Source organism: Accipiter gentilis, chromosome 4, assembly GCF_929443795.1.
Source record: "Accipiter gentilis chromosome 4, bAccGen1.1, whole genome shotgun sequence".
NCBI classification, from domain to species: domain Eukaryota; kingdom Metazoa; phylum Chordata; class Aves; order Accipitriformes; family Accipitridae; genus Astur; species Astur gentilis.
Window position 1 is genome coordinate 36,745,865 of NC_064883.1, and position 144,179 is coordinate 36,890,043.

At 39.6% G+C, this 144,179-nt stretch overlaps 1 protein-coding gene across 1 annotated transcript; it reads left to right on the plus strand.

Moving 5' to 3' along the window:
* The first annotated feature begins 38,802 nt into the window (after window positions 1-38,802).
* VIPR2 (vasoactive intestinal peptide receptor 2) lies at window positions 38,803-100,078 on the plus strand. Its single transcript, XM_049798264.1, has 13 exons — window positions 38,803-38,992; window positions 42,182-42,284; window positions 55,730-55,837; window positions 59,541-59,638; window positions 77,895-77,992; window positions 82,406-82,547; window positions 85,484-85,634; window positions 86,563-86,623; window positions 87,994-88,063; window positions 93,364-93,455; window positions 96,713-96,842; window positions 96,929-96,970; window positions 98,653-100,078. Exons 1-13 carry the CDS (start codon window positions 38,942-38,944, stop codon window positions 98,824-98,826), a joined length of 1,320 nt encoding a protein of 439 aa, XP_049654221.1. The 5' UTR covers window positions 38,803-38,941; the 3' UTR covers window positions 98,827-100,078.
* Window positions 100,079-144,179: the final 44,101 nt, after the last annotated feature.

Sequence of the window (144,179 nt, forward strand, 5' to 3'; positions counted from 1 at the left end):
AGTAGTTTTTGCTGGACTGTGCAGAGGCACTGCTATGTACTCAAGTTCTACAGTCTGTAACCATTCTTTGAAGAGGTATGTATAGTTCTCTCTTCCTTTTTTTTGGCCTGAGTAAAGCATTTTTCCTCTCAAAACATAGGTACTTTCCCTACTTACACACCTTTGTACTATAGAGCACACAGTCCTAAGTGAGAGAAGGAAATTCAAGTATGTCTTCAGCTTAACAGATCCACTCTGCATCAATCTTTGAGGAAAATGCCCTCACCACAAAGCTACGAGCTGCTCAGGAGGAGTGCTGCAAACTGCTCCAGCTGAATCTGTTCCAATGTGCAGAAAGAGGGTGATTAGGAAATATTATATACTTTTATTTGCTCAAATTATAAACCTGGAAAAAAATTGAGAAACTTTGGGGCTCAAGATGGTTTCATGAAGGCTACCAAGACAGAAAAAAAAATGGGTAATTGCAGTAAGATTAAATTAAGCACACTTACATTTCACTTCTTGTGATACAGTTTAATCATCTTGGAACATCTTGCCTATTTTGCTCCCCAAACATGTCTGTTTTCCCACCTATATTAACTTGTCTCATGGAAGACACCTACTTCTGCTTACAAACCTTGTCTTTGATATCTTCAATACACTCAGGGAAAAAGGAAGGCAAAGTTATTTGAGCTATAAATTGCACAGAAGCAGCTCTGTAACCACAGGGGTGATGTGTGTGATCTGGCCCGGCCTGCCAACATTGTGTATGTGTTAAAAGATATAGGTTGATAAGATACAGCTATATAAGATATTTTACATCAAAAGATACAGGTAAAAGATATTTATATCAACACCTAAACTTATATGTTATGTTACTATTCTGGAGGCCTGGTGAACTTTGCATCCCATCAAATCAATCTTTAGTCAATACTGTAGTACTAGAAGACTGAGAAAATATCATCAGATGATAAGGAATTTCCTCAACAATTACTTGTTGATATTGCTATCACTGTCCTAACTTTGTCTAGTGTGACTCAGAAGTCCTCATGCCAAGTGATCTTATCTCTTTCCTTACCAGAAAACTTCTATGTTTTTACAGAGAAAAGCAAAGATAAATAGCATTCTCACTCCCTTTCCTTTGTGAGCATGAATCTTATTAAGGTATCAGAGGAAATATTAAAAGAAGACTATTGTCCTACTGTTTGCTGTGTGTTATTGGCAGCTAAATGAGAGGAAAAGGAATAACCTATAAACTCAGGAAAACCCCACTGCTTTGACACTCCACTCTCAAGGCATATATTCAAGAGGATTGCTTCTCTCCAAAAAGGATTACAATTTTTGCATTCATATTTCCTGATTCCTAAGAGTTGCTCATGCTGGGGCTATAGCGAGATATCTTAGCTCCTGAGGGCAAGATCTATGTTCAGTGAGATGATTTCATTTTCCCTCACGCTGATCTGCAACATGAGAGTGCAATACCACGTATATGGCTCTAAATTTTCAGTTACACAAAATCAATCTGCATACCTGCAGCCAAGAATCATCGTATCAACAGCATGAATGCACCAGTGATTTCTGATATCCAATATTTAACAGTTTTGCAGAGTAAGAGTGTAGTCTTCAATGACAGTTTAATAAAAGAAAAAAATTTATACCAAATGTAAAACTCAAGTTGTTTTGGAGTAAAGTATCATTTTTTTACAGAGTGAACTGCCACATCAGATTCATAAGTCTACCAAAGTAAATCCTCTTCAGGAATGCTGCTCAGCAACACCAAAAACTGAAAACCTTCCCCTAAAAAGCCTGGGAAAACAAAAGCCCCCGATGTTACCTTAAATATAATGAATACTATAGGTACCTGCTAAAATAAGCTTCCAATACAATCTTGTCAATCACACCAATGATTTGTGCAAATGGCAAATTGCATTTGATTAATGGACATTTTAAGCTCCATTTTCTTGAGTGAATCCAGCAGGAGCTGATCCTCAGTTGACATTCACTTGATTTTTGCCACTCTCTTACTAACACATTATTCCACAGAATCATGAATGTCGGTGTGCTAATGACTATAAAGACTTTAAAGAAGACTAGTAATATTTCTAGTTAGTTGGTGTCTATGCTTTGAACAGGTGTTACTAGTGATCTTTTTTTTAGCTTACAGATTGGGGCTTTGGAGAGGTCTACTTTCAGATGCCTGCACAAATTAATTTGTGTACTAGCATTGGAGTCTGCCACAAACACTGCTATTTTGTGGATTATGAGATTACGAGATCAGATATATGAAGGGAGAAATTTTGTTTCACTCTTGCCCCCTTTAAGTAATTCCTTATCCTAGAAATAAGTCCACTGTTTTCTCCATGGTCTTCTGTGCCAGATTGCTCCTGAGCCTGCCATTCCTGTCTGCAGGAACTCCCCTAACGCACAGCTGGGCCCTGTTCATGTAGTGTCACAAAAAAAGAATATCCATTACATCCAGAAAGGAGTGGGATAAATGCAGCCGAAGACCAAAACCCAGGGTGTTCTTTTTTTGATCACAAATTATTAAAATGAGCTCTTGTGCACAACAAGTAGGAGGATGTCGGACTTCACCTGTTTTTCAAAATCCTGGAGTGGGTGATGAGTTTCCTTCCCAGCCTTTTGCTAGTTGTACATTCATAGTGACTGTAGGTGTAACTACTATCCTGAGCTCTTCAGACTCTGCCTATGTCAGGCTTCCTTGCAGTTTAAGCCAATTTCTAATCAGACTACAACTGATGTATTTAAATATGAATCACTACATTTGGGCAGAACGAGCATGGAAATCAGTTCATTTACATTTTCCAGGCTACGCACAAGTCAGTAGACAAGAACACTATTTGTGTAGATATTCTTGAATTAAATGACTGTGTTAGTCAGCGTGTTCCTTAACACGGCATTCAAAAAGTTATTTCTTAGACTGTTTTCCAGCTGTTGTATAATATTCTGATTTCATTTATAATATGTGCAGTCACACAAATTCTGTTGACGTCAGTTGTAGTTCACTCCTTATAATCAGTGCATAATAGTCTTCTCGCATTTAACACAGGGAAGTGGAGGAACTATTAATTTTTCTAAAATAATTAAGTTATCATCAAAATATAATGAAGATAAGAAAATTAAACAAACTGTCTTATGAGTCTGAATGAAATTTAAGCTGAAAAAAATAGATGACTATTTACATCTGGGTTTTTTCCCCAAAGTAAATAACCTTATTTAAAAAAAAAGAAAGACAGTTCAGCTGGTGCCTTGTCAAGTATGTACATCTGTCACATTAAGAGCAATCCCCAAACACTTAAATAAATAAATAATTAAGGACATAATAAATCTTATGCCACCCACACAATTATGTCTCTTTAGTAATGTATCATTGCATAAAACAATAGACTTGGAACAGATTCCTCTGGTGCGGAAGTAACAGAGTGCTGACATCCAGCTTAAAGCTACCTTTGTCCCCCATCAGCCCTTCTCCTGAGCCTAAATCAATGAAATTCACACTGAAATCAATGGAAATCTCTCACTGATGCTAAAAAGCCTCAAAATAATGCAGATCTCTTCATAGATGAAAGACAGGATCTAGCCTATTATTCTTATTCATGCCTATTCTAAGCTTTAAGTAGTAATTTTAATGTGTCCATTCAAAACAAACAAAAAAAAATCTAGTCTGCTAGATTGCTATTACAGAAAAAAATGAAATTAAGCCTGGAAAAAAGAAGGTATGAAGGTAGTTAATTAATTAACTTTCAAGAAGGGGATCAGAAACAGCATGGTCAATGTAATCTTCATCATGCAAAAACTTCCACTGGTGATTCATTTAAACCTTTTGCAAAACTGCTTTGATAAGACTGCTTTAGGAAGAAATTTCAGTGCTAGCGCCAAGACTAAACCACAGACCCTTCTTTTTATTCAAGTCTATTAGAAGATTGAAGAATTTCTGTTTTGCAGAAGAGAATCTGAAAAGTTTTTTTCAAAATATATTTCTTCTTTCTCCAATTTCAAAAAAAGACTACTTTTCATTGTTGGAGAAGACCAAATTTGTATCTTTTGGCATGACCACAGGGATGGTTACATCTTGCAGATAGCATCTGTGAGAGCTGCCAAACCTTGTCAGAAGAGAAAATCCAATGACTAGAAGCATTATTTGTTTGACTGACTTTGAAGAACTCAATGATCCATGAGAAAACAGAAACAAAAGACTCATTTGCAAGGTACAGCCTTGGGTATGTGGGCTTTTCTGTGCACTTAGTTTCAGGCCCAGTTAGCCCAGCATATACAGCTGAGAAATTGCAGCCTATTTTCCAACTTCTAAATAGGGAAAGACCTGGGACCTGATCCAAATCTCAGTAAAGTCAATGGGCATCTTTCCACAGACTCCAATGGACTTCGAACCAGGCTCTTTGTTCTGAACACTGTTAGTAAGCAAAGCTGTGAGTATGAGTGGCTGCTCTACTAAGCCTCTTTAGGAAATAAACTTGTCTGTGAGATGTGGCTATGCACATGTGAGTGTGTGGGTGTGTATACCAATTACATACAAATTGGAAAAAAAACATTTTCATGAGCAAGCTGCTTTCCTTACATGACTCCCTCCTGTCCCAGCTATTTTTGACTGAAAGTACTATAAACAGAGCAGGACAGATATTTGTATCATTCAGACAACGATTTCTCCTGGGTCGGCATAAGAACAAACAGAATTAAGTCTCCTCTTGAGTGAGGCATGGGATATGACTTGATCTCCTCATATGCACATGCAACCTAAGCTTTCCTTGACCCCCTTGTTTTTGTTGCCATCTTTTCACGACTAATTGGCATCACCTATACTGGCCTTACATTCTCTCCCCACCTCCAAATGGCCAGTGGCTCCTTGCAACTCCTCCATTCTCTACCACTGTACCCAAATCCCACCCACCCTTTGGAAACTCCTGCCTGTATACCTGTGTCCTGAATAAACTGTCTGTTTCTCCAGGGCAATTCTAATGACTCAGAAGGGGGTGGGTAAAGTCAATGGGAATTTGCCATTAATTCTCAATGGATTTCCACTGAATCTGTCCTTCTCTCCCTTCCAGGCTCCAACTCACTCTCTTTTAGCTGTATCTGCAATGGAAGATCTTTGCAAATGCAGACTTAACATTGTCCAGCCTATTTATTCCTTCTTTCACTGCCAGGCTCCCTTGATCATCATAAAGTCTAATTAATTTTTGCTCAACTTATTCACACTATGCAAAGGGACAGTTTGAAGACTTTGCATTAACTTAGCTCAGAAAATCATTTTACTATACCATAAACAAAAAAGAAACATTATCCACACAAGCTATGTGTGAAGAGAGCAGGTCCCTAAATCTGAAAAAAATAGTGATAACCTCCTTGTGTTTGTCTTGCTGAGCTAGTTGGTAGGTACAGTGTTAGCTGCAAATACATAAGTTTTGAGTTGTAACCTAAAAGGAGATTTTGTTTCAGCCTGAGTTTTGGCTGTAGGAAATAATGCACTGCACTCCACCAAGTATCTTGTAATTCATCCTGAAATCCCCCAGATTCATCAGTTTCACTGCTGTTTCCCATTCTATCCTTTTGTTGTAGAGCTACAGACTTCTCCCATACTGTTCATAGTCCATTCAGTTCTTCTTCCTAATCACTTGTAGATATGTGGTTGAAGGTGATGGGTACGACTACGATGCAGGCCACTTCTCAACACAATAAGTCAGCCTTTGTCAAGGTCTTTCATACCAGAGTTAATTCAGTCAAAGGTACCACAAGACCATTGAGTAGGCAGCAATGCCTCTGCTCAAAATTTAGGAGAAAAAGCTCATTTTTGTATAGGATTCAGGGATTTGGGGTTAATTGTCTGGTCAGTGGTGGGGTTTGGACTTCCCTTAGAATCATGTTATGCTCCAAATTTCTGTAATATAAGTTTTGTTTGTTCTTTAAAGACACCTCAGGGAAAAAGGTCATTCTTGACAAAATTATCTGAGAGAAACCTGGATCTAGTTAAAGTCAATGGGAGTACTGCCACTGAATTTACTGAGATCAACGTTGCCCCTCAAGGACTGTAGATATCTTACAACCCTGTTGGATCTGTTCTTGTTACATCTGATCAGAAATTTCTTGTTAGGGAGAACATAGGAGCTAAAGCACTTATCTGTATTGGATCCTCTCCAGTAGCAATTCCCTTTCAGCTTCCAAGCAAGGCATGAAATATAAAAATGAGCACTCTTCTCACCTTCTGGACAGCCTCTCAGCCATCTGTCTGAAAAGCCACTATGTAGAGGCTTGAAAACTGCCTCTTTTTTTCTTTCTTTCTTTTTTTTTCTTTTTTTTTTTTTTTTCACAAGTAGCTTTGTTTATGGCCTGAAAAGCAAGTTTCACTTGTTGAGTGGAACCACAGGATAGAGACTTTCCACAGTGACCTCTGTTTTGGGGCAAGACTTTTGTTACATTGAGGCTGAAGGGAGTATTCAAAGCTCTAAACATTAGGCATGTAGCAGATGCCTAAATCAGGAGCCCAAGTCCAATGTGTCACCTCTGATGGCTCTAGAAGAGAGTGCAATGTGCATAAGTTAGGCACCTACCTCTCTTCATTGTAAAATTCACTGTATTCAAGAGGAAGGGTAAAATTTACGTCCAGGTAGGCAACCCAACTAAGAAACAAATCTTGATCTCCTAACAGTGATATTAAATACAGAATGTGGTCAGGAAACCATAAACTGTTGAAAAAGGTCAGGACTAAGAACCACCCAAAAGTCTGAATAGTTCTCAAAACTATTCAAATCCCTTTTATCTGCTAATTTGGGTTGGACAGTCTTGTGAGAACTGTTTTTTTATGAGTTTTTTTAGTTCTTTCTGCTTCTGGATAAGCTGTAAATAGCCTGAGAAAAGGCTGTCTCATAGTATTTCGGCTATTCCCATTCTAGCCCCAAGAGACTTGGGGCAGTGTGAAAACAAACATGGAAAATAATTTTCGAGATTGCCTAAAAGCTTGAAGTTGAAAGAGAGGTGCATGATAAGAGACTTGAGGAGAGAGGAGTAAGGTAGATGATGAGGCCATTTTTTTGATCTGAGATGACTCCCCGATTACAAGAAGTTAGGAAGACAGTTGACAAGACCATAAAAATGCAAGAACAGCTCTACTCAGACCAAAGATTTGTCTAGCCTGGTATCTGACCAGCAGCAGATGCCAAGTTAAAAGTACAAGAACAGGACAGCACATATTCATACCTCCCTGGGGCTGCTCCCAGTGCCTCGTGTTTTACGCCTTTCTTGAGCCGGTGACAGCATCCCAGTGCAGGAGATGGGCCCCGCAGCCCCTTCCCACGGTGGGCAGGGAGATTGCAGTTCCTGCACATTTTTCTACCGGCGAATTCAATGCCCATCTACCAGCATCTTTCCTCATAAGCCAGAAACAACTGCCATTGCCCTGAGCTGATCTTTCCCTGTGCAGCAGACAGTTCACTGGGTGTGAGCATCTTACCAGCAAAGAATACTGGGAGGAGATTTGTCTTATTTACACCAGCCTAGAAAACAATTCAAAACCACTGTGGGAAATGAGGGAAGGGTAGAAGGAAAGATGGGAGACGCACCTCCCTCCCATTGACTGCTACTGTCAACAACAGTTAATTTCTCCCTGTACTCAGGTCCTGGCTTGTGCGAACAAAACCAGGAGAGCTCTGTCTCCCAGGAGACGGGCATCAACACAGAGAGAGGAAGCTATGGCAATCAGGAGGCTGAATTACCTGTCAAGAAAGTATGCAGTCAGGCACGTGTGTGCGTGTGTTTCCTGCAAACTTTCCTGACACACTGGCCCTATAACATCCATCAGCACAGCCCACCCCAGCCCTACAGCCACCGCTTGATGGTCCCTGGGAGGGGAAACACAAGCCTGAGGACAGCGGAGCATCCGTGCCTAGGGCTGACGGCCACACGGAAAGTGGAAAGTTGCATGGAGCATTGTGTTAACAGCAAATCCTGATGCCACAAGAAGCAATTACAGTCTTTTAAATCAGGATTAAGCTTCATGAGGCAGAGAAGAAGGGAAGAGACTGGCTGATGTTAATCCAAAGTTTTTATTACTCTAACATGTTTATTACCGTATAACATATCTGTGTATTATAACAGATTATATTGCTACTAAAACAGAAATTTTAAAAAGTCCTGCCAATAAAAAGGAGGCAACATTTAACCTACTTGTGTTATAAGTGTACTTTTTATCCTGATATGTCAAGTGGTCCCCTTGTAGAGAATGGGGTGGGAAAGGACTCCCTTAGTTCCTGTAATTGTTAAAGTAGATGAGACAGAATATGCAGCAGTAAGAGGTATGCCTTCTATCCTTGCATAGCTGACTCAAGAAGGGAAGGCCAGCAGAATTAAGAAACTGAATAAACGCCATGGCATTTATAAAATCCCACTCAGCAACACAGTGGGGTGCAGGAATATTCTCCTTACAGACAAATTGTCCTTCCTTTAATGGCTACGCAGCTGGCCAGCAGGGATTACTAACCTCATTAATATCTCATGTTTAGTTCTAGCTTATAAATAGAGCCACATTTATGCATGTACATGGTCTATGTAACTAAGTGTTCTTATCACTGTTTCCCTCCTGTCCTCTTCTCCAGTGTCTCCATTTATATTATTTGTTTATTGTGTCTGAATTTAGACAGTTAGCTTTACAGATCAGAAACATTTGTTTGTACAGTTAGCATGATAAGATGATCTTGTTCTGATGGGAGCTGTTGTAATACCAATATAATACAAATGCTGCTAATTTGTTAATGTTATTAATCTGTTTGACAAAATCCTTTCACAGTTGTTTTACTAACAAGGGAATAAGCACTATGGTGAGCAGTATCTGGATTAGAGCCCTGGAGACTCAGGCCAGAAGCTACAGTATACTCTCACCTTTTCCTCCCACCTTCCTTAGATGATTTATGCTGCAATTTCAGCTGTCCTTGTAACTGTCTCTCAGTTCCTTGTGAACTTGGACTAAAGGCAATTGCTCGTTCCTGGAACGAGCTCTCTTTATGATCGCTTCTCCTGCTCTCGTACGTTGGGGAAGACACCAATGAAATAAATGCTTACTGCGAACATAATTCTTTTTTGGTAGATCTGCTAAAATTGAACAATCAGTAGGAAAAAAGACAAAAAGTGGGTGTTTTTTTTTCTTTCTTTAATATGAAAAATTTAAACAAAATGTTTTCATCTGTCCATCAAGAAAGTGTTTCATCTGAAAATCAGGTATCGCCCTCAACCGTGATGTAATGAAAAGAGGAGTGTGACGTTAGCCTCTATAAAACTGGAGGTAGGTAATCGCACTTGGTTAGACCCCTAAGGTTGACTTCTCTGCAGTTTTTAAAAGGTTCCCACATTCTCTACCATGTTCCTGCCCTGCTCTGTATGAAGTGTAAAATACCAATATTGTCACTGAGACAAAGAGTTGCTTTAGAGGACGGCTGTTCCCCCTTCCTGTGCACAACTGTGCTTCAGTGACTTCATTTCTGTGATTAGTATTTTATAGTTAGTGGTAGACTATCAACAAGGGAGTGAGATGCTTGGAAAGTAGGAGCAGTGGATGCGGAGCTCTTAACGAGAAAGGGGAATTTGATGTATGATGTTCTCCATTCCTTGGGTAAAAACCTAACTGCTGTATCAAAGGCTACAACCTCTTCCAGTACTTTGTGAATCTAACTGATGATTTCTCTATCACTCTTTTGATCAGATTAGCTTTAAAATAAATAGAAAATAAACCATTAATAACTTTTTGCAGTATGCAATAAGTGTACAATGAGAAATAATTTTCATTAACAACTTTTCTCTGAATTCAATCTGCAATTACAAGTGGTTTGGGGTTATTCAAAAGCATAGTTTCTAGTTAATAAATGGCTCACATGGAAAAAATCATCCAATGTTAACATTAGCTACAGACGAACATAATTCTCCCTTAGCTAAGATGTTTTCAGACTGTTGTTGGACTCTTCAAGATTTCATGTTACAAATGAAACATGATGATGACTGTGCTGCAGAAAAGTAGTTAAACAAACATCTTGTAGCTGTGAATTTACACAAGACAGTAAAGCTCAGCTGCATCAACTTCTGTTATAGTATCAGAGTGTAACCCTGAGATTTTGAAGAAGTTTCTTGATATATTCCACATTAACATTTATTTCAGAGCATCTGAAAATGTTTTTTAATTTATACAAAATGGTAGTCAAGACATAATGAAATAGCAACAAATAACCTCTAGCAGTCAGCAATCCAGCAAATCAGTTCTTTTTGCTTCTTTTTTTTTTTTTTTTTTTTTTTTTTTTTTTGAGAAAGGATTACTATAGCCTGAAGTTGTGAAAATGCACAAAACCTTCTCATATTACTTCAGGATATCTATTTAATTCCCCTTTTGCCAGCTTGCCTTCTTCCTACACCCCTTCTTTTGATTTCAGACAGGTTGTGTGAGCAAAATTTTAGGACCAGCTAACAGATGTCTTCATATAAACCTTCACTTAGGGAAAAAAACAAAACACGTTGGCTGTGTCTGTACAAATAGTTTGGCCCATTCTGGAACTCCGGAAAGTGCTTTAAATTGATTTGTAGTTTTTCATAAAAGTCATCAGTTCACTCAAATCTTGAGTCTACCCCTTGAGCTCTTCTTTTTGATATTACTGGGCCAATGATGAAGACTGAAGTCTTGGCTTGCCACGTGGACATAAAAAGCAGCCAGGATGCTGGCTTTCATGGGAAGAATCCGCTTCTCACTGACACTGTGTACATGTAGTCCTGCTGCTCTGCATCCTCCACTTCCATCCCTGATTGCACTCTCCTTCCGGGGCTCAGGACTGGGACAGGTAGTGAGAGAAAGTGCTTGATGTCCTGCTGGTTGGCACCTGGAGCTGGAGAAAGTGCTGCTCCACTGTGCTTACAAATACAGCACCATTTCCTATCTGTTGCATCTGTGTTCCGCCATGACACTGCAGACACCTTTTTTTCTTCTCTATATATTTACAAATATTCCATTAGTTTAAAACAAATAATCAAAGCCATCCATCAGGCAAACATATGTATTCAGGGTTGATGTAGAGGTGGAAAGGATAAAGGAAATGGATTACTAGAGTAGCACTGGCCAAACTGACAGTGGTAAGTTAGAAATGTATGACTTCTCCATAAGAATGTGCCTGAAGTCAGCCATTTAAGGTCATGCTTTTGTAGACTTAACTATAGGTTAAAAAGCATTTTTACTTCCTCAAAGTAAAATGAATAAGGAATTTTCAGGAATTAGCATACCAACCTTTATGGAAAAGTTCCATGGAATTTAATTACAACTAAAAAAATGGGAGGGGAGAGTATGTGAACTAATCAGGTTTATAAAACAAATTTTAATATACAGAATTTTAAATGAATTAAATAATTATGCATAATTTCAAGCTTTTACAAAATTAATTAGATAATCATATCTCAACAGTACTGTTCTCTGGGAAGTTTCAAATAAATTTAGAAAGGTTATTATTCTCTGTTCATAAAGGATAGAAATACTCAGTATGGATTTTTTTACTGACTAAAAATGTGTGCTTGGCAACTTCATTGAGTACACTGGCACTTCACAGATTTGATGACAACGGTTTGAAACCCAGAAATATCAGCTAGAGATCAAACCAGAACAGAGTGAAAACAAAGGAGAGTGGTCTGTGCCATATCCTTGAAACAAGAAGATGCCTGCTTTCTTGAAGGCTTTAGGGATGTTGTTTTTCCAGATTCAATAAAAAAATAACTTATTTTGCTCCTATTTAGAGCTGCCATCTAATCTGGGTTCACCACTGCAGTCTTCAAAAGGCACTGAGCATGTTCAATCATTTATGGAATAAATTTATGCATAACTGTAAAGCTCTTAACATCTAGACTGCAATTTTTTTGTTTCATTTCATTCTTCCTCAAAAAGGTACTTACTGTTTCCAGTTCTCTGTAACTCACCAATTTCAAATGAAACAGGAGTACATAGAAAGTAGATAAAACTCACTTGATATTGTTTTGTAACACTCTAAGAAACAGTTCCAGCACTTTCTGTGTCATACACGCCCGCAGTTATTAACTGTTTAATAAAAAGTGCAAATATACCGCAAATGAACTGGTTTGCTTGCTAAAAGCCCATCAATGTCATGATGATAAGACTAAAGCAGCATTACTAAACATTTTTTCTATATAGCTATTCTGGCAGAAATTAATGTAGTTGGAGTTGATTAATGTGGACCAGCTTTTCCCATTTAAGACTCTGAGGCTGCCTACAATGTTTAATAGAATAAAACAGAATAGAATAGAATAGAATAGAATAGAATAGAATAGGATAGAATAGAATAGTTCAGTTGGAAGGGACCTATAATGATGATGTAGTCCAACTGCCTGACCAATTCAGGGCTAACCACAAGTTAAAGCAGGTTATTAAGGGCATTGCCCAAATGCCTCTTAAACACTGACAGGCATGGCGGGATTAGGGGGTGGGGGTGGTGGGGGGTGCATATAACAATTGCATATTAAAACAATCATTCCACTGAGAAATTAGGGGACCTCTGTGGTTTGGAGGATTGTCCTGGCTTCGTTCCCAGGTAAATCTTCCAACATCTGGATATGTTGTAAAGTTCTGAAAAACCAGTCAGCAATAGAAACTTGCTAGTATTTCATAGCTAGGTAACTCTCCTGAGATTTTATTTGTACTCAGTATGCTGCAACCCACGCCTGCACACTTTGAGCTGGTCTTTCCTTGCAATTGCTCTTTTCTCTTGATGGTGCTGAAAACATTAAGAAGATTTCACTCTTGTCTCAATATACCTGTTGTATGGAAGGAAAAGTAATGGCATGGGAGAGCAGGGGAAAGAGAGTCTGCATGAAGCACAGAAGAAGGAAACAGAAGTAACAGAGAAAAAAATATTCAGGACATAATATAAAAATAATGCATAGGTAGCAAAACCTGGAATCCTGAACACATGCCAGGAGAGCATGCTGGAATTCATGACAAACACTTCAATGATATTAAGAGGATATCTACCTATAGGATATCTACGGATGTTATTTTACCATTTTCACAAATTGAAATGACATCCAGAAGTAAGTTATGAAATGGTTGAAAAATTAAGCTTTCAAAAGGTAAGAAATACAACAAGATGTGCACAGGTGTTATGGCGAGGTCCAGGAGACCTAAATCTCAGTCAAGAGCCTAGTACTGAACTCTGATTATTGCTGGACTAATGAATGGCCCCAACAGAGCTCACTCATCCCACAGAGAGTGGCAGCTCATGGCAGGAAAATGTACGCCTGTGCTCCCCCGTGGTTTTCACAAGTCCTTTTTAGCACTAGTGGCAGGGTGCTGAGGCTGGACCCTCCAAGCAGGTGGAACCCACCCTGTAGTCAAGCACCTCCATGCTCAGGATGCAACTGTGGGATGACCGTGATAGCTACTCCCTCACTATTTCATTCCTTACACTTAACACCTTTCACCCCATTTATTGTTTGCTTGAATTTCCTTCCTCCCTCTCTCCACACCCCCTTCCTCTTCCCTCTCTCCTTTGTCTCCTCCTGTCCTTGCTCCCTGCCTCCCATCTCCTGTTTCCATGAGCGCCTCTCCAGGTAACTGTGCCACGCTTTACCAGAAAGCAGCAGGAAAAACGTAATAGCAGTGATCTTTGCTTGGATACAAAATACCCACATGCTTCTGTCATTCCTGATCTGTTTTCTTAAGCTCCCATTTTCCTTTACGTTTTAGACACAGACAAGAGGGCGAGGATCTCTGCCTTTGCTTTGGGTCCAGTCCCCTACCTTTTTTAACTCTCCACCCATAAACTTGTCTTCCCTTGCTCTTCTTAAGATGGTTATTATCACAGGTAGCTCTGTCTCGAGACTTCTCAAGCTTACCATGCTAGAGAGGGAAAGACCCTCTCTTTATATGAAGTTTATGCTGGTTTCTTCTCCTTTTCACTGCTTACATTCTGATGAGATGACAAGGACTACAAATCACTTAGGGACCCTTTGTTATACTGATCACGAGAAAAGACCTTCCCAGACCTTTCCTTATGCCACCTCTGAAACCAGAGCCGTGTAAGCTGAATGATGAGGACAATCAAGAGTTTGTGTGTTTGCAACCTGGTGGGCAAGAGTGAAAAAGCTGCTGCACGCTTGAGGTGTGGGTGTGCTGTAGTTCATTTGGTATTTTCCTATTTGAGAGTGGGTTGCCTTGTCTTTTTCTACCCAGTTCAGTTTTATGGGAGGAAACAAGCCATTGTTTTGAGCTAAAGGCTGAACTACAAGGAAAGGGAGGCTTGAGCTAGGACTTGGTCGTTGTCTGTTTTCTTGCCTTAGGTAACAGAGGGAAGTGGCTTCCTGGTAGCAGGAAAGCATCAAATGATATTTAAGGATGGTTATGAAGGCTTCTTTTTCTACAGTCACCTGTGACTGAGGAGATCATAAGTGTTCAGACCTGGCTAGTGTAATGCCGGTTTATCTCCCAGGTATAGCCCCCACGTACATAAAAACCCATGGAAGGTTGCCTGACTGCTGTCATCAAGGCACCGTGGGAGGTGCTGATGTGTTTTGTTGGCTTTAGCCAGGCATGGAGACTTCCTGCAGGAGGTGTCATCCAGTCCCTAGAGGATAACGTGCATGAGTCATGTTGGTAGGCCTGGCCTGAAAGCCTAGGATGTCAGACAAGTTCTCCCCATGATATCCTTCAAAAAAGCAGTCTCCCTCTTGCTAGTAGTCTGTGGGGACAGAGAGGCCCTTGGCTGTACAGTGGAAATAAAGGGCATCACGGATGCTGAAGTTCAGTCTGGCTTCCCTCTCTCTCTGCTACAAAAGTCTGGTTGATCATGTCAAAGGCAGGAGGCTGCACCTGCTATGCCAGGCTGCACGGCAGGTCACAGGGCGTGCAACGTGGAGATGAGGGGGTAAGTGCTGGAAAGCCCTTGCAGGATGGTAGAAAGGTAGTGGGATAGACGCCTTTCTGGGAGCATCTGTCTGGCATTCAATGTTGATTTCATTGACACTGTCGGAAGCATTCTCAATGAAGTGTCTTAAAATTGCAGTTTATAGGTTGCTAGAAAGTACTGTAGGAAGTCCTAAGCAATTAGGCTCCAGGCGTTTCAGCTTGGAACACAAAATTAGATAGTTAGCTTTTGACCTTCATCTCTAGGTTCCTACAAAGGGCTGATAATAACGTAGCACCTCAGCTGGGTGCTGTGAAAATTAATCCATTACATTTGTGAAGTACCCAAACACTCTGAAACTGAGCACATCAGAACAGCCGTTGAGAAAATTGACAAATCTCTGTTCTGAGGAGGGTTTGGATAGCATGAATTAAGTAAGATCTCTAAGGTCACATACTGAATTGCAATGCACATGCCAGAAGGCCAACAGAAAGTTACAGACAACCTTAAGTCTTCCATTCTGAAACTTTTGAATGCTTCTCCTCTCCTCTCCTCTCCTCTCCTCTCCTCTCCTCTTGTCCTTTCTTTCTACTGTGTGTTAACCCTGGCAAGCAGCTCAGCCCCACACAGACGCTTGTTCACTCCCCCGCAGTGGGATGGGGGAGAGAATTGGAACGGTAAAAGTGAGAAAACTCCTGGGTTCAGATAAAGACAGTTTAATAGGTAAAGCAAAAGCTACGCACGCAAGCAAAGCAAAACAAGGAATTCAGTCACTGTTTCCCATGGGCAGGCAGGTGTTCAGCCATCTCCAGGACAGCAGGGCTCCATCACGCCTGACGGGGACTTGGGAAGACAAACACCATCACTCCCAACGTCCCCCCTTCCTTCTTCTTCCCCCAGCTTTATATACTGAGCATGATGCCATATGGTCTGGGGTATCCCTTGGGTCAGGGGGGGTCAGCTGTCCCAGCTGTGTCCCCTCCCAACTCCTTGTGCCCCCCCAGCCTCCTCACTGGAGAGGCAGCTGTGTAAGCACTGCTCAGCAATAGCTAAAAGGTCGATACGTTATCAACACTGTTTTGGTCAGAAATCTAAAGCACAGCACCATATGAGCTGCTATGAAGAAAATTAACTCTATACCAGCCCAAACCAGTACACTTTCTTTCTTTCTTTTCCTTTCTTTTTCTTTTTGATTTCGATCCTTCCTTTCTCCCCTCTGTTTTTCCATCTTTCTCTTTCTAGAATAGCATTTTTGAATGTAGTACCTTTTCTGCCACCATGAAAGTGACTTCTACACAGACAACTAAGAACTTTTTAGAACACAAATACTTCCAAGCATCTCAAATTGACTGGATTTTTCCCAGCTTTTTAGAGCTTGATAAGATAACATCTAGAAAAAATCAGAATACTCAGATGTTTTTGTCTTTACTGTTGTCATGGTTTAACCCCAGCCAGCAACTAGCACCATGCAGCCGCTCACTCACTCCTGGTGGGATGGTGAGGAGAATCAAAAACAAGTAAAACTTGTGGGTTGAGAGAAGAACAGTTTAACAATTAAAATATAATAATAATTAATAATAATAATACTAATAATGAAAAGGAAGATAACAAAAAGAGAGTGAAATATAACCCAAGACTATACTACACTCCCAAAACCCCAAGACCTTGACAAAGCACACTTTGTGCACAGCCACTTCAGGGACTACTACTTCATAGCAGCAAAACCACAGCCCCAAGCCCTGTCCAGTATTAACAGATATATGTAGAGAATGTCTACTTGTTGTGTCATCTTGGAGAAGTCATTTCATTTCTTTTTGCCCACAGTTCTTGAAAGTACATGTCTGAACAGTGCCCAACAGCATGGAGCCCAGGGCTAGGGCTATCACAGGAGGTCTCCAGGCGATACTTGCTATTACCTTTAGAGCTCTGCTGAATCTTTCTGCAAATGTTTGGGGCATTGGCAAACCACCAGTAATGCTTCCTAAATATTTAAGGCTTCCATGTCACAGCAAATGAAGGACCTTACACTGAAAGAGCTGGTGAGAGCATGGACTGTTGTTAATATAGATAGTCTGACTTCCTATACAGGTGATTAAAATTCTCTGTGCAATTCCTTCACCAAGTCTCAGTTCACCTAGAGCATGTATTTTTAAGAAAATCTGATCAGATCAACATCTGTTTTTATTTAAAGATATCTATCCCCTTCTTAAATAAATTACTTAGTGGATGGTTACTAGTACTGGTCAGAAAATACGTTTTCCACTGACAAAGCAATTTGAGGGTGGGGGGTAGGACTCCACTTGGAAAAGCCAACATAGAGTTGCTGGGGAAATGGATTTCAAGTACATTTTGCTTTCATTCTTTTCCATAAGCGAGGTTACATGGGTGAATTACAACTTCCAAGATGCACTGTGGTCTTTATTCTTCTCAAAAGAAGCATGGTATATTATTGAAGAAAAAAAAGGAAATATCAGTTGCAGTGGAATTCCAGTTTCTGGGTGGCAATATGATGATTGTACCAAAGCCAAAATATTGTCCATGTAAATATTTATATTCAAAATTATGTGAAAAACAGATGTGAAAAATATAAAAACTAGAGATAAGAGATAATAGATTATCTTTTATTAATACTATTTTTTCTTAGTTAAAAACCCTAAACATACTCTGTTCAAGGCTACATGTCCTGGTTTCAGTTGGGATGGAGTTAATTTTCTTTCTGGTAGCTGGTACAGTGTAATGTTTTGGATTTAGTATGAGAAGAACATTGATAACACACTGTTGTTTTCAGTTGCTGCTAAGCAGTGTTTATACTAAGTCAAGGATTTTTCAGCTTCTCATGCCCAGCCAGCAAGAAGGCTGGAGGGGCACAAGAAGTTGGGAGGGGACACTGCCAGGGCAGCTGACCCAAACTGGCCAAAGGGGTATTCCATAACATGTGACGTCATGCCCAGTATATAAACTGGGTGCAGTTGGCCTGGGCTGGGGGCAGGGGGGGGATCGCTGCTCAGGAACTAACTGGGCATCTGTTGGCAAGTGATGAGCAATGGCATTGTGCATCACTTGTTTTGTATATTCCAATTATTGTATTATTATCATTGTCATTTAATTATTGTTATTATTATCCTTGTCATTTTATTATTGTTATTATTATCATTATTTTCTTCCTTTCTGTCCTATTAAACCATCTTTATCTCAACCCACAAGTTCTACTTTTTTTCCCCCGATTTTTCTCCCCCATTCCACTGGGAGGGGCAGGGATTAAGTGAGCAGCTGTGTGGTGCTGAGGTGCTGGCTGGGGTTAAACCACGACACCACAGAAGACAGTGCTATGACTGACAGCCAGAAGGTTTCCAGTTCTGCTTGAATATTGGAAAAATGTGTGATGTTCCAGGGAGTTCTTCTGCCTCTGAACAAGATATCAAAAAAAGGAGAAAAGCTTGATGTTGATGCAGAATCTGGGAGACAGATGTTCCATTCCCTCCTTCAGCACAGACTTTCTGCATAACTCTGAACATGTTGTTTGGGTCTCGGTTGCAGGGAAGGCTCTGATAGCCTGATGCAGAGACTTGCAATGCCCAACTCCTAAGATGCTGGTCTCCAAAGTAGGAGTCAATAACACAAAGATAGGTTCTAGATCTCTCCAATGCACAAAGAAAGCACAAACAGGATCGTAACTGGCAAGTAGCATGAAGCAGGGGGCTGCCTGGAATAATCAACAGGCTACAGTGAGCCTATTTTGAATTCTACTTCATGCTAGGTCCTGGCTCACAGCTGTAGAGAGGTGCCTCTTAAGACAGAAATAGTCTGGCTAGCTCTATCACCTGGTGTGCCAAATCTCTTTAAAAATGGTTTGGGCGATACGAATTACTTTTACAGCCATTATCGTGCTCACTGCTTTTGTTACCTCTGAGATCCAGATTTAGTTCCTTCTTCTGCTGTATCTCTCGCATCTTTGGAAGTGCCCTAATTAGCAACTATCAGCTATTGTATGACTGGGGAATTCTTTGTCCCCCTAGTGAGGCTCTACTGCTTTGCATAAAGCAGGGGTTCAGGGGGGGAAGAGATAAAGTCCCTAATTTTTGAATCTGGAATGGCATTTGGAACAACCTCTCCACCAAGGTGCTTTACTCTGTTAAGACCTGAGATGCTACAGGACATTTGCAGAAGCAAAACAGGGTGCAGCAAGGAAGCTCATAATCAAGAATTCAGAATCTGTGAGGTTTTGACACCTACAACAGGAAGCAATGGCTGAATTGGAGTTTTGGGGATCACAGTTTTGTATTTGCCCTTTATATGTCACACAATGGCTTTTTTCTTTTATTGCTATTTTAATAGTTTATTCTTTTGTTGTTTAATCTGTTTGAGTCTCAATCTCTCATCTATGAAACCAGGGGGATAGGCCTACCTCAGCTATCAGCTGAGCTCAGAAAGCAAAGGCTGTACAGATTTTGAGTCATTCTTGTAATTGGGATCATACAGCTAAGGTAGATGCTTAAAGTAAAGCTAACGCTGAAGATGCGCATTCTTAGAGCAGTATAAAACAATTCTCTCTCTTAAAAAAGGTGATATCCAGGAATATTTTTTTTTGTTAATTCCATTTTTTCTTTGTTTACAGTGGACTTTTATATACAGTATAGTATACGGAGGAGACAGTTTTTTTGCATTCAAGTACAAACCCCCCAAAGCCATATCAGCTTAGTTACTATGGAAAAATAGATACCAAGTTGCCAGAAAATTTATGAGAATAGCTGAATCAAAAAGGGAAGAATTCCATCAGTCTATCAACCCCCACGTAGGAGAAGAATGGAGTAATAGTTCAGGCCTTGCTACAAAGAAGAGAATTCATGGAAGACAGAAATGTTAGAAACGTTCTAACCATAGGAAAAAATGTTAGTGGGAACTTTACCTTATTAGGCATTGATAAATGTACTCCTCCCTCAAGATTTTTCTTCCATGCAAGTTCCTTGCACTAATGTTCTCACGTAAAGCTAAACACAAATCTTTAAAAAACCTGTTCTCTTCCACTGGTCCTACAATTACTCTTTTTGTGGTTGATCCTATTTAGATTTTAAAATTCAATCAGCCTATACTTTTCTGTAGAATAAAAGGTTTGTACTTCGGAAAATTTTGTTGGGGGTTTCAGTAGCAAGATTTTAAGCAATTGATTCAATTACATCAGATGCTTATGGAAAATTCAGCTCTTCCTGTAGGATTTGATTTACTAGATAACGCAAGCTAAAACACAATTTCCTCGCTCTATAGTATATGGGGCTTAATGAGGTTGCAACTAAAAAGAAAGCTATACCACTTTTATTCTAATATGAGCAGACTGTAAAGTTTGTCTAGAAAGAATAGTAGAATAGTGATATATCCTAGATCAGAAGTGACATCTTGAGACCAAAGGCAGTGAAACTAGAGCTATTCAGAATAGAAAGGATTTTCTCTCATGCTAACAAAAATGTTCTGGGTTTTCATGGCTCTTTATCATTCATTACTTAACTTCAGGAACTGAACTAACCCTTTAAAAAAATATTTGGCATTCATCACATTTGCAAAGAGGTATTAAAAGTTTACAACAAACATCTTTATTTTCTCAAAATAATGATTCAACAAAACAAGGTAAGAGTTGATATTTCTGGGATTTCTTAATTTACAGAGAAAAAAAAAAAGACAAACAAAACACACAAAGAATCTTCTACCCAAATCCCCATTTTTTTACGAATGGTATATAGCAGATATTTATCAGCAGAGTGATCACAAAGGGCTCACAGCCTTAAGAAACCCCATATAAACGTTTGCAGACTACCTTTAAGACAGGCCTTCAAATTTGCAGCCAAGTATCTCCAATAAACCCCTTCATCTTAAATCTTAGTATGGAAGTCCATGAGAGATGAGACATTTATTTAAAAGGCTGAGATCTCAGCTGACATATGCTTTACAGGCTATAACTGATGTTTCTTTCCATGTTCATCAAATGAAAAACATTATAAAGAAATGTGTATACAAATATGAGCCTAACACGAAAATTTCAGGGTAGTGCTCTAGAAATTGGAGCTATGAAAACAATTTTTATTACTATTTTGAAGTCAGGTGATGTCAAAGAGAAATAACCTTAATCAAAATTATGTTGACACAGTATTTCAACAAGTTTACACCACCTTTTTCATCTAGTTATTTTAATACAGCTTGTTTTCATATCTTTGTGCATTTTGGGGCAGGAAGTGGTGGAGAATACTTCACTAGCTGGGGTGGGAAGTGGAGGGTATCTTACATACCAAGTTCATTCACAGGTGTGCCTATGCATATACAATGAAGTAATGAAATAAGAGTTAGTACATGAGAGATACTACAATCTTATTTTAGAAAGTGTTAAAAGAAAGGTTGTTTTTTTTTGTTTGTTTAATTAGCAACTGGCATATACACAAAAGAGAAGAATTGCCTGTTTCCTGCCCTACTGGTTTGTTTGAAGATGCAGTAACTGTATTGATTCAGGCTTCCCTCAGTATCTTGAGCAGATGCCACAATGTAATCTCAAGGAAATTTTAAGAAGAGTACCTCTTCATTTTCTGCAGCCTGGGAGACCAAACGCTGCCTTCAGACTCAGGAGAGTGGAATTCAGCCCCTGGCCCACGGACCGACCTCAGGAAGGCCATGTCATCTCTCCGAGACACTTCAGCTTTGCTGCTTGTTTGGGCTTGCTGGTGTCTTGCAAATGCCATGCACAGAGGTACAACTTCAACATGAGAAATGACAAGTGCTCCCTCGCAGAACAAAGTTTTTCAGAGAGATGAGTTTAAGCCCCATTAGGTGAAGAAGAACGCTGCTCCCCTGCACAGTGATTGGATACTCTTAATTGCAAGGCTCTGGAGCAAAATGGTAATTTTTCCTCTCAGTGGACTCTACCCAAGGGAGGTCCAAGTGATGAAGTGCCTGCCTGAGACCCTGAGCTCCCATGCACGTGCCGCAGCGACCGAGAAGCCTTAGGTCACAGATCTCTCTTCAGTGTTTTCTAGAGGTTCGTTTCAGCTGTTCCCACTCATACTGTTGGCTGTTGCAGTTCTTCTGAGATGGGACAATTCCCCACATTCACTTCATAGTTAGTTCATAGCACTTCACTGGGGAGAGACTGTTATTACTTCATAATACTACCAGTTAATGGATAGGGACAGGAAAAAGCAATGCACAAGTGTCTGAGAAATGACCAGAAAGATGTTTGTAACTGGGGACAAAGAACTGATGCGGCATGGTTTGACCCAGGATGAGTAGGAACAACTAGAAATCAGAGCTCTGTAAGTGGTATGAAAGCTTGTATTTAATGTAATAGAAGAAGTTGCATTGGAGGTATTGAGAAATAAAAATGACTTGATCAAAACATTTGGCATGGCAGAAGTCTATGCATAGGTATACAGTCTGGAGAGAGGTCAAGAAGAAAACCAAACAGCTAAAGAGAAGGATCAGTGATCAAAGTAAAAAATGAATTCTCCCAGGACTGCTATCTTCTACTCTGACAGGCACTCCCTACAGAGCACTGAGTGTATTCAGTACCAATTTGGAGGCACTTCTTAAACTTTCTTATGAGACATACTGCACATAGAAGCACAACAGAGAACCTGAACTCTGTCACTTTATAGTCAGGCTTATTTTTAGGCAAACAAAATGTTTTAAAGGGGTGCCTTTTTTACATGAATTAAATAGTTGAAGCAGTATAGAGCAAGTTGCTAAAATAAAAATTTTGCAATACTCATTCTGTCATAACTTTGTTTGAAATAGGTGAGAGCAGATCAGATAGAAAGGCATGAAAGCCATCCAGTGGCTAATATTTTGTCCCATGATCAAGCACCAGTACCAAAGCCTTCAAACAGAGTATCTGGGCTATTTCACTTCATCTGGAATGAGGAATTGAAAACAAAGACCTGTGCTAGCATTCAGGAATGTATTTAGTTTTCTTTGACCTGATACCCAATTACATGTTTTAAAATCTGGGGGATAAATTCTACATCTTCTGTTTGTGGATGGAACTGGTTTATAGCTGTTTATCTGATTTGTTTATAATTCAGTAGGAAGGATTTGGAAATTAGATTTATCTTTCAGAGAAAGTTATTATAGAGGAATGAAGAAGTTTGGAACAGAAATAATAAACAAGTATATGTATTCATCTTAGCAATACTGACCTTGCAAGAAATTAATTTGTATTTCTGTTTCTGGGTAATTCCAGAGAAAACTTTACTAAATAATGCACAGCTTGTTACTGAAATACATTTTATAAGTATAAATATTTGGAGTTAACTAAACAGTTTGAGCATTTGTATTGGGACCCAATCCAGCCTTGTGGTGTTAAGGCTGCTTAGTCTTCACCTAGCAGCACGTTTTTAGGATGGGATCCTAAAATCATAGCCAAAGTCTAGAAACACATTGACACATGCTTTTGGAAATCACAGTCTTCCAGGAAATTGAACAGGAGCTGGCAACAATTCTCATCAGGGCAGTCTGCAAGCACCAGGATAGAGCCCAGAATTTTCTGAAATACATTTTTCTTTTGTTCACTAGCAACTGGTGTTGGGGCTTACAGGACTGTTTCCTTTTAAACCTTTCCTTTTAGCCATTCTTTGGCTAATATTTTTTAAACTCAGCCTCTGCCAGATTTTTCTTGATTTAAAAAAAGAAAATTAACCGTGAGAGAGATCCGGATAGCCTTTAGAAATAATACAATCAAAGCCAGCCATACTGTTGCCGTATCCATACATGCCTAATGAGATTCAAGGAAGCAAATAGTCCTTTCTGTATACACTTTTTTTTCCAAGACACCCTGTATCTACTTTGCTGCAGTAGCCATACCAGCTCAAACTTGTGAGCAATGTTAAAGGCTGTGAAGAAGTATCCCATGTTCCCATACCAATATGGAAGCCATTGGTTCTTCCTATCAAGTTACTTACTGATTGTATTGGTTTTGTTTGGCAAGGTTTTGGTAGCGGGGGCGGTTTACAGGGGTGGCTTCTGTAAGAAACTGCTGGAAGCTTCCCCTGTGTTCGAGAGAGAGCGAGCCCATATTAGCCGGCTCTGAGACGGACCCGCCGCCGGCCAAGGCCGAGCCAATCAGTGATAGTGGTAACGCCTCTGTGATAACATTTTTAAGAAGGAAAAAAAGTTGGGACGGAGAGAAACTGCCGCCGGAGTGAGGAGTGAGAACATGTAAGAGAAACAAGCCTGCGGACACCAAGGTCAGTGAAGAAGGAGGGGGAGGAGATGCTCCAGGCGCCGGAGCGAAGATTCCCCTGCAGCCCGTGGGGAAGACCCTGGTGAGGCAGGCTGTCCCCCTGCAGTCCAGGGAGGTCCACGGTGGAGCAGATCTCCACCTGTAGCCCGGGGAGAGAGGACCCCACGCCGGAGCAGGTGGGTTCCCGAAGGAGGCTGTGACCCCGTGGGAACCCCGCGCTGGAGCAGGCTCCTGGCAGGACCTGCGGATCTGTGGAGAGAGGAGCCCACGGAGCAGGCTTTCTGGCAGGACTTGTGACCCCGTGGGGGACCCGCGCTGGAGCAGTGTGCTCCTGAAGGACTGCACACCGTGGAATGGACCCATGCTGGAGCAGTTCGTGAAGAACTGCAGCCCGTGGGAATGGCCCACGTTGGAGGAGTTCGTGGAGGACTGTCTCCCGTGGGTGGGACCCCACGCTGGAGCAGGGGAAGAGTGTGATCAGCCCTCGTCCTGAGGAGGTGAAGCGGCAGAAAATAACGTGTGATGACCATAAACCCCATCCCTGTCCCCCTGTGCCGCTGGGGGGGCTTGGTGGTGAAATCCGGGAGGGTAGTTGTGCCTGGGAAGAACGGAGGGGTGGTGGGAAGGTGTTCTGAGATTTCATTTTACTTCTCATTACCTTGCTCTGGTTGATTTGTAATAAATTGAGTATGTTTTGCAAATTGAGTCTGTTTTGCCCGTGACGGTAATAGTGAATGATCTCTCCTGTCCTTATCTCGACCCGCGAGCCTTTTGTTATATTTTTCTCTCCCCTATCCAGCTGAGGATGGGGGAGTGATAGAATGGCTTTGGTGGGCACCTGGTGTTCAGCCAGGGTCAACCCATCACACTGATCACTGTAGAAAACTACATGTTCCCAAATAACGAGTTGGTGTTGCTTAAATTGGTTACTTCCCATTCATTGATAACAGCAACAAGAAGCTTTCCGAAGATGATGTTCACAGCCTATCCCAAATCATTGATGACATTCATATGAGGATAGCTCCCCTTCAGGACACAGTCTCTGAGGATACATATACATACACACCCATGCTCTTGAGCCAAGAGGCTTTTCAGTCCCAACAGTATCTGCAAAAGACATTCCTCCTTTGTGTGCTCTATGCTTGACCTGGGAGGAAATCCCTTTCTCCCGAGTGTGTTTTTGCCTGTAGCATTACACCTCAGAGTATCATTCTTTTCTTCCTCATGTCCCTTTGCAAAGCAGTATATTGGTTTTCCTTTAGAGACGTATATTTTCTTTTTTGTTTACATTCTACCTACTTTTTGTTCAATCACTTTGTAACGTTCAGACTGTTTAAGTGGTTGTGTTAAATGGACATTCCTCGCATTTGTTTGGCTTAGGAGAACATGATACACCACAGGAATATCACATGTATGCTGCCAAGAGCTAATAAAGAGCATCTTGGAAGATCTTTCAGTTCAACCTCTGACACAGGCGAGCCATGCTGCAGACAGTAACTGAGTGCTAATGCAAATTTTGTTTTGGGAGTAGCGAAATACTGTGGGTCATTCCTGATACGTTGCAAGTCTTTGGAGCTCCTGTTGTGAATATTATCTTAAACTTCAAGGATGAGGGGACTCCTAGACTGTATGAGTTATGTTGTACCTGATTAATTTATGGAATAAGTGGTGTAAGAATCAATCTATTTGCCAAATAAAATATCAATCTAAATGGATCTTTCTGTGCTCGCTAGTTTGGGAACACAGTGTACTATGGACTTGGCTAATACATATTGCTAGTTCCTGTTTCTGCCCCTTGATAAAATCTTTTGAGGTTGATATGATTTCAGTTTTCCATTTCCTTACAATTAAGTGGGCACCAAAAAGTGCTTAAGCAAACTTAAAATGGGAAATATATTCTGATTAAAAAATGTTAATAATCTTGCCTGTCAACAATAAATGTGCACTTTAAACTAGTAAACAAGGTATTTACTAATGTGTATACATTTACATAAAGCGTATGAAAATACAAAAAGCAAATTAAAGTTTTAATGTGAAAAAAAATAACTAAAAGGCAGAGTTTTGATGCTGCTTGCCCTTTTCCTGTTCTTTGTTTCTTTATATTTTGGTTTCTTCTTACACATTTTGGGTAGAGCTGTAGAGGAGTAAAATAAATAGGGATTATTTGCCTCATTTGTTCATCTCCCAAGGAGTGGCTTCCAATACCAAATCCTGCACAGCTGCAGGTTACTGAGGATGATTCTAGAGAAGTATTTGGCCTCTTCCTGTTAACTACCTGCAGAAGAACCAGCAGATACATTTGCTTATTGAATCTGCTGGAACATAAAATCTAACACAATCAGGATTCCCATACTAATCCAATACCCCATCTCTGACAGCAGCAAACAGCAAATATATGGAGAAGAGCGTAAAAACAGGACAGACAGTTGATCTTTCATAAGTATTCTCCCAGAATCAAGTGATTTGGATTTCAAGTGTTTCCTAAGCCAGCAGTAATATCTTTGTATTTAACCCTCTGTGGGTTTTTCTTCCATTACTTTGTTCAATGTCTAACCTGTATAAACTTTTAGGAACCCCAGCATCCTCTGGAAAGGTCAATGCATTGTCTGTGCATTATGTGAAAAAAGTAGCTTGATAGTTTAATTTCATGTCCTAACTAGTCTTTGTGTTGAGAGTGCCAGCAACCCTTCATTATTCATCTTCATGCCACCCACACATGTCCACTGGAATACCATTTAAAAAATTCTACCATATTAACTCAGTGCCAACCTTCTGCACCAAAGATTTAAGTGAGAAATTGCACACTATTGTTAGCAGCTCAGTTCTTCCACTTGGGAATTCCTTTAGGATCCTTTGGGAATATTGTCAGACCTGGCAGTTACCGGTTTTGTCTTTTTGTTCTATAACTTCTACCAAAATCTTGACTAGAGGTATTTTCCCGAAACATCGCTTATAAGCAAGGCTCTGCCCAAGTGGGCTCTAGACTCCTTCACTGGGATCACAGGTGCAAAGAATCCATTTCATTTTCCTTCTATGGCTTACCTTTTTTAAAATGTTGATGTACCTTGATCTTCTGTTGACTGTACTGACACTCCAGCAGACTTATTGCTTCTGTGTTTGAGCAAGATTTTACTATTAGTACTGATACCATTTGGAAGCTCATCTACTGTTCTATTCTGCTTTGTCACATGTAATATGTGGAGTTTTATGATTTTCTGGTTTTCCTCATTTAGGCACATTTTCAGCTTTTGAAAGGTTCTTTCTTTCTTCTAATAACATCCCCTACCCGTCTGTTCAGGCATGCTGGATTTCCTTTTGTCTTTCTAAAATGGGATGCACTTGCCCTGAATTCCTGTATGGTATCTTCAAATAGTCTCTTTGCTGCTTGCCAGCTTTACCCTTTGACTATCCTTTTCACTGAGCTTCCTCTGTATGCAATTCTTTCTGAAAATAAGAGGACTGGCATTCTTGTTTACGTATCTCCTACCACAATTGAAAATGACACCAATAGCTAGGCCTTACCCAGAGACATCATTTATCCTTTAACCCAAGAGGCTCAGGGGCATCGTACTCCATAGAAAGTGACAGACTGTTGAGTATCATCCTATAGACATTTCCATACTTTATCATTCCATGAGCATTTATTGCATTTCATCATTTCATGAGCAACCACCTATTTCTGCAACTTTGTGCTACCTCCTTGAATTTGGTTCTTCCCTTACGCATCCTTTCTGCAGCGTCATGTCTGCATCTTTCTTCCCATCAGCATTAACATAATCAATGCACTCAGCCCTTGGCAGAATGGCAAGCCCTTCATATTTCAGAGTAGCTACAAGAAAATGGAAACACATACCATTCATTTTCAGTAACAAATAATTCCTTTCAGAAATAACAGAAAGGCTCTTGGTTTCAAATTCAGTTAGGCAAGTGACCTCTATGAGCAATATATTCAAAATGAAGTAGTAATGAAGTTGCTGTGGCTACTGCAGTCAAAATCATAGCCGCTGGGTATTTTGAAACCCAGATATCGACCAAACATTGTACTCCCCAGGTGAGCTTGACAAGTAGAGTTGGTAAATGACCTTAAGAAGCTGTTGAGGAAAAAAAGAGTGAAATTACTACCATATGCTATCTAATGTACAGCTAGTACAAAGTGGATAGACAGCAGTGCAGAAAGGCCAGATGACAAAACAATAAACAGTAAGAAGATGACACTTCAAATCTGAGCCCTGTAATTCATCACCATACTACAACCAAAACACAAATCAGCAGCATAGGATGATGCCCCATCCCTGGCAGTGTTCAAGGCCAGGCTGGATGGGGCTTTGAGCAACCTGGTCTAGTGGAAGTTGTTCCTGCCCATGGCAGGGGGGTTGGAACTAGATGATCTTTGAGGTCCCTTCCTAGCCCAAACCGTTCCATGAGTCTATGATTCCATGACTCACAGTTAAGGTACAGAACTGCAGCAAAGACTTAAAAGGATGTGTGAGTTGGGGGCTGTTTCAGTAATAGAGAAGAAGTAAACGAGTAACATCAACATGTAAGTTTAGTATTGCATGAAAGCTGGTGTTAGCATTTGATCTTACAATCTTTCATGTCTTCCTGTGCCGCTATGAACTGAGTTACTTCTAGTGAGTAGATGCAGTTAGTTCAAGCATAATGTAATTTGGAGCTCATTTACTTTAGAGCAGTCCATGCAATCAAAGCTCTGTGATGAAAGCTGTTTCTCAAATAAAAACCAGCAACATTAAAGGTTTGTTACCAATTGGCATATGCAAATGCATTAAGAAAAAGGGGGGAAAAGTGGAATGACTAGGAGGGCAAAGCATGCACTGTGTGTGCTATTGCTATGCTCTATTTGGACAGACCATTAGCATTTCAATACATTCTTAAAAAAAAAAAAAAGTAAACCTTAAAATCTCTGCAGACAATTGCTCATAATCATCTTCTAGGACATTCTGAGCTTGTTCATTTGCTTTGGGTTCCTGTCTTGCTTTAACTGCTTTGTGCCCTGTGTCATCACTAACAACTGTGGAAGGAATATGTAAAATACCATCAAATTTGGAAAAATAGGACATTACATCCACTCCAGTCATTTTGCTCCAATGTAAATCACTACATAAGGTGCAAAGCAATAAAGACTGAGGACCATTTTATTTCCATAGCCTGACCTTAATATAAAATCCTATGACTGGTGAGTCAGTTTCTGTCTGGTATTTTGACATTTGCCTCTCACTAATCATTCTGCACAATTCCATTAAAAACAGTATATATTAAAGCAGGGAAATTACATCTCTTAGGATTAATTTCTAAGTTTCCAACCCAAAATAGCACTGTGACTGGGGAAAAGTTGAACTGGCATTTCAGTTCCAGAGACTTGGCTAGATAATTGCTGGCCTATTTAGTTAGTGCATATCATTCCTCAATATATGAGGTGCCCCACACTATAGCTGCTATAAGATACTTAAAAAAGGAGGAGACGGTGCCATGATTTCTCTGATGATCATAAGCCCAGCCAGCTATGTGCTCACCTCAAAAAGAGGAGTGTGATTTATAGAAATTTTAGGTTTGAGCAGTATTTACATGTTTTCACAGCCAAGTGCTTGATTGTGTTCCCAGCTGAAGCCAATGGCACTACTGTCATTGATCTCAAGATGAACAGGGTTGGGTGACAAATGCAGGATTAAGGCTGACAAGGCAATACTCAGTTTCTCTTGAGGGTTCAATGATTCCAGTCTGAGCTTCCTCAATATCCACTGCAGCTACACTACACTCAACACCTCTCTAGAATCAGAGCAAGAGATTTCAGAGTTAGATTCTCAGGGCTTAGTTAGCACTCATTAAAGAATGATTCAGGAAATATGGGGCAAGATCTGGCCCACAGACACACATTTTTCCAGCAAAATGTAAGCATCTAGGGACTACAAGCACTTTGTTACAACTGTTCAAAGCCATAGTTGTTAATATACATCTTTTGTGTAATACCACAGCAATAAATGCACTTGCCCAGGAAGTGGGAAATGTGGGTTTCCAGGGCCACATAAGCCTGAAAGAGTTTGAACATACAACTCCTACCTGTCCAATCCACCAGGCTCTCTGCTCAAAGACATCCTCAATGTGTCCTCTTGAAGCTGGGCCATTATGAAGCCACGAATCTGGCTGTCATTTCCTATCCATCTATTTCTAACAACTTTCAAACCAGGTAGCTCATCTTGACCAAAGAGAAAGTATCAAAGATGTAATCTCTAGAGAAGGACAGAGCATTCATCTGCACCTGATATATCATTTCGCGGACAGATGCCTGCTCACCTGAATGCTCGTCTTTCTTCACCCACTAACACTGGCAGCCAGTGTCACAACTGCCATGCCTTTTCCTGCTTTTCAAATGCCTTCTGTTTAACTTCGGCTCCTGAAGTGGGTGGTATTGATTTTGTCTTTGGAACATTCCTGTGAATTACAGTGGCTTGTTTCGTCAACCTGTATTTCTTTTACCCTCCTGTTATGTGGAAAAATTCTTCATACAAACTTCAGAAATCCATTCCTGATTAGAGTGTCACTCAGATCACATTACACTGGACAAAGGCTTCACTTACTACCTTATGCTGTTGAATTTTTCTCTTACTGGCGACAGCAATTTTAGAGTGTTTAAAAGTTTGATTACACTAAAGACAAAGTTTCTGCTTTCATATCTTCTGGGTAGACTTGGGGTAAGCAATAGAAATCAAACCCCATATTAATAAGTACACTGAAATCTCATTTCTCTTCTTCCTAAAATTCTTGCTTTATTTACATCCCATTAGGCTGATGGTTGTTCAAAGTTTTTGACAGAATGATGTTCTGAATTTCTAAAGTATGCCAAGCTTCAGTCTTCTTCCTGAAGTGTTGACACACCCCCCCGCCATGGTGTAAAAAATATTCTATCCTAAAGTTACAAAAACTTAACAATCAAAACAACCTCAGGCTGTAACTTACTCTGACAAAATTAACTGTAAATTTACTTCGCTCTTTTCAAAGATTTAAAATCATGCAAAATTAGCACTCAACCTTTTGACTATATTAATGCAATTTCTCCCCCTCTCCCTTTACCAAGATTAGGGATGGCCTGGATTTTTCATCTCTTTTTTAATCATCTTTTAGTACAAGTCTTAATGTTTCATTTTCCCTTGTTTCTGGAGAAGAGCCCAGTACAGGGTTCCTGATACAAATACTCCCAGATTACCAGAAAATGAAGATCCAGATCCAGCTTTTGTAAACTGGCCTAGAATCTGCTTTGTACCAAGAAAAGGTTCCACTGAACAAAAAATCTTCAGAAAGTAAAGCCTGGTAGAAACATTTTTTTTCCCTCTAGCAAAATTTATGGTTGTTTTGGAAAGCCACAAATGGAAAAATCTAACCAAAAGCTAAATATTTGTACTTCTGACAAAAATAGTCATATTTTTGATGGAAAATAAAATTTTCCACGAAGGTGTGCACTTTGTATAGAAAACTATTTTTTTCTGTGTAAAAAGACAAAAAAATCCAGCAACCAATTTTCTGTAGAACAGTTACTCTGATGGAAAAGTTTGGAGAGGGACTATTTAGCACAAAGTAGGATAGGGGCTTGGAAAACACCTCTAGAAAAGCCTGTTCTACTGTGTGTACAGAGAGCCACAGTCCAAAATCCTTTTCACTGGCTGATCAAGATCTATCTTGAAAAGCAATTTCCTTCTTTGCCCTCACTGTTAAAATATTTGTCTAGAAGAGCTACCTGGATATCAATCTATGCATTTACCCTCACCTAGGTTATTTGACCTGTTCTTCTGCCAAATTTGCTTTAGTCTACATAGTTCCTTTCCTGGTGACATATTTCATCTCAGTTTCTATTTTAGCAGGCTATTGAACCAAGTGTTCTCTAAAATCCTTAGGTCTTCATTTATTTGCTCTGCACCTGCTGAATCCATCTTTCTTGACTGCGGATCGCTAAATTTGTATCTAGCACTCCAGATAAGATCTGACCAGTCCTTTGCGTGTTACCTAGCCTCCTTACTTTTCTAACTCTACAGCAAGTGTCTCTCCCATATGTCCTAAGATCACATTTATTTTTCACAGCCATGTCACAATTAATACTCATATTTGCCACACACTGACTTGTACACACAGGACTTCCTGTTATTGCCCTTTAGCTGATGGCGGAAACGCTTGTTCATTGTTCTTTAGCACATCACCTTCCATTTTGCTTTATTAAATTTCCAACTTTTTTCAAGTACTTCATTTTCAGTTGATCCAGTTTTGTAGGATATCCAGATACTGCTTATTATTAACACTTGAATCATTAGCAAATTTTGTTTTGTCAAAAATGAAAATAATTATTAAAAATAATAAAATAGGACCCCAGCCTGATCTCTGAAGAACTTCACTGCTATTTCCTTTTATCCTCCTATTTACACATCAGCATTACGTGTCAGGTTCATTTAACCCCATTTTGGCCAAACAGAATTTTTATTAAGCTCCATCATTCCAATTTTAACTAGCAATTTCTATGGCACTGTACCAAAGGCTTTACTGACAGCTATCTAGAATAAATCTAATGTCTTTTCTTTGTGTAGAAATACATTTTCTTACTTTTTCTTAGTAAAGTATTGTATTAAGCGGGTACTGACTCCTTTTGATAAATATTACTTGTTTTTTATTCTATTTTTCATTTGTCTTCCCTTCTGCACTTACTTTTCTCTACTTTTCTAAAGCCTTGCCTGCCACTCTATCAGTTCATTTTTTCTGCAGTTTTTGAGTTCTGCCTCTAGGGTTTTGTGGCAAAGTCTATCCTTTACTTTAAACTGTACAAAAAAAAAATTATCATCATAATAACTAACCATTACAAAACCCCTAAAACTAATGGGGACAGTTTTCCTCTCATTGTATCAGAAAAAAAATACTGCAAATTTTCAGAACAAAAAGATTTGATTTCTTCATGTCCAGTAAAAGACTCAAAAATCAGTGATCAAACCTGGAGCTTTGTAGCAAATCATAGCTAAAATGACATTAGCCAAGTACTTTCCATTACGCCAGATACCCAAATTATTTATTTTATATTTAATTTATAAATTTAAAAGATCAAGTTCTATTTCACCTATACATATGAATGTAACAGGATACCCATTAATTTAATGTGTTCAGTAAGTATTAATGCCTATAATGGAAACAGGAAAAATAGAATACCCTGGCCAAAAAATTGGAAAGGTTCATTATACTGAAGGGACTTCTCTCACTCTTTTGAAACTATAAAAGACCTGGGAGTGTTACAAATTTGAGGCAGAGAGGACAAAATTGCATACTTTACACTAAGTATTATAGACTACACTCGGTGTCTTTGCTGAACAATGTCCCCGTGCCATATCCTGACTGAAGACTTCACAGTTACAGATGTCTTAAACAAGACATATAAGTGTCCTGAGCTTAACATACCAAAAAGAAAAGTCTCTTTGTTTTCATAGAATTTCTTTGTATTTCTAATCTGCAGAAACATATTTTTGAGTAGCCCACTCTGAAGAGCTCTTCATATCACTATGCTGTTGGTTAGGAATATGTGTTGTCTGGATGCATTTGGTATGCTGATGTTGGTAAACTGCCATTTCACAGGCGACTCCAGAAAAGCAGTTTGTGGAGCAGTCTGAACATCATCACTAGAAGATATCCTCTCAGCTACAGCATGAAGCTACTTGTCATGCCCAGAGACAGCAGGGCACTGGTGGGGATGCTGAAATGGAAGAGAATGAAAAAGCTGAGGTGACACTTAAGGACAGCCTTTCCTTAGAAAACCCTCCCTCAGCATAGTATTGCTTCTTTGACTAAGAAACAAGCATAGGGTTCAAGAGATTATGTAGACGTAAGACAATCAGTAGTGACAGCAAAAGTTTGAAATAACTAGAAGAACTTTTTGAACAACCTCCTGGAGCTGCAGATAAAATACATTGATTAATTTCTTTTGTTTATTCAGAGAATCTGCATTTCACCTTCTACTCTTACTGAAGTGACTACAACATTTGGTGCAGGACGGTCAAGTGTTGCACAGTAGCAACACTGTGCTGCCTCTCAATGGATGGTATTGTAGCCATATGTCCCCTGGAGCCTGTCCAAGGTCTGAATTCCCATTGAAATGAGCAGGGGACATTCTGTTTGCCTCACTCACGCACCTTCTTTGTTGTCTTTCCATCTGATCATTGAAAGAGGCTCAATAAGATCATCTACGTTAATAGTTACCGATGCTAAAATTTTGGGGAACTTTAATCTTCTCCAATATAAAAGGTCCAAACAGCACATACATTAAAGTCACAATTCCTTTTTCATGGAAACAGTCTCTAATGTCTATTTCCATGGCTGATGAAATCTCCCCTTAAGTATTTGGACTGCAGAAGAAAGAAAAGCCTAACAAAATGCAGGATGACAGTAGAGAATGCCTTTGGGAGATTTAGGAATATCTGATGAAGACATAGTGTGTTCACTAAGTGTGAAGACTTAGGAAGAGCATCCCTTTTGCAATGAGACTTAATACAGCATTCCACATAAGTGAAAAATCTCTGTGGTCTCAAAAGCAGGACTCAAAACATGTGATATAGCTTGAACAGCTCAAGAGACAGCCACCCTTGAAAGGGGCACGTTGTCCAAGATGGCCTGTACACATGCTTTGAGGGAAATCCTTCTAAGTTTTTCATGTGGTTCAGGTATTTCTGGCAACTGTATGTTATGCATTGTGTAAACAATAATTTTTAGATGATTGAACAAAATAAAATCTCCTTTTAAACAATGAAAGTAATTTTTTTTAGTCTTTATACACGACATGAACATTATTTGTGGGTAGAATACTGTATTGGATTTGTGTGGCAAGGTTTTGATAGCGGGGAGGGTTACAGGGGTGGCTTTTGTAAGAAGCTGCTGGAAGCCTCCCCTGTGTCCAACAGAGCCAATACCAGCCGGCTCTAAGATGGACCCGCTGCTGGCCAAGGCCGAGCCCATCAGCGATGGTGGTAGTGCCTCTGTGACAATATATTTAAGAAGGAAAAAGAAGCTGCGGGGCACACAGAAACCACAGCTGGAGAGAGGAGTGAGAACATGTGAGAGAACCAGCCCTGCAGACCCCCAGGTCAGTGCAGAAGGAGGGGAGGAGATGCTCCAGGCGCCGGAGCAGAGATTCCCCTGCAGCCCGTGGGGAAGACCCTGGTGAGGCAGGCTGTCCCCCTGCAGCCCAGGGAGGTCCCAGTGGAGCAGATCTCCACCTGCAGTCCAGGGCGAGAGGACCCCACGCCGGAGCAGGTGGGTGCCCAAAGGAGGCTGTGACCCCATGGGAAGCCCGCGCTGGAGCGGGTTCCTGGCAGGACCTGTGGACCCACGGAGAGAGGACCCCACAGAGCAGGTTTTCTGGCAGGACTTGTGACCCCGTGGGGGACCCACGTTGGAGCAGTCGGTGCCTGAAGGACTGCAGCCCAGGGAAGGGACCCACGCTGGAGCAGTTAGTGAAGAACTGAAGCCTGTAGCAAGGACCCACGTTGAAGAAGTTTGTGGAGGACTGTCTCCCGTGGGAGGGACCCCATGCTGGAGCAGGGGAAGAGTGTGATGAGTCCTCACCCTGAAAAGGATGAAGCAGCAGAGACAATGTGCGATGAACTGACCATAAACCCCATTCCCCGTCCCCCTGCACTGCTGGGGGGATAGGTAGAGAATCCAGGAGTGAAGTTGAGCCTGGGAAGGAGGGAGGGGTGGAGGGAAGGTGTTCTGAGATTTGGTTTTATTTCTCATTACCCTACTCTGGTTGATTGGTAATAAATGGAGTTAGTTTTCCGCAAGTTGAGTCTGGTTTGCCCATGACAGTAATTGGTGAGTGATCTCTCCTGTCCTTATCTCGACCTACGAGCCCTTTGTTATATTTTCTCTCCCCTGTCCAGCTGAGGCGTGGTGGTGGTGGTGGTGGTGGTGGTGATAGAACAGCTTTGGTGGGCACCTGGCGTCCAGCCAGGGTCAACCCACCACAAATACAAATTGTCAAAGCATCTTGAACTCCACAAACAATTTAAATAGGGATTCATCTCAAAGGGGATTAATGTCATTGCTTCAGTATGGAAAGCTGTTAGCTGCTTCTCCATGGGCCTGACCAAAATCACATTAGCTACTTATTGCTACTCTTTGGACTCCATCCTTTTCCTCCATGACTGTGCAGTCCTTCTGTGCCTCACCAATACCTCCACAAAATCTTCGTTCTTTCCTTTGAATTTGACAAGTCATTCTTGTAAACGGCATCAAATCTACACTGACTGTCTAAATTTATGACTCCTTGGTTCCTTCATAACCTTATCTGTTCTTTGCTGCATAAGAGTATCAGTCTCATTTGTATATATGTCTATATATCAACAGCTGTTTTAGTTCCCGTCTTGCTCTTTTCCCCCCCTCTACATCTGCTGTAACAGGTCACAGAACCATGGTATGTTTAAGCAAAAAGAACTTGAACCATGTTTTCTGGGCTTCATCCATCACAAATGTTAGTACTCGATGCATCTCTTTCATCTGGTGTCTTTTTCATGTCAAAGAGTCACTGGGAATAGCAACAGAACAAATTGTAGAGAATTAACTGATGATTTTTCTTTTTGCCTGAAAATGCTGATTCATTGAAATCAAAACATCACAAAAATCTGACTCTGGACAATCTTCTGACAGAACAGATGCAAGTTTCAAAACCTCTTTGCCAGTTCTGGGATATGTGGACTGCCTACTACCCGAGATACATTTCTGCCATTCCACAGAAGGAATAATGATGACAGTTCCCAAGACTGTTTCTACACAGAACATTAACACTAATTTGTTAATTGGTTTCCCAGGCTACTCAGCTTCAACAGCCTAATGAATCATTTGCTTGAAGAATCAAACACCGGGTTTTGATGTCTGGCAGCTCCTGTGCCCTCAGCTGCTGGGGCAGTCCAGCTGGTGGTCAGTCTGCCCGACAGCTCCACTACACAGGGCCTGCTGTTGGGTTTACTGCTGAAGTACCTGAAGAACCTTGACATGTGTAAGTTTCACTCATGAGAACGACTGCTTTCTTAGCAGGATGCCAGTCATCACAAAGTGCAAGAAATAACTTCTGAAGAGAGAGAAGACAGAAAGGATTTTCCAAAGCCTTGCAATAATCATAAGACATCAGATTCTTGTGAAAGATAAGATTAGAGAAATGAGTTTGAGATTGTTATTTTGGAAAGACCCCTAGCTGTTAAGAAATTGCGAGGAGCACCCCCAGCCTGCATGTGTCAATAACCAGGACCCCAAAGAGGAAACTTGGACACTGGTCTCAGGAATCAAGGGGTTGCACTGTGCAGTTCTCCATTTCCAAGAGGTTTGACCTGAGAGTCTGCCCGGGAATCTCAGAGCTAGTGGCATAACCAGGTTCTTCTCCTCCAACCCGGCTGTTTCAGGAGTAGGTGCAATTTGGCATTTCAGTCCACCTGTCGCATACAGATCAAAGTCAATGGAAAGGGGTACTGTTTTCTGTTACAATGAAGATATTTTCATTACTTGATCATATGCCACACTATGAGAAGTTTTTCTTTCTACATTAATGTTTCCCCCTGCTCTCAGCATGCAGGTTATAACACTGCTCATTATGGTTTCTAGCATTTGTTTTTAATGATATCACAGAGGCTATAATCAGGTCTTTCTTCTCAGTATATGAGAAAAATTTTTGCAAATGCAAAAAAATATGCAAGCTTCTTCCTAGAAGTGCCCTTATTTTGCTTATAGCTGGTTATTTCAGGTGGCATAAGGCTATAGAGTCTTATGTTGCCCACTCAGTCCCTTTTAATGCATAGTACTTGCATTACAGCACATATAAGGCAGTGGAAAGACAACTCTACTTTATTCTCATTCTCAACTATAAAGCAGCATATAAACTATGCCTTTTCTTTAAAAAAAAAGCATGGGCTAACATGAATGTCACTTAATTATGTATTTTACATCCTTTTGAGGCAAAACCAAGCTCCAATACGAAGCTGCCTGGAACTGTTGGTCCTCTATCGAGACCTCGAAAAAAACCAGCCGGGGAGGGGGGGGGACGGAGGGACGGACGGACGATTTTGCAATATAGTTGCCGATCTGCCCAATGATAAGACTGACCCTGCCAGGGATCACTTCACTTACCCCACATCTGTGCGTGTGGGTTTTCGTGTCCGTCTGGCTTGGGGGTACCGTGCTCGATTGCCTTAATGTTAGTTTCACGGGCAAAAGGCATCCCAGCGCTGGCTCCGGTACGCTCTCGGGACGGGCACCCAGGCTCTGGGTGTGTAATGAAGGAGGGGGCTTCCCCGGCACCTCGAGGCACGCAGAGCGGGGCAAACGCCGCCCATAAGCCGGCAGCGGCCCGGGGTGGCGGGGGAGCACCTGCGGGGCGCCGGGATGGGCGGGAGGAGGCTGAGGGGAACGACTCGCACCTCTCACGGGGGGGGAGCAACCGCGGCGGGGAGAGGGAGGAGGAGAAAAGGAAGCCGAGCAGAGGGGCTGAGGAGAAGCGGGCGGGAAGGGAGCCGGGGTCTAGAGGAGGAGCTGAGCGCAGGGAGGCGGCGGCGGGCAGGGGCTCAGTCGGGCCAGGAGCTGACGGCCGCCGGAGCGGCGGGGCGGGAGGGAGGCGGCGGGGGGCAGGTGCGGGAGCCGCCTACGGCCGCAGGGCGGCGGCCGCCCGCGGGGCCGGGGGTGCTCGGCTCGGCGCCCCGGCAGCGCGGCGGCGGCCCCCGGGCCCTATGGTGCCGCGGCGGGACCCGGCTCCGGCTCGCCGCCTTCGAACGGGGCCCGCGGAGCGGCGCGGGGCGGCGGAGCCCGCCGGCCCCGGCACTTGGCCGGCATGAGGAACCTGCCGATCCTCCTCCTCTCGCTCTGCTGGAGCCTGGGGCCGGTAAGTCACCCCGCGCTCACCCCCGGCCCCGGCCGCGCCGCCGGGAGAAGGGTAAAACTCGCCTCTCCGGACCGCGGAGGGGGCGACCCCTGCGGCTCTGCCCGCCGCCCCCGTCCCTGAGGTGCCTGTGCGGACCCCCCCGGGCTGGCGGTTCCCTCACAGCTTTCCCCCGTTCTCGGGAGCGGGGGGCGCCCAGCCGCGGCTGCAGCAGGTACGGAGACTCACTTCGGGAGACGAGTGACTCTCCGCCGCCCGCGCTCACCGCCTGTCCCCGGGCGGGGATCGCGCAGGCGAGAGGGCGCCTCAGCCGCCGCCGGGACCCCCGGCCCAGCTCCCCTCCGCCGCTCCCCGGCCGCACGGGCAGCGGCGGGCCGGGCCGGAGGCGCAGGCGGCGGGGGGGCGCCGCCGCCCCGCACCCCCGGGCGCTCCTGAGGGGCCGGGACGGCTCCGCCCCGGCGGGGCAGCGCCGGCCGGGCCCCGGCCCCATCCCCGTCCCCGTCCCCGTCCCCGTCCCCATCCCCGGCGGAGCGGCGCTGCGGCGGCCGGCGCCGGGCCGTTCCTCGCCCAGTCCCTTGGTCCCCGCTATTTTCCCCGGCAGCCAGCACTAGTTCGCGAAGAGTTTTCACGGAGTGCTGCCCTGGTACGGTCTAGAGGGTCGCTGGCGATCGCAATGTGGGAGAAAAAAACGGGCGTCATTAATTGCTTTTTAATACGTGCATCCGGATAACAACGTACAAAGCGCTCAGAATATAAAGTCATCCAGTTTGGGCCGTCTGCTTTTAACATCTTTATATTTTCTAAGCGTTTCTTCAGTTGTTTGTAAAGTCTGTAACGTTCCTGGAAACATGATTTACGAAGAATAAAAAGGTCTGCCCTCTAAATCTTTCTGGTTTTTATTGCTGTGAATTTAAAATAACGGATGATTTCCACCAAAAGTCGGGAAACCATGCTGAAGGTGAATGTAAGCTGCTTGTCACAAGAAACGTTTTTCCAGTCAAACTGCCTTAAAAATTGTGAAGTCACTAAAAACACAGCGAGACTCCTCAGCTGGATTCCAGCTGTGTACCTTGACAATGCACAACACGGCGCACGCCGTTCTGTTTTCAGTGGTTACAAAGGATAACCTCCCCTTGGTAAAGCAGAGGGAAAGATGGATGAGCACCAGCCCGGAAAGGTGGTGAGCGCCCTCAAAATCCATTTTGGGGATCTTGATGTGTTTCAGGATGTGGTCAGAGCCACATAGCCTTGAACCCTGAATCTCTTTGGCTTGATGAAGTACATCTGAATGAAACAGGTGTATGTATTAGAACAAAGCACATTACACTTTGGCATGCGCCCCACGTTTGAAAAGTAATGTTGTGTCACCTTTGGGTACTAACAAATTTATGTTTTCAAAGTAAGCTTTGGTATTAGATCACTGATACTGGGAAACTTGGAGTTCTTTCGGAAGTATGAGAGAAGTCACTCATTCGGCAGGTTTTTTAATTGCTGTAGCTTCTTTGATTTATCCCTCATTTAGTTAACATTTCTGTTTACTGGAACCTACCTTTCCAAGACCCAGTAATTATAACGCTTTTTGATGAGCAGCAGATCTACTCTCAGGTACTGAATGTTTGCAGTTGGAAAAAAAATAATATTCAAAATCTGTTATGTGAAAGGAAGATGCAATTAAAAACATGTATACATGGGGCTTTATTTTACATGGGAGCTATCTGGAAAGTAGATAATACATAACAAAAGACAGATATTTTCAGTATAACGGTGAACTTTCTGTTATAACTGCTAGAAATCCTAATTTTTGTTAAGGATCTGTACAATTAACTTTAAAAACAAAATCTGCCCTGAAAACATAATTTCAATAGTCAGTATAGAGAAAAGATGGAGAAAGAGAAGTAGGGTTCTGATGTTGTAGATGGTGAAATAAGACTTTTGGAGAAGAGACAGATTTTTGTGAGTTTTCTTAACAGCTCCTGCTGTTACACTTATGACTATTACGCTGTATTTTTAAAAGCTGCCCAAAAAGATGGGCAAGACTTGCCCACAAGGAGACTGCACAATAACCAGGTTCTCAGTCCTAACTATGGGTCCTACGTTCTGGGTCCATGATCACAACTTATTTAAGTAAGTATTGCCATTTTAAAAAAAATTATTGTCACATTAATCAGAGATTAGTACCAGATTCTGTTATTAAATGTCTCTTAAAAAAAAGTAAGAGAGAGAAAAGAGAGAAGCTTTGAGAGACACCACCCTTTTCTTGGTAACTACAAGTGTGAGGATGACTGAAGTACTGCATATTCACTTTTTACTTCATCATGACGTTATTTCATTTGAGCTAATCTCACTGTCCCTTCAGCTCCAGTGACATTTCCTACTTTCCCATTCGTGACCTACTACAGTCATTTCTCCCATGCAGTCTCTTATGGACTCTGCATGTTTCTCTGTTAGGCTCTGTCTGCCTCTCTGAATCCAACTGACTTCAGTACAACTTCCTGGTGTCCTGTTTCTCTCCCCAATACTGCTACATTCATGTCTTTTCTTGTGGACATAAATTATCCTTTCTGAAAACCAAGGAACTGGGGGCAGGGCTAGAAATGAGTAAAGGCAATAGTGCTTTCATTTTTAAAGGAGTGGGGTTTTCTTCCTGTGTAGCACTTGCTTGAATCAAATAATCATGCTCCGGGGCCTTCAGAAGATAAAATATACATGGTGGAAAAGGGAAGAAAAGCAAAATTCACCGTGTCAAAGAGAATGCAGTTTGATCAGTTTTCATGTTCAGGGATTCGTATTAAACTTTCAGCTTCCTAACTTACTACAAAAGCAAAAAAAGCAAATGTGCTTACTTTCCTGCTTCAGTTTAACTCACAGTTTTTCTGGAGGTAAAGTCACATGACACAATATTGGTAAATGCACTAGAAAGTTAAATATTTTCTTTTAAATGACAACTGGCCTTGAAATGCTACAGGAAGGAGCTAGGGAATGCTCTGGTAGATTATTTTAACATTTTGTTTTGAAAAGCCAATGTGTGAGAAGCTAAAATGGGCAGTGACTGTATCTGTAAAATGCCTAGCACATACTTGGGCAAAACCAGTGCCAGTTAAAGTTGTGGCTTTCATTACTGGTAGCTGCATCCTTCATAAAGCATTTTACTTCCTCTTTCAAGACCCAGGCCTGTTTGTTAATTTGACACAGGTGAATGGTGTTCATCCAGAATGTGGATTTCAGCTGGAGATTCACAAGGAGGAAACAAGGTGCATGGAACTTCTAAAGAATGCAAAGCCAGTGGACTACAAAGGTAAGAAAAAGATAAGCTGTAAGGTAGAGACAGCTGGAGTATTCAAGATTTTCTCCCTTTACCTTCTTTGCTGTTGTGGTTGCTGTTGCCGTGTTTGTTTGTACTGAGCTTATAATTTTATGTATTTTAGAATTTGTGCAGATTTTGCATTAAAGGTACAGTTGCAGCAAGCATATTGTGAGAGGTGTGCCAGATGCTAGGCACACGCTGGGTGGGACAGTAGATGGGAGCAAATGCATTCTCATGTTCTAAGCTGTTGCTGCTAGTGTTTTCTGACCGGCAGAGAAGCTGCAGGCTGGTGATAGCAGGCCCAGCAGAAAGAACAAGTCTGAGGAAAAGTTGAAAGCCTTGGATCCAAGCATCTCTCTCTAGCTATGGTTGAAAGTAAAGTACTACTGGTGGGAATGATCTCTGGGTTTCCCAGGCAGAAGATGTTTTACATAGAAGATCAGATTCACACCCAGAGTACCACAGAGTCATGCAAAGGAAAAACTGGGCAGTGTTACATTCAAAAACGAAATTCTCTCTGTTACTTTATTTTCTTTCTACATAGAAAGATAAATATATAGATACCGATATGGCTAATTGTAATTTAATAGACGAAAGAAGGAGAAGGAGATGTAGTTTATTTTTTTTTTAATTTTAGATTTTACTAGATTTCCTTGTTGTATTTTCATGTGAGTAGAACATAAGATTATGAAAAAAAGACATTTTCTTGTAAGTTGGAGCCGCTGATAAAGCCATTTGTTCAGCAAGCAAAATACAAAGGTGACAGGTAAATCCAGACAGCCAAGTAAAAAGCAAATCTGTAACATTAAAGTAGCTAGGGCAGAACTTGGTTAAAAGTTTTTGGCTTTTTAGGAAAGTTGGACGTGTGTATTTATTAATTTATATATTTTTTAATGACAAAGGTGTTAATGTTTTATGATTAGTTACCTTTTCTAAACGGTGTACCAGAACTTGTGAGCAGAAAGCAGTCTCTACACGCATGCTGGTGAAAAGGTAAAAGTGCTTCTTGGAGTGCTTCGTTTGCATACGTTTTCTGCCCAGCACTCCTCTGGTAACATGTAAAGTACTGAAATGAAGGACAGGCTTTCAGTGCGACTTAGATAAAGGGGAAATAAATTCTAGATACAAAGGTAACCGGACATTTTTCTGTTCAAAATACAATTTTGATTTTTACAAAGTAATGCTACATCTAAAACTAATCGTTACATTTCTGTTGTTAAATGATCTTTACATGGCTGGAAATATTTAATTTCAAAGTAGTTCTACAAAGCCCTAAGCGTCATTGGTGTCCTGCCTTTTGATATGGTAGTCCAGGTATGTATCATCTCAGAATAACTGGGCTCCTTGCAATACTACAGCTCTTGCAGTGCAGTTGTTTTCCTTTGGCTGAACTGGGTGATACATAGTGTATTTGGTTTTTCATATTCTGTCTGTTTTGAATGCACTCTGAAGATGATTATGGTACCTCAGGGACCTGCCATCTGCAGTGCCCTTTGAACATAAACACAAGTCCCAACTCATGACATTTTCTCCACCTCTCTTCATGATTTAAATGTGTAACTCCCTCAGTGCATACTCTTAATATCAATTTGTATACAATAATATAATTAAAAGGATCATCAGCAGTTTGTATTTTACTGTAATTTCTCCTTTTCATTATTCCAGATCAGTAATTAGAAAAATTACAATGACAGTGAGTAATTTACATGGATATCTCTCCAAGCAAAATCTTACTGGAATAATTCATCTACAGTTAGATTTTTTTATTTATATGAGTGGTGAAGAGAGATGGCTGTTACATAAATAATACTGGTGTGAAGCCAGATGGAGAAATAACTGCTAGCTCAGCTTAATGAATTAAATCTTGAATTAATAAATTCGCTATTAGCTATTATATGGCTTTGAAAGTCAAGCTTTCTTCAAGATCCACTTCTGTGATCCAGTTGCTGGGCTGCTACAAGGGTATCCTTGTGATGCACACCAGTTTTATTTTGGGTTCCCCAGGGGAATAATGAAGTTTTCTGTCAATATTTCCTTCACATCCTCTTTTCACTGGAAGAGGGGTGCCTCCTGAAGGCAAACTGCTGTGCAAGAACTTCATGTCTTGGAAGGAGACAGTATGTCTGATGGTGTTGATTCAGCCCTGCATGTAGTGATAAAACAGCGGCGGAAGGATTTATACATTTAATTGAATGCCTGGCTGAAACTAAGGGAGCATCCATTTTGTAGGAGACTGGAATAAAGCCCCTGTGCTAATGAACTCTTAAAAACTGTATGCTTAATGTTATAGGAAAATTTGTCCTATGCTTCATGTTATAGGTACCTTTACCAAGAACCTGTTTGGAAGAGCCTGTGTTAAATACACGCATTTGCATTTCCAAAAATACCCATTCTTTATATGTCCTTATTTTCCTAATAAACTCTCTGTATTCTTACAAAGATGGAAGTGGTGTTTTGAGCAGAGACTTTCAGATTGTCACAGTGATACTCTGACTGCTGATAAAGAAGAATTACTAATGAAAATTGGCAAGCTGGAACTAGTCCAAGGCCTAATTCCACACCTAAAATTTGTAGTACATTTGAAACATAATTCATTACAATAAATTCACAAATCCTATTTCACTTTTTCCTGAATGGGAAAGATGGTTATACAGCTCTTGTCATGCTTTTCTAACTTTAGTATGTGCTACCTGCCTAACAAAAGCTGTAATGAGATCTAGTGAAGGACCTGTCTAGAATTTGGAAATAAAGTTTCACTGAGATTTGCCACTGGAGGCTTGGGACTCCATTATCAAAATCAGTGGGAATTTTTTCATTAACTTCTTGGGCACCTGAGAAACCTTCACACCTCTATGTAACATGCTGCAGAATTTGGCTGGCATGCACAGCTACTGAATTTTCAAGGATCCCGTTTTTATGGGACAGACAGTTTCTCCTTTGACCTAGATGGCAATTATGTATTGATTACCATATCTAATACTTCTCAGCTCCCAGTTAAGGAGACATAAAGGAAAGATTTAAAGATTATTGTGGTATTTTTTTTTTTACATAAAAAAAAAGGGATCTTATAGTCATCTTACCTATGCTGCCTCATAACATGGGCAGAAGAATTTCACTGAGTAGTTTTTGTAGTGCACCTAAAATCACTGACCATGAAGTCTATGAAGGACTTGCTTACTTCATGGCTTAATAAAGCAATGGTGTGTTTTGCAAGGAAGCACTGTATAAATACAGTGTAAATATCCTTTGAACAATGCTAAGGATATATGAAAACCACAGGACCCAGTTTGTCTAAATTCTGCTTATTTGCCAACATCAAACTGTTTGACATCCAGACCTCATGCTTTGCACCCATTGGGGGATTTTCAGGCATTAGCACATACTCATCCATTAGTGGAGAGCATTACACTCCATTTAGGGAGGAAAGTCACTCTCCAAAGATCTGTGGCAGTGCCTTCCTCTCTATAGTGCTCTCTAGCAAATCTAGTTGTTTATTTTATGATACTGCATTAGATTCTGTCTGCATTTGTTTTCTTCTTTCTTCGTATAATTTGACATCTGAGGTATGGATGCACCTTAGCTGGAAGCCCAAGAGACAATTTTTGGGGGGCACTTATTGTTGGAGGGCAGATAAATTGCACTCTATGTAGCTCATAATAGCTACAGATTTTGAGGTCCATATGGAAAATGACTAACTTATTTTTTATTTACTACCCATGGCTTGTCTTACAAAAAGTAGAAAGCTCCCAATAAAAGTGATTGAAAATACATGAAAATTGGCTCACTGCAAATTTCTGTCTTTGCTCAGTATTTAGAATTTTTCCTTATAAACAAATTGACACATTTCTGTTCACCTGTAAATGAAAAGTGAAATAAAAAATGTTAAAACTCAGTCAGTAGACTTTATAACAGGGTTCTACAACAAAAAGTTCTAAAAAGATTTCATAATGAAAAAATGAAGTCTAGGGGTTTTTTACTCATTTTGGACTGAGTGGCTGCACAGTTAAATGAGTCTTTTCAGCTCTTGCTTTCCAAAATGTGTTTTTGTGAGACCCATATGCCAGACAACATTTTTAATTTTAGATACAACATCTTAACTTTGAGGAAGGGATGTAGACGGAAAGAGAAATGGCTTTGGAAGGAATTTCATAAACCTCTCAGAGAGGCTTTATAATGCAGCTAGTAATGGGAAATTAAAACAGACAGGATTACCAAAATGATACTCTTACTTATTCATAAATTTAAAGTAAGGTTAAGGTTAAGCTGTTAAGGTTATTTCTCCAGTAAGAAAGGTGCCTATTTTGCATTCCAAACCCACACATAGACAGACACACACACCTCTCTCTGTCGCTCAAAAGGCCTGACTGTGGCTATAACTAAGCCCACCTAATGATCACTCTCTCCTCCCCATCAGTAAACAGGAGACTTACACAAAGCCAGATGAGGCCTTTCTTTTGCTACATGAAAAGGAATCTGCTCAAGGTTCCCCCTTTCTTAATCCTCCCAAGCTTATCAAGGTCTTCCATCAGGTTTTTTGGGGGGGGGTGGGGGGGGGGCGGGTTGCAGCTATTTTCTCTGTAAAATGAGTCAGTAGTTCAGACTGCAGTGTTGCTTAGAGTTATCTGAGGTAGCATTAAAAGTAGAATTAAATGAGATGGTTGCATCATGGAACTTCATTTCATGCAGCACCAGTAGCTCTTGAGAGGACAACTTTAGCTTTCTTGAACCTCTGTGCTGCTGTTTTTCTAGCTGTAGTACAGGCATATTGCTACTTTCTGGTTCACACATTTTCTTATGAGGGGAGCTGAAGGGGCTGCTTTGAATGTTTGTTTGTTTTGGCTTCCGTTAATTGAAGTGTCATCATTAATGACACCACATAAAACTGATCATCCTTATGACTGTCTGGGCTTTGTGGAAGCCATATTTAATTATTTGAGGGCAGAAGAGAGGCAGAGCTGGCTCATCTTGTGAGGAGGCTGAGTGATAGGTGAGAAAGAACCTTGAATGAAAGGAGTTGCCTACTGAAAATTAACCAACAGGAAATAAATGGTGAAGACCAAGAAAATGTCCTGGTCAGCCTTATTCAAAAATCTCACATAATAAAGGTTACTAAGAGTGACAATAACAAACTTTTTTGGAAAGAAGAGAGGCAAGATGTGGCCACAGATACATTCTACAATTTTGAAGGTCTGAAATTTCCACCCCCCCAAAACATAAATAGAAATTCAGCAGTAGACATTAATAAATGGCATTTGGAGCCCTGAAAAAGGAAAGTGAAATTATAAATAAGTGAATTTATTGTGTTTTTCAGAAGATTCTGAAAGAAATACTGCCCTGCATAGTTTTGCACTTGAGTCCTGATAAAGACAGCTGTGGCCATGGCAGTCTGCTCTCCATGACATCCAAAGTTCAAATACCACAAGAAAGCAATCTTGAATACCAAAACACTAAAAAAGCTCCAGCTAATACAACAAATAGCACATGGGTAGACATAATCCAAACTAACAGAAGTATATGGTCCTAATACTTTAAAGAGACTTTTAATATCTTGTGGTGGGGTTTATATGAAGATGGGGAGATTGATATTTATTGGTATTTTTTGAAGAATGTACAGTGTGTCTACATTGGGGCAACACAAAGATGAAGGTACCTCTTACAACTTTGACCATACATCCATGAATATCTTTGCAGTATAATAGAAAATGGTGTTCTTATGGTATGATTAGAGTGCTGTCCAGTCATAAAAAAAACAAATGCTCTTGTGTTCAAAGAACATTTGGAGTAATTGGAAAGCAGGATTTACGTCGTGGAAAATTTGGATGGCAATGTATTCACCCTTCTTTTTCAGAGGGTTTTCTTCCAAGTTTTTAGCTGGCAACTTCATATTTCCTTACAGAACCCTAAAAATACGTAAATTACATTAAAATATAAAATTGGCCTATAGATTTTTGATTATCTGATGGGAAACTATTATTCAGAAGGGAAATAAGGCATTTCTTCTGAAATGATTCATTTGGAAAAGCCAGTAATCCCCTAGAAAGCTCAGTATTTTTGCCATTCCTGCTAATACGACTGGCTTTTGAAAACCTATAAACTGCAAACATTTTAGGTGAATATGCGATAAACTCTATTGCTTTCGTCATTCTGTTTAGCTAGTTAAATCTGATGTATACTGTAGATTTCCAAAATTCTACTTGCTGTGTAGTTTTTGTTGACGGGTAATTAAAAAAGTTTACATACGCATTTCCTCAGTATTTCTGAATAATCAGGGCTTGCATACACTGCACAATTTCACATCAGTGCTTCGGTTCAACATGAGCATATTGGAGCCGCTTCGTGACCATTTTGCAGCCGGTGTTTCCATTTTCACATGATGGCAGACTGTCAGCTCCTTGGGGAGAGGGTTTGGGGGCCCCTGGGCAGGCAGGGCCTGGCAGGCCGATCCCGTCCCACCCCCAGCCAAGGCAGCCGGAGGGCAGCCCTGGGCGGCATCGGGAACCTCCCTGGGGTAGGGATGGCTGGGGACATGAGCCTGCAGGTGTGGGGTCAGGATCTGGCCTGGTGCAGGGAACCAGGGTCGGACACAGCCCCGGGATGGCCAGGCAGGGCCATGGTGGTGGGTCGGGGCCCGGGTAGAGGTGGGCACGGGCACTGCTGTGATGAAGCTGAAGTCAGGTGCACACACAGCATCGCTGAAGGCCCAGACCTGAGCTTAGATGGGACCCTGGGCAGGGGTGTGAGGCTCGTCAGGGCCGTTAAGGCCTATTAGTGCACTCAGGGTCCTGACAAAAGTAGGCAGCAAATAACTTTAGCGACGTATCTTGAAGTAACAGCATTTTTGCTACTGTCTTAATCCTGTTAACCACGTTAAGCAGTTCTGCTGTGTGTCTGCTTTGCTTCCCGTTTGCTAGCTTGCTATTTCCCTAGCCCCTCCTTTTCCTTTCTTTCCTATTACTTGTGTGAAAATACAGAAAGAATTGCAGTCCGTATATGTTCATAAATGCTCCTGCAGCCTAAATTACATGATGTGGCGTTCAGACCTACAGTCTAGAAAACATTGCCCATAAGAGGTGAGATTGCTTCAGCTTTGTCAAGTTAAGTACAAAAATCAAAATGTTACCCTGTTTGAAATGTAAACCCGAGACTAGCTGACAACTTTCTGGCTGATTTTCAAGGCACTCTCTCTTTGTTTCATGTATCATGCATGCCTAGACGGTTTAAAAAATGCTAAACCTCTCTTTGAATTGGCAGTTTTTAAAATCCAAATGCAAAGTGCCACCTAGTGGTTAATATGTGGATAAAATATGTATATACAAAACTGCAGTACAAACCCAGTGTGTTACACATTTTTATAGATGAAGAAGCACACGTAGGTAAGCAAACTTGTTGCTCAAAGGCTGGATCTCAGCAATGTGATGAATGTGGTGGCAATACTTAGGTAAGCTGAAAAAAATGAGAGACAAAGTGTAGTTTATAGTCTGTTATGTTTCCTTTCATTATGAAGTATCTGCAAATGCATCATAAGCATTAAAGACCAAACATTCTAATAAAGTGATCTCATTGAAACTAGCTAAGAATAGCATCTGCAATATCACCTGGAGGAACAGGAGGGAAGAGCAGTAAAGGAGTGACACACTTTTGAGCAAGTCATTGAGCAAAGGTTTTCTGGCAAGATTGATTGTTTCCTTGCATACGCTGCAAATGACAGACCAGAGAAATAAGTGATGCAAATGAAGAGGTTGAAAATAGATTGTTATATGTAGGGTGCAGGAGCGTTCTTCTAGACACCACAGAAATAGGGGTGAAGAACCTTTTTTTTCTTTCTTTCTTTTTTTTCCCTTTGCTAGCTTTATCAATAGGTAAAGAAGAATGTAAAGAGTATAGCAGTAGAGATGCACAGAAAAAGTTGAGGAGTTAGACAGATAAAGAGCTGGACTGGTTTTATATGTATTCATATCGGCGTGAAAGGGCAAAGACATTCCAGGCTTGAGAATTTATTGAAGCAGAATGCAAACATAGAGACTAAATCCATTAATGAACATAAAAGGATAAAAATGTACATTAGAATACTTTTGGGTACTCAGAATATTTTTTAAAATATGATAAATAAAGAGTATTGCAGACATGAAGTAAACACTGGAGCAATTTAAATTTTATTTGTGAGTTATTTTCTATAGAATTATTGGTAAAATCATTACTAGAACTAAAACTTAAAACCTTATTTAAAGCTAAAAATAAAAATGTTTTTGTCTTGCTTGATTAATATCTTTTGGAGACAGTAGGAAACAGGCTTATATACGTGGGAGATGGGTAAAACCTCCAGAGAATAAGAGTGTATATAATGATGTTATGAAATGCAGCAGTGATGGATGACAGTCCAGAAGTCCTGACACTGAATGAATTAATGGCTGGGCAAAGGGTAGTAGGGAGTAGGTGAGTAGAGAGGAGAATATCAAGCTTGATCAAGTTAGATATTCTATGTGCAGAGACACATTTAACAGCATTTATTGCACCTTCATTTTCCAACAGTGTATTTATAGCACTGTAGGCTTCTCTGTAGTCACTGAGGAGAAATAGGCAATTGTTGGGAGCAATTAATTAGGCCTATTTTCATGTGGTTTAGGATGAAGTGAATCATTCTGTGTCACCCTCTGACAATATTGTGTGTGTCGTTGTTGTAAAAGGTTACTATGGTGGGTAAAGAGCAATATCTACTTGAAGAGCTGTGAGACTCACCAACGTCTCCAGCTGTGCCACATCTTGAATTTCCAAGATCAGTGGGAAATTAATTGCTAATTTCAATTGTGCACAATTAAGCTTCTGCTGTACAATAGAGAAAAGTTGTTGGGATGGAAGAGACAAATTGATGCAATTGTAGGAAGAATGGGCTTGTTAATTGTGTCCCACCTCTGCACAAGGGTATGTTTTGCTAAGAGAAGAAAAAGATATATGACTGCAATATTGTCAAAAATCTGTAGTAATAAGAGGAGGAGGAAATGAGGAAGGGGTGTGATTTGAAAGCCTGGAAAAGTGCGTATTGTTTAACAGTTGTAGCAGCCTCTAGAAGTGCACTAGTAACACCATCATTTCAGCATTCAGGCCTAGACCAATTTTCAGAAGCACACTGTAGTCATTCAGTGACTATAAATGCCTCCAGGACATTTCAGCAGTTTTCTCAGATTTCCTGTACCATACTAAATAAGCCTGTAAATATACATAAATTGAGGCTTAATGTTCTTGGAATTCTGATGACAGCCACTCAACTTTCACTTTCATGATTGTTGATGCATTTGAATGCAGTCTAGATGTAGGAAATACATCTTTTGTGTTATTTCATCTATTTCATTTAAGGAGTCTGGAAAAGTATCATTCTTTTTGTGCTGTAGATGCCTGTAGAGTCCTAAAATACTGAGGAAAAATGGAGTTAAGAAATACATTCCCCAGAAAACATTAATGACTTGTAACATTTTGAATGTGAAAAACTTGTATACTGATTTCCTTCCTGCAAGCTAGCTTCGAGATCTGATACAAATTGTGTTGAATAATTTTGGTGGGAATAGGACTTGGGCTGCAGTTCTTCTGTCTAATATTTCATGTAATTGAAGCTCAAATAAGAGTTTTGTGGGTTTTTGTGGAAAACTTACTAATGGAGCTCTGAAGTCCACATTGTTCTGCTGCCTTTTTAGCAAAACCTTAGCCCAGTCCATATAACAGTGTAGCAAAAATTTATAAAGGCCTCTGAACTGTTTGCAGATTACTGTAGCAAATCCACCATCTTACAGAGAGTATATTGAACAAAAGGGAAAATTTGTGAAAGTCATCAGTTTTTATGAGCATGCATGAACACTTTAATGACTCATATCAGCTGTCACTTGTTAGTGGAAATGGGGATGAACTGAAAAGGTCTGAAGTCACACAAGATGCTGATTATTCTTGTGTACTCCAGGGCTTGTTTATGCTGGCTCAGGCAGTACATCCATCAAAGCCAAAAGAGTTTCATTTTGTCACTATAGTTCTGAGTGCTGGCAGATGAAGAAAATAGTTTCTTTGTCCTTCTGATTACTTGTATGTCACATTGTTGATGTTGTTTCTGGCTTAAAATCAATTGGGAAGAAAGCATGACCTGAATTGACTGAGGTAAACATTCTTTTACTTTTCATAAGCCCTGGTGTTACATCATAGAGAGTTGGACTTGATTTTGATCCAGTACTGCAACTCAGGAAGCACCTAGGCATGTTTAAGTTCCATTGACTTCAAAGGGTATGAAGATGACTTGCTCAGATGTAGACCTCTTAAATTATATACAGATGACCAAGTCAACATCATCTCAGAGATATCGTTACTAATGCTGAAAGAAAAGCCACAAGTGCTAGAAGTCAGTACAAGGTAGACAGGTAAAACGGAGCATACAGAAACCTCATTAATTAATTCATAAAGAAATGTATGAACCAGCTGTAGGGGCAGATACACCAGAAAGGACAAACTCTGCATGATCATCGGGGAAAACAGGAGTGTTTATGGTGTTCAGAGACTATTACTGACTCTGAGTCAGTTGCTAAAAACACTCATTCGAGAGGTAAGGACCAGAAACCTGAAAAAACTGAATTATCAATGGGAGCAATAACTTCTCAGCCAACTGTGGAATACAGCTAAAAAGAATGTCACTCTTACAGTCACTAGTCCTAAGTACGTCTCCCTTACTCTAAGGTAAAGCTAAAAGAAGGAGTCAGATATATTGGCTAGGAGTCAGAGTTACTAAAGGAACCAAAACAATTAGTCCTCTTCAGGTAACTGGAGAACTTGACAAACTGAGGTTAGTTACATAGTATTAAGCAAATAAGGATAGGAATGATTGGAGTAAATACAGATACCTAGAGTCTAGATTCTGCAACTCGATTAACAGCTTCAGGCTCTCTTGAGGAGAAATAAGCATTTTATAGGACGAAATTCTTCTGACCCATTTTAGGAGTTTCCTTTAGAAAGATACCAATTTAAACATTTAAACATGAGTCAACAGTGCACCCTTACGGAGGTGAGGTTTAACCCTATACTGTGCTACATTAGCAAACTGGTAGATCAAGAGAAGCAATTGTCTGTCTCTGGCACTTGTAAGACTGCATCTCAGGAGTGTACTGTGTCCAGTTTTGGGCTCCTGCATACAGGAAAGCCATTAATTGGCTCAGCAGAGGGCATGGAGATGGCACTGGAATATGCAGCATATAGTGACTAACTGAAAGCTGGATTTGTTCAGCTTGGAGAATAGTGATCTGATTGCTGTCTTCATCTACCTAATGGGCTTACAGAGAAGATGGAGCCAGACTCTTCTCAGATGTGAACAGAAAAAAAACCCCAAGAAACACAACGAGAAGCAATCAAAGCAACCTGCAGCAAGGGAGATCCTAATTAGATGCATAGAAAAATTCTTCATGGAGGAAGTTGTGTGTGTGCAGGTTGCCCAGAGAGATTGTGATATCTCCATCTTTGGAGGTTTTTGATGCTTGACTGGAAAAGGCATTGAACTGTGTATGGGGGGGGGGGGGGTGAGAGGTAATGAACATTTAATACATTTTTTGCATACCTCTTTGGAGATTGATACAACATACAAGGAGGTGGAGGATAAGGCATTACATGTCATGTACCCACACAGATAAACTTTGTGAGTGTTCCCATTACTAATCCCATATTTTTGGCATCATCTTTCTGAATATAGAACAGATGCTGCATTTAGACCTGTATAATCCTAAGAGGAGTGAAGAAAGACCCAGTCCCCATGAACAAGTGACTCCTCTGGAGAATAGCATTTCCTTGCAAAACTGTGTCACGGGGACTCTGCGGAATTGGTGACCAAATGCAGAATTTACCCCATAATCCTTCTCTCATCTTTTTTCATCTCCAAACCCTATTCTTAGTACAGCACAGAGGCTCCCTCCCAACTATCACACAGATGTCTTCCAAAGGAAAGCAAGACCCATGGGAAAGCTATGCCACTGGCTCTGCTTTATGCTGCAGCTAAAACATACCCCTAGGGGCAATCCAACTGTCCGTCCTGTAACACATTCTTGGGTTCCCTAGTTTACATGTACTTTGAAAGTAACTTAAACTTTGAAAGTAGGATGTTAGACACTAAGTCAACCCAAGCTGTCCAAGTTTAGTTGCACTAAGATGGTTTAATACAAATATAGAACTTCTAAATACTCCTTTTGCAGCTTCCTTTAACTCAGGTAGCTTGATTTTGGGTATGACCTCACTAACATGAAGTAGATGAATAGTGAATTGCTAATACTATAAATATTCTGAAGAATAGTATTATACGTGGATGTGAGCAGTTCCTAGTCCAAGTTTCACGTTCTCTACTGAAAAGAATAAACTGTCCCTTATACTTTTAATAATCTTATGGAGATAATACTGGTAGGATAAAAGTTTTGTTTCTCTCTAGCATTAATTACAAATATAAATTCTCAAGTGTGAATTGCCTTATTTGAAGACATAAATGCCCAGAATTTTGCATGATTTTTTCTTTTTTGAGATAACTTGGACTGAGTTAATATGAGTAACATTTCCTTACTTATATGTCCTCTTAATTCTTCAAAAGGCATATATTCAGAAACCTTCAGAACTTTTCACTTAGCTTAGAAGGCACGCATCATAAGTAGACACCTTGAAATAAATAGAGAATGGTTGATCCAAGTGGCTGTAGCAGGCTATAGGAAGATATATGCGCATTCACACGATATTGCTTTTGAGCCACATTTATATAGACATCAGCATGGGCAAAGCCGTAACAAGTAGTTACTATCTACTAGTAACAAGTTGTTACTAGTACTACTATAAAACATGCCTATAAAATTTTATGACCCCCCCTTCCTGAAATCAATATACATTGAAGCATTCTTTGTTCAAATCTCTGTTATTTAATTTAGGAGAGATGATTTTGTAAGTCCATGCCCTTTGTTCCAAAAATTCTCCAGTCATGATGTGCTCCTATCATATTTGTAATATGAGGTCCAATGAACTAGTTAAATATTTCTTTGTGATGTTCAATCTGCCTATTACTACAGATAAAAAAGTTCATTTTGACTGTGATTAAGAGATTCTCAAAATTTTGGAATTGTTAATAATCCATATTAATACTCAGAAGTTATTTCTTAGCATTTCTTATTTTTCTTAGCATGATCCCCTCAAAATGATACAGTTTTAATGAGACATTTTGCAAACAATGTTTTAACTGACCTAAAAATAAGCTGGTTAATCACCAGACATTTGTGATTCTCTTAACATTTTCATAGGAAATACCATCTTTGCAACCTTCTTGAAAGAGCCTGATCTTTCTTGAACTACTTATCCAAAGCTTCCAGCAAGTCTCTGTGAGGTAAATACAGTAGGATGATTTGGACCAGACTGAGCTTTCAAGTCTGTTACTGCTGGTTTTGTTTCAGGATGTGTTGGAGTTTGGGATAACATCACCTGTTGGCGTCCTGCAAAGATTGGAGAGACTGTCACTGTCCCTTGTCCAAAAGTATTTAGCCTTTTTTCTGGCAAACCAGGTATTTCATTTTAAGGTGTATTTTTGCTGTCTTCTCTTTGGTATTTTATAACATAACATGCTAAAAATGGTTTAGTTGCATTTTAAGGTTTTTATTTTCTTTTTAAAGACTTAAAATAATAGATTCTTAACAGAGTTGTTCATGGTACCTCATGAAAAGACCAAATAATTGTTTTTGTGGTCCATATGGTGTTCTTTGAGTCAGATGCTAAAGATATATTCTGATATAGTGTCACTCGTCAAGGCTGAAGACATTGCTTGCTCTTTTTGACCTATTTGTGTTAATCATTAAGGCAGCTGATCCTGACTGACATCTTTAACACTTGTCAGCAGGTCACATGCAGATTGTTCCTTCTGTGCTTAGGAGGGGAGCTCTGCCTTGCCTTCATGAGAATAATGAGCCAACATTAACACTTAGTACCTAAAAATTATCACTATTCCAATTTAAGGTAGTTATTATTAAACCTTTTATTCTGCTTTTCAATGGAACTTGAAAAGAGCTCATCAGTGTCTCAGACTGCCGAAACATTTAACTGTTTTAAGTCTACTGTCTTCTGCACCATCTTGTCACTACATCATACTGTGGTTTAATTTTGCACTTTGGCTTCTTACTGAGGGTTTTAAAAATAGATGATGCACACATAGCATTTCACATACGTATCTCAAAATGCAGCAGGAAAAATCTTATCCCCGTTGCTCATGTGAGAAATGTTTGTCATGAAGAGCTGGTGGAAGATGCAAAACACAGTAATTTAATTCTGCTTTTGAGGTCTCTGTGGAGAGCTTTTTAACAAAATCACTTTTAACATAGAGGCTAGCTTGGGGTATCACTAAAATACCTTTATTATCAAAACTGTTGATTAAGTCTTGTTCCAGTAAAACAATCTACAGATGAGCAAAGGTTTTCATTCCTGGAGTTGGTGAATCTTGATTAGTTTATCATGGATAGTCTAAAGAGTTTATAAAGGTGAAGGTATGTGTAACGTTCACTAAATCTTGTGACATCTATAAAAGTATTCAGATGACTCAAATGAAAATATTAAGGTGGTGTCATGAGACAAGGCAAATGAATAAGTATCAAAAATTCAAAATCTGAATTAAATCACACTGCTTCTATTTGCCAAAAGCTAGAGCATGCATGCTCTCTCTGGAGTTTGGGTGCTTGATATTTAACAACTGTCAGTAGCTTATATTACAATAACATTTTAATTTTCCTATAAACCAACTGCAATAAATATGTAAGTCTGAAACCTTCATAATGCATTACAAGTCTATCTCACTTGGGCATGACATCATCAAGACTGAAAGATCAATTCCTTTTTATAGTTTGCTATATTTTTCACGTATACAGCTTTTTTCATAGCTACCCATTTACTTCTTGCTTGTGGAACTAACAGGGTGGTTGTTTAGAGGTACCTGTTCAATTAAGAGGATTTTTTAAATCATGTCTTTCTATAATTTGCAGACAACTTGCATGGTCGATTCAATTAAGATCTAACTATCTCAGCCAGCACCTTTATAATTTGATTATGCTCAGCAATATATAGTTTATTTAATTCATACACAGCACATTTCAAATTTACTTGATTCTTATGGCAGGAAATTATAAAAATGTCTTTTAACAAGAAATCTAACTCATTTAACCAGATTTGTGAGATGTATGTTGTAGTTTTCTCAGGGTTTAAGATGAATTAAATTTTACTACAAGATGATCTAGACTACCTTATTTTTCATGGAAGTATTCCAAATCACAAGTATGCTTTTAAATACCATTAATTCTTTAAATGATTTCTTAATTTAAATTGTGAATTTTAAAAAGTAGTCTTCTCACCTTTACAACTTTTGGAGGACTGGCTCCTAATTTCTTCTGTGATGGTCAAGGTTATAGTTTAGGCATACCACATAATTAATTCTCTATTGAATGTTAGTAACTTTATATTAAGTGACTTTTTACTGTAAAAGCAATCATATTATCCTATAATGTTTTTTTTCTGTATTGTACATGATGATGTAAGTATATGAGTATCAGAAAATTATTCTGTTAATTTTTTATTCAAATGTATGTGTCAAGTTACAGGTTTTAAGTGAGGTTGCCATCTGAAATATTTAATTGCATGGAACGACAGTGTAGAAATAAAAAATGTCTTCCATAGAACATTGCCTAACTGTCTTTAAGTTAGAAGGCCTTACAGTATTTATAGTAGAAAATACTTCAGCATCCTGAGTACATGGAGTCTTTTTATTGCAAAATTGGCTTTGACGTAATTTGTGGTTCTGTTAATACATTCCTCTGCTCTGCCTAGTCAGAGAATCTTGATGTACTTTTAAAGTGAAGACTCTTCAGAGTGTATAAATAGGTTACGTTTTCTTTAAAATATGCCATGTCTATGCCAAATGGCAGAAGTGGTCCTGTTGTTTGAGGAGACACTGTGGTTTGAGGCCAAGGCCTTGTTATAAGCTAGAAAGATTTGGTTGTTGGTTGGTCAACCATTTGTAGGATATTTACAACTTTCCTCTGAAGACTTTATACAAAGAAGAAATTCCAGTAACTGATCAGCAAGATAAAAATCACAAAAGCTTTAGTTTGGAGTGTATGTAAACATGTTTGGTTATTCTTGGCCAAAGTTGATCTGTGACACATAAATTTGTTCTTCTGTGGTGAAAAACAGGCATCTTTAAGTCAGTTAAAGAATACTACAAAACAAAGCAGTATGCTGTTATAGATTTCAAGTATCGTGGATATAAAAAGTGCTGTAAGAAGGGTGAGAGGAAGTTGCTTATGATTTAACATTGTAAGAGTAAGTTATAATAATTTTAATGACTATTTCTTATTCTGATATCAGACTCTTCAGTTTTCTCCTATTGAAGCTGTTCCATACTGTATGAACATTAGTTCATATTAATTAGATTAAGGAGTAGAATCATGAGTTGCCTGCATCTCATCTGCGTGACTTCATCTGGGAAAAGAGTGAACAACTACTCTCAGTTCCAACCAAAAAGTCCTTTCTGAAATTAATATTCAATGATGTTCAAAATTCCTTTCCAACCGTGCTTGCACATCTCCTGTACATTCCTTGGACTACATTTTTTCAGTGATTGGTTCAAAGAGTGAGATTCAGCATGCATATTTATTTCCTCGTTCTTCAAACTATCACATAATTTGGTCTTTCAAGTGCATTACCAACTCTACCAACATTTGCTGTAGCAGTAATTCATCGCCATAATATCTAAGAGCTTTTATAACTCTTCAGTAGATCATTTGGTATTGCCTTCTCAGAAAAGCTTAAATAGGAGGTTAGAACAACTCTCACTTAAATTACTTTTCTACCAAATTACTTTACCTACAAATTATCCCCTTTCTAGAGGGAGCTGAAAGAGTGCCCCCAAAATACTTGATAAAAGAGCAAAATATTTCAGGCTTTTGCAGATGTAACAGAAATAGCTGTTATACCAAAGCAGAAGCCTGCCATCACCTCTTGGAATTACTTTTGTTTTTCTCTAGTGCAAAGACAACTCAGAGCAAGAGTAAAAGCTGAAGTAATATGATTGAAGAGCACATGAAAGAAAATGGCTGGGTTGCTTTAACAGAACTGCTAGGAAATACAGGATATTACAGAGAATGACAAAGTTAGGTTGTCTAAAGATTCATTGATGAGGAGACTTTCGAATCTTTCTAATTTAAACTCTCAAATTTTGCTTTACAGGAAATATTAGCAAAAATTGTACAAGTAATGGATGGTCAGATATTTTTCCTGACATCTTAAGTACTTGTGGATATAATGACTATGAAGATGATTATAAGGTAGGAAAAATACTTTTTCTGAATAGAAATAATACTGCATAGAAAATACTTTTTCGATGCTGGTGTTCAATACAGTCATCAGACATATTCTGCCTCTAAATAGTTCTCATTTTATTCTATCATAATTAATGAAAATCTGTAGTAATTTTTGGTAGCATTGATTGCCATATGCTTAGTTTACAAATGTCATATAAGATAAAATCATAAATGTTTGAAACTCAAGGCTATGAACAGTTGGCAATTGCAGTAATGCATCTGTATTTCTAATATTGCAGTGTTACTTGGCTTGTGCACAGTATATTTTACATTGTATTATTTCTAGAAGTTTCTGTTATAGCAAATCCTAATACTGTAATAATCTGTTAATAATACATGCACCACTTGGTTGCTGGTATGTGTTTAAGTAAATTGAGGTCATTGGAATTATTGCAGATTTATATTGGACTTTAAATTGCGTTAGCAATTAGAAGTGGTTTGAAAAGTTATCAAGATATCTTAAATACACTATAAATGGAAAATTAATTTGTTCACTTTGCAGATACTATTTCTTGTTCTTTTTGTTGAGACAAGTACTTCTCCTATCATGTTTTACCTATTCTCTGTCTGTTTTCCTGCTGAGGCTAACAGAGCAAGATTTTGTTTACAAGCATGAGCTCATAGTGTCAGTAAAACTCTTGTTATCATGAACAGATGAAGTCCTCTCATGAATAACAATACTTGGCTGGTTGGGTTTTTTTCTGGATTTTAGTATGTGTGGAATAGCACTAGCAGACCTGTTCTGTCTGGTTTGCAGAGATGTGCTGGCATTCTAGCTAAGTCATGCAGTTCTTGCTATCTCTTTCTGTATTTAAAAGCCCAGCCATTACTGTAGTTGAAAATAGATAATACAGAAAATGGATAGAATATGTTGTTTTCCCAGCTTTTCTGAAGACACGTTCTAAAACATCGGTATCATCTGACAGCTTGGGAATGCGCATACATTACTGCTGCAACCACCATTTTAAGACACTGTCATTCAACCCAGATATTGTCATGTGGAGTGAAAATGTGTCAAGACTTAAAAATTCAAATTAACAAAAGATAACATTTCAAGTAGTGAGAAATACTTAATTAGCAGATGAACTAATATAATAGAAAACCAGTTCTTATTTGACATACTTATTAGTAATTTGAAGGAGGAGAATGAATTGCAAGTTGATTGTACTTGCAGGAATGAACAAAGAGAAACTGGAAATAGGAAGTAGTAGCAACATTTATGAAAGCCTGGAAAAGAACAAATAATAAACCAGTGAGGATAAAAATCGGAATAGAGCTGTGGAAAGCACATACTGAAAAAATTATTAACAAAAGTACAATAGATAGAATATCATAGATATCTAACATAGTATATGGCATAAATGCATAGCATGTTGCAGGGAGGGAAAGAGGAAATTCAAGAACTGATTGCATTTCAAGCAGCATGGCCTGAGGGCCCTGTCCTTTTTTCTCAAGTACCAGTGTCATTGCTCAGGGAATATTCTTCGCCTGAAGATCATAAACTGATTATTTCAATGGGACAAGACAGTAATTCTTTTCCAACCTTAAAGTTGGCAAGTCGAAAAATGGATACAATAGTGCTGGCTTGTCAGAAGATAAGCTGTTCCTATGCAAATATTAAACTTTTTGTAGTTAAAGAAAGGACAAAAATTATCAGAATAAAATCTGAAAAGGGAAACAGGAAAGCATATGTTTAAATCCATCTCTTCATGGGAGACAGTATAAAAAAATGTAATTATCATGCAGTTGTGAGATTTCAGGAGGCATTTGAGGTTCCGCATCAGCCAAGTGTTACACGGAAGATGTTTTTTGAATTTGGATCTTAGTGCTCAATGATAGCACCTCAAAACAAAAAATCTTAACATAAATCGGTATAGTTCATTTTTATTTGACCTAGAATTTCAACAAAAAGAGATAAAAATGAAATCCTAAGTAATAGGATACAAAATATGTTGAACACAAAAATGTCATGCAACAATATGCTTTGCGGATGATGTATGAGGTTGCCCTCAAAGTTACAGTAACTAAGGACATCCTACTTTTGGAAAGGTGGCAAAAGAATTTTCTTATGGTATGTCTTAAGTTTTCATCTGTATGCTTTCTCTGAAGACAATGTTAAAGGATTAGGTAGAAACTGTCTTTGGTGTCGGTTTGGTGCCTGCATCTTCACTGCTGAGTGAGTTTCCATTATAGATCCAGTTAAGTATTTACTCCTGTTTTTTTGCTGTCTTTTAGGATATGAACTTGTATCTTTACGTTAAAGGGGACTTATTTCTATACACATTTTATATTTATTTAGAGAGATACATATGCATACACACAGACATATATATCTCTCCAGGTAGGCATCTATTTGGGTCAGTTTTGAACATTCTAGAGAAGGTTTAAATGATAGAGATGGGCGAGCAAATACTGAACAGGCACTTTATTAGTAGGTACCAAATTTTTATGCTGAAAATGCACTGAAATGAGAAAACTTATTTAAAAATACCACAAGCATGTCATCTATTATTTCTCTGCTGAAAGAACTTGTCTGTTTCCACAGTTTTGGTGGAAACTGTGGAATTTTGGTGGTTTTTGATTTTACTCAGAGTTAAAATGTTCAATTTTTATTCCATGTCAAATGGTATATTAGCAGGTTCTGTAAAAAGAAATTATTTGCTTAATATTTTGAAATTAAGTGTAAGTTCCTGATACAGCACCCTCAAATTGAATGTTTTATTTCACTTAGATTTTCTGTTAGTATTCTTTAGTGCTCCTGCCTGTATTTATAGGGGACCAATTTGACAAGTATGACAGTCTCTGAACAGACTTATCTGTATGTTGTTATCACATCAAATTGTAGATCTAAACCTTTAATATATAATTCCAGTCTCTTTCCTGTAAGTAAATTAGTTACTGCTAAACCTTCAAGATCAAGGTTTAGGTTCATCTCAGTCATTCATGTAAGCATCTCTTTTTTTTTTTTCCTTTTGTATTTCTGTTGAGTTCATGCCAGCACAATGGCAAAATGAATAGCTTGATTCGACCATGCTAGAAACACACATCAGGTGTGTTAACCCAAACTAAGCCTCACTGCAACCTTTCCTTGACATATTTTGACATCTTCTATCTAGGCTGAACAAACTAGAGACATGTCCTACCTGTCTTCAGAGGGTATTAAGCTCTCTGTCACCATTATTAATAAACTGCAAGATGTCTGGTGAACGTAAAGGACTGAAATGTGTCCACTTTATTTAAAATAATGACTGGGTCAGTGAATACAGCTTTGTCTAATCTTAGTGTGAATTGGCCTGAGATTTACTAGATCACACAAACCCCCCAATATATACAAGTTACAGGCTATGCGATCTGAATGCATAGGGTCATACAAAGACGAATTAATCGAGAGGAAGATACTCAGAGCTATTAAATGTGGTGATACTGTTGCAGCTTGTGCATATGTAGAAGCATCACCTATGGAAGAAGTATTCCCCTATTTGGCCAGTTTCCTGAAGCATTCACGCTTAGGCTGCTGTCAGAGATAACATGCTGGGTGTGCTGCCCACTACACAATACAGATACACTACCCGAGACAAGTGGCGTCAAGGCAGCGGGGCCAGGACTGACACAAACACTGTCTTGAATGTCTGTAGCTACCTTTAGAAAACAGATGCATTACTGCTGTCTGTGAAGTGGATCATTGCACTGGGTTAATGGATTGTTTGTGTTGAGTCTAAATTGAATCCTTCCCTCTCAACAAAATGTAATGCAGGGCAGCCATCTACCAATGCTTTTTCTGTGTGCCTGTAAGTCATGCTATATTTATTTACATTACATTCTGCATTTTTCATTACTCTTTTCATGAGATGTGATTAAGAGACCAGTATTCCTTAAAATAAATACAAAATCTTCTTCCATTGACTTCAAGTGAGAAGGACTAGGCCTGAATGTAAGCCTATATTGTCTCTCGCAGACCACAGTGGGAATTTAATTGATTAATTGCAGACTGTCCAAAGACACTGCAGAACATCAGTACGCAGTGAGAATGTTCACATTCATGCATACACATAGGCTGGTACACATTTACACAGGAAAATATGGAGGTTTGTGCATTTATAAAGTTGTCATCTCTCCAGTATGGTTAGGGAACTTTCACTAAGAAGGTACTCTTACTGACAAAATTAATGATGCTACTATTATTAAGGATAATTAAGGCAATGCTGGTCTCATCTTTTTTGGGTGATGTTTAGGTTTATGGTGAATTGAAGGAGAAACATGTCAGAAAAGGGACATCATTAATTACTTGTATAAAGATTATTAAATACCGTGAGGAATTCCAATATTTTTAGTAAATTCTGTTTTTCTCTGCACCATTTAAAAATGTGTAGAAGTGACTGATAAGAAAAAAGTAAATTGTCCACAACGTGGACAATTTATCTCTTTATCTCAGTTTATATTTATTCTCTTATAAGTAAGTACTACAGGATTTTAGAAATAGCTACAGTATTGTTTAAGTTAACTTCACAAAAGGAAAGAATTTGCGTTCTTTATTCCACTTTTATTTGCATTTGCGTGCTTCAGTGTTTCTAAAGCTACTGAACTTACTAAGCCCAGTTCTGTTTTTATATTTTTTGTACAGTTTAAGGTTTTCTAATATGTTCTTCTAGTATACATATTTGGATATTATGTAATGTACTCTGACTCCTGTATCATGAAAATGTAAACCCACAAATTTTAATATAGTTGTAAGTAATCATATCTATGAATACTAGACTCTTCTTACATACAGTATTACAGGAATAAACAAAATGAAGGGTCACTTGGGATGATAATGATCGTAAATACTTTAGTAATGGTTAAATGAATAAAGAGGTGTGGGTTTTTCTTTTATGTTAAGGGTGACTTCTGGTCAATAGCAAAACTACTTCGGACAAAGAAGTCCTAAAATTTCTTCAGAGCATTTTGTCCTTCAGCACTGAATTACCCTCTGACCCCTAGAGGTCCTTCCAAACCAAGGCTGAGGTTGCAGGATCCACTGGGTAACTGTCAACTTTTCCTAGGAAGCTTCTGTGCTGTCTGTAAATAAATAGAAGACTTATGTCTCCTGAACTTAGTAAAAATAACATGATAGTACCTTTAATGGAAACATTAGCAGAAAAAGGTGTCTGTTCTAAGAAAACAAAGCACAAGAATAAGTGCATAAGAATAGATTTTATAAAAAAGTGTATTGAAAATAACACTGATTACCCAAATTTGTACTAATCCAATTTATTTTTATATGTGTGGGTTTCAGACCCTTTTAAAACCTGTTAACATTAGGTAGCTACAAAAAAAGAGGAAACACCTTAGGATTAGATCTTTATAGTCTGGAAAGCAGTTACAGATTCTCTAAATGTTTCCGTAAAACTGTTCTGAAAATCATAAGCCACTGATTTTTGCTGTGCCTGACCACCTATTGAGTTTAGTTTAGTGGTTGTAATTTGAATATTTTCCTCAAAACTTTAAGAGTAAATTGTTGGATATCAGTTTTGGAATCAGTATTACTCAGATAATCGTGAATATTTTGCAGAGGCCAGCTGCTGTTACTACTGTTGCAGAAGTACAATTTTTGTTAGACTTGCAAAAAATCTCATGTCATTTCCATTTCATAATGGCATTTCAATTTCATATGCATGACTCAAATCAGTTTATGCTTTGAATACAAAAACTAAAGGGGTTTTGATACTCATTGTGTGTTAAAATCTTTTAAAAATATAAGTATAATTTAGGTTTAAATTCTGTTTTGGTCAATCCATACCTTCTTTGCACTCATTTTACTCCTGCCAATCTTGCAAACTTTTTATTAAGTTCAGAGGTTAAGGCTGAAGTTTAATCAAGATCTCTCTAATTATGGTTCACACAGAATAGTAAATAAGAAATAAGATATGTCCATCTTAGATAAAAGAAATTTACTTTTATGTGCTATCAGATTTGGTATTGCTTTGCCTGTTTCTTTTGCAGCAATACAATATAAAGAGTTTGTTTCTAAATGGTACTCTGTAAAATATGGAGTGGTGACAAATATTTAATAGTTATAACTAAGTTAATCTAAAGTAATTTCCTGGTTTTCAACTACCACAACACAATGCAGAATTTAATTCTTTGTATTTATGGGGGTCATGTGTACATTTAATAAACATATAATTTCAGAAGACCTTTTGAAAATTTTTTTGTTGAGTCACTAGGCGTTATGGAGGTCTTACAGGCAAATTAAGACACTTCTATTTACACTCATACAGGAAATTTAAGTGGCAGTATGATTACATCCTCTTTGATGCTGAGTCTGATGATGTGCTTCATGCTAATCATCTAAAATTTTTCCTTGTTTTTGAAAATTGTAACACCTGAATTTACATAACTATATTTGTTGATGCATTGGACTCAAAATGTAGTAGAGTTTACTTAATTTTGCAATAGTTTGAGAAGCAGGGTTAATTTTTGATTAGTAGAAATTTTTAAAACATTTAAGATTGCTAACGATTATAATACTAGACCAGTAAAATGATTTGGAAGAATGAAATATGTTCATTAGCCACAATTTCAAGGGTAGAATAGAGAATAATTAAAAATCTTTGTCATATGATAAAATAATTTCAATTAAGTATTTGCTTGTACTAGGTTTGAGCAAAATGACCATGGTCAGTATAAGGTAATGTCAAAGTACTCTTGGCTGATTAGCTTCAGTGCTGACTTAGACCTCCATGTAGCTATTTTATGTTCGTCCATTTGGCAAAAGAATGGCCAGCAGATAGATGCAGTCCTGCTGACACAGCTATTGTGCTGGACTAAAAGTACACAGGATTCTTGTTTTGATTTTAGTCAGACTATTTGTTGTAGGGATCACGTGTATGTACAGAATGCCAGACACATTATTTTAAATAATGTGTTTTTTCTGGAGGAAGACAACCTCTTCTATTCTCCCTAGTGGGTAGAAGTGACAGGAGTAATTTTACATGCAGCCTGCCTGACAATTACTGTCAAGCACAGAGTACATAGCTAGAGGCTAAATTAAAGGCACAGTTACATCAGTGTGTCGTTGTTAGAAAGTTCATGTAGGAGTCCACCTTCTTTTCCTTCATTTAAGAATTCTGAAATCAGATACAAGCAAGACAGGTCCAATTTCAAAAGATTCAGTCAGTGGAGTTTTTCTGAAATCAAATCTAGACAGATTTTTCAAGATGGTACAGAATGATAAAAGAATGAAACAAGTCCAACTTTTTTGTTGGGCGTGTTTCAGCCAACCCAATGCTGTTTGAACCACAACTACTTTCTTTATGCCAAAGTGCAAAACACTCTCTTATTATGTAGTCTAATGCCTGAAAAGTATTTGAAGTAGTGTTTTCAATTCTGTAATATCAACACCTGCCATGCAAGTTTTGTATATAGATGGCATCAATTTCAGTATGTTTATGCTGTTTAATCCAATTTATGCAACTACGTACACAGTTGGAGTTATTAGAAAACAGTCCAGCTCCCGACTTGAATAATGGGGGTTTATGATGCCTTCAAAAATTGACAAGGTGAAGGACCTTTCAACTTTCAATGCTACGAACATAGTGAATACAGCTGGTGTAGTTCCATCTGCTTCAAGAGGTGACACATGGCTTTATAGATAGAGGGCATGACTCTTGGGAAATTGTAAATATAATGGCTCCTGTATTTCTTGCCAGAGCTATAGTATTGGCCATTAGATGCTTTCTAAGGACTGAGGTCATTTCAGTTGCAAGTTGATAATATCTGAAGCACAAGAGAACTGGAGTAAAGGATGTCTCTAGTGGGAATCCTTTATTGCCTTCAGGGGATTTCTGGACCATTCACCATTCCCTTTTGAGATGGGTTGACATCTGACCAGGTGCCCACCAAAGCCGTTCTATCACTCCCCCATCCTCAGCTGGACAGGGGAGAGAAAATATAACAAAAAGCTTGCGGGTCGAGATAAGGACAGGAGAGATCATTCACTAATTACTGTCACGGGTAAAACAGACTCAGTTTGGGAAAATTAACTCAATTTATTACAAATCAACCAGAGCAAGGTAATAAGAAATAAAAACAAATCTCAGAACAACTTCCCTCCACCCCTCCCTTCTGCCCAGGCACAACTTATCTCCCGGATTCTCTACCAAACCCCCCAGCAGCACAGGGGGATGGGGATGGGGTTTACGGTCATCACACATTATTTTCTGCTGCTTCATCCTCCTCAGGGTGAGGACTCATCACACTCTTCCCCTGCTCCAGTGTGGGGTCCCACCCACGGGACACAGTCCTCCACGAACTTCTCCAACGTGGGTCCTTCCCACGGGCTGCAGTTCTTCATGAACTGCTCCAGCGTGGGTCCTTTCCACGGTGTGCAGTCCTTCAGGAGCACAGACTGCTCCAGCATGAGTCCCCCACGGGGTCACAAGTCCTGCCAGAAAACCTGCTCCGTGGGCTCTTCTCTCCACAGATCCGCAGGTCCTGCTAGGAGCCTGCTCCAGCGCGGGGTTCCCATGGGGTCACAGCCTCCTTCGGGCACCCACCTGCTCTGGCGTGGGGTCCTCCACAGGCTGCAGGTGGAGATCTGCTCCCCTGTGGACCTCCCTGGACTGCAGGGGGACAGCCTGCCTCACCAGGGTCTTCCCCATGGGCTGCAGGGGAATCTCTGCTCCGGCGCCTGGAGCATCTCCTCCCCTCCTTCTGCACTGACCTGGGGGTCTGCAGGCTTGTTTCTCTTACATGTTCTTACTCCTCACTCCGGCGGCTGTTTCTCCCTGTTCCAACTTTTTTCCTTCTTAAAAATGTTATCACAGAGGCGTTACCACTATCACTGATAGGCTCAGCCTTGGCCGGCGGCAGGTCCATCTTGGAGCCGGCTGGTATGGGCTGTCGGACATAGGGAAAGCTTCCAGCAGCTTCTTACAGAAGCCACCCCTGTAACCTCCCCCCCGCTACCAAAACCTTGCCACACAAAACCAATACACCTTTAGCAGATGCTTTTACTACTGACTTTGGAAATTCACTTCTTACACATAAAAATAATCTCAGAAATGCTGTTAGATAAATTTGTGTTGAATTCTGAGACTGCCTTCAAATCCATTTAAGCTGCTGTCCTTCTCTTTGAATGTTTATGAACAATTTTTTAAAAGAACATCCTTCTTTTTTTTTCTTTCATATATTATTCCTTTTGTCTGTTTATTTGATGCCTTTGCAGATTGACAGGTCAGATCATAATCTAGCCAGGCCAGTCAAGAGCAGACCCAAAAGGAACAATTTGTCCACTTAACCATGAGCACCAAGGGGTTATGAATTAGATATAAACTCTCTAGGACACTGTGGAGGCATTATTACAGACAGATCAGTCAAGAACTTTGTGCAGTATACTTTATTGGTAAAAACAGCAGATAGTATTTTATTCATAGGGAAGGAGGCTGTTAGTCAAAAAATAACTTTCAATGATATGGTTCTTTTTCCCTCTACCTATTTGAGTTTAGATTCACATCTCATGAAATAGAGGGCACAAGTCAAAAAAAGGCAAGTTATGTGGTGAGGTATTAAGAGGAGACATAGCTCTAAGACATTGATTGTAACATAAGAAATGTATTAGAGAAGGGCTTTTAACTCGCAATGTTTTATCAAAACTTTTCCTTAAACAAATGCAAGGTAGGGATGCTATTAAGAAACAACAAATTTGAAATGGACGTCTTGGTTTTCTTTAACATACTAGAAAATCATTCTGCAGTCTTGTCTTCTGCAAGATATCCCTTAAGAGAAAGGCACAGGATATTTTGAACAAAAATAACATCTGCAGTTTACTGCAGCTAGAATTGGAGCTGTGCTCATGATGTGCTCTGTGCTCTTTTTAGATCCAGTGAGAATGACAGCTCCTTTTAACCAGTGTTTTGCTTTGTACAAATGTAAATTACAACAGAAGAAATGAATTAAAAAGACTAAGTCTCAAACTCTGGCCACCCAAAAACTTTAATCAGTTTAACTATGTGGTTTCGAAGTAAGCTGAATTAACAAACATTGTATTTCATTTTATTTACATTAGGTTTACTTGAATTACCTTAATTTCTAACTGAGTTATAAAGTACACATCATCTGTGTGCATACATAGCTAGCTGTACATGTATATTAAAGCCCCTGTCTGTTGTGAGAATGGTGCAACACAACATGAAAATCCAGAATTTTTATATATTTCCATGGGAAAACAGATTTAAAGCATAGCTTAATCAGTAGCTTCTGACACCTGACCTTTCAGTAAATTTCCCTTCAGAAATGCCTCCTCCGTCACTTCCCTGTAATTTCTCTGTACCAAACACTATTGGGTTCTTTTTCATTAGTCTTTAGTAACTTTGAGGTACATGCTCATTATATTACACACTGGTATCATTAGGACCGTGTGTAGTTACCACTAATAATATGACGGCTGCTAATGTACAGACACATCACAAAACTGAGATTTTTGAACAGTAAGCCAAAAATATGTACTTTGTGTGACTAGAATTACAACTCAAATGAATTTCATCTGACTAGATTGCATGATGTGCTCATCTGCATTGAATCCAGCCAGCCTATACCTTCTCTACAGTCAAAGGAGATCAGGTCTTTGAAGCCTGGATGGAAATCATACCATCCTAATTTCTTTGAATTGCTACAAGCGCAAGTGAAGCACATGAATCATAGTGTAGAAGGGTCTGTTCTCTTCCACTGACTCCCCCTCTCTCAGGGGACAATGATCTGTTGAGTTGCCTACCTTCTAGAAAGATGATATCACACTGTATTAAGCTAAATGAGTGTTACCTTATTCATTTCACCTAGTCACCAGTAGTATTTGAAAGGTTTTAAAAGAATATATTACATTTTTCCTTCATTATATTATTACTGAGAAAACAGACTTTCATCAGAAATTCCATGAGAGTTGGACCTCAGTTGGAAAAATTACAAATAAAAGCAAAACCAAATACCAGACTTCATATGTTGGCCTTCAAAACAAGATGGAAAAAAAGAATAAAGGAAAAAATCTTAATGGACATAAACCCCAAAGTTTTGTAATGCTTTTACTGCCTGATGGAAAGCTGACCAAATCAGTGGAGAATCTCCTGTGACAGTCGTGTTGTCTAACTTTAGATGTCTGTAATATCCATCTGCACTAGTCTCTCTAGGTTCTGTTTGTATTTAATGAAGGAAAAGTAGGTGTTTTTACTTCACTATCCTTCTAAATTGTTTTAGATGCCTGTCTTAGGATAACATGAATAGTATTCTGCTACTTCTATTCATTTGTTATAAAGAGAATCTTGATACCTAGCTCAGATGGACTCATCCTTGCAAAATTCAGTGGCTATTAGCGAGTCTGTTTCTTTACTGTACTGTCCTGCACTTTATTCTAACTTGTTTTAAGGAAGTAAACAGGAGCTCTGCACTCCTGGGCCTGGAAGGCATTTACAGGAAGGCAAAATTGCTTATCCTAAAATCAACTTTGTGGAGCTCTCTAAAAAAATTATCCCACAAAAAAAAGGAAAAAGTACTCATTTGAATTACATAAATCAGATAAATTTCAGTGTTGTTAATCAGTGTAATGGATTCCAAGAAAAGGGGAAGTAAAAGATATATTGAGTTCAAATTGTTCTTGACATGAAGCAATGCAGAACCTATAAGCAGAATCAAGGCTTTCTCCCATGGGAACGTTGGTCTGACTGCAATTTCCCAGTAATGACTTCTGGTCCAGAATTGTTCCTATAAACATCTTAGTGCATGCCATCTAAAGACTATAGTGACTGTGGATTGTTAGAATCTGTAAATTGGTTGATTCTGTGCTCTTAATTTATGAAAGTATAATAGGTGCTCTGTCTAGGACAGGAACGAGGGGAGGAAAAGAAACAAGGAGGAGTGCAAGTCATTCTGAAATGAAGATGGGGAAAAATACGGAAAAAGTGAGCAAAGGCAATGCAGACTAAACATAAACAGATATAAATTTTATATACTTGGCACCAAACAATTTACGTATTTCCTAAACAAAACTTCCAAGGCAAGACAAAAATTAAGGAGAATTTACAGTCTCTCTTTAGATCTGGTATGCTTGGGCCCTTTAAAGGATTATTAACATCATAAAAATACAACACATAGGTGAAAGAATTATATGATAACACAAGTGGTGACAGTTTTATAAGCAGCAAACTTTTTGAATTCCAAATAATTGCATCAGAAGACAAGGGATTTGTTCTTACCCATTCAGAGTAGAAGCCAAATGTGAAACCTTTCACCTTATCCTTCAGGTTTTCTTATCTGGTGGGCACTGACTTGGCTGTGTTCAGAACATCAGAGCAGGTGCTGGAAGAGATTTATAGGGTCTCTCAGTCATGTCTGTGCCAACACAGTCAACCACACCAAATTCTTCCAAGTTGTTTTCATTCACATACTTACCACATATTTTAAAACCCAGAAGGCTGAAATTCAACTTGCCAGTCAAAATTCCTAAAGTTAGATATTTAGTTGAGATGTAGGTGTCTAATCACTAGTGTGTGGAACCAGGGCTTGATGTGATTGCCTAAACATAGCTATCTAGTGCCATTTGACTTGCCACTGCCATTCCAGCAAAGAGGTCCTTTGTCACATCTGCCATGCAGATGTCTTAGATACCCCAGGGCATCTCAAGTAGCACTATATGACTACATTTAGGCAAGTAGGTACAGTTTGTGCATTATTTCAGTGGAACTTATGTTAACCAAAAGGTGGTATCTGATTCTCTATTTGGTTTTCCTTTATGTATTTGAAAGGAGGCAATGAGTATCAATGAGCTGAGGTATTCTATACTGACGAGCAGAATGCACACTGTTGACTGTGATTTAAGACATTTAAGACATTAAATGCAAAGGTGCTGATACAGCTTAACTGAATCATTATATATGATAGTAAGATATATAGTATGTTTGTGTTTGTGTATGTTGTACAGCTTGGATTAGTCACTCAGAACAATAAGGACATACATCCATAGTACAGTCTTTGAAATCCCCTCCCCACAGTAGATGCAAAAAACCTTTGGGTGAATTAATAGTAAAGGATGTTATGACTCATTTTTGAGAATCATAGAATCATAGAATCATTTAGGTTGGATAAGACCTTTAAGATCGTTGAGTCCAACCGTCATCCATGCCCAATAAACCACGTCCTGAAGTGCCTTTATGCATTTTTTAAACACCTCCAGGGATGGTGACACCACCACTTCCCTGGGCAGCCTGTTCCAATGCCTAACAACCCTTTCAGTAAAGAAATTATTCCTAATATCCAATCTAAAACTAACGTTATCTTCAGTGTCAGGTAGAAGCCAAGGACTTGAGTGATGAGTTCTCAAAAATGTCAAACATGTTCAAGAATACCTACTTTCTATTGTTGCAAGGAAATGTGCAAGTTGCAGTTGCTTCTTGTAGTTGCCAACTCTTTGCTCTCTCATGTAAATACAGGATAAGTAGTCACTAGCGACAGAATTGTATAATCAAATTTTTTAATATCTTTATTGTAAGGTAAATGTATTTTATTAATTCAAATATTTTTAAGGATCCCTGCATCAAAATAACAATGTTTCTAGTACTGTCAGCTTCCTTATAATTCCTGTGTGTCCTGTGAGTGCAGAGTTCTTTAAAAGATCTGCCAGAAGAGGGTTCAAGGCTGTTGTGGGTTAACCCTGACAGGCAGCTCAGCCCCACACACACACTCACTCCTCCACAGTGGGATGGGGGAGGGAATCAGAAGGGTAAAAGTGAGAAAAATCCTGGGTTCAGATAAAGACAGTTTACTAGATAAAGCAAAAGCTGCACACACAAGCAGAGCAAAATAAGGAATTCGTACACCTCTTCCCATGGGCAGGCAGGTGTTCAGCCATCTCCAGGACAGCAGGGCTCCATCACGCCTGACGGGGACTTGGGAAGATAAACACCATCACTCCCAACGTCCCCCCTTCCTTCTTCTTCCCCCAGCTTTATACACTGAGCATGACGCCATATGGTCTGGGATATCCCTTGGGTCAGTTGGGGTCAGCTGTCCCGGCTGTGTCCCCTCCCAACTTCTTGTGCCCCCCCAGCCTCCTCGCTGGTGGGGTGGGGTGAGAAGCAGAAAAGGCCTTGGCTCTGGGTAAGCACTGCTCAGCAATAGCTACAACATCCCTGTATTATTAACACTGTTTTGGTCACAAATCCAAACCAGCACCCTCCGAGCTGCTGGGAATAAAAGCAACTCTATCCTAGCCAAAACCAGGACAAAGGCCTAGCCCAAATGTCAGCAGTGAGAGAGTCAGCACAAGAGAGATTTTGAATGAAGCAAGGAGGTGATGGGAAGAAGTTTAATGTCCAGCCAGAGGGAACTAATCTTAAGTCTGGAGTATAAAGACCCTGGTTTTCACTAGGATAGAGTTAATTTTCTTTCTAGCAGCTTGTATAGTATTATGTTTTGGATTTAGTATGAGAATAATCTTGATAACACACTGATGTTTTCAGTTGTTGCTGAGTAGTGTTTATACTAAGTCAAGGATTTTTCAGCTTCTCATGCCCAGCCAGCAAGAAGGCTGGAGGGGCACAAGAAGTTGGGAGGGGACACAGCCAAGACAGCTGACCCAAAGTGGCCAAAGGGGTATTCCATAACATGTGACGTCATGCCCAGTATATAAACTGGAGGAGAGTTGGCTGGGGGCAGCAGATTGCTGGTGGGCAACTAACTGGGCAGCGGTCGGCAAGTGGTGAGCAATTGCATTGTGCATCACTTGTTTTGTATATTTCAATCCATTTATTATTATTATTGTCATTTTATTTTTGTTGTTATTACCTTTATTAGTTTCTTCCTTTCTGTTCTACTAAACCGTTCTTACCTCAACCCACAGGTTTTACTTTTTTCCCATGATTCCCTCCCCCATCCCACTGGGTGGTGGGGAGTGAGTGAGCGGCTGCGTGGTGCTTAGTTGCTGGCTGGGGTTAAACCACAACACCATGTTACTTACAGTATAGTACACAGTTGGGTCAGTTTAGTCATCTGTTTAACAGCAAATGCATGGGTTGGCATGTGTCAGTCTTGCACACTTCTTGTCTCAGAGTTATTTCTGCTCTTTAGGCAAACCTGTCTTTGGAGCAGGTCTCATAGCACACTTTGGCTGCTCAGCAGCCGAAAGGGACCTTACAGCTCCATTTTAAGATTTTCTAGCACAATGAGAAAACTGAATAGGAGGGAAGAAGTCATTTCTACTGGGCCCTGTGAAGGGTCAGGACACAGTTTACATCAGAAGTCCTGGTTTAAGTTCTTTCCTTTTGAAGGCTATTAATAAATACAAATTACAGGACGCCATTGGTTACTTTAAAACGTCAGGATTTGTTAAGCTACTTGGTAGTTCCCAGGATAAGAAGATGAGAGTGGTGTGAAGTTGTCCCTGTGTCCACTCTTACCAGGTGTTGTGTGCATGGCTTTAGGATACGTGGTGAGACCCCTGTCTCTGCTCTGCAGTAATGTGATGTTGAACATCACTATTACTATTAAAAGGGTATCTCTGCCTATCAATTTTTTCTGTGAAAGTGAACAAGAAATCTTCTACTCCGTGTTTAAACAGCACAGATTTATTGCCATTGCAACTTCTTTTGCAAATGACATTTATCTCCTGCAAATTTACAATATTTACATGGTGGATGTTAAGAATTTTTGATTTAGAGACTATTCAGGCTTCTATTTGTACACTCAGTAGAAATGTACTCAGTAGAAATGGGGTCTGCAAATGCCAACAAGATGATAACAAATAGAACATATTGTGGAACTGCTGTGCATCATTTCTAAGCTTTACACTGTATTTGCAGCTCCTGATGTGCACAAGCTCAGGAAATAAAATTCCTTTTCTTCCAGAATACTGTTGATGGGGACATGAGGCTGCCAAATTGTTAAGTCATTTATTGGAGCATCCTTTTTCCTTAATTTTGCAGAGCAGGTCAGGTTGAATGAATGAAGGAGGGTCCCCAAAGTATTTGCAGTGTTTTTGGTGCCATGGGCTGTTGTAATTGCTGCTGAGAAACTGTTTATCACTCTATTCCCAGAAAATTGCCTGGAGACGGGCTGATGTTCCCTTCGCTATGACAGAAGCCAAATTAAAGAAGTGTAGGAGTAGTCTGCAGTGCTTGTCTGTAGGCATAGTTTTTAGAGCGGTCCAAAAATGAGGCAAACTGGAGAGTATAATTCTGCCATTCTAGCAGGGAACTGAAGGCCAGTTCTTCAGAACTGATTTCGTGTGAAATTGTGTTAATTTTGAAAAAATATTTTTAGACTTGTATTTGAAAACAATTTTAGAAACATTGTTCAAGAAACACTGGACTACTTAGAGTCCTATTTAGCAAACACTGGATTCATGTGGAAAACCAGGATCTTTTGGGGGCATCCCAAGGGCAAGCCTTTGTACACTCTGGGTAGCTACACTTGAATTAGTCACTGTGGGGCCTCTTTATTGTCTGTAGAAATATATTCAGTGAAGTCCATGTTGACTGCTTACATAGATACAAGAAGTGCTCCCTAGAAGGCGCTATGAAGAGACCCTACTTTGCCTTAGATGTTTATGTTTGCAGTGTAGTCACCTAACACTAGGTGAACTAGAGCCTATGTTTTATGCCCACAGAGAGTCCCTAGGAATGCATTGGGGCTCTGAAAATATACAGCAGACTCCTTATAGAGAGCAATAAAGTAATACTTTAGGTTTAAACATTTTAACCAGCCAGAGACACCATTTTTTTTTTAAAAAAAGCCCAATATTTATTCAGGATTTTAACTGAGGAACTTTCTTATGGTCATTCTCATGGCACTGGAAACTTCATTAAGTCCATATTTTCCTTCTTTGTCTCTGCAGTAAATCAATATTATGTAAAGCAAACAAAACATTACAATGCTAGGACTGTTGTTAAAAAAGCCGTCACAGCTTACTTCTCTAATTAAAAAAAAGAGATTTCTGTTTCCTGTGACACCTCGTATACCACTTTTAGCTCCTAAAAAGCGTGACAGTTGCTATGAATACACTTAAGATCTATGGCAGTTATGTTTCCCTTATTTTTCCCCTTTAACCATATCTACGATGGTACAGTTGCAAGATTCTTCATTTCGTTTCACATTTCATTTAGTCTTTTCCATATCTGTATAATACATGTTAAGTGAATGTCCAGCTAATGTAATCATGAACCAGGATTGCTAAAGTTACTTCTTTACTTGGCCTTTTAAATGCTATAAAAATAAATATATTAAGTGATTTGCTTTTCCTTTTGCTATCTTAGTTTATTTAAAAGTACTGCTTCCTTGCTACTTTTTACAAACATCATTCGAGAAGGTGAGTGATATAATCATGTGCACTAAATATTGAAATTCTGTTACACATAGCACATTCTACAGTGCTATTAAAAACTTTAATTTCATAACATAGTACAAAACTTTACAGTTTTAATATTTTATCTAGCTTGAGTGGAAAATGATGTCAGTCTAATGACTTTATTGTAGGCATAAATGAAGCAGCAGCTTTATTCTGAGAATATTTAGCATTATTTTTCTTGATGTTGTCATTCAGAATAGGATTTAATGTAATATGTAGCTGGTAAATTCACAGATAACTGCAGTCAATCAGTGAACTGTGCACTCCAGTCTGCTTTTCCTATGTTGAAAAATTTCCTCTCCAAGTTATAGCAAATAACTTTACTAAAGAAAGAAAGGGTTGTTGGGTCACAATTTAATAAAGTATTTGAACATGTACATTAGGAAATTAATGAGAGTTAAGCATGTCTTTAAAATTAAACTCATATATAAATGCATTACAAACTACGCTAGAGCAGAAGGACTGAGAGAGATTCTATCTTTCAGAGATAATCCATACTTTCAAACTGTGGCCCATTATTCACGGTTTGATTGTGTTTATGGAAGTTCATGAATCTGATACTTTCTTTGACCTCATTGACATGGGATAATCAGCTGAAATTGTACCAGCTTGTGTGTTTAAGTTTTGAGTTCCTGAGGCTGAATTTTCTACTGAGGTCAATTGGCTTGAGATGTTGCATTGCAAAAATATGTTGTAATAAAGATATAACATTCTTATCACATACTGTAGAGCAAAGAGTTAAAATAATGCTATTTATTTAGCCTTCAGAGCTATTTAATGGAAAAATTTATCATTTCATAGTCAATTTTACATATCAGTAAGTGGTTTCTGCATATATATTGTTCTGTGCAGGTCAACTTCTATGTAATGGTGAAGGCAATTTATACCCTTGGACACAGTGTATCTCTCATTGCTCTTACTACAGGCAGTATAATTCTTTGCCTTTTCAGGTATGTATTTTTCATAAGTAAATATGAGTAATGATAAGATGGTTTTAACTGTTGTCTGATTGCTCAGATACTTAGAAAATGCATTGGTTTTACACTTTTCTCAATTAAACAGCTGATAATAATGTAATGCTAACTTCATTTTTGCTAGCACCAGTCATATTAAAAAATTTCAAAGCACTTTATGAATTTACAGACATTACAGCCCATGTAAGAAAGAATAGTCATTTAGGAATGGATTATATAAAGCGTTTTCTATTTGATTGTTTAAATCACCTTGAATTGCTCTTGAAAATTAGTAGGATGCTGGTCTCAACACTGGACAAGTGGGCAGCCATATTTTGCAGAAGCTTCTGAGTGGTCTCCAGGGGTACTATAATTGAAGGTAATAATTAATTTCTCCAAGTGGGGTTGTAAAGGTATGGATAATTATGCTGAAGGGTAGTGCTGGGTGTGCAATGTGTTTGTTAGGCAGTGTTAGGAAAGGCAGTACAGTCTGTTGGTTTTGCCTAATTTCTGGTAGTTATCTGAGACTGAAAGCAATCTCCAACTGGTGAAAGAAAGTGCAAAGTGGTATTATCGATATCATAGCTTTTCTCAGTCTCTCCACCTTCATTCCTTTATAGTTTGCTTCTTCCTGTCTAATAGAATAGCCTTTATGTTCTCCATCATAAACTTCACACAACTTTTCCATTCCACTCTGCACCAAGAAAACCAAGAAAATGCATCTCTCAGATTTGGTAGAAAAGAAGTACATGTAATTTGTAGAGGACAGCATGTTGTTTGTCAGAGCCTCATTCCTCTGATGAACTATTCCTATGGCGAGTTCTTAAGCCTTTTATTCTGCCATCAAATTTTCTGAATATTTAAATATTCAGAGACTATTCAGAGCAGATACATCTCCCATAATTATATTTTGGAATATCTTTGAAGAAAATTAATCAAGTCACTCATGGTTATCTTCTTTCTACCAGCAAATGCTACAGGCAGATTGTGCATTTTCAAAACTGCTAAAACCTAATAACACATTTAAGACAGTGTGTTATAGACATCTGAATGTTGTCCATCACCAGAAGTCAGTTACAACAAACAGATAAAGAATTTCAGAGTTGTACACAAAAACTTCAACTTCAGTTTAAATATCCAAGTTGAGAATTCCCCAATCTCTCTGTTGAGTCAGTGGGAGGACCCAGGCTCTTTTTCAGGGGGAACATAAGGTCTTCTAAGTGTCCCCCCAAAGAAGCCTGTTTTTCTGTTATCTACAGGGACCGTAGGGGCCTCCTAACCTAGTGAGTTGAATTAGGAACCCAAATAAGTTGTAAAAATACCCTGTTCAATATATAGTTTCCCAAACACATAGCAAGCAGCCAGTTACTACAGAAGGCTGCAGTTGAAGCAATTGTAAATTACCAATAATAGAAGTGAATGCAAATGGCTGTGTGTGTATGTATGTCTGTTCATCTCTCAGACATGTTGTGGGGCATCCCATACATTATGGTCATTTTTAAGGACAGAGTTTGGAAAATAAGAATGTTTCTGTAAGTTTTAACTTTTCGCTGCTCAGCTGGTAACACCTGCTGTCGAAGAAACATAGTTTGCCCTGAAAGGTCCCGGGATTCTTTATAGAGAATGTCAATATACTGTTTATAAAGATCAGTCACTCACCCCTGAAACACATTCACCTTTGAATGTAACCAGCAAACGTTCACCTTGCTGTGTTTAAAAAGGAGAGCAAAGAACAACTCTTCTAAGTGAAACTAAAGGGGAATTAGTAGTTAAGTAGTGAGTTAAAAATCAGAAGTTACTAACGCAGTAGGGTTGTCAAAATCCTGACTTCATCCAGCAGGATTAGGAATTGAACTCTGGATACTAGTGACATGAGAGATTATTAAAATTGTGCATTGCTGGATTTGTATCTGTAAGCTTCAAATTATACTGCATTTAATCCTGAATATGTGCGGTACTTTTAATGAAAGAAAGCATGGAATAACGTGGAGTTTAATTTAATTGTAGGTAATGTGTTCAAGACGAGGAAGTGGAAATTGTTTTTTAAGTATTATGACTTGACTTCTGCAGTCCATTATATATTGTTATATACTGTCTGGCAGAACAGATACAACCTCAGGGCTTTGCAGTTGTTCACAATATCAGCTATAAGCACATGAAAGGCAGAACTGCTGGGTGGGGAAAGAAGAGTTGTTTCTGAAAGTTTCCATGCAGCTGCAATATTCTGGTTTGCATTTCTTCCAAAGAACTGGACTTGATTTTAATCTTTACAGAAACATTACATGGGTCCCCATTATTAATATCTGTAAAGGACACATTTAGAAGCATTGTAAAAGGAAAGGATTTTATATTTGGCTAATCTTTTAATCTCAAAACAAATACATAAAACATGAATATCTGTAAATACCTTGCCAGACTAAGCTGACAGCATTTTTCAAGTTACTATGGTGCCACTCTCCACATAATACACTGTGTACTTACTATAATTAAAGCTAATTGGTAACTTTTGGGCACAATATTTTCCTGTTGGAGGGTGCCAGTTTGTCAGGCACATTCTTGCTTCTGCAAACTTAATTTATAAACAGCAAAGCTAATAATTTTGATTTAGTCAAAAGACATTGCTTTACCCTTCTTAGAATGCAAGTTTCTATTTCTTCATTTTGAATGTCTAAGTTTTAATAAATCATAAAGTTTTGAAAAAGTAGAAATCAAAATGATTAGCAATAAAAAATATTTTTTTTATATTTTAAAAAGGTTGGTTTGTTCCAACTCAGAGTGAAAATAAATTGAACAACATATTTCTGCGTAGCACTTGATATTCTAGATCTTACTATAGATCTTAACTATACTTCCTTTGGGGTTACTCCTGTATAACAAAACCTTCCAAAAAAATGTCTGTTTCTCTGACATGTGTTTCTTACAAAGGAGAAAAATGTGAATCTCCATCATTTCTCTAAGATGTGCTCTGTCTGTAAATGTTCCTCATATGGTAGTTTTGTATCATGAGTCATATCAAAGGAATAAGCATGATAGCTTTTGTTTCATTGTTAAAGAACAGCATTTCTTTGTTATTCTGAACCATCATACATATCTCAAATAAAAATACTTTCTTGCCCACTACCTCCAGAATGTTGGTTTGACAGCCTTGTATATATCCAACATTTATTATTTCAGCTACTAAATGGGATGAAGAACTAATCATTTAAATTGGTTACTCAAGAAAAATCTTTTCCTCCCATTTGCAGCTTGCATGTATCTCTGAATTCCATAGGAATATGCGATGCAGTAAGAGTGGTATTTAAGTTTTTCTCGGAACCTGTTTCAGCAAAGGACATTCATAGCCACAGAAATCACTGCATTTTTGACAACTGCTTTAAGTTCAGCCTGATACTACATCCTTTGCTAAACTGGGGGCTAGCAAGGTGGATCTGTTATTTATTTCCCTACGCTCACTGTAACTATCCTTGCTTTAATAGTTTCGGAATGGATTATTTAGTGTTCTTTGGTAAAAATCAAAATGTGAAGACTACTTGGAAGCTGCGACTGCACACTACCGTAACATCCTATTGCATCTTCATTCTTTCATTGCTTGTATTTGCTAAAATGCCCTGGCTTCTGGCTTATTTCCAGGTGCAGTTCAAGGTGCTGGTTTTGACCAAAAAAACCTTTAGCAGTTGGTTTCTGGGGATTCGCTATAAAAACTTTTTGTTAAATGGCAAGATCTTGAAGGGAATGTCTGTTAAGTGAAAAACCCTCAACTTGTAACTTGCTTCCCCTGAGCACTCATTCACTTACTTGGAATATTCAATTTGTCATTTGTTTGTCAGGCTTTCCCATGGCTGCTGGACTAAAGAAGAGAAGTTTTGCGTTTCACTGGATAGAAAGGATAGGCGATCTAATGTTTTGAATGCATTTTTTAATGGTTCCTGCATACACTCACATAGGATGAAAAGCCACTACATAGCAAAATGCAGGAGTTAAATAAAAAATTAAAGCAGAAAATAATAGGTGAGACCATGTCTGACATATATCCAGGATAATCAAAGTTTTATTTGCAAGAAAAACACTGGGATGAGTGCACACACAGAAGGATGTAATAATCTATGTTTATTGTCAGCTTATGTTAAAGTTGGGATAAATATCACTGGGATCTTTTGGTCTGTGATACTGAAAAGGAGTAAGGGATACTTTATTTTTATATTTTGGACAGCATATAATGATGATGATGATGAGTATGATGATGATGATGATAAATGAAAAGAGCAAGGCAGCACTGACAATATGATGGAGGAAAGGGTAGGCTCTTACTCAAGGTTCATGTTACTAAGAAATGCCCAGAGAGTAATACAAGTCTGTTCAAAAGCTTTCTGTCTCAAAATCTAAAATGCCTGTTTTTAAATCTCTTCTTAGAAAACTTCATTGTACTCGGAACTACATCCATCTGAACCTGTTCCTCTCTTTCATTCTAAGAGCAATCTCTGTTTTAGTCAAGGATGATATTCTCTATTCCAGCTCCAACACAGCTCACTGTCCGGAGGATCAAACCTCATGGGTAATAAACCTCATTTGCTAGCTGGTATAATACTATTGTGTCACTGAATATTCCTCCCTCATCCTTTTAAATACTTAGGAATACCAAACTGTCAGTGTAGACAGGTAGAGAATATCATGACTAGCAAAATGGTCTATTAGAAGTAGCCAGAGAAAAAAGGTTGCAGCACAAGTATGAAAAGTTAATGTTGTTTTGCATGTCCATGAAGGCACAACATGTCATCTGCCAAAACAAATCATGACCAGTTATAGCTCAGAATAAATATGGCCACAGCATTAATCAGCTGGGAGAGTTTAAGACAAAACAAGAGTGCCATCAGGTGGGAACGATTAAAGGCAGATCATCTGGAAATGTTCCAGCAGCTTTATCAGGGGTCCAGGAATTGGACAGGTATCAATGGAGGGAGAGAAATGAGGCAGGGAATTAAATATTTGCAGGAGTTGTCTTTATTAACTCCTCTGTACTTTCTGGCTATGACAGAAGTGTCATCTGCATTCTTGGCAAGCTGATATGCTTCCTGAATTTTCATGCACAGGAATTAAAAAAAATCTCAAGTCTTGCTGTTAAAAGACTGACCACTGTATGGTATTCCCCATTGTCTGCTTCTGTTGTTTCAGTCAAAAGTGCTGCAGAAGAACCCTACAAATATTGCTGAATACCTTCTGAATTTAATTTACTACAGTTTAAGCTTGTGAGAAAAAAAAAATGGGAGGAAGATATTTTTACATTGATGAAGCCCTATTGTCCCAAAGCATAAAGTTCTTAGCAGTGACTACCAAGCTGTATGTATGAATTTGTAATCTGAGATATTTCTAATGAGGATAAATAGGCTCGGAGTTAGTAGACCCAAAGTAGGCAAAGTAGTTAGTAGGCAGACTGACAAGGGTAATCAAAAGTTCAAAGTTTGAGAGTCAATGGACTCTCAAAATACTACTTGATTTCTGCAGTTTCATTATTCTGCAGTTGTTCTTAGCTGCAAAGCCTCATACTTTCCTATTTGAACATGTCCAGTTTTGTGGACTGTTGAGTAATTTCTGTTGCATTATATGTGGGATGATCTGACACCAGCGTGGCAAGGCTGTTTTGTCTTGCATTGGCTGGATGCTGCCTTTCTTATGTAACAGCATGTGGAGTTTGCCCCCTTTGTCATACGTGTGTGATGTTCCACAGTTCTGCTGCACTCACAGAAGTCTAAAAGCACACAGTTCGAAATGCAGTGTAAGTAGGTGCTGGATCTTAATGACACACAGGCATAATTTTGGCTAACTCTTTACTGACAGATACCTTTGCTCTTCAGCAGCTGGTAAAACACCTGATACAGGATTAGCTGCAGGAGGAAGGGCGAATATTTTGATGTGAGGTTCTGATACATAAATTGAGAATATAATGCAGGAGAGTATTGGAATTTAAAAGAGATTACAAAAATTTTAGACTTTGACTGCTAATCTGGTTGTAAGTAGTCATAAGCATAAAAGCAAATTTCAGCTTGCATTTTGAAATGTTTAATTTTCTCCATGTTAAATTTTCTGGCCCATTACTGGTCTGCAATTGATATTCCTTCAGTGGATACAAAGTCCAGAGGTAAAATTAGTCTTACCATCGAGATGACCGATTTAAGCTGTTTCTCTGGGCTTCTGTCTTTGTTACTGAACAGTTTACCTAATCTGCTTTAAGACTTTCTTTGGACATGCCTGCCTCTCTTCATGAGCTGTATAAGGAGCTAGTTGGCTAGTACGTGGCTAGCTTTCACCAGAAACCTTGCTTGTAGGCAGCTAAAATTAGTTGAAATGAATTCAAGCCTTTGGGCTCTTACTTAGTTGTCTAAATAGGCACGTACACAGGCATAAATATAGGCATGTATATTACTTGGGATGCGCTGAGATATCCGAGACACCACAAGGGACTGATGGCTACAAAGAAGTATCTCTCGGAGGTCTGTGCCTTTCTGGCTTAGCAGCTGGTGACTGGGGTCCCTGAGGGCATCTCACTTCATCATAGACAGCTATGTTTAGACAGAGGAACCAGTCTCTAAATGAGTAAGTTACCTACTTAGGTATTTGGTGTACTTGGAAATTTAACAGAAACAGTGGAGGTATGAAAGGTATTTAAAATGGGGAATGGAGTAAAGCAGGCCATATTTAGTCCATTTTGTTTAGTCTGTTACATTCACCATATCATCACATTTCTCAGCTCAGTCTCAGCAGAAACATTTTTATGTTCAATTCTCACATCCCAGATTCCTGCTGGGAAGTACCAAAGTAGCAGCAGCCAGCACTGTGAAACAGCAGCAGCACAGACATCTGAAAATTAATTCTGAAGAGCAGCACACAGACTATCAGTATATTGGGACTTCATTTTATGACACGTGCTTATGTATTTTGTTAATTAAGAAACACTAAAGCCTTTTCTAAGGGGAAAAAATAATTTTTAAAAGTCCAGTCAACTTTTTCTTCTAAGTCTGCTTAGAGTATTCATCATGTAAAGTTTTATTTTTCACTCCCGTTTAGCCTTGAAAAATTCATAAAGCAGTTACTTTGTTAATTTTTACAATGTTAGGAAGCCAGCTGGGATTTTAGTATATTTATTAGCCACCTAGTAGATGGTCATTTAATCTAATAGCCATTCATTAACTAACTATTGCAAATGTGTGCATTTATTGATAACCACCACCTTTTACAATATTTATGCTATGAAGTTTTCAAAATTTCTGAGTGAATTTGCTATGAGAGCCATCTAAATAATTATTTATAATTAATTTTCTTTTTATATATACAGTAACATTTACAATGTCTCAATTTGCTTGACTGAAAAAAAAAATTCTACTGGACCTGGATTACTAGTATTACATGCAGAGTTAAGATATACAGGATATATTAATAACAGAATAATACAGCATTTTTCCTGCAACAACTTTGATCCCTGTTCTTATATTTCAGGTGGGCTGCAAGGCTATTTTGGTGTTTTTTCACTATGGTGTTATGGCAAACTTTTACTGGCTCTTAGTTGAAGGACTTTACCTCCACATCCTCCTTGTGCTAATATTCTCCCCCAACAGACACTTCACAATCTACCTGCTGATTGGATGGGGTAAGAACTTCAACATCTTCCAATAATATTCTTTTTTCTGTATGTATGTATTAGTCAGGTTCAATATTTCATACCAAGGTAGTCACGCTGTTTCTGTTGGATGACTCCTCAGACTCACTAGTTCCTCAATTCAGGTCCAGCATAGGTTACAGCACTGTACCATGGGAGAGACCAGGCACAAAACTGCTAAAGTATAACTGCTAGCTTGCTCCTTGGCATGGCTCTGACCTGTGCCAATCTGCACAACGCCCAGGGCTTGTTCAGGATATAGGATGGTTCAAGGACTGTCACTGCAAAACATATGATTCAGGCTGTCCTAATTTGGGAGGAAAAAGAAAGTTTAGCTGCACAGCCACAGGCTATGCTATGTTATTTGCCTTTTTGAAAAGCCCAATAATATTGTCCATCTGGTTTTAAATACCTGAATTCCTTTCATTTCCAGAAAGTACAATGATATTTATATGGAGCACTTTAAAGCTTCCAATAATAGGTGGTCATAAAACATTTAGGTATTGCTGGGAAATGGGAAAAGACCAGTGTGTGGGAATGGTTCCTTATGAAATGATTTACACTTTGGTTTTATATTGTAGTCCTTGGAACTGCATTGGGAATGCATTACATATATCTATCTCCCTCCCTGTAGGTCACTCTGACAGCTTGGAAAAAAACTAATAAAGGCATGTTCTTTGTGTTAGTTATTATGGCTGCATTTTTTAAGAAATAAACCCGCTTCCCTGTGGTCCCTACATTGCTTACATCATATAGCTCATCAGATGGGCCTCTCCCTTCATTCACTAAACTGTTTGTTTACTCTATGCTGTATATTTGGGGAATAATTGGTAACTAGCAGGCTGAACAACTTTTTTTGTGTGCGTGTGTGGACTTATATTTTTGTGATCATCCTCTAAACCTCTTTGGGATTTTTCAGGAATTCCTACCATATTCATTATTACGTGGACAGTGACAAGGATCATCTTAGAGGACACTGAGTAAGTGTGTTGGGGAGAGAAAGCTTAAAGCCTCCAACTGTGCCAATACAATCCTTGCCTTGGATATGGTGGTGTTCACACAAAGGCAGTTTGCTGTTCAGAAGGGGATGAGCACAGGACTGAAATTTCAGATATGGCAATAAAGGGACAGGTGTTTAGGAGCTCTTCATCATGCTGTTTATGCTTACTGTTTATTTGAAAAACTCTTAAGAGCAGGAGAGGACAGGAAATAGGTTATGACTAACATTACCCCTTGAGACCCACATTTAGCACTGCCTGCTTTGGAAGTCAAAATAACACTTAAAATGGCAGTGGGGGGTCCTTGGGTTCAGTGCTGCAATACAGTGCAGGTAAGATGCTGGGCATTCTAATTTGCTAACTAGAAACTCAAAAGATTGAAATCTAGATAACTTTGGGTATACCTAAGTTACATTCCCAGAAATGAAGGAATCTGATGTAAACATAGGTAAGATGCATGTAGTCAGGTAAAACTGTTACTAACTAGAGCTACGCCTGGCTCCTGGCATGGAAAGGGGAACTGAGATAAGAATTTTGTAGGAAGATCAGACTTGCTGCTCCTGCTGGCCCCAGAGAGTGGTAGAGCATTCCTAGCTAGTGGGACAAACAGTTTTCAGAGTCTTTTTTTTCAACCTGACTAATATTTTTCAATCAATTCTGTAATTAAACTGAAAAATCATGTCCTACATAATTTCTAAGTTTTCTTTGCAAGACCACTAACATGTAAACCGAAGGCTAACTACTTTTTCCTTTGTCATTATGATCACAGTTAGAGCAACTCTGAAGGGTATTGCCCTTGCTTAAGATTAATCTTTCAGAGCACTTATTCGCAGAGTATTTGGACCAAAAGTGCTGAGCCCACAGTAAAACCAAATTTTCAGTTTTTCAGACAAGCTTCAGGTTCAGTTTCCCATTTTCCTAAACCAGTTCTAGCCCATGTGTAACCTAAATATCCCACAAGGAATTATGTCATTTCAATCGTATCTGTCAGTTGCTTTAGATCTTCCTGCTACCCAGAGGCTGGTGCTTATTGGAGAAACTAAGCGCTTATTGGAAAAGTGTCCTTACACAAAGTGAAACTAAGCTTGGTTTCCCTAAAGGCCAATGTCCTCCATGATGTCTAATGTTACAGTCTAGTGTGCCTGATGTTTTAGCTGATTTGAATATGCATATTAGAATGAGGGAAGTAAAATTAAAAGCAGAAAAAGATTGAATGCCAAATTCGAGGCTAGAATTTGAGGTATTATTTTAGTGTGCTTTGACTTGTATATAAGAAATACTTCTCCTCATAGGTCTTGCTTGCCAGATGATATTAATGTCAACATCATTTTCCCTCTTTTTTTTTTTTATAGTTGCTGGGATACAAATGAGCATGGTGGTCCCTGGTGGGTTATACGAATACCAATTTTAATTTCTATTATAGTAAGTAAACTTTGAAGCATGAATTATAGATCAGTTCAGCATTGTGCAGTGCACATAGCCATTATTCTTTACTGCTAGTTACAGATAGGCAAGAATTCTGTTTTAATGAAAAGAAATTGCACTGTAGGAGAAATGTTAAACAGATGCCAAGGCCATTAAAATTTGTTGCCTTCAAAATTTATCTGCCTCCTATTAAATGAGCAGTTGCTTTTGTTTGTATGTTGTTCTTTCTTTCTTTAACATCTTTCCTGTTTATGAGCCTGGGGGAAGCAAAAATCTAATTACACTTTTCAATGAATTGCAGATTTGATTTCTGCGTGTAAATAGATAGCCCTGTAATTGAGACTCTGATATTATTGCAGCTATAAAAATCTATGGCTGTGTATATCTTTCTTTAATTGGTAGCCTACTGAAATATATATTGAACATGAATTATTTGCAAAAGAATACCATTTGAGAATGTTTCATGGGGCTTTTCCTGTGTGGAACTCATTAGAATTACTGAAGTAGCATAATAAAATTCCAGTTCACTGTGATGATTGTGTAATTAACTTTGGGCATAATATACTATGGTTATGTGTCCATTTCTGAAAACAGTCACAATGCAAATTAATACATTTCAGATACACTTGCTTTATTTTTAACATTTTAGTCAGAAAAATTAGGGCATTATTAGATTGCACAAGATTTCAAGAGTCCACATGACGCTTGGGCTTGCCTTTCAATCTGTGCCTGCTGAAAATCATTCTGAGAGAACTTCTTATCATCTTCATCAGAGTGAATTATACAGCGTTTAAAGAGAAAGCAGAGTGTGAAATGACATAAGGTAAGGACTCACAGAAAAGATGTTTTATGATATGAAGTGGACATGCAACAGAACTACAGCATAAAGAGAATATGTGTACCTCAAAGGAGCTGGAGAATGGGGGATGGTCCAGAGTGAAAAAATATGCTGAAAGATAAAAGCAAAACAAACCACCTGTTGTTTACAGAAAGATGAAATTCTGTTGTCTGGATGTTCAATTTAAACACCTACCTTGTAGACAGCTGAGACTTCATGTGCCAGAAAGCAGAGCTTCTCCAAAGAAGTCCTAGACCTGGAAATGGAAGTTATCCAAGTGCTCATTGGCATACTTTGATTGCACCTGGATCTTAGCAAAGACTGGGAAATGATTGTGAGTTAAGAAAATGGAGTACTGGTCAGTCAGCAGGTATATCATAAAACACGGAATCACTGTTTGAAGCAAAGGAGCAGTTGTTCTGTGTTTTTTTTTAATGGTTCTGTTACTAATTTGATACAAAGTGATTGTAAGACATAGGGAACCATTTTGCAAATGACCTTTTTTGGCTTGCCAGGTGCTTATGTTTAGGATCTGCTGCCTTCTTCCAGATATGTTTCTTCTCTTAAACAACACATTTTAGGGATGTAAGCAACTAAAGATGGCCAAGTGATTCTGCAGTGTGTACTGTGTGAAGCCACTTACTTCTCCAATTAGATGATTCTTCAGCTGTTTGATCAACTACATTTTGCATTTGGGAAGTTAAGCTGTGAAAGGGAGTTATAAAAGCAGTGATACTCACCCTCTCCTGCTGGATAAGTAACGTATCTTGTTGGAGCATCGAACTACAACCAGCACGTTCATTGTGGCAGCTACAATGCTATGCAAACTTACTACTGTGCAAAGTAGAGCGTGCATGCACAGAGCAAGAGGAGCTAATGAAATGTCATGTAAAATTGGTCATTGATGAGTGAAAACCACTACATCCATGAGAACATAATTTTCAATATACATGCACCATGATAAGCCCTCAACATTTCCTGTTAACTTCTAGAAAAAATAGAATTTGAAGATTCAAATCTTTGAGTAATGAGGTCAGTGCTGCCTGCCATTCAACAAAGAAAATAGAGCATTGCAAGTTCTTTGGATAGGTCTTGTGAAAGAGTTATGATATTTCTCAATAAAGTATGGTGTACTTACATCATACTCACACAGTGCCTTCAGTCTGCTTGAGAATGTAGGAAGACTGGAAGACTCACAGAGATTGGTGACAAGGATGACCAGCAATAAAAAATGGCTTCAGTAGCAGGAAGGACATCTGTGTAAGTAGCAAATGAGGTGAACACAGGAAAACTCTGAAAGAAGCTGAATTTCAGGAAAATAAAGGAGAGCAGAACACATAAGCTGAGAACTCTCACTGACTGTCCTATGTAGTGGCACGAAAGAAGCCCAGAGTATGGCTGATATTGAAAATCTTTAAGAGGAGGAGGAGGTGTGAAGAAAAGAAGAGTAGAAGAGTCTGATTGTGAGAGTGTTGCCATGAATGTGCTTTTGAAAGACAGAGGAAATCAAGCAAAGGTTTTGAGGAGCAATGGTTTAACTGCATTAGATTTAGCAGGAAGTCTGCTCAGTCTTCATGCCATATTCACTCTCTTCCATTGAGTTCTGTGTTAACTCCAAACCTTTTCACTGCTTAGAAGATTATACTTTCTATAAGGTTATTATCCAACAGTAAACAGTATTGTGAGAGTAAGTTCTGAAGTCACTTCTCAAAGTGGGAATGGCTTCAGTTAATTCAGCGTGTCAGAAACATTCCCTGGCATCTCCTTCTGACAATTTTCGCTTGAGAAAAGTTATTTGGCAGGCTTCCACACTTCATGCTGTACAAATTTCAGAGTTATTTAATTGCGGGTGACTATTCCAAACAGTTAATGTGGTGTTACCCATATTCCCTATTTAGCAGATGTCTCCACAGCTGCCTTCTCCATACTTCCACTTGCATAAACTGCTCTCGTTTGGAAAGGAGTGGTGTTCAGGTGGAGACAGTACTTCTGTCACATCAAAGTAACAGAAATGTTCATCTTGTTATCTCACATTGCAGGTAGTGTAAGGAACTAAACAGCAAGAAAGAAACAACATGAAGACAGTTTAAATGATACATGCTCAGGCTCCATGTTTAGACTCAAAAACTTATTGTCAGAAGAAGTCAACCAGTAGAAACGAGTACCAGCAGCATCTTGCTGTTACTCCACTAAAGAGGCATCATTTGTCATCACTTTCTTGCAGTTTCTCTGCATTCACGTTAGTTTCTCATGTTCCTGTTCTTGGATGTTCATTGAACAGTATACATACTCTGGTTTATTTACAGACATTATGCCCAAACGATTTTATGGGACTGAAAAGCTACAATACTAAAAGTAAAATTCCAGGGCAGTACTTGTTTCATATTTTATTGAAACATGCTATTCTAAATCAGATATATACTTTAAAGGATTTTGACAAATGATCAATTCAATAATAATCTTAGAGAAATTCATTTGCTCCACTGTAGTAAGTCAGTGGCAGTTGCCACCTTTAGATCTTAATATCCAGTTTCAGCTGGCTGGATTTACAAGTTCAGTAGTGCCAAGGAGTGTTACAAACTCCAGACAAGAATGTATGGTTTTCATGAACCCAAGATTGTGCTTAAAGATAGAAAGGTGTGTGTTTGAAAACAGACGTAGAAGAAATACATGAATGTCAGTCACGAATGTCAGTCACCTGAGTGTAGTTTTGCAGGTGTTTTGATGCTTCAGAAACCAAATGGATTACAGTTTATTCTGTTACAGTAGAAACTAGGGGTGCCTGTGAAGAATGAGAAATTATTCTGCCAATCCCTTTGCAAATATAAACTAAAGATTTTTCCTTCTCCTATTTTGTGGCTAACAAATACACAATGAAATGGAAGCTGTCTCCTTGTCCACTAATACTGGCTTCAGTGCCTATGGCAAACTAAATGTGTATCCCTTGGTTTGTACACTCTGCTGTGGTAAGTCTGTAGTTACAATCAGTAATACCAGGCTTCTGCCTGTTACTTTATAGGAGACTTGCATGAAGAAAAACTTCTAAGTCATCATCTGCCTGAAAAATGTATGTTAAATTCAGTAAAGGCCTATATTTTTTTTAACATTTCTTTTTTATTCTTCTTTTTTCAAAAATATTAGATATAATTTTCCTAATTTTTTACTTAATCCCTGTCAGTTTCTGTCACTTTCCTTCACCTGTCATTTCAAACAAAATATTAAATACAGAGAGGCATGTAGTTGCTATGATCATGATTTATTTATTAACGTCACAAATTGTACTGGGTATGTCAGAGAAGACACAGAAATTCATTGAACTTGAAAAGCGTCCAGCCAAATTGTTAAGAATGGAAAAAGAAGAGTTACAGCAACACAGCAAGGCAGAGACTGAAGACTTATAGCCGTGAGGAAGGCCCTCTCTGGTTGCGTACCCGACCTCCTGATTTTGTCCTTTCAGATGGCATTAGTTATAAACAATAAAATGCTCATTTTCACAGTGATAGAAATTTTTCTCTAGGTTGATTTCATCTAAAATGTGTGCATTTCATGCAGCTGTTTATGTAGCTGTAGCTGTAGATTTTAGCTCACATTGTTGCCGTGAAGGTGTGGATTCCAAGTGTTCCCTCACTTTAGTACGGGCATGCTATATTTAGTGTGCAGTTTTCTAGACCGCACCAGTCTGACGCCAGACGGGCTGGTGAACACAAGATGTCAAAAACCAAGGATGAAGAAATAATGGGAGCGAGACTTAGGATCTACTGAGTTTTATACTTAATTGCTAGGTTGATCGGGGTCTGATTATAACTTTTTTTATGCAAGTGCCTTTATATGAAATAATACTACTGTTCTATCTCAGAGGGCTGTCACGAGAATTAAACTGGAAGGATTCAGTTCCTTCAGTGATAATGTCTGCATCACTACCCAAGACAGATACTTGTGAGAGGCCCTTTCTATGCTTGATTGGAGTGGACACATCACCTGTGCAAAAATCTTCTCTTCCCCTAATTCAGACAGAAAATATTAAAAGTCAAGGTGAGAGGCAAGAGAGGGTCAAAACTGTGTATGGGACTGACATTTTCCTTTGGGCTTCCAGTCATGAATCCACATGATGATTTAGGACAATGCTTGATTACACCAAATCACATCCAGTGTCCTATCCTGCTAGGAAGCCTGTCTTCAGCTGAGATTTTGGAAGGAGGGCATTTCTGACAACTGGCAGCTTCAAAGCCTTTTGCCAGCCAGACTAGAACTGGTGGCCATGCAGAGGTGTGCTGGACGTAACAAACCTAGTGAGGTGGAAAACAGACAATAGGTTTGACAGTGTGGGGCTGGATGTGTTCTGGCAGGAGGTACACAGCACCCACTGCTGAGTTGATTTGTCTGACTTGATAAGCATTTCCTTGTGCTCCATACTGAGTGGAGAAGTCAGAAATCACCATTATATTTGTTTTCTTTGCAGGTGAATTTTATACTTTTCATTAGTATTATAAGAATTTTACTGCAGAAGTTAAGATCTCCAGATGTTGGAGGAAATGACCAGTCACAGTACAAGTGAGTCATATATTTAGATATTTTATATAAAGAACCAAAATAATGTCTGTAAGATTTCCTCTGCTGAAACCTGCTACCAACAATTGCTGTGATACCATAATTAACATTTAATTCAGAAGTACTTTTAGATATGGTTTAACAAAGCTCTTATCACTATGCTGAAATAGAGGTGAACATATATTTTTTTTGTCAGACACGAAACTCAATAAAAAATAATGCATTTCATAAAGAACAACAAGCTATTCTTGAATTTGAGTTTAATCCATGTATTAATATGCTGATACAAAAAATATGGGGAGTAATATCTTCCTTTTCATGTATAAATATTTCATTTCAACATAACAAAGGTTTCAAGATCAAAACACTTTGTGTCAACCTCCTTAAAAACATTTTCTTCTAATTTTTCATTTCTAAAATAGTTTTTGTTGTAATATTTACATATATTTTAAGAACTGAAAGAAGTTACGTTGTTCCCAAAAATTAAAAAAATGAAATATAAAGTTTTATGTTGATTTAAAATAGCATCTTTATTCTTCTAGAGGAAAACAAGTGTTTCTGATTTAGACAAACTTCATTTCTGTTTAGGCCTTCTTCTTTTGTATTTTGGTTTGAACATCGAATCCTAACATCCATTGTTTCCACAGCTTTAGAATCAAGGAATGTTGGGGGCAACTTAAATACATTGCTAAAATTGGTTTTGTTCTTTATTATATTGCCGTATCAGTTATTGTTGTTTCTTGTAATAGCTGCTGAATACTGTAATCCAGAATCAAGGGTCTGTTGTAGTAGGTCGTATTTTAAAGCCCAGATATAGACATTGAGTTTGACACTTCAGGATGTTAATATGATATTTCAGTGACAAAAACTAACACGAACACTGAAAATTCAGAACAATGCAAGTGGTCTTTGAAAATGTGCTCCTGGATAACTCCTTTTGTTCATTTAAAAATTACTGAATTCCTGTCCTAAAAGCAGATAAAACATGGTGTGCTAAAGTAAAGCATATCTTTAAAGCCAAGAGAACTAGGACCTTCTGTGTTTTGTAAACAAGGTGACACATTTGATGCAAAAAGTGAAAAATTCTGATGTGCCACGGAAAAGGTGACACAACTAGATTGACATAAGGCTTTGCTTCACAGAGCTGCAAGGGTTTTTTTTTTGTGTTTGCTGCTTGAATTAACTAAACATGTAGGACAACCAAACCAACCTGGATGAAATTATGCAGTTGCCACATTATTATTTAGCACAATGACTGGCCTATGGGCAGGAAATCCCCTCAAGTTTACTTCTTGTGACAGGAACTTTTCTTAGTTTCTGTGTGGTTTTTTATGTATTTTATGAGAATGAGGCATTCCCTTCCTATCAATCCCATCATTTTTCACAGTTTACTGTAGCGCTTCATAGTATAAAATGTTCATTAATAGCAACCTTTTCCTTCATTATTCAGCTCTGTGAATTCTTTGCATTTAGCATTTGATTACCTGATTAAGTTTGGACTGGATGGTCTTTAGCCAATACCCATGGGAACAGTAGATTAACCTCCTCAAGAAATACTACATCTACAGACCAAATTAAAGGTCTGGAAGGCTTGTTTTTCAAAATGCAAATGTATTTTCTAAAATACAGAGAAGAATAAAGCTATTTTGTCTGTCCTTTTCCTTCACTAAAATGTAAGTGCAGTATAGAGAAAGTAACATCTGCTAGACAAAAATTATTAAAACAAGAATGGAGTGAAAGTGAAATAGGAGTCTAAAATTAATACTACTCATGCAAGTCACCATTTTTCTTCCCTTCCTCTGTCCCACTTGCTTGTACCTGGTTCCATCCTTTTTGTTGCTGATTTTACTTTGGCAGTGGGTAAGGTTAAATTCAAATAAAATCAGTTTTCCGTTTCACTTGGGAAACCAGGAAATTTGCTGCCATCGTCATCTCCTGCAGTTGTAAATTAATTTCTTCTGCTAAGGAAATACTATTTGTCCAGTTTACTGGTATCACCTTTGGATATGAGTAGTTTACTATTCTTGAGAGACTTTGCTGTCAGAACTGATTATTTCCACATAAACAGATGCAGCCTCTGGGACATTATGAACAAAGGAAGGCCATGAAGACTGACACAGAAAAAATAAAACTGCTTGAAATACCTTGACTTTTCTGTTAAAATAGGTGAATTCACAACAGCATCCTTTCATTGTTGAATCAAGTTACATTCATCAAGACAGTGATGAATTATGGGACTCAACATTATCACTTCTTGAATTTTATCTGATACCAGACATCCATAATCATGCATGACTAGCCCTGTATAATATATAAAACTGATGTTATTAGAGTGAAATAAGTGACAGATAAGGGATAATTGGCAATTCATCATTTCAGTGGTTTCACAGGCAGTTTGTCAGAGCTGCTCTTCCTTAATAATTAAAATTTCTCCTTCCTTAACTTCAGTAGTGTCTTGTGCTAAAATGTAATTGACAACATTAAAAATTAGTTAATGGTATATGCTTAATACCATCAGTATAGTTATGAGATTTTAGTATTTGAGGGTGAATCTGAAATTGCTCATGAAAATCTCACAGTTGAAATTATGCTGGATTACATTTCCTAGGTACTGTTTGCATACTATGCATGAGCAATGTACAGGGTAACCATACAGTTGCAAATTTAAAGGAAATTAACATCAATTCATTTCAAAAGAGGGATTTTACCTTCGATACAAGAGGATCTGCCAGTGTGACTTTGCAGGAAGGCATTATTCCTTTCCACTCTGAACGCTTTATGCCAGGGCAAAAATACCTTGAGAGATCTGGTGGCAGCTCATGACACTTTGTTCAATGTGGAGTAACACAGTAAAACCCCACCCTCAAACTGTGCCATGAAACCAGGATGGGAACTGGATGTGTGTCAAAGAGACACAGCAGTGGGCAGGTCCTACACCCTGCTGCTGTCCAGAGGGCAACTGGAAAAGGGTCTTTTGGTTTAGAGAGGCCATGCAGCCTTTTACCAGCTTTTGGAAGAATGCAACATCAGCAAGATCAAGTATTACATGGAATTGCACACCTTAATTTATGAGGTTACTATGTGCCTAATATCATAGCAAGACTGAAAGGAAAACAATTTGCAATAGATGTCTCTTGGTAAGACTGTTTATAAATCTGAAGTCATATGATGTTTATGTAAATGACATTGCATCAGGTTCTTATCTTAGTAAAACAAGAGCTTATCGTTAAACTCCAGCTTTTTCTCTTTTATTTACCCAGGAGACTTGCAAAATCCACATTGTTGCTTATTCCACTATTTGGAGTTCACTATACAGTGTTTGCTCTCTTTCCTGACCGCAGTTCCAATACTTATAAAATAATCTTTGAGTTGTGTTTGGGATCTTTTCAGGTAAATTTTACAGTTTTTATTCAAAAGAAGATTTATTGGCCTAGGTTGGTGCTGCCTACTAACTAAGGAATATTGTCTCTTTCCAGGGGTTGATTGTTGCAGTCCTGTATTGTTTTTTGAACAGTGAAGTAAGTCTCACCTTTCCTACTGAGGATGTTAAATATTGTTTTCAGCAAATGTATAAGTACCCTTATAATTCCACTCTGAAACATGAAGCTATTTTAGAAGATGTTTGCATTCCTATTTATAAAATATATATGTGGCAGTTTCTATGCAACAGGAGAAATCAGTGTATTTGGGTGAAGAGTTAAGACCTGTTTGAAATCTAATACCTTGCAAACCAAGATGTTAGTAAGTGTGTCTTCTATTACTTAATGTGATCTAATTTTAGCTCTGTTAGAAGCAATGTGGATTGTGCAAGTGAGGTGCAACAGGTCTAGAAATGTATCCAAAACTTGAAACACCATTTAGTAAGTATTTAGGAGTAATCTTCTGACAGAATCTAACCCCCAGAACAGCAGCAGATTTTCAGGAATGCTCAGCATGTAGCAGCTTTCCTAATCTCAACTGAAGAAGATGCAAGGAATTCCTTTTGATGTCAGCCATTTTTTCAAGGTAGAATATACCTTAAACAGAGTCTGACAGGAGGAATCTGTCTGAAGAAGACACCTGCTTGCACAGGGAATTGACATTCAGGTCTCCTGAGTGCTATTCTGGTCTTTGATATTCATGAGATGCCTGATTTTGGGCTATCATTTGATTCTATGTTTTAAGTATGTGTGATTAATAGCTAGATACCAAAAGCTAATGTTGCAGCACAAGTGATACAAAACTGATTTTGAAAGAGGCCTTGGGGCATCTCCTTACAGACAGTGCAGACCCAGTCTTTGCCTCAGTTTTGTAATCTTTGTAAAAACTGATTTGATACTCTAGAGGGAAGGGATGCCATCCAGAGGGACCCTTGACAGGCTTTGAGGAGTGGACCCATGCGAACCTCATGAGGTTCAACAAGGCCAAGTGCAAGGTCCTGCACCTGTGCTGGGGCAATCCCCAATACCAATACAGACTGGGGGATGAATGGATTGAGAGCAGCCCTGCTGAGAAGGATTTGGGGATACTAGGGGATAAAAAATCGGACATGAGCCGGCAACGTGTGCTTGCAGCTGAGAAAGCCAATTGTATCCTGCATCAAAAGATGCATGGCCACTAGGTTGAGAGAGGTGATTGTCCACAGTACAAGAGTGACATGGACCTGTTAGAGTGAGTCCAGAGGACGGCCACAAAAATTATCAGAGGGCTGGAACACCTCTCTAATGAAGACAGGCTGAGAGAGTTGGGATTGTTCAGCCTGGAGAAGAGAAGGCTTTGGGATGACCTTACCTTCCCGTACCTAAAGGGGACCTACAAGAAAGCTGGAGAGGGACTCTTTACAAGGGCATGTAGTGATGGGACAAGGGGAAATGGCTTTAAACTGAAAGAGGGTAGATTTAGATCAGATGTAAGGAAGAAGTTCTTCACTGTGAGGGTGGTGAGGCACTGGAAGAGGTTGCCCAGAGAGGTGGTGGCTGCCCCATCCCTGGAAGTGTTCAAGGCCAGGCTGGATGGGGCTTTGAGCAACCTGGCCTAGTGGAAGGTGTCCCTGCCTGTGGCAGGGCAGTTGGACTAGATGGTCTTTGAAAGTCCCTACCAACCCAAACCATTCTATGACTCTATTCCTAGAGGTCCCCATCTGACAGCAAATAAATGCAGAAAAGTTCCTCACATAAAAGAACATTTTCAGCTCATCGTCTGCATTTTGTTTTTAACACAGGTGCAAGGGGAGCTGAAAAGAAAATGGCGGAGTTTGTGCTGGAAGCAGACAGCAGGCAGAGATTACGGACTCCACAGCTCTTCGATTTCTCGAAATGGATCAGAAAGCATTTCTCATCTCCACCGGAATTCAAGGGCTCAGTCATTTATGCAGACAGAGACCACCATGATATAAATCAGCTAGGTCCCCCAAACCATGAAAAACTGTGGGATATATCATTCATTATGCAGCTTGATGTGATATTTTATAAAATGTACAGTTTAGTGCTTTGCTTTTCTACATGTTGGTATTTGGGAAATTGGTTTGTGCAGCCAACCAGTTAGTAGCAGAAACACCTGCCCCGTGGATGCTTTCTGGGTTTTTTTAATGGTATTCATATTAATTGTGATGTTCTCTTGCTGTTTACTAGCCATGACTATTCAAAAACTCATTTACTGTAATGGTCCCTTTACCCTCCGACACATCTACAAGATAGATGTATGGTATCCTGTTCAATGCAGACTGCTTTGGTACACATTGAAAAGGTTAAGATGGGAAGCAAGAAAATTTCTCACACTTTATTTATACTTAAGGAAACATTTCTTTCCTTAAGGATTAGGAAATTCTTTCCTAATTATGGAAAATAAAATAAAGAAATGTAAGACTATAATTAACCGCACTGGGAGTTTAGTGTGCTAATCCAGGAAATCATTAACATTATTTAAACAGAGGGGAAAAAGGTAGTACTTCTCAGCTAATTGTATAAATTTCAAAGATTACTTTCTACACAGTTTGATCCCAATCCTGTTCTTCCTTTCAAAAGTGCCTGGTTTTATGTTTACATGCAGAAAGTAGGGCTACCTTTGCAGTCCATACAGAAAAGGCTACTGTAATAGTTTTGATTAAAACAGCATCTTCCAGTAGTGCTATTGTAATCACCAGTTATTCTCTTCTGTTTAAAATTAGAGATTTGTGTTGATCTTTTATTAAACAATTTTCTGAAGAGGTGCTTTTTTGCTAGAGCAGTCTGGCATAGGATAAACAGCCTCGGACAGCGTATTACCCATAGAAAATATCATTTTTATATCATATTTTCATTGAAATATGTCTCTAGAACTACATAGTTGGCAGCTAAAACAAGGAATATTGCAATAAAGTTACAACTACCATTTAAGGAATAATGTAAATTCTTTCAGCTTAATTCTATTCTGTAGCTATCAACTGAGCTGATTTAAAATTTACTCCTGACCATGACTCCAGCAAAAATAATTAGACATAATCCTTAAAAATTACCATAAAAGGCATAAATAGAAGGAATTCTTAACAGCGCCAAGCCTCTTATGTAGACACTTTGTAAAAAAAAAAAAATGACATAGAACTGACAGATTCTTATAAATACACACAGAACATTTGCACTCTTTAAAAGAAATAAACCCAATGATGTTTACTTCCCATGTCATGTTTAATCATGTCCACTCTAAATAGCAAGTGGGAATAATATATATTTGCATGAGTACCTCTGATCCATGAAAGCAAATTGCCCTGGTATTTCAGATAACAGATTGTATGGAGCTAGCAGAACCTAAGGTCCATAACATTGCCGGGGAAAGGGAAGAACAGCAGCAAGGGCATGTCTTGGCAGGCATACATGTACATTCTTGAAAATATTACCAGGACTGGGAATGTTGTTGACAGCCATCAAAGTGTCCATACACCTCTTGGTTTGATTTAATCAATTTATCTATTTATAAATCTATCAGTCAAATACAATTTATTTTAATGGGATTACCCTGGAGTGATGCAAAGTTATGTCAAACCAAGGACAGAAAAGGCCCTGTGGTTCACATGAGTACTGCAGAACAGGTACCTGTGAGTATTACATGACACCAGCCTTTATAGAGTAGGAATCATTCGAGTTAAACAATAATCACTTGATGAATTTTTACTTTGCCAAATTTTACTTTAAAAAAGCTATTGATCACCTTCAGTCATTCAGGGTGTTTTCTGCTCTCACTTGGTGCAGTAATTATGAGATTCTGGAGTGAAGTAGGCTACCCAATGACAGCCCCATAGGGTCTAAAGATACACCCCTACACATGTATTTAAACCAAATATATTCCCAAAGGCTTTAGACTCAGAAACCACTGCTAAACTTTATTATTATTCCGGGGTCTCTGAACAACCTTATCAACAAACTCAACTGCAAATATGTGAAGACACATTGGAGCTTTGGGGGCTGCTCCTATACGTAAATAAATTCAGGCTTCTTTGTCTGAAGTGGCATTGGGACTGCTTAGCTGCCTGAGATGTGACTTTCAGGATGTATTTTTTTCCCCAAATTTCTAGGGTAGAACAAGCATTCAAGCATACTCATCTTTATGTTCAAAGGAGGTTCTTTGAGTGAGTTGGCACACAAACAGAATGATGGTATAGAAATAGAGATGTCAAGCAATCAGTTCCATCAGTCTGTTCTGCATGATGCATTACCAGTTATACATGTTTATAATTCATTGTATCCTGGAGAAAACTATCTTTGTTCTGATTAGGTGAGCATGGAGAAAATCTGCATTTTAATGATTTCTGAATTATAAAACAGAAAAGCTTAAATAAGAAAATACATTTTAAGTTGCAATGAAACAGCATAGTTTCCTTTAACAGGGCGCAGATGCATTTGGACTTGATTCTGCTTTTCATGTAGGGAGTAATGCCATTTGAGACAATGAAGTTGCACCAGTGGGAGAACATAGATGGTATCACTAGGTTTGTAAAGGACTATGTGGGCATGCAAAGAATGGCATACGAGGGAGAGAGGTGCTGCATATATTTTTCTTTCAAACCAGTGAAAAATGCATTATTTTTTAGAACCTTATCCCTCTATTAAAAATCATAGAATCTAAATACAGAAAATATGTTTTCTGTGAGACGGTTTAACATCCTAATGCCTTGTGCAAGCATTTCATGTCAGTAAAGGCCCAGAGGGCACTGTGCTCACTTGTTTTCACTCCCAGAAAATTATGATTTCTAAATAATTTTATGGAAAGTTACAGCATCAACCCCATCATCACCTGTTTGACTTTCAGCTGCCTTTTCACGCACCGATACACATCATATTAAAATGTATATAAATGCTGCAGAACAGTTTGACAAATCTAGTGCTTGATCAATGTTTTGCATCTTTACAACACCCAGAAACAAGGTAGTTTCTCATGGCTTTGTCTTTCATTGCATTTTGCACAGGGAGGTGGAGTTAAATGCTCCTGCTTTGTGCTGTGGTGACTCTGAGTCTAAAGAACAATGCAAGAAAACATCATTTGGCCACCTGTCATCTCTAAACCTAGTTCTCACTCAGTCCTAGCAGCATCAGGGGAGGAGGTAGAGGCAGCAAGAGAAGCATATGGTTTCCCAGCACGGCCTTGTCACGCAGCGCTCCTCCCTTTATTCCTTTACTGCCTTTCTCCCTTTGGTTGCATCAGGGTCCAGACTGAGTTGTAAAGTCTTCAGAGCAGGAAACTGTCTTTTTGTCCCCACTGAAAAGCCAGTAGCGCATCATGTAAAGCTACTGAACAAGAATGGTAATACAAGTCACTCGCATATTGTGGTTATTTGTTGTACTTTCCTTGGAGCTGCCAGGGCAGCACCATTCATTCTGAGTGATTTTTATCAGCATTAGCTTCTGCTGATGCCTGAGGGACACAGTGGCAGATTACTCCCGTTACTAACCATGATCAAAATTTAAATATATAGCGAGTGCTGACTTAAATTTTCCTCTGCAGAGTCGATTTCAGCTAGGTGCTCAATAAACTCGGGTGAAATTCATCTGCCCTAGTTTCAGTATCTAAAAGCCGGATGTCTGTGTCTAAGCTAAAGACTCTTTTTAAGTGCCTTCCATAGTCATCATAGAGAAATAGGCACTAGCTGAAGATGATTCATCCCATGTTCAGCTGGGCACCCAAAGTAGGTAAGCTGAATCACCTTCTTCTCTATACTTACTATAAAATGAGTCCAGGGTAGCTGGCTAGTACTTAGATTTCTCACTCTACGTCTAAAATTAGGTAAAATTAATCTCTCCAGAAGAGGCCATTCAGTTATCTGGCTAATATTACCCAGTTACTCCTTTGTAAGCCAAGTAACTTGGGCTGGCCAAAGTTACCCCTGCAAGAAATGTGCAGGTTGATTCAAAAGTTCAGGCAATGGAGGATCCCTCAGTTCATTTGGTAGAGTGTCTCTGTGGCTGACTGCCTTCCATGATAAAGCCAATAGCCTTATGTCCTGTTCTGATTTGCCTGGCTTCAGCTTTCAACAACTGTTTCTTGTTTTGGGTTAGGTGTTTGGCTTTTTGTCTTTTGTAGAGGGGTCAAAAGCTAAAACAAAGTGCTTTAGACTACCAGAATTTTTCTTTATGATGTGAAGTCTCTTCAAAATCACTCCTTAAATCATGTCTTGATTTCCTTTCTGAGAAACTAAACATCAAATATTTCAAATTCTGACAGTGAGGCATTTTTTTCAAATACTCTTCCTGATTCTCTTCTGTGCCCCATTCCATTCCTAATAGCTTCGGCCAAGAGAAGCAAAGAAAATATTGCAGTATCTCCTCCTCCAGGAGTGCACACACCATTGACCATATTTCTCACTCCCACTTGCAGCTCACCTGGTCACACCTTTGAAATCTTTGACTTTACACAGGCATTTTAACTGACCAGGAACTGGCTAGTGACATGCAATGAGATTATTGCTGGCATGTTTTTTGCCATGTAAATTAGTACCTTTTTAAAATATGTTGGCCTTGGTGTCTGGGTCAAGTGCATTAATGTGCTTTTCAAAATAACCTTAGACATATGGAGAGCAACCTTTTAGCCACTGAAAGCAGTGCTGGCTTTCATGAAATTTTAACAATTTGACATGTATTTAAGTAGTCCATGCACTGCATGCTGGAGTGCATGAGAGCCCAACAGATTGCACCTGAATGGCCTGGTGATGGGTGTTGCAGGGAGCCAGCTGAGGAATTACCCAGTTTAAGCATACGTTGGAATCGTACTGTAGCAGCAATAACTAATTGGTGGCAAAAAGCACTACAAAAAGCCTTCTCGGTCAAGTTGGAGGCAGCCTGCCGCACTCTGTAGCATCTACTTCATGGGCTGATGCACCCCAGACAGGCTTCCCTCTGCCTTTAACATGATGAAGGGGAAAGCAACACGTATAGACCCTTAGCAAACCAGGGAATCTGTCAGGGATGGCTTTATGAAATAAGGCATTGCCAAGTGCAAGTCTCACACTCCGTGCGGAAGGACTAAGATGAGTCATTTGCATTAGTTGTCTCCTATTTTTGTGAGCTCTAAAAAACATCTGTTGACTGTGAATTTGTCCACTTCAGCAAAGCGATTGTGAATAAAATAAAAATTCACTTTATAGAGCATTTTTTCAGACATCTCTAATGAAAAATCAAGCATTAAATGCATCTGATAAAAAGGAAGAACCGGCAAGTAACCTGTAGAGAAAGCTGCTATGTATATAAGGGTTATTGTTCAAGCAATTACTGTCTCTGCATAGTGATACAGGAAATACTTTTACTAACAAAAGTACCTTCATGTTACCATGAGTGCCTGTATAAGCTGTGGGCTGTCGGTACTACCCTGACATAACCAAATAGCAGAGGTTAGTATGCAGTGCTATTCTGTTGATGAATAAATAAATAAATAATGTGTTCTAACATGTATGTTATGAGAGTACATCAGGATAACGTTTAAAAGGAGCATTCTGTGATATGGTTTAACCACACTGTGGTGAACCTGGTTCTGCCAAATGATAAGAGTATGTAGTTAAACCTAAGTAAATCAGTAACATTTCCATTGTCAGTTAAACCAGTGACTGATATGTCCCAACCCTCTTTATTCCCCAAAGCACTCTAATAAGTTTATGATAACCTGCAGCTGTTATTTCCTGGCACATTAGTATGATTATTGCTTTGAAATTCTCTTTTGTCATCTTTCTCAGTAACTTTTTATCTGTCAAGTAGAGTAAAATTTAAAGATGATGTAAATGAATGTGATTATTTTTTACAAAATGTACAGACTATGAAGTTGTATAGATAATGGGTGTAAATAGATCTCCTTTTCATACTGTAATTCACTATACTTCTGGTTTTGCTCTTCCGTTCTTTTCTGTTTTCAGTTTTTAATGTCACATACCTAATGCCTTCTCTGAGATATGTTATGTATAAAGCTGTGAACAAATAAGCGTTTACATCTTTATGCTATTAGAGATAATAGTAGTTAATAACACCATAATGGACTGAAGAGGAATCAGAGAATAAAAATTTTAAAAGTTTTGCAGAGAAATACTGTTATTTATGTTTCAAAAAATATGTGTAAAATGATGCAGTTTTCTTACTGATTCAGTGGGTCAGGGCTATACTGTAGGATGTGGCTAAGTTAATATTTCATTTTTTAATTCAACAGCTGTAAGACACACATGTCAAAGAAAACCAGCCCCTACATGAGATAATCCACTGAGGAATATGTAGCTTATGCAACCTAGATGTGCTTACAGGGGTGTGAGAATGGCACACACATAGAGCAGACCCAGGTGTATGTCAACAACTCCATGGCCAGCAGCTATTTTTGACTTACTATGTTTTGCTTAAATTCATTGTCCAGGGATCTGTTGGAAGTACAGTGTAATGGAGCTAGAACAAAGGAAAGCTATGAAATCTTTTCTGTAGAGGGAACACCATATATCATGTATTTCCTTCCTAAAAGATCTGCATCTATTCATATATCTGTCATGTATATTTTTTAGAAAATCTGATGCACTCATAAACCAGATTTTCAAAACTGAAAATGGTCCTCCTGCTTTGGCAGCTCAGGGCTCCTCAACAATGTAATTAAAACTGAATTGTATTGCACAGAAAGCGAAAGTTCGAGGCTGCTCCTGCCATGGGAATGGGCCCAGGGAAGAGACATACTGGGGCGAGACTGGCAGTGGTGTGTTGCTGGTGGGGCCAGCGAGGGAAGCAAGCACACGTGGAGGAGAGGTGGCACCTCATGGGGCAGCGTAGGGACAAAGGGTGGAGTGCTGTTTTGCTGTCTCTCATGGACCAGAGCAGCTGTCCCCCGCTGTGTGCATCTATATGTATCACAGAAGCTACATCACCAAGAGGTGTCTTCTGACCCTTTGAGAGACCTGAGCTCATCCTCTCCTACCTTATGTGTGTGCCTGTATGAGCTGCATATTGGTCTAAACCCTTTTCCAATCAATTACATGACTGCAAGGCACTTCAGTGTCCTTGCCCATATGCATGCCCTCTCTCCTCCATTGCTAATTGGGTGGCCCCACAACCAGATCACCTTGACATCTGCAGGTGAGCTGCTTTAGGGCTGATGAGCCTGAACGTGGAGGAGAGCCAGGCTGCGGGGTGAGCAGGGGCACTGGCAACTGGACCAATTCCCATCAGTGCTGGCAACAGTGCCAGCAGGTTTCCATGGCAAGTCTGAGTCCTGTCAAATGCAAAACATGGATCCTTTACAAAAATTCTGGATAATTTTAACACTATCAAAGCTGACATACTCCGGTAGCTAGAGAAATGTCTGTCCCTAGAATAAAAGCAAAAGTCAGTGTATTGGGGAGGGGAGAGAGTAGGGGAGCCTGCACTCAGGAAGCAGCTTAGAGAAGCAAATGCTTGTATTATAACTTCTGCATGGTTATGCTAGGCAGTATTGGCTGCAGGAGTCTCTTAGCTCGTAACCACTGGCCCACAGGCAGGCTTGAATACAGCACAAAGCTCCCAGTCTTCTCTGATTCTATCAAAGAGCTTCTAACTGGGACATTTGAAAAGGTAAAGGAGATCAGTGCCTGGGATGGTGAAAGAGTCAGAAAGACTGGCTGCCTTCCCCTCCTCTTTGAAAGAAAGAACTCTAGAAGACAGCAAAAGAAAAGGTATGTGTGTGTGTGTGTGTGTTTATGTATGTGAGTGTGTAAATTTGGATGTAGACTGTAGAATGAGGTTGCTTTTATAGGACATGTTATTTTCCCTTGGCAGTGCGTAAACAATCTAGCTCCCAATTCCAGTTCCATTTGGTTGTACCCAGACAGAGGTCGGCCCTTAGCTGGCAGAGTGACAGTCTAAAAGGGGATTTACACAGACCACGAGGAGGAACTGGGTTCTGGAGGAACCGAGAGCCTGTGTTCAGGAAAAGCAGCAATCTACACTGCAAGCTGCAGTCTGCTGTGGAAAGGCAGAGCCTCTGTGTAGCCTCCCTGCAACACTGCATTGTCAGTGGAGTTTGGTGGGTGACTTACTGCAGTGACTCTGTAGCAGGCTAGAGGTCATTCTAGTTTGCAAAGGGGATTCCTTGGACTGCACGATGCTATTGAGTTAATACAAAGTTCCAAATAATCAGACCCTATGCGTCCAATTGAATTAACTAAAATGCTTTCTATTAAGTTCTACTATTTATAATTGACTGTATTTTAATCATAGAATCATAGAATCATTTAGGTTGGAAAAGACCTTCAAGATCATCAAGTCCAACCATCATCCATGCCCACTAAACCATGTTCTGGAGTACCTTGTCTACGCGCTTTTTGAACACCTCCAGGGATGGTGACTCAACCACTTCCCTGGGCAGCCTGTTCCAATGTCTGACAACCCTTTCAGTGAAGAAATTTTTCCTAATATCCAATCTAAACCTCCCCTGCCGCAACTTGAGGCCATTTCCTCTCGTCCTATCTCCTCCCACCTGACAGAAGAGACCAGCACCCACCTCACTACAACCTCCTTTCAGGTAGCTGTAGAGAGCAATGAGGTCTCCCCTCAGCCTCCTTTTCTCCAGACTAAATAATCCCAGTTCCCTCAGCTGCTTCTCATAAGACTTGTGCTCCAGGCCCCTCACCAACCTGGTTGCCCTTCTCTGGACATGCTCCCGTACCTCAGTGTCTTTCCTGTAGTGAGGGGCCCAAAACTGAACACAGGACTCGAGGTGCGGCCTCACCAGTGCCGAGTACAGGGGAACAACCACCTCCCTGCTCCTGCTGGCCACACTGTTTCTGATACAGGCCAGGGTGCTGTTGGCCTTCTTGCCCACCTGGGCACCCTGCTGGCTCATATCCAGCCGGCTGTCAACCAGCACTTCCTGGTCTTTCTCTGCCGGGCAGCTTTCCAGCTGCTCTTCCCCAAGCCCATAGCGCTGAGACAAGGGGAATCAAAAGAATCTCAGTAGACATAATAAAAGGGGATGAAAGATGATGTTTACCGCTTACATTGTTGAAATTAGCTGTGGCAGAGACAGTCCTTGATAAGAAGAGCTGGCCCCAAGAACTAGCCAATGAGGCAGAGACAGTTCCTGATAAGAAGCAGGAGCTGGCCCCAAGAGCAAGCCAAGACTGGTCTTGCGGCTTGGGTAAATACCAAGAAACCACTGAGCTTGCGCAAGAAAAAAGGTTATTAGCAGTGATGAAGAGGAGTCATCTATTCATCTCTGTGACCGCCATAAAGAGGCACTGCACGAGCGCAGTTGAGAGGGTAGACTATGGAAATGACCTCTCAGAGCTAATTTTAATATGAAGCGGGGATAGGTCATGCATATGTATAGCCGTATTGTGAATATGTAACACTTGACTGTATAAAACTTGAGAAAACTTGAGGCAAACCGCTGAGTCGGGCACGCACGACTTTTGTGGGACTACCCCCCGTGCTGCCCAGCACTGAATGAACATACCTACTTTACAATCTCACTGATTGTGGAGCCTGTTTTCCGCACGTCAGCGCTGCATGGGGTTGTTGTGACCCAAGTGCAGGACCCAGCACTTGGCCTTGGTGAACCTCATACAATTGGCCTCGGCCCATCGATCCAGCCTGTCCAGATCTCTCTGTGGAGCCTTCCTACCCTTGAGCAGATCAACCCTGCATCCCAACTTGGTGTCATCTGCAAACTTACTGAGGGTGGACTCGATCCCCTCATCCAGATCATTGATGAAGATATTAAACAGAACTGGTCCCAATACTGAGCGCTGGGGAACACCACTTGTGACCCTCTGCCAACTGGATTTCACCCCATTCACCACAACCCTCTGGGCTCCTCCATCCAGCCAGTTTTTCACCCAGCGAAGAGTACGCTTGTCTAAGCCATGAGACACCAGCTTCTCAAGGCGTATGCCATGAGAGACAGCGTCAAAGGCCTTGCTGAAGTCAAGGTAGACAATATCCACAGACTTTCCCTCATTCACTAGGTGGGTCACCTGGTCTTAGAAGGAGATCAGGTTGGTCAAGCAGGACCTGCCTTTCGTAAACCCATGCTGACTGGGCCTGATCCCCTGCTTGTCCCGGACTTGCCATGTGAGTGCTCTCAAGACAAACTGTTCCATAATCTTCCCCAGTACCGAGGTCAGGCTGACAGGCCTGTAGTTCCCCAGATCCTCCCTCTGACCCTTCTTGTAAATGGGCATCACATTGACAAGCCTCCAGTCCTCTGGGACCTCCCCCGTTGACCAGGATCACGGATAGATGATGGAGAGTGGCTTGGCAAGCACCTCCGCCAGTTCCCTCAGTACTCTTGGATGGATCCCATCTGGTCCCATAGATCTGTGAGTGTCCAGATGGCGTAGTAGGTCACTAACTATTTCCTCCTGGATCAAGGGGGGGTATATTCTGCTCTTCATCCTCGCCTTCCAGCTCAGGGGGCAGAGTACCTGAGGATACCCTGGTCTCCCTATTAAAGACTGAGGCAAAGAAGGCATTAAGTACCTCAGCCTTTTCCTTATCTCTGGTGGCAATGTTCCCTTCTGTATCCATTAAAGGATAAATATTCTCCTTGGGATTCTTTTTACTGTTAACATATTTGTAAAAACATTTTTTGTTGTCCCTTACAACAGTGGCCAGATTTAGTTCTAGCTGAGCTTTTGCCTTTCTAATTTCCTCTCTGTATGACCTAACAAGATCCCTGTACTCCTCCCAAGTTGCCTGCCCTTTCTTCCAGAGATGATAAACTCTCCTTTTTTTCTTGACTCCTAGCAAAAAGCTCCCTGTTCAGCCAGGCTGGTTGTTTTCCTCGGCGGTTCAACTTGTGGCACATGGGAATAGCCTGGTCCTAAGCCATTAAGAGTTCCTTCTTAAAGAATGTCCATCCCTCCTGGACTCCTTTGCCCTTCAGGACCGTCTCCCAGGGGACTCTCTCAATCAGCGCCTTGAAGAGGCCAAAGTTTGCCCTCCAGAAGTCCATAGTAGTGGTTTTGCTAATCCCCTTCCTTGCCTCACCATGAATTGAGAATTCTATCATTTCATGGTTGCTAAGCCCAAGACGGCCTCCGACTATCACACCTCCCACCAGTCCTTCCCGGTTTGTAAATAATAGATCTAGCAAGGGTCCCCCCCGCGGGTTGGCTCACCCACCAGCTGTGTCAGGAAGTTATCTTCCACACACTCCAGGAACCTCCTCGATTGTTTACTCTCTGCTGTGTTGTATGCCCTCATCTTTCCTTAACAACATAGGCTGGGATATATTCAGAGTTAGCTGACATGCAATCTAGGTTGAACTATTGTATCAAACCATTTAATGAGTAAGTATATGTTGTATCAAACTATTTATATATTTTTCACATAGGAAAAAGAAATATTTTTCTAGTAATATCCTACAGAATATAGTCAGTGCCCTAGGATATTCAATTAAATATGAATATTGGATTTGGAAGACGAAAGAAATCAAAATGAAGAGCTGTGCTTTATGTTGAAGCCTTTCTGTATTTCAGAGCCGGTGCCTTTGTAATTGAGACTGCTTCTCAACACAATCCTGTTAAGCTGTGACACTCTCTGTTCAGAAAGGCTTTATTTAGCAATAGCCCTCAGCCACTGCTTATCCCTGGTTTCCTGCTTACATTCTTCACCTGCTCTTAATTAGTGCCTTAGCTTTGGCTGCGTGTCTCTGTAGGATATGAAAAAATACTCTGCAAATAATGAGGGAATCAGTAAGCAAGTTTATAACAATATAATTAATAATAATGGATCCTGACTACTAGGGGACATTTTGTTATACAGAGCTGTATTCAGGAGAAGCAATTTGAAAATTAAAATATAATGTGAGTAATACAGAAAATTGTGCTGTAGAGGATGATTGTGTCCTAGCCAGGTGATGAATTGGACAGTTTAATCATTCCTGCAGATTCTAGCTTCCGTTACTCAGATAAGTACCCAAACCATATGGCCTGTTTTAAAAAACACTTAACTTGACCTTATTATTCAACAATAAAAACATGAAGAAAAATACTGTTTCCCTCAAATACACAACATCTTTAAAGAATCATTTTCATTTTGCCTATAAAGACCATAACATCCTGTTTCTTGGTTTAGGACAATAATTTATCAATTTAGACACTGGAAAGTACCATTTTGTCTTTTAACACACGGAATTAATATTGTTAATGAGTTTTTAAAAAATCCTTTAAAAGCCCAGCATATGCCTTACTCGGGCTATAGCTCTGCTTACTCATGCTGATGCCCCAAATATGAGCTGACTCCACCTTGGAAGACACAGGCAATACTGGGGTTTTTTTGTCATTTAAGCCCAGTTCATTTCTACCTAACTTTAAACATGGTTAAGTGTTCTATCTATAAATCCCCTTTTTGGCTGAAAGCACTGATCCTGCCTCTGGGATATCTCACGTCCTGCCCCAAGGGAGGGCTGCACGAAGGACCTGCCTGACGCCTGCGAGGGGCTGCAGCAGGGAGACCCGGGGCCCTGCAATGGCTTCAGCAGGCCCCAGCAGTGCTGCTGCCCCTCACACACGCGTTTCCCTCTCATTGGCAGTCTGCCAGGGTTGTGCTATAGATACGTTGAGGTTTTCCCATTCTTTCAGCTGCTTATGGAATATGAATCTTAATTTAAACTGAGCGATCACTAGTTTTATTCTCCCACTCCCATGACATTCAGTAGGAAGGTGTTTACAACCTTCTCTAGCTTCATTGCAGTGAAACATTGAATTTATAGCAATGCTTTGAAACAGCTTAATGAGGAGGGGGAGGGTTTTATTTAAAAGGGTTAATGTTGAGTAACAACTGTTCTTGTATGCACAAATGTTAGCAGAAGGAGATTTTTATGGTTCTGCTACCTATGCAAATTTCCATACAGCAGTCAAATATTGACTGGCATCACATAAACTGAGGCTGGAAGTTAGAAAGTTGTTTGTAATCACCAGAGGAGTGAGGTTTTGAAACACCCTCGTGGCATCTAAGGAAAATGCCACTTTTAGATTCCTGTTTGTATGGCTTAGAGGGAGTAATATGGTATGAGTCTAAACCAGCAGGACATTAGGCCTCATGACCCATGCACTTATACTTCCTACACTCCCATAAGACTCTGGGATCTTAACTGCATTAATATCTGCAAAGTTTGGGGAAGAAATAGGAGAAGTTAGAAAAAAATTATAAACTTTTCCAAATCTGAGAGATTAAACATGTAAATGAATCACAGAAAGCATTAGGTTTTGATCCTTTGTCAATTGCTATCATAAAACTCTCTATTGATGCTATTTCAGTCGCTTGTTTCAGCTGTAGATTCAGTCTGACATGGCTTCTTTGTTCCTGGATGAGCAGAAACTGCTGTTGACGTAGATACTTCGGAAGAATGTGAGTACCATAAAGAGATTTTTAGTCTAAGTTCATCTTCTCCCTCTATTGTGCTCTGCATTCATCCCTAGCCTAGAAAAGTTCATCCAATTACCTATTCATATACTGGTCCATGAATAGTACCACTGTACTTCTATATATGTTCTCCAAATGTCTGGGCTGAATAGTTTATTTCCTCTGAGTTGTAATCATTCATCTCAGCATTTGGCAACGTTTTTGAGTGGTTTTAACTTTCCTCATTGTTTTGGGTTTGTGTGGTGGGATTTTGTAGTGGAGGAGGGGCCGCAGGGGTGGCTCCTGTGAGAAGCTGCTGGAAGCTTCCCGGGCTCCAAGTCAGACCCGCCTCTGGCCCAGGCCGAGCCCATCGGCGACAGTGGTAGCACCTCTGGGGGAACAGATTTATGAAGGGAAGCCTGCAGCAGGGGAGGAGATTGGGATGTGAGAGAAACTGCTCTGCAGATACCGAGGTCAGTGAAGGAGGAGCGGAAGGAGGAGCAGGAGGAGGAGGCTGATGCCCCCGCAGCCCACGGTGAGGCAGCAGGCTGTCTCCCGCAGCCCACGGAGGTGAGCGGGACAGCAGATGCCCGTCTGCAGCCCGGGGAGAGAGGAGCCCACGCCGGAGTAGGGGGATGGATGCCCCCCAAGATGGCCGGGACTCCATGGGAAAGCCCGCACTGGAGCAGTCTGTGCCTGAAGGACTGCAGCCCGTGGGAAGGATTCACGTTGGAGAAGTTCATGGAGAACTGTCTCCCATGGGAGGGACCCCACGCTGGAGCAGGGGAAGAGTGATGAGTCCTGCCCCTGAGGAGGAAGGAGCAGCAGAGACAAGGTGTGATGAACTGACCACAACCCCCGTTCCCCGTCCCCCTGCACCACTGTGGGGGAGGAGGGAGAGAATTCAGGAATGGAGTTGAGCCTGGGAAGGAGGGAAGGGTGGTGGGAAGTTGTTTTAAGATTTGGGTTTACTTCCCATTATCCTTTCTTTTTATTTGACTGGTAGTAAATTAAATTTATATTGTTTTTTCCCCAAGTTGAGTCTGTTTTCTGCCCATGACCATGTGGTGAGTGATCCCTTCCAGTCCTTGTCTCAACCCACAAGCTTTTATTTCATGGCGCTTTGTTGCTGGCTGGGCTTAAACCACGACACTCATGCAATGTATCATCAGGTTTAAAAAATACTGGTTTCTTGGACAGTCAGGATACTGAAGTATTTGGTTGGCTCATAGGGTGGAAAGTGGCTTCTGACCTTCACAACTAACTTGCAATCGACTGCTTCAGTACCTGTTAAAAATTCAGATTAACTCAAAATGATAAATTAAAAGTAAAACATACAGAAGAAGGATGTGAAGTTGAGGAATAAAATGGGGTCAAAGCTAGATCTTACTTTGAGGAAATAAGATTATACTCTAGGAAGATGGAAGAGCAAAGGGAAGTTTGGTTTGGAGGGGGCGCATGTAGTACAAGGTGGGTGGAAAAAGGGTTGTGGTAGGAAGTCAGGAGCTTTGCTGAAGATTCCATTTGAGTCAATCATTCCCTGGGGACCATTTTCATGGGGAACTGTGAATGGTCTTCCAAAGAACTTTCAATTGTATGTGCATGAAGCTAAACTAGAAGGTAAATTTTCAGAAACATGCACTTCATATAAAACCTGAGCAGTTTTGCTCCAGATTGCAGCTAAGTTATGTAGGCTGAAAGGTTGAGGTATTCAGGTACAATCCACCTATCAACTGATGATCTATATTTTTTGTCCTCCTAAATAGGAATTTTACATATTTTAGGTGACATGAAGGCCATTTTTTGGCTGTCTACATATGACAAAATGAAAACTTTTCTGTGTAAGGAATAGAGTTGGGGTTGTTCAGCCTGGAGAAGAGAAGGCTCCAGGGACACCTTATTGTATAAGAAAGATGGGGAAAGACTTTTTAGCAGGGCCTGTTGCAATAGGACAAAGGGTAATGCTTTTAAACTAAAAGAGGGGAGATTTAAACTAGTGTTTTGGTCTAACCACAGCCAGCAACCAAGCACCACGCAGCCACTTGCTCACCCCCCTCCCCCACCCAGTGGGATGGGGGAGAGAATCAGGAAAAAAAAAAGTTAAACTCATGGGTTGAGATAAAGACAGTTTAATAGGACAGAAAGGAAAAAAATAATAATGATAATGATAATTATAATGATAATAATAATGGAATACACAAAGCAAGTGATGCACAATGCAATTGCTCACTACTCACTGACTGATGCCCAGTTAGTCCCTGAGCGGCAATCTCCCCTCGCCGGCCAACTCCCCCCAGTTTATATACTGGCATGACATCACATGGCGTGGAATATTCCTTTGGCCAGTTTGGGTCAGCTGCCCTGGCTGTGTCTCCTCCCAACTTCTTGTGCCCCTCCAGCCTTCTTGCTGGCTGGGCATGAGAAGCTGAAAAATCTTTGACTCAGTATAAACACCACTTAGCAACAACTGAAAACATCAGTGTGTTACCAACATTCTTCTCATACTGAATCCAAGACATTAACACTATACCAGCTACTAGAAGGAAAATTAACTCTACCCCAGCCAAAACCAGGACAACTAGATATAAGGAAGAAATTTTTTACAATGAGGGTGTGTGGGAGACTGAAAGAGTTAATGTCTCAAACATGGGGTGGTGGTGGGACAAGTTCTGCTTAAAGAGGAACCCTGCACAGCCAGGAACAAGGTAAAAAGCCCATCAGCTCAGACACCAGCAACAGGAGTGGGAGGGCGTGCTGGACGGTCCAGCTCCCTGTTCTGATAAGCTGTTCTGGTACAAAGATCAAACAATGGCCACATCTGCAGGGAAGGACAAGTTACTCCACAAATGACCCCCAAGCCCAAAGGCTCACAAACTGCTCATTAGCCTACTAAGGTCAAGTGCCCGCCCGAAGGAGGGGCAAGGATGATAAAAGGACACCGGCTGAAGCCCCGGGTGGACAAGCCCACCGGGACTGGACCCCTCGGCTGACTGAACCAACGCTGGACCCAGGACCGGTGAAATCTTTCTCTCTTCCTTTTTCTCTCTCTGTCTTCTTCTCTCTTTCCTTTTCCTTTTCCACAATCCCTACACCTCACCCCTTTAAGACATAAACCATTGACCAAGTCTGAGGCTAAGGGTAGATACAGCCGCCCCTGGACCCTTCTCTGAGGAAGAGTCTGGAAAGCAAGGGGGTCTGCTCTGAACCTCGGGACTCAGCGGATGGGATCTCCTTATTCCCTGAATTGATGTATGTGGTTACCCCGGGTTACACGGTTTACAGAAGTAGTCTTATGCCAGTTCCTGTTGTGAGAAACCCTGACACCTACTACCATGCCTCCCCAGTTCAGTTTGCTTCTGTCATGAATAAAAACTTTAACTGATCATTTGGTGTCGTTTCACCTTAATTTAGCCCGAGAGAATTTTGAATTAAACACAACTCCCTAGTCTGTCCAGTCTGGGTTGTGACAGGGTGGTGGAACACTGGAACAGGTTGCCCAGAGAGGCTGTAGATGCCCCATCCCTGGAAACATTCAAGGGCAGATTGGAGAGGGATCTGAGCAACCTGATCTAGTTGAAGATGTCCCTGCTGACTGCAGGGGGGTGTGTGGACTAGATGACCTTTAAAGATCCCTTCCAACACAAACTATTCTATGATTCTAACACTGATTCATCTACTATGACAGAAAAGGCAAAAGCCTTTCACACCACCAGACCAAGAAAGCATTTTTACAACAATAGGCAAATAAGGTAATACATTTGGGAGGCATTTAACATAAATCATGATTCTTGGTCTCATCACCAAATTTAAACACCGTGGAATTAACTATGTCAGCTGAATGATTATGTTTGCTGTGATTTGCAAACCAAAATCAGTAATGGAAAAATAAAATTCTCTAGGCTTTCACATGGCTTGAAGTATTTCCACTGTATCTGAGATTTTTTTCTAGACCAAGCATGGCTTTATTCTTCCATTCTCCCAAACCAGCACACAATAATTTTGGCTTTCACTCTTTCACTAGTGTCCAGGTTGTACCTGTTTAGTTGCAAATTATTCACTAATGGTACAATCACAGTAGCCAGCAAGCTGCTAACCATCAAAGTATAGCTCAAAACCAGCTAAGCAGAATGTGAGTTTTTGATGATGACTCATTAAGCTGCCCTTTAGTTTTCTACTTGAAAATAGTTAACATTTTGTTTCTTTATTAATACAACTTAAAGTTTGCCATCTGCCTGTGTAAAGCCATAAATGTCAGACACGCAGAGTCAAATTCCTGCAAGGTAACCTATTGCCTATCCCAACATCAACTATGTCTCTGCTATTCCTGACATATTTATTTAATCTGTTCTTCATGTCCCTCAGCAAGAGGGACTAAACGACCGTCCCAGGGCAGAAATCCCATCAGGGAAGGTTTTTGTCACAAGCTGTGGCTGGTGAGACCTATGCTTTGTGTAGAGCCTTTGCTCAAGTGCTTGTTCTTCCCCTGCTTATGCTCCATGTTTTCAATTAAGTAAATTATATATGATCTTGAGAATCCTTTATCAATACTTACTCATCTTATAGCATCTGTTCGTAACTCATATTTTGCATTTCCTCAGGATGCAGTTTATTCTTTTGCAATACTGTGAATACTTTATGATGATGTACATATTTCCCTTCAATTTATACGTACATTACTTGTTTGCTGGCATTGGCACGTTATTATTGTGTCAGAATTGTTATGGCAGGAGTGTAGTCATATGTTTGAGTTACAGACTCGCCGTGATGATACTGCTCGATTCAGGGTTAAACGTGGTACATTGTCCTTTAAGGAGGACCATTACTCAATAGCTTCACTATGCAAGCCTGACTGCTTTGTATAAACTATACATGCTTTGCTAACAACTATGCCCTTGAAGAGGGAACTAAAGACTGATAAAAGGAAGTCGTTGATGGCCAGATGATTGCCAAAGAAATATGAACTAAGGGAAAGGTAAAGGGGGAAGGGGGAGATCATGACCACCGACTCAATTCAAGGCTGGAAGAACTTGCCCCCCCCGCCCCAAGCATGCGTGCTGATCTACATCGCAAATGAGGCTAATTATAACTGGCCAATAGTAGATGAAATGGTGACTATTAACCAATGAATGCAAATTTAGACAGGTTTTTACTAAGCGTGTAACAGAATAAATACATTGGTTTTCTTTGGTGTGTTGTGCCAGCTTTGTGGAGTGACCACCTGGCACCCATCTCTGCGCAGATAATGAAATAAATATCTCGGCTCTGTGTGGAAGATTGGCTTATTGCACACCAGGTACCGAACCCCACTTGTGGGACAACAGGATGAGAACAAGATCACAGCTACAGCTGAGGTGAGACACCTCAGAGCAGGAAGCTGAGACTGGAACATTAAGCCAAGGGGCCACTGGACAGCAGTGCAGACAGCTCCAAACTTGCAGCATGACCTCCCATTTGTGAGTTCCAGTGGGATCCTGGCTCATACATCAAAAAGTCTCACTATCATTGCTCAAGATTTCTGTTTATTATTTCAGATATCTTCTTGCAAATGTTTGTTTTAACTCCTGACATGGTGTTTCAAGTACTGAGGTGACTGTTAATTACGGATCTAACGTATGGCTTGAGAATATGATGGGAGTTACTTAAATCAAGATGGCTTTTATCATAGTTAATTACTAAGAACTTGAGAGATTTGATGTAGCACTACTTGGAATAGATTTTGCTGGGCCTATAACTATGTTACGGTGGAAGGAGAGAGCTTGAGTATATTAAAAACAGTTTCAGATTTTGAAGGTATAGGGCGCACTGTGTTGTTCATGAGACATAAGCATGACCAGCCAAGATGCAGAGGGCCAGTAGGCCAGATTTTGTTTCTTCTTTTCTTGGTGAATAATAACTCGGAGCTAGTTTCTAACTGAATTTCAACTGACATTAAACAAATAAACACTCATGCAAGTCCATCTAGGTCCCACTATCACTTAAAAATCAGCCATTGTAATGTAGGTGAGGAATTCAGAGAGGTGGAGACATGAGCCCAGTAGATTTTCCTTCTAACCTCCAGTGCAATCTTATTTTTAAAACTGTTGTATGTTCTGAATGGATAATAAGAATAGTAATCTATATGACTACTTGTAGAGCTGAGTAATTATGAATGACATTTACAGTAATTCCTGCTTCTTCCTACAGCCTTGTTTCTCATACATAGTTTCTTTCATCTCTTCGCCCCGCCCCCCCCCCCCAGCAATATTGTTTGTGATTTATCACATGCTGTTTTAATACCAAATTAATAAACCCCAGAGGTGATGAGAGGACACTGAAAAACAAAGAATGTAAATCACTGACATAGGACACTGAATTAGTGCAGAAGTTTCTGTGCAATTAATGATTGTTCTTGAGAATGATACAGTGTATTTAAAGTACTTAAGGATCTGCAGTAAGTCTCACACCATCCAAATGAGATAATTGTTGTTAAAGTCATGTCTTTGATGGGGAAAAGTAAGAAAGCTAGAACTTGTGACATTTTCCAGGTCAACATCAATATCAGTGACTGAAAAACAGAGGTTTGCCTACAGATAAAACTATTGTTCCAGGAACAAACAACTATGTGGACCTACAAATGAGGGCTGACTTTCTATTTGTCTGTATACTGTCAGATTCTTATAAATTTACTTCAAATAGCATTTTACTCCACAAATCATTCAACTGGATTCTATGAGATGCCCCTGCACAGGGAAATAGTCGGTGTAAAACAATGATAAAGACAGCAACTATCTGTTATAAACTGAGTATTGTCTATATGTTTACTAGTTTTCAAGGGGGTTTTTTTGTCTCTACCTATTTACAAACATTTCTGAATGCATTGCTATATCATAGATTGTATAGCGGGGCATACTAGATCAAATCAATGATCTTACAGTCACCTATACCAAATGCTTCAGGAAAAAAACACATCTAAACATTGTTAGTGAACAACCTCTGCTTGGTTTCTTCCTACCCAAAGTGTTCATGATCTACACCCAGACACATGCAACACCCAGCTCTCTGTGTTGCATTTTAACTATTCCATAACACTCCTGCAGGACTTACTTTTTTCCCACTGCCACCCCAATATAGACCATCCTTTCTAAAGGGTAAGTTTCTTTTCAGCTATGGCTGTTGAGCTGACCCATGCATTTTCTAAGTGAGTGTAATGTTTCCATGCCATATAACACAAGACTTCCAGTAGTCTAAAGTTACCAAACTAAGACATTGCATTTTCTTATTGGCTTCTAGCCTCTGGGCTCAAGCATTTCTCTGTGTTGTTACATGCTGCTTAGCTGCACACCAAGAGATTTTCTTGCTATTGCTGATCACTGGAAGATGTTCCTTCCCCTTCCCCAGCCCTTAAGATAGCAATTTCCAGGCTGCTTATGCAGATGAAAGCACTGTGATGTACTAATGCTTTTTTTCATGATTTCCACTCCCAGAGGAATGGAAAGCTTCATCACACATCAAATTTCTCGGACTCTACTGTTTCAAAAACCTTACAAATTTGCAAGAACAGATAAAATTGCAAAATTGTATTTAATAATAAAAACCTTCCTTGCTCTTATCCCCATTTCAACAAAGGTGGAATTAACTCTGTGATGTTAAATGAAGTTTTAAGATTGGCCAAAGCAGCAACTTCTTCCTGCTTTCCCTTGCTTTTCTCACTTTGTAAGGACAGGACCCAAAAGCCAGAATTTTCATGTGCTCACACAAGCTAGAAAGTCTTGTTGTGCCCATTTGTCTGTTATAGACTTTGCTTCGTTTCTTGCTGTTGCAAGGGAACACCTATGATACTCCTTTTTCCAATAAGGAAAATTTTGTCTTTGAAATTGTGTAATATTGCCCATTTTATACTTTTATTCACATTTTTCTGCTTTCATCCGTCATGTCCTTTTGAAAATGCTCTAGTAAAACCTTTTGCATCATCATATGAATTATTTTCAAAGCATATTTTTTGCCAGATTCAAAGCTATTTTCTCCCTGTGGGCTGTAAAAAGATCTAAAGATGATACCACAGGTGGTGAAGCTGGAACAAAGCTACTTAATTTGACTAATATCCCTTTCCCTAATACATAGTGTTTAGGACCCCATTCCATTCATATCCTATTCCATTCATGAATAAATCATGGGTATCTTGGCAGTTTTTGTGGTTTCAGCTCACAGTATTTATTTCTGAGGGTGACATCCAGAATTTAAATAATGCAGCATACCCTGTGTATTGCCAGCTCTGAGTGATTTCATGTAAGGAAGTGCAGTTTACTTCTATATGGAGCTGGAAGGAGCAATTGAACTGGTTTTGTTGGAAAGGAGCAAGGCTGTGATCAGGCAGTTAATTAAGCAATCAATGTGTTTTGTTTGTGATACTGCAGGGGCTGTCAATTCACATTATTTGTTAGATTAGTTTCACTAGAGTGGAGCTGAGAGCAAAGGGGTTGGTTTCTGTCTCTTTCCTGGAAACCAGCAGCAATAGCTGGTGCAGAGCAATCTCCAAGTTCCTGGTCCAGCAGGCAAGGGAAGGGAATCGCAGTGTTTTAGCATAGACGTGACGTGTGCTGCTAATCGATCTGACTTTCTCTCTCTGATAACTTGGCAAAGACATGATTCTGTCTCTATCATATCTATCCCCAAAAGAAAATCACCCTGTGAAATATGGTTATTTTTTAGCTTAGAGCAGTTCCCAGCTCTGTTTCACCATGCTGCCTGGCAAATGGTTAATTTGGTACACTGAGAGTTGGTGCTGGCAAAGGAATGGGGGTGGGAAAAGGGGGTCAGAGGCTGCTTAAACCAGAAAGAAAGACTTGCCACGCTGTGCCCATGTGTGGGGATAGTATAAGATCAAACCTGTGGCCTTTCAGAGGAGCTACAGGTTGAGTTTTCTTAGAGCAGGAGCAATTGGTAAAGTATGACTGCAGGGAAATTTTAGTAGCTTGAACATAAGGGACTGAAGAATGAAAGATGAAGAGAGAAATCAAAGAAAGTTAACTTATCAAGTGAAAGATAAGATTATGCCAATATTTCATGTTTAAAATCTGCAGTGGATGAATAGTTTAGACTCCTACAAACAGAATAAGTCCAGGTGTAGACAGCCTGTAATGCACAGTGATGAAATATAATTTATATTAATCTTTTGCAGCTCTGTACTGTCTCAAACAAGTGTGTCAAAGTGCTTGAAAAATATCAGCTAAAAAATTCTCCCAGTTTATTAACCTGATAGAACTAACCACTTTTTTTCTAGGAGGAAAACTGAATATTTCAGATACGCTTAGTTAATGCAGGAAGTGTGTGGCAGTCCAGGATATAGTCCAGACCTTCTGAATCCCAGCCCTGCTATCTAGCTATGAATTCAGCTTTCCTTAGACTTGACTTGTTTTGAGTCACATCTCGTACTCTGAAATAGTCTCCTCCCTTGCCAAACTTTCAATTCAAAAAGGATTAAGAGTACGATTTGGGGGTTAATTTAGGAACTTTTGGTGAAAAAATGCATGGAGACAAGTCTCAAATTTATCAGCAGACAGGCTGGCTTGACACCGATAAAGAAGAGACCACACAGAAACTTCAAGAATAGATGTTTTTGAAAGTTGTAAGTTGACATGTTGCTGGGTTGCATGTAAAGTGTACTAAGATAAAGCATGCTGTCCTTAACACCATCTACTCCTTTTCTGGATGATGACAAGGTCAAATCAGCCATTTGATTGCCAATTTTTGCCTTTTCGAGAAACGTGCAAGCTTACTAAAGCTTTTGTAGACTGCCCTGGACTATTGTGAAATCATTCTGGAGAAGATAGATTGTGCAATGTGATTTTCTTGAGAGCTGAAATTTCTTAGTCTCTGTTCCCTCCTTACCTATGATCAGAGTATCAGCATGATGGAGTTTCTCAAATACTATGTTCTTCACAGCTTTGGAAAACAAGTAAGACCATAACATTGCAATGTATCCTGCAGTCCAGACTGCAGCCACCCCAGAATCACCTCTATATTAGGTTCCTTGATTTTTTACTTCTCTTCTTACTCATTTTTTCAAATGTTAATTCATCAAGATTATTTTCCACTAAAGCTTGATTTTCTATTTACAAACCCCACAGATGTTTTGAGTTTTATGACATGCTTCTTAGAATTAAAAGGTCTAGGCAGATGCATCCCAAATCCTGGCTGACTTATAGTCCTATCCTGCTCTTTTAGCACCATTTTAAGTTAAAATTAATCTTTCCTCAGCACAGGTTACTACAGCTGTATAAAGCTTTCCAATTGGAAACCTGCATTTTCCCTAATCATTTCTTATTTCTACAGGAAATACCTTACCAAATGCCTTCTGCGACTGCAAGTTCTTCCTCAGAGTAGCAATGGCAGTTCATAGTCAATGATGTGACTAATACACCAGTCTTTCATTCTCTCATTCATTCTCATAGAAACATAGAAATGTGGTTGGAAAAGATCTCTGGATCCCCTGTCAAGTCCTCCTCTCAGAGGGAAACTGTTGCCACCTTGGATGATGACGGCTTTAGCTTTGCCTAGCCAAGCCTTGGAACCTCCAAGGATGGCAGTTTGTTTCATAGCCAAAGTTTATCACAGCAGTCCTTTGCTCAATGGGCTTCCATGTCACGTCATGCTTAATCTCATTTCTAACATTTTGATCCTCAAGTACCATGTAACTATATTTACTTTATACAACAAATCCCTCTACAAGGATGATTTTTCTTGACGTTGTGTCATCAGCAGGTTTCATTAGTAAATTCCTACATTTCTGGACCAAGGCCTTATGAATTTAATTCACGATTGCTGTTAAATAAGACTAGTCTCAAGACTGATTCCTGAGGAATTCCTCTGATATCTCCCTCCACCCTAAATAGGGTTGCCTGTTATTTCAGGTTTTTTTCTACACTGCTTATACTAATACGCTTCTTCTCTGCCTAACTCACTTTTTTAGACAGTCACATGCCAAATGTTTTGCACTAATTCAAATACATATAGCACTCTCTTTGCGTAAGAGATCAGCTGTTATCAGACAAGCATATTGGATTTTTCAGCACAGTTAGCTGTAGCAAACTAATATTTGATTTTCTCCCATTTTCTATTTATTTCATTCCTTAGGTTAATTTTTCCTTTAAAAAGGCAATTTGCATCCCATTCAAGTTACACTACTCTTGTAGCTGTCTGTGTGATGTCCTTTCCTTCCATATATATATATAGTTACAATGCCTGCTATTGTATAGATATGTGATACAAATTTGGTGCTTTGGTCTATAGACTTCTTGCTAGTTTTGTGTGCCAGCTAGTGATATGAATTTGTAGTTGGTAGTGTTAATGGCAAGTGATACTCTGACTATGGGCTGACTCCCATGGTGCTGATGAATGAATTCAATCGATTTAATGCAGTTATTCAAATCTGTTTCTGAGAAACATGTATGGCTACATGCCGGTAACTATTTAAATGACTAGAAATACATTTGTGTTTCTTTTCTGGCCAGAAAGGGGCCATTTTTTAAGTCTCTAGCTCCAAATTCTTGTTTCTAGAAACCAGTGGAGATGTGCCTGAAATGTGTACTATTGTTAATGAGGGCAGAGCTGGTTTACCAGTTCCCATGCAGCTACGAAAATGGGAGCATTTTGCTGGAACACTTGAAATGTGGCAATGCTTCTGACCCTCTGAGCTGCACACCAGGTATTTCATGGTATCAAGAGCCATGAGTAATATTCCACATATGCTATATAACTAAAAAGAACAGGATCTCAAAAATTATGTGAATGGATGATAAGATAACAGCTTCTATGGCTTCCCCTATTTCCATCCAGTTAGAGGCTTTTCAGGGTCCTGTGACAACATTATAGCTAGTCTCACTGGCTGTGGCTGGCTCTTTTCTATCCAAAAGCCACTCAGTTTATCTACCAGGCCTCCTGGCAGTCCCATGGGGCTGTCCTGGCATGCAAACAGACTCAAAGAAGTGAAGCTTGAGAACAGTCATCATTTTTGAAAGTTCAGGTTTTCATTTTAAAAGTTAATTGAAATAATATTTGAACTGCAGCTTGTCCTCCTTTTCTCCTTGCTTCAACTGGAAAATATACAGAGCTTTACCTGTCTCCAAAAGGAGCAAAGTCAAAGGCACGTATAACTGAAAGTATACCTGGAAGCATGCACCTAGCATGATTCTCCATGACAGTGCAGCCTTGCAAGGCAGAATGGGAGAAACTGCAGGGCAGCACAACATCAGCTAGTGTCTGAGCTCATCAAGGTAGCCTTCATGCATCTCACAGAACCTCCTTTGCCTTTCTGGTGTCAGTGCCTTTTCTCTGCTGGTCATAGCTGAGCTTGCCAGTTGTGCTGGACTGGTAGCATGGTGCAGAGGACTTGGCAAGCTGTCTCTGAAGGGGACACGTTCCAGCCTGAGGAAAGCAGGGTTCATCATTGAAGACTTGGTTAATAATGACCTGCTCATAAAGAACAAAAATGGAAGTAGAATAACTTGGAAACTCATGAGCATTTTGAAATGGCAGGAGCATCTGAAATACATTTAAATTACTATAAATGTTGTGGATCAATGATCACTAAACTGCGTACTGGAAGGAAACTGGTGATATAAAAAGTAATGAGAAAAGTCAGAACTGAACATTAGTAATTTTCTTCATAAAAAGCAAGTTTCCATGACTCACTCGTATACTATCAATTACATGTGTTTAGAGGCTGAATTTTAAGATTAAAATAGTCAACTAAATTTAACTGTGCCATTATCTTTATGTTCTTGCAGAAATGTTTTGCCCTGGCAATTGCTGAGAACAGCAAAGTGATTGTGAGAATAGGTTATGATAACATCCACCCATAAACTGCATTTACTACTTATATAAATGTGTGGATAACATTGAGGGTTTTTTCCATTCTTCTAAATATTTGCTTGCCAAGGTGACACTGTTTAATTCACATCTCCAAAGAGCTTTATTTTTACAGATGCATTTTTAGTCTTTTCATAAAGATGTTATTTATGTGCAATGTGAACTGAACTTCCTAATGTCCTGGACTGCGATGTTTAGAGATTACTACAGCCATACCAGCTTACATTAGGCATGATGATTTTCACTTGCTCAGTCTTGGTTTGTGTTCACCTGTTAATAACTTCTTTGAGAATAAGAACATAAATGCCATACTATATCAATCTAGGGATAAGTCCAGGTGATTAGTCTGTCTCTGGCAGGAATTTGTGGTGGATGCAGGGGGAAAAGTGATGGGAAGAGAACTATGGTTAAAATTATTCTTTCCTGCGTGTGTTCTCCCAGTTTGCAGCTTACAGTAGTCTGGAAATATCTTGAGTCAAAGTTGCATCCACCAACTGCTTACTACTTAATATTCACTATTAGGTTTGTCCTCCCTGAATTGGACTGAACACGATTATATCTTTCTGAATGACAGAGCATCCTCAAAGTCTGAGTACTACAATTTCATTATGCATTGTCTGAAAAAGCAATAATTTTTATTTTAACACTGTAACCTAATAATTTAGTTGTGTGTCCCTTTAGTTTTATATTATGAGACGCTGTGAATAATGCTTCCCTTGTTGCCCCAATCATGAGTTGACTCTGGGGTACCTCTCTGTAGTCATCACTCTTCTCAGGATAGTGCTAGGATATTGCCCTGGTTTTGGCTGGGATAGAGTTAATATTCTTCATAGCAGCCCATAGTGTGCTGTTTTGGATTTGTGACCAAAACAGTGTTGATGATAACACAGGGATGTTGTAGCTATTGCTGAGCAGTGCTTACCCAGAGCCAAGGCCTTTTCTGCTTCTCACCCCACCCCACCAGCGAGGAGGCTGGGGGGGCACAAGGAGTTGGGAGGGGACACAGCCGGGACAGCTTGACCCCCACTGACCCAAGGGATATCCCAGACCATACGGCGTCATGCTCAGTATATAAAGCTGGGGGAAGAAGGAAGGGGGGACATTCGGAGTGACGGCGTTTGTCTTCCCAAGTCCCCGTCAGGCGTGATGGAGCCCTGCTGTCCTGGAGATGGCTGAACACCTGCCTGCCCGTGGGAAGTGGGGAATGAACTCCTTGTTTTGCTTTGCTTGTGTGTGCACCTTTTGCTTTATCTAGTAAACTGTCTTTATCTGAACCCAGGAGTTTTCTCACTTTTACCCTTCTGTTTCTCTCACCCTTTCTCACTTTGGGAGAGTGAGCGAGTGGCTGTGTGGGGCTGAGCTGCCTGTCAGAGTTAACCCACAACAGCCATTTAATCTGTCCTGATATGGTAGATGCTCTGTCCCTCTGATCATGTTCTTCTTCTCTCTTTGTATCATCTCTAGCTTTGCTACATCCCTTTTCCAATAGGAATCAGAGCTGCACACAGCAATAAAGAAGTGGGTACACCATTGATTTCTATGACAACTTAGTGATGATTTCTGTTTGTTAAGGAATACATATTAAAGGATCTTAATTAAAGGTCCTTACTTAATTTTCTCTTTGACTTTTGACCACCACTGAGCACCAAGACAGCATTTTCATGAAATTAGCTAAAGGCACCTTTGTGAGTGGCTATGGCTCATGTATATGTGGCTATAGCCATATATACGTACAGCTAGGGGTTTTATTCCCCATCTGCAGTCTTTTGTCAGGAGCAGCTTCCAGAATAAAACTGACTTAAAGCAAAATGAACCTTAGAAAATAATACATCAGAAATTTCTGAACCCCATCCATAATGTATTCAATTTCTTCTTTTCAGAACACCCTACCTTGAAAGTGTTACAGCACAGAAGTCCTATGGATTTACATGAAATATTTGAGAAAAAAAGAATTATTGAACATGAATCTGAATCCTTCTATCAGCAGAATATTCTTTTCTGTAACATTTTGTCTCTCTTTTCATTATATGGGATAGCAGGAGTATTTTGAGTTGATTGAAAAGTAATTTATAATCAGTGGAAAACATAAAAAGCTGAATTTAAAATAAATTTCTTTTCACATCTATCTCCCAATGAACCTTGCTTTTTTCTGACATTTTTCCCTGTCTTAGGAAATACTGCAATTGCAGTCAAGTAAAATCAATGCAGCCCTTAATTAGAATAATTTGATTCCAAAGGGGGGGGGGGGGGGGGGGGGGAATGTAACCCAATAACTAAAACCAGTTACTTCAGCTACAGACTTTTGGTATGGCTGGATTTGGAGAGCTTGTAACAGAATGCCTCTTCCTTCGATAGAAATGGTTTTATCTAAATAAATAAAAATAAAGAATTTCTAATTCTCAACTATTAGCCATAAGTCCTTTTCACTAACTGTCACGATCAGAAACGGTTGAGAGGTGGTGAGAGGAATGTCAGTTAAAAGCAAGTCATCCTTATGAGTTTATCATGGATTATCGGAACAGCTTATAAAATGGGAAAATATGAAGAGGTGAATAATCTCATGGAATTTATGTTAATTAAATTGGGTGAATAAAAATAATCTAATGAAGGACTCTTCTAGAGAGACACAGATTAACTGTTTGTTAGGTGTTTTAAACCTAACAGAAATCCTGCTATTTTTCTCTTTACAAATATGTAGTTATTAATAATGGGTAATAAGATATGGCTATGTCTTATCTTCAGGAACATCTGACAGACTAAAGCAAGGCTTCCCAAATTCAGTTTAACTGAATGACGTGATCAGTCTGAAAAATATTGTGGTACATATGTGTCTGTGGTTGCTTCCCCTCTCTGCCAGGTCCTGATGTGTCTTGAGCAACAGCCAACTTTGGAGCCACTAAACTGCGAGAGACAACACTGATGTGGGTGAGGAGATACTTCTTTAATCACTGGTGTTTTGACTAGCCAGTGTCCATCTTGCCAAATCTTCCCAATGTCTGGTTTAATAATGAAAATAATGTTTTTTCTACTCTTTTTCTGTCTTCACCTTTTCTTTCATGTTACAGATTCTTTCCTTGCTCTTTGTTTTTTTCTCTTTTTAATACTGATTTGACAGTCATTCCAACACAGGCTTCCTATAGCTACTCTGACTTTGCCTTTTTCATAATTGCAGTGCACATATACAATTATAATACTCCATAATTTCAGAACTTGTGAAAACAAACCTGCAATGATGAAAAGGTTATTTTTCTACAGGAGCACTGAGGGGGAGGAATACAGACTTTAATTTCACCTTTTTATATAGTTGGCATAACAGTTAATAGAATTTCATTTGAGGACACTTCAGTCATTTGTTGCTGTTATTTAACTGTTTGTTGTGTATTTTGCCATTGCATTTACAACAATTCAACTTTTAACAAGATGAGATTTTAGTACCATACACTCAAATGACTTTAAATTCTCTGACACAAAACTTTCTATTTCTTCTTCTGTGCTTTCACAATTAATATTTCTTTTAAAAGCCAAATTTTAAGGAGGTAATGGGTTATTTTCCTCTAGATTATTCCCCAGTCCAGGGATAAGAAGCACGGCACTCAGATCAGCGTTTCTCAGGGGAACCGTGTCTTCCTTGCAATCCCTGAAGGACCTAACTTCAACCACGCTATGGCCATGGAAGTGTTTTGTCCTCGGGTTCATCTCAGGCATAAATGATTGGCTGCTATCAGTGAAGCAGGGTTGTGATTTTCCCCGCACTAGACAATTTTATAATGTCTCTTCCAGTGTGATGAAAACCCTGAAAGCAACTTTAAACTGGCAGTTTTAATTTGTCTTTTAGTCACTTGACTCTCAGGTAGTTCCTTCTTTTCTGTGGGGTTTAGCAGTGGTTGAGCTATTCGTGAAACAAATACGAATGCTATAGTGATGTCTTAAAACGTGGTTATCTGGGATTCCTCTGGTGCTCTTAGTCTTTTTTGCATCTAATTCTTCAGGTCTTTAAATCTTGAAAAATATCACCAAAAACCACTGTTTCTTCCCACCTGCCCCTGAAGGCCTGGTCTCCAGGCAGAGGTTCGGGGCCCTGCAGTCTGGCAGCTCCCTGTGGAGGGGATTTGGGGGCCACAGGGGGCTCTGGGCAGGCAGGGTCCATCCCACCCCCAGCCAGGAAAGCTGAGGGGACAGCAGGGGCAGCCCCAGCCCCGGGCACCCTCCCTGGGGACGAGGACAGCCAGGAGCTGCTCCCCCCAGCCCAGGGACAGGGACACCCACAGCCCTGGGCAGCAGCAGCAGCAAAACCCTGACACAGGGCCGCTCGCAGAGACGTGACAGCCTAGTTTTTCTGGATTTAGTAAGGATTACTCTTGAACAATGCCAGATAATAAATTTCCCTCTTAATATAAAGTATTTGTAGCGTTGTTCATTAAGGACCGCTCACAACGTTCAAGGCCCATTCTCAGTTGCCCATTAATCTTGTATTATGCACATAGCAAGAGTTCCCATGTGCGGCTTTGCCTGATGAAGTTTTCCATCAAAATGCAACGTGTTTGTGAATGTATTCTCAGCAGATGTTTATCTATGAATATTAGCACGTGGTTACTCCAAAAAAAATCTATTAAATTCCTCATCTGCTGAGGACTTCAGTGAACAAAGTCAAGGCATAAATTGTCAAAGTAAGTAAATCCATTCAGATAAATCTAAATCTGCCTGCTCTGACAGTTTTTAAACAAAGCCTGTATTTGTGCTGTGTCTTGTGGTCTGCAGTTGTGTTTGTTGTGTGCCATTTGTAAGGCAGGTAATTAAGTTGCTTCATGGATAGTCTCAAAATTTGCCCAATGTATTTAAAACATACCTTGGTTTTATGATCGTTTCATATCTCAGCATTAATAAGATTACTGTGAGATCATCAAGGGAAGAAAACCCATAATTAATTTTTTGAAATTATTTCATTAGCTGCCCAAAGAAAACAAGCAGAGTATATGGATTGTTAATCTCACACTCAGTAGCTCATACATAAACTCATGCATCCCAGCAATAAAAGTCCTGGTAAAACACATCAGTTTGTAGAGACACCAGGGATAACTGATGATGAAGATCTATGCAACACCAGCTGAATTGCTGCCAGGTTGCTACAGAGCTATTTAAGTTAATTTAATGGCACAATATCCCTGGTTCAGTGTATTCAATGAATTAGTATTGAATTAGTTCAAGTTACAAGGAAGTGCCTCAGAAGCCAAGCACCGTAAGATAATTACCATTATGTGCTGACAAGGATAATCTCATTTTTTTCATAGACCTTGACTAAGCAAATCACTCATGTGCCTGCTTCCCTGGCAAAACATCTATATTTGATTAAGAATCCCATATACATGAAGCGTGCGCCTGAGAGAGTATGACCAGTCATCACCTGTTTTTCAAGAGATTTAAATAGACTTTGGATCAACTCCCAGACTGCAGTGGTCTAGTTCCTTACAACACTCTCTTAACTGATAACAACCTGAAAAGGTCCTGAAATTTTATAAGAGCTACATAACTCAACAGAGTGAAGAAAGGACATACAACACTCCGTAAGGTTAAGTATTAGTGTGCTACTTTCTGGTCCTGCAATATATTATTATATATTGCTAAAAGTATTATCTTCCATTGGTTCAATTTTTCAATTCTTTGTGTTCATGGTTTGGTACTCAAAGTAACACTCAAGAAGAGGCTGAAGTGTTCTTTGAGCACAAATGTTCAGTGTACATGCCACTCAGACTGCGATTTTTTCACGCGGACTAGAGAAGTCAGCTCATAGTTATAATACATGCTTTTGGGTGTGCTAGTGCACAGTTTACATATGCAAATAGCCACTTGCATAGCTTACATGACTCAAGGTTGAAGGCCTTTGAAAATGTTGCTTTCATAGAGCCTAAAATGAAAGAAGAATCAGAGAGAGTTGCAGAATGACATCAAGAGCTTTTCACTAATAGTAATTGTGGTATTGTTATTTCTACCACAGTCAAATAACCACTGCAAAAGTTATTTCTTTTGTTATTCTTCATATTAGATATACTGCTAACACAATACTGAGTGTATGTGTGAAACAAATCAAGTCATTTCACACATAGCAGTCATTTAAGTGCCCATTTATTTAATCTTAGTAAGAAGTACAACCCATATCCTCATGCTGTTGAATTAAGTTGATTTCATTTGTCTGTTCATCTTGCTGCTTTTATGTTTGAGGTTTTTGACATCCAGAGATGGATGTCTTTAGGCAAGATGCACTGTTTAGTGTTCTATAGTGAAATAGCACAGACCTACATATATGTCAGCAATAGCATAAGGAGCACTATACAAAGAATATCAGAAGTTCATTTCCTCCAAATTTTGTTTAATGAGTTATTTGAAAATGTTTGATATATTGTTGGTAAAGGCTTATATGTATGTGAAATGCTTCTTTAGTCAGTTCTGGTCTTTTTTGTGTACCCTATGAGGCTGTCTGTCAGCTCTTATTAACATCTACACTAAAGGGTTTGTATGTCTTAGTTTTGAAGTTTTATAATTAACGGGGAAAACTGACCTTTGACATTTGTTTCTGCAGAATGGACTATAACCAAATAAGACGGGCAAGTATAGTTTAATGCAATGTAGTTATACTCAGTATTAAATGCCTTTTAGTTAATATGCTAACAAGCACTCCATGCAGTCTTAGAAGAGTGACAGAGATAAGAAACTTGTATCCGTAGCAGCTATTCACAGTAACCAGTCTCTCTTTCTGCTTACTGTCTTTTGTAAGGAAACCACATAAAATGTTCTTCTCAGCAGGGAGGAAAGAAACTAGTATCCCACTTGCTGCTTTTGTTAATAGGAAAGTGGAGTGATTAATCATTAAAGAACAAAATGTAATGTATTTTGTGGGAACAATGATGCCATCAGTAAGAGCAACACAAAGGGCACCTACACAAGTAACAAATTCATGTTAAGCAATGTTGGGGATTATGACATTTGGGATAAAAATCAAAACTGAATTCCTAACAGTTTTCAAATCTGTTAAAGTTTTTCAGTTTTCTAACTTGTCTGTAAGTGTCTTGAGGTACAAAGAACATCTTCTGCCACCTCTGAAACCAAAGTCTCAAACACTTTTAGCAGAATTTATTCCCTCTTTAAAAGAGTGGGTTTACCCTGCAAAGTCACAACATTCCAATGATCTTATTCAGCTTGCCACTTTACTCTGCTGCTCAGTCCTAGAAGCATATTTCAATACCATACTGTTAATGTGTCTTTTGGCTCTGTCTTTTCATTATTTCTTTCAATCAGACAGAGTGTTCCATGATTATTTCTACAATGGCAGACCAAACACACAAAACCCACAGGCACTTAGAGAAGAAGCAGAAGATATGCCAGGACAGTAACTTTCAGTGCAAGAACCTAGGCTGTTAATTTAGTTCTTTAGGTTGGAATCATGAAGATAGGCCAATGCTCCCTTGTTCTTTAACCTAAACTGCAGGCTGAGATGTGAATCACCTTCTGAAAAGCTGCTTTCAAATAGCCATCAAGACAGAGGGAGAGGACTCATTCTCTGCAAGAGAATTTTCTCATTTGCTTTTGCAAGGCACAAAGTCTAATAAAGAAAGTAAGATGGAGACTGACGTTTTAGAAGTGATCAGGGCTCTAGTCCTGACTCCCACTGCTGCTCATGTTTTTCGTGCTAAAGACCATTGACTAAAATACATAGGTGATTGGGTGTTGCCATACCCCAAGCCCCTTCTCCCAGAAAGACTACTCATCAACAAGCATCACTTTGGTGTCTGTTTTGTGACTCTTCCTTGCCATTTCAGTCTAATGGCTTAGCTTCACTAGCTGGCATGAAGGGCTGCCACATTTTATAATCTGCTGTTAGTCATTAAGCAAGAGAACGATAGCACTTACGTATGTGACTGAATTGTCTAAATAATTGTTTAACTAAAATCAAGTCAGTGCTGTACAAAATAGGTTCCCAGCATTACTGTAACAGCTTCTTCTATAGTTGGCCAGGCACAGGAATGACAGAACAACTGTGACTCTAGGACTACGTCCTTTCTGTTGTCCTCATGAAAACAGGAACCCTTTGACCCATCTTTTTCTTCATGGGCATTATAGATCTCCAAAGAAATTCTGTGTTTATCAACATGCATTGGACTCATTTCCATCCTCCAATTTTACTAGTTTCTTTTACACTCAGGACCACCATGTATGTCCTTGAGCAATAATATCTGCAGCTGGATAGAACAAGTCATGGGGTTTACAGCAGGTACTAGCTAAACACATTTTCTTCCTTTCCTAGAAACCATTGGCTTTGGAGTCTCTAAAGCATGGAAAGACATCAGACATACCTATTCACTATACTGATCTGAGAATGCTTAAGAGACTGGTTTAAATTCTAGCAGCCTGGGAAAAGGTTGTGTTATCTATCTGAAAAGATAGAATAGTTTCAGTAAGTTTACAATGGAACAGACATATCTTTTAGTTGTAATATTCTCTGGGAAGGCACTTCAAAGAGCTAATTCCTGGAAGAATATCAGGAAGTCACAGGCGATAAATCCATCTAATGTTTATAAAATATGTAGAGTTTTGAAACTACTGAATAAAATATACTCACAGAAAATCAGACAGAAAGAAAACCTTTTGTTCTTGGCCTCACAGTTTGGCAGTCCAAATGAAATGTGGGGTGAGGGACACTCCCACTGTACCAAGGGCAGGAGGCAAACATTTCACTAGTGTAGGAGTGGGCTGCCCAGAGTCATGTCTAGGGTATAGAGCAAGGAGAAGATGAGGGAGTGAATAATTGTCCAAAATAGTCCACTACTGGATGTATGAGACCAAAATACACTGTGGCCATAACTGTAAGGTACTAGCCATTGGAATGCTTTTCATTACAGACTCTCATAGGAATCTTCTTTCTGAAGATCTTTTTTTCTGTTGCTGACTCTGAGGCAGTCTAGGCAGCAGTCAGCTTTCAAAATCACTGTTTCAGCATGTTGTTTTGGTAGTTTTTTGTTTTTGTTTTTTTTAACTGTAAAAATCTTTATGCTTCTTAATAACATGAAAATACCAATTGAGTTTGGTCACTACCAGGCAAGTCATGTCTCTTGGTGAGAAGCTGCAGCTTCTCAGCAACTTTGTTGATCAAGCCATTTAGCAAGGAGTCTGGCAGTGTGACCCTGGAGAGACATAAATATGTTATCAGATGCCAGTGGATGACTGGGACCACAGAGAAAAGACTCATCCTTCCAGATACATAGGTTCCACTGAGGACAGGAAGACACTTTAGAGACGACAGCAGCTGAGAAGGTGTGTACTAAATCACAAAAAATTCTGATGGAGTGTTAAACTTGCAACATATCATCAATGACTGCATTGCAGTGGACTCCAGCCTGCACCACTCCAAACTGTGGCACTTCTTTTTCACAGAACACCCAACAGCCAGCTCATGTGCTCTTCCTGAATCAGGATACCCCACACTTAGCAAGGAGGTTGTAGCACATACCCCATAGTGATGGAATAAAATCTGTTATCCATCAAGGCCATGCAAATTTCTGCGCATTGAGGTAAAGTATCAATATCTCAAATAAAATTTCCATAAACAGCTACAGAAATACCAGCCTTTAAGCTTCTGATGCTGAGTACTGTTCGACTTTTATTTATATATATGTATATATAACTGTATATTCACAATATACACACATACGCTCCCTTTAACAATGGAAAAACACCACCTACATGCAACAGATGGTTTCTTAATTCGTTTATGTTTAGTAAAATATCTATTTAAATAAATAGTAAAGCCTATTGAGTCATAATTTCTTCAAGATAAAAAAACAGATTGCGGCATAATCTCTATTAATTAATGGAAATATTAATAAAATAACACAGAATCTTTAATAGCAGAAAAATAATTGAACCTAGCAATCAGTTATAATTAAGAGCCACATAAAAGATTTCATCTTGGAAATAACTTTTACATAGAAAACAGATAAGAGTAAGTAAAAAAAATCAAAATAACGAGAAACTCAGTACACAGCTCACAATTCAAGAATGTTTTCTGCAGTAATCAGTGATAAATGTTTCTTCAGAGTTATCTATCTCTGCAGGAGGGAAAAACATCTAATGAAATATATGCTGTTGTACAGAAAATTAAGGAGTGAGTGAATTCACTGAGTAGAGAACATGCCACATATAAAAATGAATCAGCATAGAGATACATCAACACCATGATATTGGCATTAGCATATATACAAGAAAAGAAAGATAATTTCTTTAGTGATATCCACACTGAACTTTAAAAAAAAAAAAAAAACATCCCAGAAAGAAGATTAGGCAATTTGTTCTAGTTCTAGAGAGTTCTGCCTTGTCATTTTTTGGTCTTAATTGGACTGGTTTGGTAAAGAGATCATAGTATCATGGAACCTCCAACCTTCTGTAAGAAACCTCAGGACATCAACTGACTTGCAATCTCTGTCCTCAAGGATCAGCCGAATCTAAACCATTACTTCAGCATTGCGGTGACATGAAGACTGAAGGACCTCTCCTGATAAACATTGCTAAAAAATTTCTGAAGCATATTGCCTCATCTGTACTAAAAATCTTCCATTCATGGCAATTCATAGAGTCACTGGACAACACACATAGCAGCCTTTTTCTTTTTACTCTGAAATGTTCAATAACTTTCAGGCTATTAGTCCCCTGATAAACTATTTTCTGCTGTAATGAAGATAGCAGTTTACACTCAGAAATGTCTGCCATTAAATCACATTCAGGGAGTCCAGTGTACAATTCATGTATACTTCATTCTCAATTTTTATATGAATACGATGTGGCAACTGCAATAGAGGAGATGGAAGCCCTTTCTTAGATTATGCCACATTTTCATCTTATAATATTTCCCAGGACATCATAGTTCTGCTTGCTTTTTAAAATCTCAATAGAAGAGGGAAAAAGGGAACAAGTGATATCATCTTAAATTTCTCACTGCTTAATTACTTTCACTGACATTTACATGGCAATACTTTTCATACATTTCAGTTTCCTAAATACAGGACTGTTTGAGAAAATCACTTAAATAATCATTAGATCATTATTGCCATTCAAAGAGAAAGCATTTAAAATGTCATTGCACCGCTTATGCCATAAATAAAGCACTCAAAAACTGAGTACAGTTTTATGAGGGCCGAGCAGTATTTTGCAGTTAGCGTGCTTTTCTGGCAATGAAATGTGAGAGGACAGCCCCATTATAGTCAGAGGTAGCTTCATGTTTTATAGGAGTATGTTCTGTGTCACTGCCCTAGCTTGACTATTTTCTAATTTAAACTAAACCAGTCAGTGCCTGTTTAATGACTGTTCTCTATTTGTTATACAGTTAGCTCTTGGATGTAACAGACATATCATATATCTCCCACAGCACTTGAAGGAATACCACGCTTCCTGTGCAGTCTTCCAGAGTACACAGCTCTGTAGCCACAAGCTGAGGATGCATTTTGTCTTTTTGCTTGCTTCACTTAGCTTTGAGGATTTCTCTTCAGAGTTAGAGCTTGGCTAGTCAGTACCACCAACTCACCCACTGGCTTCTCCTCTGCACCGAAGATGCTTCATGCATTTTTTCTCTCATGCTCGTGTAGAGATTATGTTTGCATTTTACATTGATTATCAAGTCAGCAGGTTATGCTGTGAAAAAGTGCTCCACTGGGTAGCATTTACTGTCATTTCAAGTAATATTAAATACTAATTTCTGCATTGTGCTCTTCCTCTGTTTTTCTCTCACGTACTTGTTTAAAGAGATGATACAAGAAATAATACTCAGTTGGCAAGGTGACAGCTTCCAACATTTTTCATGGCTGATGGTAGAAAGCAAAGCGAAATTTCCATTTGTGTATTTTGCCCAGAAAGATGCATCTGCATTCCTGGTGAGAGCAGAGTTGATTTCCGTTGACTCTATCTCCAGCCACTGACTGCCTGTGCTGCTGGCTGTTCCCTCTGACACAGGGTCCGAGCTGGGGTTATCATGCTCCCTGCTCAGTTTCACTCTCCGTGGTCGGGATAAGCTCAGCTGTGATTATTTCTTCCCAATGTGTGCAAAAGCCCAGGCCCAACCTGACAAATTTAGCTCGTATCTTGCAAGTGCCCTGGGTTTTAGAGTAAATCTGAACCTGAGTGTGTTTGCATGCTTAATGGTGTGAATGTTAAATGAGGCTGGGCTTTAGACCAGGTCTAGACATACAGTTAACCAATGGTGTAAGTATATGGGAGAGGAAGAGGAGCAGAGAGTCTGGGCTGAGTAAATTTGAATGTGACGCCAACAAGATTAGTTCAGTCTAGAATGATAAAGAAATCTTTTCCAGAGATGGAGTTATCCTCATTTCTCTCATAAGTTTTAAATTTTGTTTCCCCTTCACCTACTGAGGTGATAATTACTTGGGATGGCTATCAGAAGTTGAGCACTGATTTTTTTATATAGTGCTCCTTTCTCAGGAATGTAGCTGCATCCATCCTAACAGCACACTCCAGTGTCATTAAGGACAACCGGCTCAGTGAGAAATGACCGTTCTGCCTAGTAGCAAATCTTCCATTTCCTTTGTTATCCAGACAGCTTCTTTCCACCGTGGCCAAGGACTGTGTGTTCAGCCATGAACGCACAGTGCAGGCCTGGAGGAAAGGGGAGATGCATAATTTATGCTGCAAGCCAGCACAGTGTCTCGCACACTTTTAAAACAAGCACTTCCTATTTCATGTCTTTGGCCAATTCCACAGCTGGAGAGGGCTTCTGTCCCTTTGCACATAAGCCTCCTTTGCATATTTCAAATTCTTAGTCCTACAGCAGAATTTCTTTACTTAAAGGGAAATGAAAATTTCCTTCACGCTATCAGCAATCTTAAGCTAAATGTCTTTTCTTTTTCAGGCAGCTGCAGACAATAAGTGCTAGCCCAGAAAAGGAAGGATATACCTCTTGTTCCAGGTACAAATTCTTATAATCAGAGAAATTCTGCCCTCATCTTCAGCAGCAATTAATCTTTGGGAGGACATAAGCGTTTGATTTGCCTCTGCTCTGTTATACCAGGTGTCACTTCAGCCCCCAGCTGTGGTACTTGTAACCCTTCTTTGCTGCCCAGTGAAGCTAGTACAGGTGTGACCCTGATCAGCCAGTGGAAGACATTCAGATATTAAAATGCAGACACATTGCATTTCCATCTGTCTTTGCAAGGCTATGATGCCTGAAAGATGCTGTCAGTACTTCGGGCAGAAAATAAATCAGGATTAAATAGTAGCCAGCATAACTGAAAGACTGGTCTTTTTTCCTCAGCAGAAGCCAAATAACATCACCCAAACTGATGCCATGGAAGTTTCTTGCTGGATGGGAACAGTAAGAAGACAAAGAAAAAACAGGATAATTATTTTATGAATTGCCTTTTAAATAATATTAAGTGGTGCTGTATTACTGGCAGTGGGTCAGTCCATGACAGATTTGTTTTGCTCTGTACTCAGTGAGAAGTGAGATAGGAATAGTTAATGGCATTTTGAAATAATTTTATTTCCATTTCAAGTCATTCTACATTTTCATTCCCTTTACACAGCTTAATTTATTTAATGGAGAGTTGTTGCTGTAGTAAGTACAGCATTTTGCTCTGGACATATCACTTAATGTTCTAGACAAATGAGAAACTTTAGAGGAGAGAAATAAATTAACAAAAGCTTTAAAACCTCTCAGCCTCTTAGAAAAAGTTGGAAAATTCTCTCTATTCATTCTAGAATAGAGAAGTGTCAAAGAAACATGATAATAGTCTTCATATACGTGCAAGGATTGTTACAGGGTAGGATAATCCATGTGTTTCCATTTCCACCAATGTAAAACAAGATGGAATCAACTTCATTTGCAGTCAGAGGAGTCTGGGTTAGGAAAGCATGTGTGATGTAGGAACTGATAAATCCTACAGTAGATCACCAAGGGACATGACAGAATCTCCAACATGTAAATATACATTAAGATTTATGTCTTGGATTACACACTATGTGTGCATGTCTTAGACACGTACATGCTAAAGACATGGTGGTCTTACAGATGCAGAATGGGGTAATGAAATGGCAGGCCTTTCCCAGTCCTTTCTATAATTTATTTGAATTTGTAACAGGGAATCTCAAAACAGAATCCAGCCCACTCAGCAGTTAGAAAGGCACATAAATCATAATAAATCTTCTAGAGAAGTTTTCTAGCTTTCACTCCCTAACAGTATCAATGTCTAGACAGATGCTGAGTGACCAAGACATCAGCATGCTGGTTTTTTAAGCAACATAAAGGCATGAAAAGGTTGGCTGTGCTGCACCTCCCATAACATTAATCTAATTATTCTAATTAAGGGTGACAGAAAGGTCAAGAAGAGCAGGCTGCTTTTCCTAAACTGAAAGGACTGACTCACCATTCAATTTGATGGGAGTTTTTCCACTACATTCAGCAGAACCAAGGTTTTCCTCTCACGTCTGGGTTGAATACCACCCAGAATGGACGATGTTTAGCTGCAGACTGTCTGCAGTAATTCCATCACTTTCAGCTGGTGGAACACGATGTTGCTTTAAACTAAATGAATAATCTGGATCTCTGGAGTCTGTAAAAGCTCATCTGACCAGACATGACAGCTGTAAAGTACTTTCACTGCTTGAGACAGGGAATACCAGGCCCATACGCTGTACCATCAAGTTCTTCTTTTGAATGTAACCAAGCTGCCAACTTCTGTAGGCAGTGGCCGCATTTGGAATAACTTCAGAAAGTCAGCAGGAGCTAAAAAGCCCTGGAGATCCACCTTAGCTCCCTTACTGGTCCCTAAAACAACCATTAAAATTACGCAGCAGCTCCGTGCAGGGTTACATACTTCTCTCATCCCCTTTCATCTCCTAGTACCAACAATTCTCTACTGTGGGACTGCCCCTGCCAAATGACCCCGCTGGGGTCTCATCCACCCCATATACAGCAAAGATGCATCCACTAAAATAGTAATGCAATGTACCACACCGACCATCACCACACACCTATCTTCTTTATATATGTGAACTAACGATTTATGCATGAGACAAAGTTAGTTTCCTTCATTGGATATAAATTTGTTTGATTGAGCCTCAATGCAAAATATGCTGCCTGGCACTAAGTATGCCACTGGCCTTTAATTCTTTTACCTGGCAGTGTTTTCAGGACTTCACCCAGCATTTTCTTTTCTTACCAATTCCAGACATCCCAGAGCTTGGAAACAAGTGTGATCTCCAAAATGTGCAGCTTAATCAAACTGCTTTTGAGACTAGAGAAATACCATGGTACTCACCTCACTGACTTTCTGACTCTCTTAAATCTTCCTAAGGATCTGGCGTCAGAAGACATGTATTCCCTTCAGCTGTATTCAGCCAGTCAGTAATTGCTGTCAGATCCACTAAGAACCTACGAACTTTTCTTCTATAGTCCTCCCCAGCATGGTATAAAAGGCAATATTTGAAAAGATTATTTCTTACTCTAAGAATCCCCAAGATGCTCTGAGGTGCTCAGAAGGCAGACTAACATTGTATTTTGCTTCCAACATTCTCAGGAATATTTGACTGACTCATTTTCACATTTAAGATTCCTATGGTCTATACCTATCCTAACCATAATCTGTTCTATGCTGTTTGAGCTCTTGACTGCTACCTAAACTGGTATGCCTGCATGCAGTGATGTAAACCTTAATCACTCTAACTTTCCTTTTCCATTACTTACTATTGTGTATTAAGATGTCCATAGCCAGTGCATTACTCTCTTGAACAGCCCTCCTTAAATCTACCTCCATTATGATTACTACAGACAATTTAACAAGAGTTATATAGATGGAGTCACCATATATTACTTATAAATTGCTGTTCTAATAATTCAAGGTACAAACATTGTTTATGAGGTATGAGACGCAATTTTTATAATTAAATATAATAAATCTCCAAAGGTCATCTTGGCAAAATAGTATCTCAATGGAAATCACTAAAAACAAATACATGAAATCAAGCAAAGCATGTTAAGATAAAACTGTAAAGAGCAATTTGATGGATAAAATAAACCTCCAGGGCTCTAATAGATATGCCAATGGTAGAACAAAGTAGGAGGAGCAGAAACTGAGCCAAATTAATAGGCAAGTATTGCCGCTGATGCTGGTTCTCAACAATAGATGTAAGAAACATTGATAAAGGTATTTTGAAAATAACCAGGCACAATAGAATACTATAGAAAGGATTTTTTATTTTAAAATTTCATTTTTCATTTAAAAGTGGTTACTGAGCTTTTGAATTATAGAAGAATGAAAGAAAGGTCCTAAAGAAATATCTTACAGAACACATGAGTTATGAGGTCACCTGGTTCTTAATCAAAAGCTGAGAAGCCCAGAAAAGATGCAAACCCACAAAACAAAATTTAAGCTTGCCTTCACACATCTTTGCTGTAACAAGAAAAAAATAATTGAATCATGAAGAGAAAACATTATTGAATTTGCACACCCCACTGTTTCCTATTTCTCTGCTTGACCTTACTACGTTTTCCTCTGAGATGTCGGAAACTGAGCTACTACTGCTTGATGCTGCTCCATCTCCACAGAGCTGCTGAGCCAGCACTTGATTTCTGCTTACCTTAACTGCAAAGTGAAATGAGTTAGTTTAAACCATCTGACTTGTCTCAGCACCTTTGGGACAGTCCAAAAGTCAGTAAGCAATCAGTTACAGAAGCTGAAATTTGCTTTTCTGCTTGCAGCTGATGATGTAACATGAGTAGCTTCCCTGATGCAAGGACTGTCCACGTGCTCAGCATTTATGACTTCTCATACTTGTTTGAGAAGAGGCATATGCTTAGACTATTTTTCATATGTGAGCTCCTTTGTTCTTAACCCAGAGTATGGCCCATCTATGAGAGTTGAGCAGTATTGTTTCTTCTGGGAACAGCCCACACAAACTACCACCATAGCTACCGAGCAGTAACATAATGAGAGGAAGCTTATCAGAAGAGTTTAGCATGGGCAAAATTATACATAGTTAACCGGTCTGTTTTGTCATGTTGAACCACAACCAGTTTTGCACCAAGACTATGTTCTCCTTACTGTCAGTGCAAAGTATATGCTGGTTCATATTCAGGCTCCTGTCTGGCACAGGTCAGGTAGCTTGAGGCAGGGAAATGCAGCCAGAATTGGAGGCCGGAGCTTTTAGGGATTTCTCTGTTATATATAGGATGGGAATGGCCAGTGACCAATGTACACGAGCAGCTATACTCTCTTGAGCAGAAAGATGCACCAAAGCCACTGACAGAGAATTGGAGAGCAGTTCTTAAATAGCGGAGAACAAGCAATCATTCAGCCATGCACTGCAGCACATACTTGCTTTCAACAGAATGCTTAAATTCATGCTTAGCCAACAAAGCTTAAAGTTACTAAGGGTTTGGTGAATCCTTACCTGAACTAAAGCCAAAGAGAGCCAACTTGCTTCTGAGGTTTCAGAAAGAGTTGGAGAAAAACATGTTCTCCCTTCCTACTACCCAAACCAATTTTTGTCCACAATAATGCACTGCACTTTAAAAAAAATTGATTGCACAGAGCAATCTTAGCCAGATATTGATTGTGACAACCTACCACTAATGTGAAGACATTCAGGATTCAGCTATTTTTCAAACTGTAACAATGATCAATGACTGTTACCAACCACAAAAAGCCCCACACCTGAGACGGTATTTAAGCCCAGCTTGGCTTTTGCACGGTGTGTATTATTGTGTATATGTACGTGTGTGTTGTGTGCAAACTGTACACAGACCTGACAGCCAAAGCAAATGGGGCTTAACTTCATTCCCTGACTCTGTGATGATTTAATACTTAATAGCTTGTCTTGAGCTTCCTCAGTTTTTCTTCTCCTATAGTATCACCATCCTCCAAAGGCAGCTGTTGGGATTATGAACTTCGCTTGTGTATTTGGGCTCTCTCTGTTCTGCCACAGGAGCACACAGCATCGCGTGCCACTTACCCACTCCGGGGAGTCTGTGAGCTGGAAGAAGATGGACAGGAGTTCAGACACCAGCAGGAAGCAGGAGCACCATACTGTGCTCTTCAGAGCAAGTGTCAAAAGACATTTAAAAGGATACTTCATTCCAGCTTGTACTGCTGGGTGGTGAAAAGCACTGAGCTGAAAAGGAGTGGGCTGACCTATGCGTTATTTTTTGCAGAGGGAAGAATTTCAGCACTCAGCAGCATATCATGCAGCAGTTCTGCATGATAGGTGGGTGCGGCACAACCATGGCCAAGAGGGACAGTGGTGACATGAGCAAAATAATTTCATCTGTGACTTCAGTCTATCAGCAAGTACTGTTCCCAGAGAGACAAGCAAACAGCACACTCGCTGGCACCAAATTGTGTACATGCAAGCAGAAGTTACTCATGCCACTTAACCCCACTTCTCCAAAGGAAAGAACATCTCTGAGTTTCAATGGACCTGAATTCAGAGCCACACGAGCAGCCTAGATGACCAGGATTTGAATGTGAGAAGTGAGGTTAGCTGAGTTTAGCCACCACTCTGTGGTGGCACTGTTTAGCACCACACTTTCCTGTGCTCCAGAGTTGTTCCCCCATGACCAGTCACAAGTCAGGTCCTGCCTCTCACCATCCTCTGTCCCTCGAGCAGAAGTTTCAGAGAAATAAATCAAATCACAATCTCACTGACAGAAATCTCGCACGATGCTGATGGAAAACTCTGGATTTGACTTCAAATTGTACCCATGGACTTCAGAGGTCTTTCCAACACTACTAACCATCACCTGGTTTGCTGCATTTGTAGCAAAACAAAAAAAAAAAAAAAAAAAAGAAAAAAAAAAATCCTCCCTTTTTGGCCATCTCTCAGAAATCTTGTGCCCAAATTGGTCTGAATTTGAGGTGACTCCTACTTGCTGGGAGCTTTGTGAAAGAGAGGGTACATTAACTTCAGTGCAGCAACCATATGTTAGCCCTAACCTTTAGTTTCTCTCCATGCTGATGTTCACTTAGTGACACTATTATCAGTTCCATTTTCTAGCTTGTCCAAAGCTGTTAAGTAGCATTCTGGCAATTTAGGGCCACATCCTTAT

Bases quoted from the DNA above. Each gene is read 5' to 3' on its own strand.
- VIPR2 (XM_049798264.1), top strand. From the start codon at position 38,942: ATGAGGAACCTGCCGATCCTCCTCCTCTCGCTCTGCTGGAGCCTGGGG. The intron at 59,639-77,894 runs GTAGGAAAAATA...TGTTCTGTGCAG, and splicing joins ACTATGAAGATGATTATAAG to GTCAACTTCTATGTAATGGT. The intron at 85,635-86,562 runs GTAAGAACTTCA...GGGATTTTTCAG, and splicing joins CTACCTGCTGATTGGATGGG to GAATTCCTACCATATTCATT.